The 142,350-nt window shown below is 41.1% G+C and overlaps 10 protein-coding genes across 14 annotated transcripts; 6 read left to right on the top strand and 4 right to left on the bottom strand.

Moving 5' to 3' along the window:
* Window positions 1-555: 555 nt before the first annotated feature.
* On the bottom strand, window positions 556-7,461 carry dis3 (DIS3 exosome endoribonuclease and 3'-5' exoribonuclease). Its single transcript, XM_069144510.1, has 21 exons — window positions 7,014-7,461; window positions 6,442-6,599; window positions 6,088-6,284; window positions 5,900-5,973; window positions 5,548-5,715; window positions 5,238-5,405; window positions 4,929-5,042; window positions 4,636-4,773; window positions 4,332-4,478; window positions 4,126-4,242; window positions 3,923-4,024; window positions 3,461-3,525; window positions 3,159-3,243; window positions 2,876-3,003; window positions 2,662-2,748; window positions 2,414-2,570; window positions 1,967-2,181; window positions 1,624-1,792; window positions 1,360-1,518; window positions 1,121-1,243; window positions 556-909 (listed from the first exon to the last, which is right to left on the bottom strand). The coding sequence occupies exons 1-21, from the start codon at window positions 7,230-7,232 to the stop codon at window positions 841-843; spliced, it is 2,859 nt and encodes a 952-aa protein (XP_069000611.1). The 5' UTR covers window positions 7,233-7,461; the 3' UTR covers window positions 556-840.
* A 266-nt stretch (window positions 7,462-7,727) lies between these two features.
* On the top strand, window positions 7,728-23,997 carry pibf1 (progesterone immunomodulatory binding factor 1). Its single transcript, XM_069144511.1, has 18 exons — window positions 7,728-8,352; window positions 8,516-8,616; window positions 9,081-9,279; window positions 9,391-9,510; window positions 10,519-10,652; window positions 10,901-11,009; window positions 11,157-11,276; window positions 11,381-11,442; window positions 11,584-11,709; window positions 12,204-12,302; window positions 16,117-16,282; window positions 17,301-17,451; window positions 17,740-17,830; window positions 18,514-18,616; window positions 20,697-20,827; window positions 22,128-22,212; window positions 23,331-23,510; window positions 23,801-23,997. Exons 1-18 carry the CDS (start codon window positions 8,074-8,076, stop codon window positions 23,852-23,854), a joined length of 2,310 nt encoding a protein of 769 aa, XP_069000612.1. The 5' UTR covers window positions 7,728-8,073; the 3' UTR covers window positions 23,855-23,997.
* Window positions 23,998-25,848: 1,851 nt separating this feature from the next.
* Window positions 25,849-35,946, top strand: klf5a (Kruppel like factor 5a). The gene is made up of 4 exons (XM_069144512.1): window positions 25,849-26,016; window positions 27,119-28,232; window positions 29,582-29,641; window positions 32,618-35,946. The coding sequence occupies exons 1-4, from the start codon at window positions 25,852-25,854 to the stop codon at window positions 32,794-32,796; spliced, it is 1,518 nt and encodes a 505-aa protein (XP_069000613.1). The 5' UTR covers window positions 25,849-25,851; the 3' UTR covers window positions 32,797-35,946.
* A 13,192-nt stretch (window positions 35,947-49,138) lies between these two features.
* pgbd5 (piggyBac transposable element derived 5) lies at window positions 49,139-74,155 on the bottom strand. The gene is made up of 7 exons (XM_069144513.1): window positions 73,427-74,155; window positions 67,504-67,934; window positions 62,979-63,113; window positions 59,441-59,621; window positions 57,661-57,858; window positions 56,225-56,330; window positions 49,139-55,006 (listed from the first exon to the last, which is right to left on the bottom strand). The coding sequence occupies exons 1-7, from the start codon at window positions 73,815-73,817 to the stop codon at window positions 54,811-54,813; spliced, it is 1,638 nt and encodes a 545-aa protein (XP_069000614.1). The 5' UTR covers window positions 73,818-74,155; the 3' UTR covers window positions 49,139-54,810.
* Window positions 74,156-75,101: 946 nt separating this feature from the next.
* Window positions 75,102-84,870, top strand: cog2 (component of oligomeric golgi complex 2). Its single transcript, XM_069144514.1, has 18 exons — window positions 75,102-75,264; window positions 76,299-76,460; window positions 76,786-76,851; window positions 76,939-77,019; window positions 77,209-77,312; window positions 77,536-77,644; window positions 77,838-78,017; window positions 78,271-78,395; window positions 79,196-79,322; window positions 79,464-79,603; window positions 80,479-80,540; window positions 80,636-80,787; window positions 80,897-81,082; window positions 81,294-81,366; window positions 81,657-81,799; window positions 83,551-83,690; window positions 83,899-84,082; window positions 84,252-84,870. The coding sequence occupies exons 1-18, from the start codon at window positions 75,208-75,210 to the stop codon at window positions 84,348-84,350; spliced, it is 2,190 nt and encodes a 729-aa protein (XP_069000615.1). The 5' UTR covers window positions 75,102-75,207; the 3' UTR covers window positions 84,351-84,870.
* A 680-nt stretch (window positions 84,871-85,550) lies between these two features.
* On the bottom strand, window positions 85,551-89,896 carry agt (angiotensinogen). 2 transcript variants are annotated; one of them, XM_069144515.1, is made up of 7 exons: window positions 89,808-89,896; window positions 88,011-88,461; window positions 87,509-87,875; window positions 87,108-87,232; window positions 86,788-86,936; window positions 86,298-86,454; window positions 85,551-86,206 (listed from the first exon to the last, which is right to left on the bottom strand). In XM_069144515.1, the coding sequence occupies exons 2-7, from the start codon at window positions 88,416-88,418 to the stop codon at window positions 86,030-86,032; spliced, it is 1,383 nt and encodes a 460-aa protein (XP_069000616.1). In that variant the 5' UTR covers window positions 88,419-88,461; window positions 89,808-89,896; the 3' UTR covers window positions 85,551-86,029. The 2 variants fall into 2 exon arrangements, with proteins under 2 accessions (XP_069000616.1, XP_069000617.1); XM_069144516.1 differs by having other exon boundaries at window positions 88,011-88,440; window positions 89,808-89,854.
* Window positions 89,897-92,394: 2,498 nt separating this feature from the next.
* cuzd1.2 (CUB and zona pellucida-like domains 1, tandem duplicate 2) lies at window positions 92,395-103,165 on the top strand. Of its 4 annotated transcripts, XM_069144518.1 has the most exons (25): window positions 92,395-92,459; window positions 92,700-92,753; window positions 93,746-93,890; window positions 94,005-94,201; window positions 94,343-94,435; window positions 95,117-95,155; window positions 95,263-95,361; window positions 96,046-96,090; window positions 96,170-96,268; window positions 96,922-96,966; window positions 97,046-97,144; window positions 97,827-97,871; window positions 97,951-98,049; window positions 98,703-98,738; window positions 98,818-98,916; window positions 99,601-99,645; window positions 99,725-99,823; window positions 99,907-99,942; window positions 100,016-100,160; window positions 100,356-100,561; window positions 100,961-101,133; window positions 101,253-101,483; window positions 101,562-101,722; window positions 102,601-102,845; window positions 102,985-103,165. In XM_069144518.1, the coding sequence occupies exons 1-25, from the start codon at window positions 92,408-92,410 to the stop codon at window positions 103,029-103,031; spliced, it is 2,634 nt and encodes an 877-aa protein (XP_069000619.1). In that variant the 5' UTR covers window positions 92,395-92,407; the 3' UTR covers window positions 103,032-103,165. The 4 variants fall into 4 exon arrangements, with proteins under 4 accessions (XP_069000619.1, XP_069000620.1, XP_069000621.1 ...); XM_069144519.1 differs by lacking the exons at window positions 97,951-98,049; window positions 98,703-98,738; XM_069144520.1 differs by lacking the exons at window positions 96,170-96,268; window positions 96,922-96,966.
* Window positions 103,166-103,283: 118 nt separating this feature from the next.
* On the bottom strand, window positions 103,284-107,667 carry ikzf5 (IKAROS family zinc finger 5). Its single transcript, XM_069144522.1, has 4 exons — window positions 107,187-107,667; window positions 106,878-107,045; window positions 106,288-106,461; window positions 103,284-106,207 (listed from the first exon to the last, which is right to left on the bottom strand). Exons 2-4 carry the CDS (start codon window positions 107,008-107,010, stop codon window positions 105,243-105,245), a joined length of 1,272 nt encoding a protein of 423 aa, XP_069000623.1. The 5' UTR covers window positions 107,011-107,045; window positions 107,187-107,667; the 3' UTR covers window positions 103,284-105,242.
* A 19,600-nt stretch (window positions 107,668-127,267) lies between these two features.
* On the top strand, window positions 127,268-130,422 carry hmx3a (H6 family homeobox 3a). The gene is made up of 2 exons (XM_069144030.1): window positions 127,268-127,931; window positions 128,862-130,422. Exons 1-2 carry the CDS (start codon window positions 127,643-127,645, stop codon window positions 129,485-129,487), a joined length of 915 nt encoding a protein of 304 aa, XP_069000131.1. The 5' UTR covers window positions 127,268-127,642; the 3' UTR covers window positions 129,488-130,422.
* Window positions 130,423-136,080: 5,658 nt separating this feature from the next.
* Window positions 136,081-138,443, top strand: hmx2 (H6 family homeobox 2). The gene is made up of 2 exons (XM_069144031.1): window positions 136,081-136,530; window positions 137,260-138,443. Exons 1-2 carry the CDS (start codon window positions 136,257-136,259, stop codon window positions 137,805-137,807), a joined length of 822 nt encoding a protein of 273 aa, XP_069000132.1. The 5' UTR covers window positions 136,081-136,256; the 3' UTR covers window positions 137,808-138,443.
* The last annotated feature ends 3,907 nt before the right edge of the window (window positions 138,444-142,350 follow it).

Genomic DNA, 142,350 nt, shown 5'->3' on the forward strand with positions numbered 1-142,350 from the left:
TTGTTGCTGACATGATAGATCCTGACTTTCCGATGACATCAGATCTGTACTGTATTTATAAAACAGTTTGTCGTGTTTTTAAATAACAAGAGCAGCTTTTTTTCTTTGTGAATGATTAAGAATTGGTCAAATTCAGGTTACTTGTGGATCTTATTTGTATTGTTAGAATATTTATTCTAGAATAAGACACGCTGAATAATGCCACTAGTTAATTAAAAGCTGATTGAGCCATTTCTTTACCATTTTTCTATACTTAAGCGTGAGCTGGATTGTTGTCACATTAAATTAACTTGAATTATTTGTTTGGCTTGAGAATACATTGTTTATCTTTAAATTAGATATTTCTTAATTGTTTTTTGCAGAGCTGAATATTTTTGGGAAAGGAGTATTTTGACCAGAAATAAGACAGAACATTGAGCCCCTAACATTTATATAACATTACCTTCTTGTAAGTGCATCACTTTGACATATCCTAATCCTGTGGTTTTTGATATTTTGTTGAAAAAAATAATTCAGTGGGAAATTTTCCAGAAAAGAAAAACACACAAAATCATGTAGGTAAAAAAAACAAAACATTTTAATGCCCGAGTTGCCTACCACACAGTTATTTGACAAGTTACACTGTATTTATCTTTGTCTTGTCTTGCTTTTATACAAGCAGAGTGGTGCATGCGAGGTCAGAGCAGTGTGTTTGCTGTGGTAGATTTGTTAAATGGGCATCATTGCATGAAATTTACCAGTCAACTGTCAAAAGTCCAGACTGGCTCTTTGGATTGTTAGTTTATTCGATTTTGAAGGGTCACCTTGTGGTTTAGGTGAATTACGGTGCTACTTCCTGTGTCAGCGGTCCAGCTTTGGTTTCTTGGCCTGTGGTTCAGTGTTTGGTGCTGGCACACTCACACCAGTGATCTAAAAAGAAAAAAAAACCCATTTAATTCTAGTAAATTCTGGTAATTTGGAATTAAATGAAGGAATGCTCTTATCAGAACTTGATGAAAACAATGTGTTACTCTTCCTCAATCAAATCTAAATACTGGCCACTGTTTGGCTAAAGTAACAAATGGAAGAACAAAAATCTCTTTGTCTGAAATTAAAGTTGTTAATTTCAGTGTGTCCTTACCACAGGGTCAATCAGAGACATGCGGATCTTCTGGTGCTGAATGTTGGAGTCATCTAGGCTGATGGTGACCTTCACCTTGTCAAATATGTGGAATGTGTGCTGCTCCACATTCAGAGTTGGACCCTGCACATATACAGGAGAGATATTTCAACCAATGTTGAGTTACTTGTATAAAACAATGACATATTAAAACACAAACTGATGATATCTTGTTGTTGATAAATAATAAAAGTTTATACCTCTTCATTAAAAACCATGCTTGGGGCAACTTTGTCTTTGTGGTCAAAGAAGACTGTTCCCTCGAGGCCGAACTTTGGGATGAGTACGATGATGGCGTTCTTCCTCACAAACAGAACGAACCCTTCTTCGTTCAGAATGCCTCGAGTCTTGAAGAACAGCTGGAAAGAGACGACTTGTGTTAAACAAAAAGCACGGCGTGTGGTGAAGATGGTTCAGGACAGTTGGTTGTTTATATATTTATATTCAAGTTACTATGCGTTTACCTGTGTGTGGAAGGCCACGGACGCCCTTTGTGCGTACTGAGACATTTTGTGTCTGTAGTTGAGATTGTTGCAGAGGGCCGACTGCTTATGTTTGTCCATCAAATCGGCGTATGTGCTGTCTGCTCCGATGGCCACTGCCAGCAGGCGGTGCACGATGATATCTGCGTACCTGTGCAGGAGAGCAGAGAGACCGTGGAGGCGGTACGGGTTTAGACAAGAGAGGGGAAGGAATATGGATGACATTAAGGAAGTTAAAAAGAACTACGGTGTATGCACCGTTCTTTGCTACAGAAGCCTGACCCCACATATTTAGTCAAGCTGTCTAGAGTTTCTGTTTTCTTACCTCCTAATAGGTGACGTGAAGTGCGTATAAATGGGCGAAGCGAGACCGTAGTGGTGGAAATCGCTGTCCATGCCGGAACAAAAGTAGACGGCTTGCATCATGCAGCGGGTGGCCAAGATGCGCAGCAGCGTGTTGAAGTACGGGAAGCCGTCTACTTTGGCTCCATCAAGGGAGTCGGCCAGCGCCTTCGCCGAATCAGTGTGGATGTCCACATCCTGATGAAAGATGGAGAGGAAAAATGTTGCTACCTAAAGATATTTTTATAACAGAAAACCTAAGGATGGAGGCCAGTGTTTGTACTCGATAAGTGTAGTGCAATGATTCACAAACACGGATACCTTCGCTGTTGCTTTAGGGGTGCAGATGAACTAAATAAACCATAACTAGCCTATAATTTAAACATAAACCGAAGCATTTTTTCCTGCATGGTTATTTGTCTCTTCTCACCTTGGACTTTCCAGCCTTGAGCAGGATATCATAGTTGGATGGAGGAGGTGCCGGATGTTTCCTCAGCACAGCACATTCTGGAAATTCATCGTAAATCTTCTGGGCGACTGAGATATTGGCGAGCAACATGAACTCCTCCACCATGGAGTTAGTCTCCCTGATAACCAAGAGATGGGTGAATTTACATACATCTAAAACACAGCATGACTTACACAGATGCACTTCATTTTCTTTTTCAAGTGACCTACATGAGCTCTTTAGTCTGGAGGTCAATGGGGTCGTGGGTTTCACTGTCTATGTGGAAACGGACTTCTATGGACGACAGCGTCAATGCCCTGAAAGATATTAAATGCAACACAAAACACAATTCACGTCAATTACAGCCAGTTTAAATATAGAGTTATAAGTCTCTGTTCTTGACTCTTTCCTCATGTCTCTGAACGGATTTTTCCAAGTGCATACCCTTTCTCTATCCTCTTCCTCTTGAGGATTTTGGCGAGTTTGTTGAGACCCCGCAGGCCTTTGGTGATGTCATCATCCATGTTGGTGTCATCAATCCTCATCTGGGCCTCCGCATAGGTCAGAGATGCCTGGACCATATCAAATTGAAAATCGAAGAAACATAACTAAATGGAAACTATGCTTGAAAATATCTTGAGCAGGTGGATGTATCATTTGCAAGGAATTTAATACAGGCACTTCTACAAAAAAAATAAAGATAGTGCAAATTTTGTTGGAACTTTACCTTGGAGTTAATGACACTCTTTGTGAAGCGTGTTTTCAGGATTTCAGCCTTGTGGTTCATTTCCCAGATACACGAGAAAGCCAGCCTAATAAGAGAGTAAAAGCGACCAGAATCAGAGACAAACATTTGAAATACAATCAGTTCCTATCAACTGGAATGGACAAAAACAGCCCTCTCGCTGTAGTGGTTATAGATTGTTTAGGTTTAGGTTGTTTAAGTACAATAAAAGCACACCGGATTATCTACTCCATGGAAGTGAAAATGTTGATAATTGTGTAAAAGTGTGTCTTTTCAGTCCTCACCTCTCCACGTTGGAGCGCAGAGAACAAAGATTTGAGCTGAGCAGCTCAGGAACCATGTCGATCCTCTGTTGGACACAATAACAAATACAACAGTCAAGTCAAAATTACTACTATATCTATAAATTGATAACCCAAATTTCAATAAAAATCCAGTTTCCTTTTTTAAAAATGAGTTTAAATTCAATAATAGACCTCATAAACATTCATTGCTGTCACCATATGTCTTGTGCACCTCCAGGGGGCATTTATTCATAGATAAAGAGATAACTGTCTAAAATAGAGTCAAATAGCTAAAAAATTAATTCATGTACATGCTAAACAGATTCTCACATACTTTTTTTTCAATCATAATGCTAATAACACAGACTCTCATCACATCTTCAGATTAAGAATTTAATATTGGCACTAAACTTCAAATTGTGATAACACAAGGATTCAAATGAGTGAGTCTGATTTTCTTACTTTGCCACACAGGTACACAGTGGTGCCACGATTGGCGGCCTCTTTGTCCAGAGCGTTGCCAGGTCTGATGAAGTGACTGACATCGGCGATGTGGACGCCCACCTACAGCAATGAAATAGCATGCAGAGAGACTCACATGTAATATAGTCACAAATAACTTACCGCTGTTGATACTTAATAGCGTACGTGTACAATATGTGTACCTCAAGGTTTCCGTTTTCCAGCTCTCTGCAGTGCAGCGTGTCATCTATATCTGTACATCCCGGAGGATCCACACTGCACACTGTCAAATGCCTCAGGTCCTCTCTCCCCACCATGTCCTGTGCACACATACACGTTCATTTCTACACAGAACCATTAAGAAATGAACAACAAAACTGTAATAGTGTATCTAGAGGGAAAACGTTACCTCTGGTGTGATGGCCCACGGCGTCTTGGGAAGAAAGCTGAGCACCACCTGAGAGAAGGCCTGATGTGGAACGTCGTGCTCCAGCAGCAGCACCGCCTGCTCTGTGTCCTTGTCCCCTGCACCTCCCAGGCTGCGCACAAAGTGACCCTAACAAACAACATGGCAACAAATGATTTCCCTCCATGGACAGACTAGTGAAGTGTGTCTTCATTTAAATGTAGAGAATATGGACAAATTTATTTCTTGTTGACAAAGCAAGTTTTCCAAGTTCCAAATATTTGACTGTGAAGAGGTTCCAACTCACATTAGGGTATCTGGAGTCTTTGGGCCAGCCATCGATGGCCACCATGATTCTCTGGCCCGCCAGAGTGGACGACTGACGTGTTTCGATGCGAATGCGCGGGATACGGCGGTCCGCTGGGGTGAAAAGATGCCGGGTGGACTGAATGAAAAAGGAAACAAGAGGGACGATAAGAGATAAGGAAGTGCTAAACAGTATAAGGTATACAGATGTATTCATTTACGTAAAACATGCAAATCAATTTTCGGGACAGCTTCATATTTGTAAACCGAGGATAAGGAGCAGTCCAGGCTCACCTCTTTGATTTGGGAGACATTCAACATGCCGCAGAATGGCCTCCAGTTTCTTTTGATGATTCCCACAACCTTTCCTGTGGGCTTTCTGGCTGCTTCAGCTGCTGATATCATCAACTGCACAGACGCACAGGAACAAAGCGGTCACTCAGACACTAGGCTCTCTTTCAGCAAAACACAGTTCCCAAATACTGTTCATTCTCCTGAATTTTACTCCAACTATAAGAAGGGAAATACCCTCCATCTCCTCCAACTGTAAGCAGAGACATAGGCTGGCAAATCATTCTCCCTTTCAGCTCAGCCCAAATTTACCACATTCTTCTCCTCTTCTTCTTCTTCAACATTGTCGTCCTTTGCTGCGCCTTCATCCTGCAGCACGACTGAGGAGGGCGACACCCACTGATTCCGTGGTAACAGCTGCAGTGCAACCACATCCTGGTGCACTGCTCTGTTGAGATTCTGAAGACCCTGGACGAGAACCTGGCGGCAAGCCGAGAGGACAGTAGAACTTTTAACACATGCGTGTACTTCACTATTTCTGTAAGTTGATTATGTTGTTAAAACAATGTATTCTATACCCTTACATCACTATACATTCACAGACATATACACACACACACACCTCTGTGCTGTCTTCCCCCTCTCCCTGGACAAAGACCGTGGCCTCCAGATAGTTGTCCCTGCTCGCCCTATAGGTGCCCTGGAGGAAGGCGCCACTCTTAATTCCCGCTTGGATCCTGGACAGAGGGATGTGCTCTGGAAACAACACTTTACTGCTAGTGATCTCGGCCTGTGGGAGGCGAGATAAAAAAAAAAACAACAACAAGGGAACACAAGTGAATGATGTCCTGTGGAGTTTGGGAACACAAAAAAGAAGGAGGTGCAAACAGGAAATAGATATTTTTACGTACACTGTCACTTTAAAACTGGAAATAGCATTTATTTCCGTGTGACAAAATTGTGCCAGTGTTTACCTTGTCATCATTGGACAAAGCCAGATGATCCACAAGCTCAGGATTCGCTGTGAGACTCTTGATGTACTCCTCAACTGGAATGCAAGTCAAGTGAATAAATAGTTGTGACAAAGAAATTTGAAACGGTGTTTGTATCCAGCAGAACTTAGTGGGGAGGCACACTCTCACTGAAAATGACTTTTAATTACATTTGTACACCAGCAGGCCGCTCTCCGCTGCTTTCTGTTTGTTCCCTTGATCGTTGGTGAGGAGGACCACCTTGAGCCCATCTGCGTCCGACTCGGATGTCTTCAGGTGCTTGCTGTACCATTTTGCTGCCACACGGATTGCACGGTCGTTCCGGTCATTGGCGGTCTCCCCCGGTTCACGTTCAATGAAAGTCTCTCTGGTCGAACAGAAATGATACGAATAAATATACAAGGGTATCAAAAACGAAAGCATATAGTCTTTCATGCCTTTCAAAACAAAAGTATCACGAGGGAGCAAGTGGGCATGTGTAATTAGGATGTTTTGACGCAATATAAAAAAAAACGTGTTTGTACCTGTGGTGTTCGTTGGTAAAGGTGTAAAAGTGTTTCTCTTTCTCATGTATGATGTCCTTCAGGCGTTTGTAGACTGGTGCGCTGCGGTGCCGTACTTCCTGCAGTACAGTCTGGAGGATGATCACGTTACAAATCCCAGGATCTTCCAACACGTCAATCTGCAGGGACAAATTGTAATATTTGATCTTTTCTTTGGCTCCGTGGGACCCCACTGTAAATCTCATGTCAGGAACATGGGTGTTATTTTTGATTCACTTCAAGGTTTATCTGAGCTTTCTCAGAGGCAGCTCTGAAATGTAGTCATAGGCTGTATATAAAAGGGATTAAGTATGCAGTAGCATCAAATGGAAATACTTAAGGTCCAAATACTTCAAAATTATACTATAAAAATGTAGTTACATTTCACCAGTGGCCTCTTGTATATCATTATAATGCATAAAAGTATAACGCTGCGTGAGCTCAACATGAGGCACAAACTGAGACTACACATTTGTACGGATTACATATCTAGAAATCATCACGCCGGACCTCTAGATTATTCAAACCCCCCTCTTGTTTGCGAATGAAATTACCTGATGCAGCACCACATTGGTGTCGGGGATCAGATAATGTGGATAAGAGCAGAGATCGCTTTCAATACGAGCGTCTTTCTGCAGCACCGTAGCCTCCTGCTTGCAATCCGTGCAACATTCACATCCACACCAAATATCGTCTCTCAGATAATGCTCGCGCACTATTTTCATCACCCCACCCGATCGGGTCTTCTTAACAAAGGTTTTAGATTTCAGCATGATGCCGATAAAAGCCTCAAAAAGTTAAATCCAGATTTTCTTCTTTTTTTTTTTTATCCGACCACCTGATGGCAAACAAGCAGCTGCCCATGTGTACACGAACTCACTGGCCAGTCAAAGCTTTCCAGGAGTTTAGAGATAATCCGTGAAGTCGTATTTGTTTCAACCACGTGTTTTTCCTGCGTAATAATTTCTATTTAGAAACTATGTTGGAAAATAAAACACAATCTATACCTATTTTCCGTGGGCTCTCGTGTAAACGAGATATTAACGTACGTGGTTAGTTTTGGTTGGCCATGTAAATGTTAGATAAAAACAAAGCGGAGGAAGGCAGAGGAGGGCCTGATATGCCAGGAAGTTAAATATTTAGCGCGACCCTATGTTGGGAGGTGGTACTGCATGGCTGGGCATTATATTGAATGGGCGTTGATTGTACTGCACGTTTATCACCAAGGGGGGGCGCTGTTAGTACACAACAACACGCCAGTCGAACGGTCGGCGGCTAGCAGGCGGCTCGACGCGGGACTCTTGAAAACACAAGCGGTCCACCGGTGTGGTCTTGTCAGCCTAACAACGTTATGATTAGGTTTTATATCCAGTGTACAGAAACAGAAGTACGTAGGTGTTGAGTTTTGAACGATGCAGTTAAGGTGGTAGCCAGTCGGCTTTGTTTTCGTTTCTTCGTGCTGCTAACTGACGTTGAAGTATCTCATATCGCGATGATTAACTTTCTAATCTCAAAAATCTCCTAATTTAGCTCACTCGCCTTGATACTTAACATTAAAAAAAAAAAAAAAAAAAAAAAAAGAGGACACGAAGTCGGGACCGAAAACAATACACAATGCCTCCGAAGAAGCAGCAGCAGCAGCAGCAGCTGAAGCCGACGGCGGCCAACGTCTCCAGCTCCCTGGACCTGGAGTCCGAGGACATCAGTCTGGAGACCACCGTGCCGACCACCGAGGACGTCTCCTCGTCCGACGAGCAGCGGGGCGGCTCGCAGAAGGTGACCCGCCAGCTGATCGAGAGGAAGGAGCTGCTGCACAACGTCCAGCTGCTGAAAATCGAGCTGTCTCAGAAGAATCTCATCATAGATAACATGAAGGCCGACCATATGTCTAAGGTAAGGTAGTCTGAGGTTACCCCCCCTCCTACCCTCCTTACCCCCCAGGTTGTCGCCCTCATAGTAACTCCTAGGAGAGCTTTTGGATACAGGGAAGTACAGTAATAGTCGTGTGATTGTTTCCATGCATGTGTGTACTGATCTGACACGACTTGTCTTCCAGATTGAGGAACTGGAGGAAAGGCTGAATGACACCCTACATCAGAAACAAGTTTTGTCCCTGAGACTGGACAGCCAGCTGAATCTCGCTCAGGAGGAGAACAGGTGAGAAAGATCGAGCCTCGGGGTGGACTGTGTCTGTAACGCAAGAAAATGTAGATGCCTTTTGTCGTAATGTTGCAAAGTCTTAATTCAATCTGATCTGGTTTTTGTATTTGTTTTGGCCTTTTATTATGACCGGTTAGAGGCACACCTGTGTAACAATCATGTTGTTTAATCAGCATCTGGATGAGCTACACCTGTCAGGTGGATGGATTATCCACACTGATGCGGATTTTAACAAATTCGTAAGCGAGATTTAAGAAAACTATATCTTTTGTGTTCATAAAAGAAGTGTTAGATCTTTAACTTCAACTCATGAAAACTGGAAGTGAAAAAAGTGTGCATTTTATTTTGTTCAATATATATATACATTTTCCAAAAATGAATGCTCCCTTCTTCAACTCTTTAAAATGACTTTAAAAGATCATTTATCTGTGAACTGTGTTGACAAAAACCGCCATCACCAGAAAGCAGCAGGTTCTGCGTAAGCAGGAGATGGAAGCCATCCTGCTGAGGCAGCAGCAGCTGGAGGAGACGAACCGACAGCTGTGTGAGAAGGGTGGAGAGCTGCGGAGGTCTCTGAGGGATCTGGACATCTCCCAGGACAGGTACCAGGAACTCTGCGGCCTCCCCGACGACAAAATCTCCATACAGGAATACGTAGCTGTAAGTATGGTGGAGCGCTGTCCGATACAGAGAGAGACACCAGATATTCTGCACACTGAAGCTGTGAGGGAACGTGGTGATTATTTACGTGTTGTGTGTGTGTGTGTCTAGATGCGTTTCTTTGAAGTGGTGACTCCTCTGCGGGCTCAGCTGTCGGATCTCAGAGTGAAGAAAGCTGATTTGACCGAAGAGATGGACATACACAGAACCCAGATGAAGACTTTGATAACGGTACAACACACACACACACACACACACAAATTTCTATTCCACCTTTCCTAGTTAACGTGTTTGGACATTATTGACTACACCTTTATCATTATATCTGACTCGTGCGTTATTTTTCGCTATATGTTTTATCATTATTTGTTGTCTTTTTCTCTTTCATTTCTGTTCATGTCATAAAGTGTGTACAGTTCAAATAAACAGAACTGTTCAACTTGTTTGTGTAGCTTATCAACAAGGCACTTCACTTTGTAACCGTTTCACGTGAGCACACACACAATATAATGTGTCAGCATACCACTCGGTTACTAAACACTCACGAACAAACACACTTTTAAACAAACGCTGACACATCCAGTCTTTTATTCACATATTTAGAAAGCATGACAAATACACAGGGACAAGGGGCTCAATTACTCTTCAGTCACATCTAAACTGTGAAATACACACGTGGTTTAAGACGTTTAAGATGGTTGTCTTCATGTTAGAAGTGTCAATTACAGTGTCCTTGGGATGGTCACTTTCAAACCCTTTGTGTGCTTAGAAAACAGCCGTTCAGTCAACATTGTCAGCAGTCGCCCTGGAGGCATAAATGAGACAGTGGCATAAGATATCAATGTAACATGCTGACAGCAGTGTTATAAATTTGGCAATAAATACAAAATTAAATAATGACATGGTACCAGGCACGGACTGCTGGTGGTGTTATGTCTTGTAAAGGAGACACTTTGAGACTAAATGAGCATCGTTTGAATGCCGCACAGCATCTAAACGTTGTTGCTGAGCGGGTGCTTATCCAGCTGGGAAATTGCCCTTTAAATCAAGATGGACGCGGGAACAGGACGTGATTCTGCTGTTTGAGAATCTGCAGGAGCTGTACGACACCGTTAAGACAGCACGGAGCAAGATGCTTATGGACATTTTCTTGCTGAATGCCTCCCCCGTTAAAAAAAAAAAAAATGTAAGCATCTAATGACATACTGTGTTGTCTCTTCTGTGTACGTGTATCCGCAGAGCTACGAGGAGGAGCGGCGGTTACGCACAGAGCTGGAGTTGAGGGGCCAGAGACTGACTTTAGAACTGGCCGATACCAAACAGCAGATCCAAGAAGGAGACTATCGCCGAGAAAACTACCCAAAGATAAAACGGTGCGTGTTTGTGTGGCAAAATGAGACAGGCGACCCCTCTGTGGACTGTGCTTCGAAGGTCGTTTAATTACTTTAGTATCATTTGAATACAATATTTCACAATGATAGTGGGGGTTTTTTGTGGTTTTTTTTTTTTTTTATCATGAAAGCAAACTTCAGAGCACCCAAGGTTGTTTGGTTTGTATAATTATAAATATGTATGTTGCAATTCAAAATATATGTTAACATTGTATTATGTTGGTTTATAGCGAGCGTGACAACTTTGAAGCAGAGCTGAAAGAGATAAACAGGAGATTTGAGACCTTACATGTGTCTCACACCGCACTGGCCAGAGAAAGGGACACACTCAGCAAAGAGGTGCATCACACACACACACACACACACACACACACACACACACACACACACACACATGCACTTATTTTGTCGTTATAATACTCATTAAAGCTTCTTTGGGTGTACTGTGCTCCGTTCTATTTTTTTTTAAATTTTATTTCCCTCCAGGTGGCGACATTGCAGCAGTCAGTGACTCTCCTACAGAAGGACAAGGAGTACCTCCACCGGCAGAACATGGAGCTCAATGTCCGCTGTGCACACCAAGAGGACCGCCTGGAGAGGCTGCAGGTCCATACAGCTCATCAGCTAGAAGGCTCATGTAATACACAAGGCATTCAGTAATAGGAGAAAAATCATTGAATGTGCTCTCACTTCTTGTTCTTGTTGTTCAGGTTCAAGTAGAAGACACTAAGAAAGCCAGGGAGGACGCTTACGAGAAATATGTAGCATCCAGGTTAGTTTTACACCAGCAGCCGATATCCTGGTGTTTTTAACATTGACCGAAGCTGTGCAAAAATTATCTCTGATCTGATCTGCATGAAGGAATGTTGTTCCCTCTGTTCATATTTGTTTATTCACCTTCTCTCCACTACAGAGACTACTACAAGTCAGAGTATGAGACCAAGTTGAGAGAGGAGTTGGAGAACATCAGGCTGAAAACCAGCCAGGAGATAGACAACCTGCAGAGAACCTCCAGGGAGATTTATGAGAGGGAGAACAGGTATCACTCTTTTTTTTTTTTTTTTTTTTTTTTTTTTTATTATCTATATGTATATATAAATAACTTTCAAGAAAAGATATGAAAAGGAAGTCGCATCTTTTCAGAGAGCATAAGACTAATCAGTAAAATTGTAATTTCATGACATCCATTCTTATACTGTACATCCTAAGAATCAGTGTTGTTTGTACTCTATTTTGTTGCAGCACTGCTGTTGTGTCACACTGTCTGAGAATTCAGAAGATATTTTTTGTTTTTGCATTCTAATGCGTAACACTACCACTTCATTCATATTTACAATTTGGAGCATTGAATTGGGCGCTCACCAGAATTAGTGAAGAGAATGTCTAAACTGTCTTTTTGTTTTCATCCACTCACCTAGTAACACAGCATTAGTCAGCAACTGAATTAATTCACACATATGCAATAAGAGGAGGAAGAGCTTCTTTCTTTCTTTCTTTTTTTTACTCTGTTTGTGTGTTTTTGTATTCGACCAGAAACTTGCGCGAGGCCAGAGACAACACGGTGCTGGAGAAGGACCGAGCAGTGGCTGCTGAGAGAGACACTCAGTCCAGATACGACCAACTGCTGGAACAGTGAGTTTTACCATCCGTCACACACACAATACCAATTTAATACAGGTGGACAGTTAACATCATACTTTGTCAATATACACTGACTGACAGGTAGCCATTTTGTTCTTCTGCTATTCATCTGTGACTGCAACTCGTACAGTACATTCAGAGGTGTCAGTCAAAGGGTTAGTTCATCCAGCTGACAACAAAACCGGTCTCACTTTTGTTTATATTTATGTTGTTTATACTCTGTATGCTGCTCTTTTTTGTGTTGGTATGGAGGAAGCACAAAGACACAGATACCTGGAACACCAAGGCAAACAAATGTGCGCATGTGCGTTCCTGAATACCTGTTGGGTGTAACTCAGAATGTACGAGTGAATGAGCCTTTTAATAGGGCGGTAAATGGGAGCCTGTAAACAACATCAAAGCAGCCGGTGTGGAAAAAGTGTTTAGATGTTTTACTTAAGTGAAATGAGCAATGTCAAGACTGTAGAAAGTGAATGGAAATACCAAAAGTAAAAGCAGATTGACCATGTATCTCATATCGTGCTGAAGTACAGTACTTCCATGTGCTTTGGTAGTGTTCGCCTGCTGATAGCTAATTAACGTGCGAGGATGACTGTTTCAGCACCGGTGTGCGACTGGTTGTAGCGTTTTTGTAAACTTGCCCATGTTCGACACCTCCGGTGGCATCATGGGAGTTTACGATCCCAACTGTTCCACTTAAATGTAGATTACTTCCTGGGTGTCATGGAAAGTTAACAAACTTCACCTGAGGGCAACTGGCGCCAATTGTACCAATTTATTTGTCAACGATAACCGCATCATATTTCAACTTCATTTCTCCTCTTGGCTGACTAATCAGCCAATGTGCAGCCAATGTGCAGATAGATAGATAGATAGATAGATAGATAGATAGATAGATAGATAGATAGATAGATAGTTAGATAGTTAGTTAGTTAGTTAGTTAATCCCACAAGGTGCATTTTTTTTCCCACTACAGCAGCATTATAGATACAGGTAAAGAAATCAAATAACAGTAAAAAATATTAAATATGAAAATGCACAATATATACAATGAAATAGAATAATATCAAATCAAACTAACTAAACAACAGTGCAAGGATTTAAGCAAGCAAACAACAGCCATGGGTATTATTGTTGGGTGATGGATTTGACCAGAGGTGAGTTACTGTATAGTCTGATAGCGGTGGGCAGGAATGATCTCCTGTATCTGTCCTTGTGACAGCGGAGCTGGAGGGGTCTTTTGGAAAAAGTGCTCCGCTGTCCCTGCAGCAGGTGCAGAATCATCGCCGTTCTAGTTTTGTGTAACATTTATAAGACACACTTTTACTCGGTTTGAATTCCTCTGCGTTTCCCTGAAAGCTGTGAGCTTGTTTTTGCGCTGACGCTGGATGTGTGACCCAGTGGCAATCTGTCATCAGCAAACGTTGCAGGCTGTGGTTTACTGTCTCTTACTAAAGATCACATGAGCGCTACGCTGCAACTGTGGGATCAGGAGGTCGCACAGGAGTCAGCGTAGTACCAATACGTATCACCGTCCTGGTCATCGGCCTCTCGGGAGTGAAATACTTTGAGCGCAGGTTGAATGCGGAGCGAGAAACGATACTGTGCAGTGCTGATGACCATTTATATATCCATATATATGTGTGCATTTCTCTGTTGACTAAGCGTTTTGGCACTTTGACCGTATTAGTAGCACCTCGAGCTGCTTTATGATCAGAATTTATACAATATAGGGACTTTAAGCCTGTGTTTTATTTCTCATTGGAGGAGGAATTTCAGTCTGCATCCTGTTTTTGCTCTATATTTCCTCTACCTACACACAGCACATATGTGGCATTGTGAAAAAAATTTGTGAATATTTGCAATTTTATGTAGAGAAATATGTTTCCAAAACATGTCTTTTTCTATTTTACTGTAACTTTTATTGTGTCGACAACAGACATACAGAGACACACACACACACACACACACATACACACACACATACACACACACACACACACACCAGCACCACCAGCAGCAGCAGCAACAGCAGCAGCAGTAGTAGTGTCGCTGTCCTGGGTTACTACTACATGCCAGGCATTTCTCTAGATCCAAACCACCAGCTGTTGGTCTTTCCATACACACACACACACACTCTTACAAACACACACACACACACACGCACACATGAACACAATTTACTCTCCCTTGCACTCTCTCTGCTGCGATCACATTCCCTCTCTGCGTCGCATCGCAAGCCAGCAACGACAGATGCTAGCTCCAAGCCTTTAACCCCTAACCCCACGCATGCCCCTATTTTTGGGGCAAAGAATGAGGGGGACAAGCTTGAAAGGGCGTCAGATGATTGACGCGTGGAGAGCCAGCTTGAATCCCCATTTCAGAATACTGGCTAACAGGCCATTTACGATGATCAAATTGTCCAAAACAAAACCAAAGTGTTAAGAACGGTTTTCCTGCGTAGAAATTGGCCTGGGGAGTCCCAAAATCAGACTCTCTTACCTGCTGTAGCTATAAATATTACCATTAAATTTGGCATTTGAAAAGACAGCGAAAGAACATGGCTGACTACACCCCTCTAGGAAAGTGAGCGTTCCTTTAGGAAGATCTTGTCTCTTTGCTTCAGGATTGCAGCCGCCATTGATAAAAGAAGGCATAAAATGTCGACCATGTGTACATGTCTGTCACTGTGAGCGCATAGCTTAGGCCTGCGCACTATGGATGATGAAATCTTATCAGGTCAGCTGTAATCGAGAGTTATTAATATTATCCAGCCAACCTCCATGGTGTGAAAGAGTCTGTGCACGCTTGAAAGCTGCCTGCGGAGGAGCTCTGAGCTTGTAAACCGTTGCTTGTCCCGGAGCTACAGCAAATGACTGTGTTTATTTTCCATTGATCAGTTGCTTGTTTTCAGTTAGTCAATTAATTGTTTAGTCTATAAAATATATGAAAATAACAAATCATGTGTCATTCATAATTCCCCAGAGCACAAAGTGATATCTTTGAATTTTGTTAAACTAATAGTCCAAAACCCTGCGGTGGTCAATTTAAGGTGATACGAAACAGAGCAAAGAAAAAAAAAATTCATCTTTGGGGGGGGTGAAATAAACAAATGAATAAATCAAGAAAACGTGTTTCTACCTGATAGATGAACTGAAACATTAAACTATTATCATACACCTTCGTCCGTCTTGTTGTCTGTAGGCAGCTTTTTCGATTTGTGTTGGTTTGACTAACAGGTTTTTTCTTTTTCTCAAATCACGGCGCTTCTGTCTTTACACTGTCTAACCAGTACATTAGTAGAGGCTTCGGCAGAACAGCCTTGCAGTTGCTATCAACTACTGTAGAAGCACTGAAAATCAAACGATCAAACACTGCTCCGAGCGCCCTTGAGAAATATAGTTCTGTAAATAAATGATTTAAGACTTGGCATTCCTTCTTAGTGACTTATCTCAGTTGCCAAACTGTTAGGGCGCCACTCAACATCTTTAACATAAAACCTCATAAATCGCTCATAGCACAGGGCACACCAAATAATTACTTCCTTGCCAGTTTCCAAAAAAACATGTCATCAAGCTAATTATCACTAATTGAATCTACTGCATAAGAAGGAAATTTGGAACATTTGCTCAAAACCACCCGGCATGCCCGAGCTCAAACAGGGGTCTACAGCCCAATTTTTACTCTTTGTGTTTTATCTAGACATGTTCACATAATCTGCACCAAAACACGTGATCTCACTCTTTTAACACACCTACTCGCGTATTCACATTCATCTGTGTGTCTCCATCCGTCCGTCCTGTAGGTTTCGTCAGCTGCAGCTGGGGACTGACGGCCGGGTAGCAGAACTGTCCAACCAGGCCAAGCTGCACTCCTTCGAAGCCGAGCGCGCTCACCTGGTGAAGGATGAGACGGCGAATGCCCTGGCCCAGTGTCAGGTGGAGTGTGAGAAACAGCAGAAGAAACTGGAGGTACTCTTGACAAAAAGGAGCGAGTGTTTCATAGTCCAGTTTTATTTTCTCCTTGCCTCTTCCTTGAGTTAACGTCCCTCCTCAGTTTGAAGTTTAGACTGCTTGACGATTCAACATGTAGAAGGTTTAACACATGCTAGGTAATGCACCCAATTTAGGTATACATTTCATTAACGGAGTGAGAAATCCCCAATATCAACACTTTGATCAGTTAGTAATGATAAGTTTGACTGGGGAAAAAAATGGAAAATCAGTTTTGCATCGAATGTAGTTTTTCCAAACATGTTGTAGAATGTTGTTGTTATGAATTTTGTGAAAAGCACACGGTACACAGTGCTGAAGGTTCCTCTCCTGTAAAGGTGCAGTCGATGGTCCTTTACTCTCGTTATGCTGCATTTTACCAAATACAAGATTCACTTGGTTTGTAAAGGCCATTTGTATCAATGATTACAGTCACTTATTCCTCCCAGCATGTTTTAATAAGGGTTAGGAGGCTTGTGGTACGTTCATTACAGAGAATAACCCACCCTGTTGGAACGTCCCTCTTCATTTGTGCTCTGATTTTAGTTTGTTGCTTACATCAGATTATGCTCCTTAAATGATTAACAGTGTGAAAGCTCGGAAAGACAGAAGTAAAGTGGCTTACTGGTTGCAAACATCGCATAAATGAATTCCACCAGATATGCATGACTTATGTTTAAATGAGTCCACCCACAGTTCCTAGAAATTATTACAGCTATCAGTCTTCATATGTCGCTCCAGTGACTCCATTCTTATCTCTCTCCACTGTATCACACCCATTTATATGAAGAAGTAAAATGAGTATGACTTGTCCTTGATGTCTGGACGCACCGAGCTCTCACCTCCACACATGATGAAGAAAGGAAGAAGACCCGTGCTCGCTTCAAAAACACAGCGAAGGGCTATTTCTAGCAGGTCAACAAAGAAAACAGTGCCTAACGTTCATTCATGTCCATTCTACCCCCTCTCCCCTCCCTCCTCTCCTCCGGTCCCTCAGCTCCTCACTCAGGAGTTTTACAGGCTACAAGCATCATCAGAGAAGCGGGTGACGGAGCTGCACGCTCAGAATGCCGAGCAGGCGTCTCGACTGGAGACGTACGAAAAGCTGGAGCAAGAGTTGGACGAGGTCACCATGCAGGCTGCTGAGAGTAAGAGCATGAAGCTGTGAAGTCAGATAGAGAAAAGCATAAACAAGCAGCCGTTGATAACTTTCAAATGCGTTGAACTGGAGCCCGGCACCAGAGATTGTGTGTAATAACGATGACGGATAACATCCCGGATTTAGATGAAGACAAACCAAGAAAGACGTTGAGTAAAGCAACAGAATTTTACTTCAGTTTTTGTCTGGTAGATTTGGAAACGCCAGCCACCCGTTTATCATAATAGTAGTGGAGATGTACTGTATATGAAGTATCTGTGTTTCTGTCCGTTGCCAGTTGAGGATGAAGAGGAGGCGGAGAGAGTTCTGTTCTCATACGGCTACGGAGCCAACGTTCCCACAACAGCCAAAAGAAGACTAAAACAGAGGTAGAGTAACAGTACATGACACACTTCACATTTCTGGGATAGGGCACATTGTAAGTGATGATGCCACTAACTAAAAATGTTCTATCCTAACTGCTTACAATATCTTAACCGCAGTAATGTTGGTGTTGTGTGTATTTTAATAGCAGTTCTCACCAAATGCATCCTGCCAGTATTCTTCTTCTACTCCTTTATTGGTGGAGTTCTACCCATTATGCTGTAAGATTATTATCGCATTCAGCTGTATTTGCATTACCGCCCTATGCGGTTGGAGAAAGTCGTGTCCACTAGCATGGCATGTATTGTGAATCGCGGTTTCCTAAACACTGCAGGCTTCCTTTACGGAGTACCTTGAACAGCAGTGTCCATCACATGTCACCCGCATTGTTTTGCATACTTCCTGTAGCAGCCAATATGTTCAGTCTAGATTTTCTTTCGTAAAAATCCTCATCAAACAATTATGTGACGGTAGTTTTTCTTTAAAAACAATAAGTTGCGACGACTGGTCATCATCCCACGTCTTTGATTTGAAACGTGAATGTGCAGCCGACAACCCAAATTGATCCCGCCGTCACGGCTACAGGAACTTTCGGCAAAATAATATGGTAACACACACTAGTGTGGTCATGTTGGCGTCGTCATGTTTTGCATTTTCCACAAGTGTGTTTTTTGTGGCTGCTGTGCAGCGTTCACCTCGCCCGCAGGGTGCTGCAGCTCGAGAGGCAGAACACGTCACTGAGGAGGGAGCTGGAGACACACAAGTCACAGGCAGGACAGATATCTGAAGAGGTACACACACACACACACACACACACACACAAAACATCCAGGTGTGTGTCTTCCTCGGGACATTTATTAATGGGTTCTAAGTTCATTTAATGTCCATAAAAAATGAAATGAATAGACAGCAAGTCAGCACCTGCAAACACATCTGTTTTCCCACCATCACAAATCTCCCACAGCAACTCGTATTGTAGTTACTCCCCAGCTTCTATTAAAATTATAATGATTTATCTTTGCTGGCTTTTACGTCCCTTTCATGACATAACAGAGTCGTTATTACAGAGCCAAGCTTGGTGGCTCCTCTCTCATCACCCACCGTTTACCTTCTCACGGCATCGGGACACTCGACTAATCGCCCTCTGACAGACGCAGCAATGACATTAAAGCACATGTGGTGCGACTTGGAGAAAGAAAAAAGAACTTGAGCAGCTCCCCCGCATACAGTTAATTACCACATATTCTGCAAAACTGTTAGGCACTACAAGTTGCAGCATGACGTTGACCGCGAACACCTTCAGCAGCTGGAAGAAGAGTGAATCCTGCAGCGGACGGCATGTCTGGTCTCAACCTTGTTGAGTCAATCTGGGATTACGAGATAGAAACACCCGAGACATCTTTAATCCAATGTACCTGTCAAATACTTTGAGAAACTGTGCACGTGTACCGAGAAAACCAGTGCTGATTTAAAGGGCGGTGACAAATCTCGATTTGATTTGGATTTGTTCCGTTTACTGCACACTAGTTAATAGATTAAAACTATTAATGGCATTGTATTTTAATGCATCCTCATGTGTTTAAAATGTAAACACAGTCATTGAATGTCATCAAACCTACTTCAGGACTTATTTGTAAACATCTCCACCGTTTTTTGTTTTAAACCCAGTCCCCCCCCCCCCCCCCCCCCAGTTTAACAGTTGTCCTCGGCAATCTCTAAGACCGCGTGAGGTCGTATGAGGAAAATGACAAATTGTTTAACAGCAGACTTCGTATTAGAAGAGCAAGAAGTTTGTCGCCATACCTGTCACACTTGTTGACACGCTGTGAAGTAGTGCCAAAAAGCGTGACGGCTACGCTCGTCACTCCCCAAACACTTCACGGCACCAATCACTGAGCTTTTGTTGTGTTTGGCACACCATGTGCATGCATGTGCAACGCAGAGATTTCACATTTTTGGCTGCGTGTATTTAGTTCGTGTTCGACCGGGTGTGGAGTCAACATGTCTCCCATTCGTGCGCCGGTGTCTCGAATCGCCCAGTACGGTTCGAAGTGATGAGAGTGACGGCTCCGGCAGCCAGTGGGCTCGCTATTCCCTCGCTCCTTATTTTAATCTGAACGAGAGGAGAGGGCGTGCGAGGCGGAGGAGAGAGGGAGGGCGGATTGGAGACTAAATAAACCAGCCATTCAACTGTCAGCCGTGATTGACTGGCACTCGTCATGATTCGTCGAGTATGAAAGAAAAGGGTGAAAAATGGTGTTTCCTTTTCACTATAAAGTGCAAGGGTGTTAACCACTTACCCACCCACACAAATGCTCTGACTAACTAACTATTGTCCGCACCCTCCCACCGAAGTCTACTCGGTACTGGCTTGGCTGTAAAGGTGGTTTAATGTGTAACACCCTAACTTTATTTATTGTTTCACAGATTTTAAGCATGATACCACTTCAGAAATATTGTGCACGCTTTTAATAGAGAGAATACAACTAAGATATGGCTTCATAAAAACTCACATTTATGGGCCCTCAAGCCACCCCTGATGACATCAGAGATAAGGATACACTGGCCGTGGCTGGTGCTTTAGGAGTCATTTACAAATATTGACAGATTTGCACTATTTCATAATATTAACCACATATCAAATGAATTTAAAATAGTATTTCTTAACTGCTAACATGCACCTAACGGTGAAAGACGTTGAGCACTCGGTGCATCGTACAGTAACTCCGTGAAGACGCGTGAAAGACGGGTCTCCGTTGTAGTACTTAGCAGGAAGCAATCCATGAACCCAAGTAGAGCTCAACATTGTGCATGTGAGGAAACTCTTCTGTAATTGCTTAAGTATACACATACTGTGTGTTTTTTCCTCAGTTATTGGCTGCCAACCAGTTGTTGGAGCAGACACAGCAGCCGTACAGCTACCTGATCGAGACGGTGAGACAAAAGGACGTCCAGCTCAGCATGCTGAAGGAGCGAGTCACCTCGCTTGAGGACGATGTCAGGTACCCTCACGGAAACACACAAAAACAAAAGAGAAAATTTGGCACGTGAATGAGCTACACTAAAAGATAATCGGCACTCGTGAAGTTTTTATTTGAAGATAATGAAGTCTTTTGTTTTGCGTGCCAAAGCTTCTTGGTCCATTTCATTTGTGACATTTTATATCTTGTAATCTCCTCGTCGCGTTTATGATGCTCTTGTCATCTTCTGTCCCTCTCCCGCCGAGACCGTTCTGTCTGTCTTTTGTGCAAAACTGCCCAACAAGTGAGCGTTTTCACGTCAGCAAATCTTCAGCTACCTGACCTAAATCCCTGTTGTCACCGTCTGTATTTTAGCCTGACAAATATGCAAACTGACAGACTGCAGGTTTTCTCTTGCTGCTCACTACCATTGAGGGCTCACCCGGGGCAAGCAGCAGGAGGAGGGAAGAAAAAAAAAAAAAAAAAAACTCCTTTTTAAAGGCCGTCAAGCTTCCCAGAGCTCCCCGTCTCACGGATATGTTGAAGTTGTCCCGTGGCGGTGCAGATCTACCTGTTTAACAACACAGACACAGCTCACAGCAGATTCTCACCTTTGTATACTAAAGTCTCTCTGTTTTTATCTTTACGCATGTTTGCAGGTTTAGTCGTATTATTAACAGCTTTTTGTTTAAATTCGCAGTGCAAATTGGCTACCATCAGTATATCGGGCTGTAAGGAGTGTAAATAGTTGTATTCAGTGATCATCGGTGAAGCTATGTTATTTTAAGATTTGCAAGATGATTTGCTTTAAAGCGCCTTCATTACAAGCTCCTGCTTGTACGTTTCGCAGCCCCGGGAAAGAATATTTGGACAGCAGTGTAGAAAGATATATAGTAAACCTCAGAGCTGTAAAAGGCTTCTGATTATGTTGTATATTTTAGAGAGTTGGGACTTCTGTGTTTTTTAAATTGTTGCTTGGCTGTTGATGATGATGGTGGTGATGATGATGATGATGATGATGATGATGATGATGATGATGAGTGATTTACACTTTCAGAAACCAAACCACTGCCTTTTTGAGTTATTGGCTTCTGGTCCAGAATTTTGTTTTGCATTTTTACACTTAGACAAACGAAATAACATTAAAATTACAACGTATATACCTTCACATCTGATCCTGTGTTCACATCTGCTTATTCTTTGTAAATTGTAACTTGAAGAACCACATAAGCCATTGATCAGTGATTCAGAAAACTAACGATGCCAGCGTACTGAATTAATAACGTGTAGTAATGTTTTTGTACGAACTCTGAGCGATGCCTGTATTTGGTTGTAACACCAGTTCTCTGAGGAAAGAGCGGAACGGTCTGCAACAGGTGAAAAACAACATGGCTGCCGATCTGGAGCGACTTCTCAACCATCGAGAGGTACGCACGAGGCTGATGTTCATTGTTTTATCTTAGCCGTTTGTTATGTTTGTGTAGTGATTGTTTTCCTTATCGATTATTCTGCTAAATCTTTTCACAATGAATCCCTTATTCTTCCCATCAATTTAATGTGAAGAAAAAAAAAACTAAACTAAACTAAAATGTTTGAATTATCATGTACGACAAGAAACTAATGCTGACATTTGAGAACCTGAAACAGTTCAGTATTTGGTCATTTTGCGTGGAAAAAATGGACAAATATTTGAAAATAGTTGCTAAATCATTTTCTGTTGATCAGCTAATTGATAAACTCGACTAACCGACTCTTCAATTTTCACACCAGACAAATTATTGCACTGCGTTGCGATGTTTCCTTCAGGATTGCGTGTGTGCTTGTCCGTGTGCGCGCGCTCGTGTGTGTGTGTGTGTGTGTGTGTGTGTGTGTGTGTGTGTGTGTGTGTGTGTGCGCGCGCGCGCGCGCGCTCATGTGTGTGTCCCTAAGCCAGTCGTTTGCTGTATTAAGTATGTGCCCTGTCATAGACAGCTGTTCCTCTGCTTGGCTGTTTGGGATGCCACCAGGGTGCGTGTGTGTACTTGTGTATGCATGTGCGTGTGTGCGTGTGTGCGTGTGTGTGTGTGTGTGTGTGTGTGTGTGTGACATGCTGAGGCTCATGTCCTCAGAGGTGATAAATAGAACCATGAAATGGCCCAGAGTCCTCCCCTCTGCCCTGCTGCTGCCGCCACCCCTGCAGAGCCTTCAGCTTGTTGAACGTATCGCAAGTCGTTTGGACAGTTGGACTTAAAGAGTTCAGCTGTGTTGGCCTGTGGTTCAGGACAAATATGTCACCAGAAAGCGGCAATATAAATACCGATGTTTTGTTTCAGTAAATGCCACAAAAAAAAAGATGAGCGAAAAGCTACATTTATGATATTTATGATGTTTAGTTCATTGCCGTTTAAATTTAAATGAGATGACGTACGGGAATTCTCATTTAATGTACTTTATTTACCTGGTTATTTAGTTGAAATTGGTGGCCTTTTGGACACTACCGGCAATTTCTCATACATTGCTATTTATTGTTATCGTCTCTATTTTTATGAACCGTGTGATTCTCCAGGAGCTAGCCGTGATGAAGCAGGTCCTGATCAGCATGCGGTCCAGACCGGGAGATGCTCTAAACCTGTTGGAAACGGATAGAACTGCGATCGGGACCTCTGGCTCAGGAAAGCAGCCGTTCAAACGGACCAACAGGACCGCAGAAGAAGAATCGCCAAACAAACCCAAACCCACTGTGTTTGTAAGTGTCTGACTTGGCAACACCCTTACATGAGTCACACCTCGTTAACCTGCTCGGGCAGAATTTCAGACAAAAGAGCACTCGAGCATATGATACATTTCTTTTTTGTCATTTAGTTTCATTTGAGCTTTTCAGTGCTTTCAGCTGAGCAAAGACATGCTGTAGTATATCTCTTTGAATCATGAGAAAGTCAAAGAAAGTGAGGATATGTTAAGACTCCAAAAAAAAAAAAAAAGCTCCTGCTGTCATGCACCTCATACTTTCCCCCCTCTTGTCTCTTTTGTTTGCAGACCAAGAAAGAAGCGCCTGATTGGTATCAAAAACTGAAGCAGAAACCCAAATGAAAGTTTGTGTTACTTCTTGTGCTCACTCAGCCACTCAGGACTTTACCTTGTTTTTTTATCAAGGCTTTTGTATTTTAACCTTGTAATTTTTTTTTTTATTTTCTGACCTCAACAGCCTTTCAAATACAAAAGCACAAACAGTTTCTCGCGTCTGAGTGTTTTGTTTTTCTCGTCCTCGGTTAAATATTGTTCGGAGGATAAATTCCCTGCGTGCTGGTCCAAAATCGGAGGTATTACCTTCCACAGGGTACACATTCCTCGCTAACTGACTGCCCAAAAATTCTTTCTTCTTGGCAGTGGTCTGTTTTATTAGGTCTGTCTATCATTATTTTCTCATCTTTTCCAGGTTTGCACATACTGGTTGCTACAGACAAACAACACTGCAGGAACTGTAGCCTTTGACTCGGTCGAGCTGAGGCTCCTTTGGCTTTAAATAGAGACATCGTAGGCATACCTTTATCATTTCAGACCATGGTCTTATTGGTGTCATATTAAACTCGGCCAGAGGACCACTGCGAAGCTCATTTGTGCCTTTTCAGCAGTTTTTTTCTTTTTCATAATGAGCTCACATTTTAAAGCTTTGAATATGTCTTTCATATCTGTGTTGCTATGGTGACAGCTATTTCCCTGAGTAAGCTGATGTTTGGCGTATAAATAATGTGGGGTGTGAGGTGACGGGACTTTTCAACAGTTTTAAGTACCATCCACTTTAGAGTACAATGTAATGGACGTCTTGTTGACTTCCTTTAAAAATCGTTATCTCATGTTAAAAGGGCCTTCCACCAAGTTCAGTTAACTTGTCGCTGCATAATAACGTCTTCTGAGGCTTTTGGGGGAGAAAATAAATCATGTTTCAGCTTGAGACTTAAAACTCTCAACAGAAGGTCTGCAATATGAACTGGAGGTGTGGGGTTTGAAGAAATGGAAGTCAATTCAAAGACTTACTTGCATTTTGAGAAATGTAGAATCTGGTTCCATGTTGGGAACTATAAAGTTAGGGCATCCCAACTTTTTGTTGCTGTAATTTTGGCCATTTTTATTTTAGTATGTCTCTACTGAAACAGTGAACTTTATGAAAGTGACAGACTAAAATTAATTACCCAATGAGTCAGTCAGAAACTAAATTAAATGTTCAGATTTTGAAGATTTTCTTTAAAATATTGTATCTATGTTCACACAGTCACTGTACTTTAATAGAGTAGATTTAGATTAGATTTAGACTTTATTAATCCCACAGTGGGGAAATTTAGTCATCACACCCGCATATAAAAAAAAAAGGTTCACACAATATGAGAAAAATTTACAAATACATATAAGAAATAAGATTTTTTTTTTAAATACGGGTGAGATACTTTTACTATTTATTACACTACATTTATCAGACTAATATTAAATATAATCTATTTACAAAATAGGATGTAATATAATAGATTAAACAACATAGCAACAACCCCACTTTTACCAACTGTAACTATAAAATAATATACATGAATTGTAACCATATAATAGACTATAGGCCAAAAAAAAAAAAAAAAAAAAAAAAAAAAATCATTTTCCTGGGAAGGCTGGTACGAGAGTTTGACCTTCACTACCTTTATGCGGTCTGGCCGGTTCTGTGCACTTTACGACAGTTGTTAGTGTATTTAGATGGAGCGTAGGGCGGTGGCCAGTGAATGAATGATCAAAGCGTTTGGAAAGGTTTGGTGGGCGGTCGGTGCGTGCTCTGTATTTACACTGGGCCGCTCCGCCCAATAAACGGGATAGAAAACTGTCTGCGGGCCGGAGGGATGAAACAAGTGGAAGGAGATGTGGCCGACAGGCACACTTTAATTACTCCGCCACACTACACGCAACTACACCTCGTCGGCTTCGCTCCTTCTCTCGGTGCGCCGTAGCATCCTCCGGGGTCGGTTTTTTTTTTTTTTTTTTTTTTTTTTTTTTTTCTTTCCTGCGTAAAAAAGGACGAGCGATCATTTGTGGTGCTGCGTCGGAGCTTCATGGCCGCGACACTCACGATGAGCGGCGGCGTGCAGGAGGATCCCTTCTACCCGCTGCAGAAGGCGACTCTCCCCGCTGGATTCGTTCTGGAGGACTCGGCGTTATTCGGCTTGGACTGCAAGATCCCCGACACGGACAAGGCTGGACAAAATGACTACGCGCAGGTAAAGAAATGAAAGCGACTTTACACATTAGTGATGTATTTCATTGAATGGGCGTGGCAGAACGGTTGTAAACCCAGGTTGTTGTTTTTGTTGTTGTTGTTGTTGTTGTTGTTGTTGTTGTTGTTGGCGGCCTCCGAATTTCACTCGGCCTCGCTGCGTGATGTTGATCATCACTTTGTTTTGCACTATTCTCGGTCATTAGCGAGCAGGCTGCGACCAGCTGGACGTGTAGCCGAGCTCCGCCTGCATTCACCGCATGTTTTCTATGCCAGCCAGTTGGTCACCAGTTGTTTGGTCTCTTCGTGGCGCCCCCTCTACCCCCACCACCCCAACCCCCAACCCCTCTCTCACCATCATACCACGCTGACAACAACTGACTTCGGACAGAAAGGTCCCGGCAACTCTGTCCCCAGTTAGCAGGAAACTTGTGCAGCAGGAGAGAGAGAGAGAGAGCGAGAGAGAGAGCGAGAGAGAGAGAGAGCTCTATAGAACAGCTGGTAGGATCGGGAGCCTCAAATAGCAGCCCATCCCCAGACTGCTGCTGCCGCTGCCGCTGCTGCAGCAGCAGTGGACAGGGAGGCATGGGTGTTTCCCCCATTCCCTTTCATGTAGCTGTTTCATCCTCCGCTGCAGGGCTTCTCTAACTTTTATACCGGTTTCTCCAGATAAACAGGAGTTAGACCAGGATGAAGCATTGGCTGAACATTAGGTTGTTCACCTGTGGTGACAGTTGAGCGCTTGGCTGCTTCCTTAGTTTTAACAGAAGTGCATAACGTGCACATTTTCACACAAAAAAAAAAATTCACGGGAGCGGTATTAGATCCGATTCTTAAGTTTCCACCAGAACACGGCCTCAACTGTTGGCCTCACAGCTGCTAGGTTTTTGAGTTCAGCCTTGCAGGCGGAGAGGGAATGTGGCAGCCGCCTATTGATGACTACTTGATAAATGTTTTAGCAGTGACTCCACTATCAGACCTTTTGTCTTTTTCAAAATAGTGCTTCAGAATAGTTGAGCTGAAGCTGAAGTCAGAGCTGGGAACATTGCATTTGCTTTTTATGTGTCTAAACCGGTCTTTTAATGTGTTTGCCTTTTTATTCACAGGCAAAGTGTGAGATGGACCGGTATCTGTCCCCTCAGCCTCTTCCCCTTCCACCTCCCGCAAACAGCCAGCAGAAGCCGCACAGAGAGTCTGCGGTGGATCAGTTTTTCACTGACGATCACAACGGGGCTCCCTACACCCTCAACATGAATCTTTACCTCCCCGACTTCGCCTACCTGAGGATGGGCTTGTGCCAGCAAGCGCGGCCCCCTCAGCACCAGAACCACGCAGGTCTCACTCATATTAAGACAGAATCTGCCTCCTCGTGTTTCTCCCCGAACATACAGCCTCACTGTCCCAACACAACACCCACAAGTAGCTGCAGCACATCTGGGCACGCCCCTGGCAGTATTGCCATGGAAACCTCAGCCATAAACATGACGTTAACAGGGTTACCAGACTTCACCAGTGTTTTCAACCAGTCGGGAGGCAGCCGCGGTGATTCAGTGCCAGAAGTGTTTATCAAACAGGAAATGTCTTCCCAGTTTGAGCAGCATACTCTCCACCACCCTGACAACTGTGGCTCGCTGTTTCAGCTCTTAAACTCCGGCTTGGATCATCACCATGGCAATGGCATGGAGGCTCAGCATCAGCATCATCAGCAGCAGCAGATACAACACACTTCCACTTCCGCAATTCACGCGCCTTTCCATGATTTGCCAGTAGCTTCCTCTGCATCTCAACAAGAGCAAACTGCCAAGCCTGCCTACCGCAGCCTGGGTGGCGGGGTGTACACACATCCCCACTCCCAGGCACACCCCCATTTCCTCCAGCAGCAGGTGCCCTACCTGCCGCCCTCTCCGCCGAGCTCGGAGCCCGGCAGCCCCGGGAGGCAGAAGGAGCTGCTCCACACCATGTCCCCTCCTCCCTCATACGCAGCCACGATTGCCTCCAAGCTGGCAGGTAGCACCCCTGGACTCGGACCTGGCCCGGGACCGGGCAGCTTAGCTCTTTCCCTCACTACGGGTCCCACGCCGGTCTCAGGCCCAGCTGCAGTCCTTCCCCAAGCCCCCGCAACAACCCCAACCCCAGCGCAGAACGCCATGCCTGTCCGCTTCAACCGCAGGAACAACCCGGACTTGGAGAAACGACGGATCCACCACTGTGATTACCCAGGTTAGAAGAATAACACATGTCCGCCACTGTGTGCATGCTGATTGTTGTCGCTGTCGTGTGCCTTTGTTTATTTTTCCACTGCACTGTGGTCAGGTGAATGTCTGGTCACTCACAAAGGTCAGCTTTGTGAAAACCAGCTTTATTTTAAGACACCCGGCACATTTTTTTAAAATTACATGTTGTGTTTTGAATTACTTTAACAGACCTTCAGATACAAACTACAGCCACAGCGGAGACACGCTGTACTGAAATTAGAACATTTTTTTTTTTTTGCAATGCAGACAGACAGCCTGTCATAACCTTTCAATTAACTATGCTTTAAAAAGTACTTCGCATTTATTATGGCACCTCAAACGGCAGTGGCACCTTCAGCCGTGAGCACTCGCACAATGTTAAAGTCATTGCTGGTATGATTGTGGAATGAACCTGTGTGCGTAGGGGTGTGTTAATTACTTCTCCTTCAGTCATTTGATCTTTTTTTCCCCCCACACACACACTTGCATACGGTTACACTTGAGATTGCTTGCTCAGTATAAAGCTTCTTTTTTTTTTTCTTACACACACACACACACACACACACACACACACACACACACTCACTTAGACCCCCAACACGCACACTGTAGCTGTGCGATGTGCAGCTACTTGTAGGACATGTAATGTCAACTAGCCTGTGGCAGCATGTAAAATAGGCTTAAGCAGAGCCTCCTGCAGCATGTTCACGCACGTCTAACTTCTTTAAAGTCAGATGAAGCAGATCCATCATATCCACAGATCCACTCTTCACCCAAGTGTATATTAGTCACACTGCTGCAGCTGCTCACAGTTTAATCATAGCAAAACGTGAAATTCTATCATTACCTTATTTAAAGTGATAATAAATCTGAAGAATGTCATCCTAAATGATAAGAAATCCTGACGATCTGTTTGATATTATAATCTACATACTATGTACCACATCGTGTGCAAAAGGGTTAGTACTGCTGAACGTAAAATATCTCGAACTAACGTCTGCGGGGAACGGAAGTTCTTTTACAAAGCACTATTCTGCGTGAGTTGTGGTTTGTGTTTGAATAATTTTTAATAAATCAGACTACGTGGGTTCCTGTTTTAACACCGTCACATAGGTTTTGAAGTGCAGGATATGTGACGGACCCGTTTTTGAGTTTCTACAAAACATGTTTTTTTTTTGTTTTTTTAATATATTTCATTCCAAGCAGCTTCTGCTCCTCATTAGTTCAAATTTCTTGCATACCACAGCTCAGTTTATTGGGCAAATACATATCAGGCACATGTGAATTATTTGGATTAAGCCGTCTGTTTGTGTTTATCTCCCTGTTTGTCATCAGGCTGCAAGAAGGTCTACACCAAGTCGTCCCATCTGAAAGCTCACCTCAGGACTCACACGGGTAAGACGCTGCTCAAATTAATGCAGTTTTCTTTTTAACAAAAACAAAAGAGACCCATCAAAAAATGAATCTCCCCACCGGACTCGTATTTCAGTATCTGCACTGGCACCATGTTGCTAGGCAGAGTGTTGTGTTCTTGGCATGTGTGTGTAAATGTATCCTACCCCATTCCCATCCTCTGCCCAATATACTATTCCATCAAAACAGGTGGAAGTGACACACTTCTGCCAGGGCATGACTTTCAGACTATGTGTTCAGCGCTAGACGTGTGGTGCCATCTTTCTCAGAATCCAATCGCCTGTTTATAAATTGTTCAAATGCCCTTAATACACTTTTCGGAGGCTCCTTTGGCTTGTTTTAACTTGATAAATATACATATAAAATGTGTCTGTGCAGAAACAGAAATGTATTAAGTCAACTTGTTCCAAATTTCTCCGCTTTAATTGTCACGGTGTGCACTTCATGGTCCCCTTTCCTCTCTCTTTTATTCCCTTTCTTTCCGTCATTATTAGAATCAGTTTATTTTTTTTCTTCTTTTTTTTTTTTACATTTACATTCGAACTATTGGTTTTTGGATGAGCAAAGTCAACAAACAAGTACTTAAGTGTTGGGCCCCACCTCAGCTCCAGCTATCAAAACAAAGCTTCTGTTGATATCTACGCATTCCTCACTCATCTGGATACACACACACGCACAAAACTCACCCGAACCCAGAATGTGTTCCACTTATGAGTCTGAACTGCCTGTTCTGAACATTATTGTGGGCGTGCATTTCGGTACTGGGAACATGACACGACAATTCGATCTGGCGTCATTCATGCTGCAGGCTGATTGTGGTGATTGCAGTTATTACAGACCACAAGATGAGAACACGACACGTAAAAGGTTATGTAGCAGCAACTACACATCCTCCCTGCTTTTGTCAGCTTTGCTTGGTTATTTTCTCCCTCTTCCATTCATCTGATCGTTCTCTCTGTTTTTAATGCCATCCTCCCACCTTCAACCCTCCCTGGATCCCCCTCCCCTTCTTTATTTCTATCTTTGTCCATTACTCATTCTACCGCTCTTATTCAGCTGCTTGAATGCACACTTACGCACTCGCACACATGCGCGCGCACACACAGACACTTCCACATACACCTGTCAGTAATTTGTATGAGATGATTCCTAATGCATTTGGGTCCCAGTGGGAGTTCCCACTCTAATCTCCATCAACATCCATTACCCTGATTGTTAGTGTGTCTGTCTATCTGTGCGTGTGTGTGTGTGTGTGTGTGTGGGGGGGGGGGGGGGGTATGGGTGGATGCGTTTGCGTGTGTATTGTGAGAACTGAACACTCTTTTTTACTTCTTTTTTTTTTTTTTTTTTTTTTCCTCAACGTGTTTTCATTGTGTCCAGTTTCAGGTGTGTATGCTTGTTTGTGTTTCTAAGTTTAGTGGCGCTGCGGTTAATTTAGCAACAGGTTTCCTGCTCTTGTTTAAATTGCGCTGCAGAGCTTGCTGGGCTAGTTTTAAAGGGTTGGTTCACTCGAATGATTAAAAGCGTATTTTCTTAGGCAGCTCTCGTGGTAACCAGCGTGCAGACAGTTTAGTTTTTGTTTGTCTAGATTTTAATACAACCATCTCTGAGATTCCTGCTTTCACTCCCAATTTACGAGAAGGGAATGGAGTTATATTTATTGAGCTTTGAAAACTGTTTTTTAAGCATTATTATTAGCTTCAGCCTTGTTGGCTTGAATAAGCCACAGAAAACAGGCAACAATTTATAAAAAAAAAAAAAAATTAATCCAGTGGAAACTGTTCATTGACAGGGCCTGCAGACTGTCCAGAGTAATGGGTGCATTGTGTCTGGAAAGATAAACTGTTGTTGAAATATTATCTGGGTAATTGCAAATACCACACATATTTGTTCTGTTTTTGATCATTTTAAAAATAAAAATAAAAATAAAAACACCCAACCAGACGGTACAGCTTCTGGTAGGTTCCATTATATTTTATATATACTTAAATTCAAATAAAAAGGAGACTAAACAAAAGAGGAAGAAGAAGGAAAAAGGGGGAAACTAGTTAAGCAAGAATCAGCTTCCTTCCAATTGGCCACATTTTTGCATCCATTGCAACTAGATGTAAATACGAACCAATAGAAATGTCAATATGCACAAATTATGTACACATTTCCTGTAAGGTTTTATCTTTGGAGTGTAATGTACTCAAGTTGTTTGAGTTTTTTAAATGGCATTTTTTTTTTAATTTAAATGCCACAAATTAGCTCACTAGATAGATAGATAGATAGATAGATAGATAGATAGATAGATAGATAGATAGATAGATAGATAGATAGATAGATAGATAGATAGATAGATAGATAGATAGATAGATAGATAGATAGATAGATAGATAGATACCACAACAGGTACGTGCTAAAGGAAGGTTGTTGTTTTTTTTTCTTGTAATTTGGGTGAACAAAGTCTTCAAGCCCACCTTTAGCTGAGTGGATTGAAATCGTTGGAGTTGCAGGTCTGACACAGAGCTGGCCCTATAGGAATAAGGTCTCGGTAGTTTTCGCTATGTGCCTGAGGCAGCAGACGAATACTCGAATGACAGACAGACATACTACAGCCATCAAAAAGAAGCAAAGGCAGGCAATACAGAGCGCAGGGGCTGTGAGAAACTTGTGCAGCACTCGATGAGTGACAGCGTTATGACTGTATATGTTGTTAGACAACTGGGGTTTTCAATGAAGCCTGTTTTCCCAGTTCCTCCACCCAACTGTGTGTGAATCATGCAAGCCAGGGAATTATCTTGTGTTTTCACGATAATCGGTGTCGTCAGTACTTGTGTGTTGACACTGTCACAGACCGCAGGAAATCACGTGATTAAGCAAGAAATTCAAGCTCAGCGCTCCCCTTTGCTCGGTTCATCAAAGGGCAGCTGCATTCATCCAGACTGTTTTGTCTTCTCTCTCCCCGTGCTGCAGGTGAGAAGCCGTACAGGTGCACGTGGGACGGCTGCGACTGGCGTTTCGCTCGTTCGGATGAGCTGACGCGTCACTACCGGAAACACACGGGCGCCAAACCCTTCCAGTGTGCCGTCTGCTCGCGCTCCTTTTCCCGATCCGACCACCTGGCCCTGCACATGAAGAGACACCAGAACTAGCAACATTGGCACACACACACACACACGCACACGCACACACACACACACACGCACACACACACACACACACACACACACACACACACACACTGCAGATATACAAGCACTATCTACACACACATAAAGCACTCACTCCATCTCCCACAATGTTACAAGCTGCCTGATGCAGAGCAGCTTTCACTGGCATCACAGCTCCTCCTGGTGCTGCTATCGTGTGCTAAAACAGGACGATAGCTGAACAAATGTGTCGCTCTTCACCCAGAGTGGGACGATTTGGAGGTTGTAAAGTAGGAAGATGGTGACCAGAGGAAGTTTCTGGTCCCTTAACCTCCATTCATACTTTTTAGATAGATTTCTTTGGACAAACACAAAGAAGAACAAAAAGAAAATGGTAGCTCCAAAACACGTTTCCAGTCCATTTGGACTCTTTTGTGTGACTGGAATGAAAGCACTTAAAAAAAAACACAAAAAAAAACATCCTTTGTCTTTATTCTAACATAGAACTGGCTTCATTTTTTTTTTTTTTTTTTTTTTTTATCAAGGAGAAGCTTTTGTTTGCAAAACTAGCCAAGCCAAATCTTTGTTTACTTATTGGTTTGTTAGTTTGTTTATATAACTGGAATACCCAGATTTTATTTTTTACCAAATCCTTAGGTTTGCACTAGAATTGTTAATCTAAGTCTCAGCCTTTTAGGACCTGTGTATCTCATTCACCACTGGAACGATCATTATCACTACTGGACTGGATCTCCACACAAATCATTGCTGTTCAGATATTAAAAATTGAAGGCATTTATACTCTGGAGAGAGGGAAGAGAAGAGCGGGAGGGGGGAAAAAAATTAAGAGGGGAGGGTGGAGATGGAGAGATAGAAAGATTTTTTTTTATTTTAAAGAGAGGATATCTGAGGACGACTGAGAAACAGAGGGCGGTGGATGGATGCTAAAGAGCAGCAATTAGGTGATGAATTATTCAGTTTGTCTTTCGATGTATTTCCAACCAGAGAAATGCAAGAAGAACTGGTAGACGTATCCCAGAATGTATTCAGTACAAGCAGAATCGACTGTATTTGATGCACAAGCTTGAACGAAGCGTCTTCAAAATACTGTTACCGTACATCTCTCGCTCTCTCCCGGTGTTTTACTTTTAAACGTTTTAACCAAAGCAGCATCTTCATCATCAAAACCTTATTAAGTGCCTCCTCCTCTGGTTCATGTATTTCTGTTCTGTGGTAGCAGAGCTGTGATCAGTGTAGACCAGGGGTGTCGAACATACGGCCCGCGGGCCGGGTCCGGCCCGCCAGGGGGTCCAGCTCGGCCCGCCGGATGACTTTGCGAAGTGTGAAAATTACAGAAAGACATAAATTGCATTTCTATGAGAATATGGAGGTTTATGAGTACAAATGTTTTGTAATTTTTTTTTTTAATCGATCCGATAATTGCTTCAAAAACAGCGTAAAGGCGACGTCTGCTCCGGAGGCAGCAGCGCTCGCTGCTCGCTTTGTGACGCGTTTGACGTCAAACGCGTCACAAAGCGAGGGAATCTGCAGAGAGCAGCCCAGGCGGATAAACAGTGGGTTGATGTCTGAGTTTTTGCTCTTTATGTTTCTAGTTTATTGTAGAAAGACCTTAAAATAGGGTTTATCATCCAAAAACCTTCACCAATGATTTAAACATAGAGAAATATTGTCGTTACTTATGCGTTATTATGCTATGATTTTACTGGTCTGGCCCACTTGAGATCAAAGCGGGCCGTATGTGGCCCCTTAACTAAAATGAGTTCGACACCCCTGGTGTAGACAGTCCTTTTAAACACACCTGGTGCTGTTTTTATTTATCAATCTATTGAATCTTAGGACTCCGCTTGAAAAATGTCTTTTGAATTACAAGGTTTAGCCATCGCAGCCCGTTCTCATTCCCAGGGCGACGAATACCGCCGTGTTGTCGAAGCTGTTGACATCAGAGGGATACGCACTGGGTGCCCCTGGGTGTCTGTGCCGTGATGGCCAGGGTCTAAGCAGGAGATCATGTGACTGATTAGAAGGAGTGCGAAAGTTCACGTCGGGAGGAGGTTGGGGTGGGTGGACGGAACGAGCACAGGAGTTTTATCTGGGAGACCTGTGTTGGTGTCTGCGAACAAGCATAAGTGAACGTGCATTTCCTTAAAGTAACGTAAACGGCAGTAAATTATGCCCTGGGAGGAGAACAGGTTTGCCATCTTCATTGTAATGTAACTGCTCGGCTCTGGTCACTTCACGGACAGCTGTGGTTTTTTTTTGTTTTTTGTTTTTTTTACTCAGTCAGTCTTTCTCTGAGGGTTCTTACTGTCTGACTCTGTACACAGCCAACTTGGCTTGATCAGTCAATGGAACATGGACACATTTTGTTAAAGGACAGGTTCACTTCAGTTTTAACTTTGGAAGACATCCAATTAATGTTATTATGAAATCATTGTAAATTTGATTGAACTTTAGAAGTTATTTTTCAACAGAAGGCTGATTCCTTCTTACCCCCCCACTCCCCCCACCCCACCCGATAACTTGCATTGAAATCACTCCAGGAAAGGATCTCATCAACCATAAACTCTTATATGGACATGAGAGTTTGGTTTGAAAAAAAAAAAGCGTGAACCTATCCTTTAATATACTGTACACTTGAATGTCCATTTGTTGGTGTGATTCAGCCTGCACCTATAACTGTGTTTGTTTATTCACTGCAGGTAGCATAAAGCTAATATAGCACTGTAATGTATCCTGGTAAATCTGACTATTTATTTGATTGTGTAGAAGTGGGGGTTGTTTCAGATCAACCGTCTTTCTCCCCAGCAAAAATGCCTTAATGTAAATATATGCACTGTAAATATGTTTTTTTTTCTCCCTCTTTTGTTATTATTTTGTAAACAATAGGGCAAAAAGAGGAAAATGCCCCGCATCCAAAAACATTTGAGCCTTTTTTTTTTCTTTTTTTTTTTCTTTTGGTTTTATTTTCTTGTCAAAGCTGTTTTGATGCCATTGTTTTATATATTGTCCTTCCAACAATTTATTTTGTAGATCCTTTTTTTTTTTCTTCCATGGTAAACGTTCCAAAGACAAAAGTTGTTTTCCTTCAACCGAATGAAGCCGATGCTAATAAAGTCAACTGACACTTTTACAGATGTGCTCTTGTGCTGAAATTAATGGGGAAATTTCTTCTTTTACCTGTTAACAGTGTGTGGTACAGTTAGTAGGTTTATATCAAAGCGAAGTCACGCTGTGAAGAAAGAAGGTTTTTTTTTGCCTGTGGGATGTAAAACAAACCTCGTCAAGGCCTGACTAAAACCAACCAGACATAACCACAGAGCTGACACACTTAAAAATTCAGTTTAAGCAGGAGATAAGACGGGAGGATTTGGAGGAGAGGCGAAGCGCTCTCGTCCGGGACCTGCAAGTAACCTGCAGCACCCTTGCTGATCAACAAACAATAGTCCTTTGATATCACAGCAAGAGACAATGGACAAGAAAATAAATCTGACCACCACTCGGGGACCGGAGGGGAATCCCACAGCATTGAAATGGATGTACAAACACGCGTGCGCGCACACACACACACACACACACACACACACACACACACAGCATATGTTCTTGGTTTAAGTCATAAATGTGACCCAGGGTCTCTGTTGTAATCTACCTCAGATGTCAGAAAAGAGGGAGGTGGAGGGGAGAGAGTGAAAGAAGTGAAATGCAGAACAATCTAAACAAAAGAATCTCTGGGGGGACCCAATCAACCACTTCCGTCCTCCTACATCTTCTCCTCCTCCGCGCTTCTTATTTAATTTCATTTTTTTTCTCTCTTTGTCTTTCCATGCACCGTATCCCCCCCCCCCCCCCTTCCCCCAGTGGAGAGTATTGTATGATAGTCCACGGGCGCTGCTCTGCGGGTCAGAGTGGAGATTGTTCTCATAACCTGCTCCACTCCTCATCTTTTCCCTTTTTTTTTAAATCACGCACCTCATCTCTCTTAAGTCCTCTCTTGTCCACCTTTCGCTCCACCTAAAAATTCATGAGAAGAATTTTTTATTTCAAACAGGTTTTTTTTTTTTTTTTTTTTTTTAAAGAAGTCTTGATTCCTTCTCTTGCCAAACCCTTAAAATACACAGAACACATGAAAATGTGGACTTGCAGGTGTTTTCTGAGACTACTTATTAAAGAATTAGTATTAATGTCCCCCCACACACACACACACACACACACACTCACACTCACACAGTGTGGTGATGAGTGAGTGGGAGCTACCGGTTCATGTTTTGGATCAACTAAATTAATGTCACACATCTGGAAGAAGGCTCCTGCCTGCTCCACCCTCTGCTGTGCTGCGTTGGTGTGATTCCCAGTTTCCCTTTGTGTGAGTGTGTGTGTGTTTTTTTGTGTGTGTGTATGTGTGCATATTGGTATAATGTTTCCAGTGCTCCTCTCTTGGAAAAGACCACCCACTCAGAAGACCAATAGAGTGACCATGGGGAGCCCAGTTAGACGCAGACACACACGCACACACACACACACACACACACACACACACACACACACACACATACGCAACTCCCTCCAAAATCAACCTTTCCCAATATTCTCAGAATAGAACATGTTGTTAACGGAGATCGAAGAGATACCACAACAGCTGACACAAGGTTAAAGATAATATCAGAAATTGAGGAGGGTTTCATTTCAAGACGTTACGTTCATTTTTAAAAATGTTGCCTCAGGTGAACTGTTCAGTAGTTGGAAAGTATTAGAAGTTTAAAATCAAATATCAGAGCCTCATCAGGGCTGCTGATATGGACTACAGTGGTTCTTTACGAGGATCGTACCATCAAGTAACTTACAATGAACCACTGTAGTGGGGGGGGGGGGGGGCATTTCTGTCTCCCAGTCAGGGTTTAGTGTTTCCTGTTTTATTTTGTAGTCTCTCACCCAGCGAATGGGTCTACTGCACTTCCTGCCCTTGTGGGACTGTCTGCCCCACCTTCATTAGTTTCATCTGTCCCTCGTTGTCTTCCTCTCCCTAGTTTATTCAGTCTATGTGCTCTCCTCTCCCTCTTTGTCAGTTTGTCCTCTTCTGTTCCCATGTTTTTGGATCCTCACATCAAGCTTGACGGTCACGTCAAGCTGCGTCTTTGTGCCTGTTTTCACGACATTTTACACCTCTCTTATCTCAAACTTTCACCCAAAGTGCCAGCTTGTTCAATTTGGATTCATTCCAGTTTATGGCTGGTTTTACTTTTGAAAATAAAACCTTTTTATTTACTTTGAACCTCGTGCGTGTGAACATTATCATAACAGAGTTGCTGTGACGACAAACACAACCACCGGAGGGGGAAGAAAGTTCAAATGTTGCATTATGTGCTGCGTTCAAATAGAACTTGTGAGCTTGTGGTTACAATAGGGGAAGCCGTACTCGCCATGTGCTTGGTGTTCAAGTGTTCAACATGAACGGCGTGTAATAGCCACAGAGGCTAATTTAGCGAGCTAACAGGGGGATAACAGGAAATGAAAAGGCACAGAGGGAAAAGATGAGGCCGTGGGGAAGATCAACATTTTGCTCAAACGTAGGCTATTATCTAAGTTATGAGTAGAAACTATATAGGACTAAAATTACAATGTTTTAACTTAACATCCAATGAAAAATGAAAGCTTCGAGTTCCGTCGTTGTTCCTTTGGACTCTTCTCGTGTACACGGTAAATACGACACCATTTGAAAGCAGCAATGCCGTTCATTCAGCAGGTGAATCCTGAGACCTTAATTGCTCGTTATGGTTTAGCCAGGACCTTGCATGGCCCCTCACTGCCATCACTGTTTGTGTGGTGTGAGTCAGTGAATTACATTTAACTGTACTAAAGTGGAATTACTAAGTGGAGAAATTAAACAACTGGCACCAAGGCCTCCAATCACATGGATGCCTCAGTGGAACTTTTTGCTCGGCTGTATCCACGACCAAAGTGCCTTAAGGTCAATCCTGAATTTTCATCTCATAATTTTGAGTCCCTTGTGTCAAACCTAGTTTTACTGTAAACCCTTTAACAAGTGGAGGCCAGTAGCTGAACCACTCATTACATACTGATGCTGGTTTTTTTTGGTGGTTTTTTTTTTAATCCAAAAGTGTTATTAATAAAACATAAGTACCCCAAGTACCCTGTATGAGGGTTGGAACAATCACTGTGATTACACAGTGATTGTTCCAACCCAACCCAACAGTTTACATTGTTGTCACTTTGTCACTGTTCAAAACATAAAAATGTTGTCATGGAGTTTCAACATCACTCCACAGTGACTAATAAGAACAAGATGACAAACCAAACAAACCATCATAATAGTCACAGTTCCTGATAAAAGCCTATTCACTTATACATTCTGGTAATAATTGATCTGTTTGATCAGAAATCTATTGCGACAGCCTTGACTCACCCGAGGCTACATTATTTCCCGGGTGGGTTCTGTTGCACGTGAGAAGAGTTCAAAGGACAAACCCATTAGGCTTCCCTCCATATCAGGCAAATATCTTTGCACCTGTAAAACACTCAGGGCGACACCCTGAGTGGGAGTTCAGAGGATACAACAAAATCCTTTTGCTTTCACACTTGATGTGTGGAAGTGGAGGCCTTTTTGTGAGTTCTTATCATGACTTATAGGAAAAGAAAAGCATCTGCAGGTTATATATCATCCGTATTAATCAAAGCTGTTTGCTCGCTGGAAGCTCAGAGATGGCTGGACTGAATTGAACGCCTCCTTGACCAAACAGCTAACAGTTTCCACTTATTTTCTCACATGTTTTGTGGTTTCATAGATTAGAGGGGATGAAGCACAGATGGTCATCATTTGGTTAGTCATACCGTCTTCTAACTAGAAGCTCACTGGTTCAGCCCAACATGTCATTAAGCTACAGTGACAAAAAGTACATTTAGTGTACCTAAATACAGTTTTGAGGCACTTGTATTTTACTTGATGGTTGATGAGGGAGGTTTTACTCAACTGCTTTTATTTGATAGCTTGAGTTACTTTTCAGAATCAGATTAATAATACACAAATTATTATGATAATGATGTGTTAGATTTAGATCACTGGGTGGAAATTTCAAAAATACCCTGAAGTGCATGAAATAATTCAACTCAGACATCCCCACTTTTACCAGCTGCAGCATCAACATAAATAATTAGCATTCAATAACATATCATTTATTTTTATGGAAAAACATATATTCTGCATTGTGAATCCTTTTACATTTTGTACTTTAATGTATTTTGATGCTAATATTTTTGTACTTTTTTGTACTTAAGCAATATTTAGCTTTTTCTATTTATTTTTGGGAGCTGATTGGTTCCTGCCTTATTTTGTATTAGTAGGTACATTTAAATTGCTCAGCATTGGCTCCCTTTTTTTTTTATATATTGTTTTGCTGTCAACCCTCACTGAAGCTACAAGATTTTAAAAAATCTTTCAAAGAGCCGCCACTCTGTCGATGCTGGCGGTTCTTGTGAGGAGGGGAGTCTCATTTGCATGTCGCACTCTGTTTCTCCTAGGCGTGGTCGTATCATCCAATAAATGTTAAAAGGTAAAAAAAAAAAATACAGAATAATACAGCTCCATCTCTCTGTGCATATGTTATATTTTTTCGAACAAGTTATTGTGATTTAAAAGTGTAAAACTAATCTCGGCCTTTCAGTCACGTGGCTGTGTGCTTCCGCCTCAAACTGCAACACTGTTTTTTAGTTCTGCATTTGATTTATCAGAAACATGTGTTTACATATTGAAATGTGTAAAGCTTCACAGTCATAAATGGAAGGCTGTGAGGAAAATTAGATGCAGTAGTGGGTCAGTGATTTGTCAGTGTGAACATACAGCAGATGATGACTTGAACCTGCGGCTTAAGCCCATCATTGTGCTGTCTGATGTTATTGTTTCAGTGTGAGGAATTGACTTGTGCTGTTTCAGAGTAAATCTCAGTGGGGGAACCTTAAATTCTTGTCATAACAAAAACCCACAGACACTTAAAAAAACACAATAGTGTCATTGTTAAGTCTTTTTTTTCTTTTGGAATACCAATCACTCATCTTTGGATAAAAAACTTCCAGACAAGGCAGTACTGCCGAGACCACCTGACATTTATGATTTGATGTGCTTCAGTTGAATTGTATGCTCAGGCAGAACATAAATCAGGCGGTATTCTAAACTGCGCACCAAAGAGATATTAGTGGGAAAACCAAGGTAATTTTGTGGGAGAGGTGAAAAATGTGATATTTTTATTGCTGAGAATTTATAAATGATCAATTGTTTTCCAAGGAGCAGAAAATAATGAGAGTTTAACACAAAAAATACAAACATATGGGAGGGTTTATCAATAAAGACACAAGTGTTTCTTTTATGATTTCACCAGGATTTTAATGTTTACTGAATACATGTGCTTTTTAATGGGAAATCTGTATGTATGAGTTTTTTCCCAGATTGTTTTAGCAATGTCCTCACACTGAAACCAGTTACTCGGGTTTGTGCTGTGATTCAAGACTTTAATCATAGAACAAGTACTTGGTCGGTTGCCCAACACGACTATAAATGCATAGATTACAGAAATTCTCCCCTTTCCTCCCACAGTAAAAACACATGCATGTTACATGGATTAGAAACCTAATTGCCTGTAAGAGTTAATGCAAGTTATCTGTGTGGATTAGTCCTATGACAAACTCCATGATAAGCCACGTGAAACAGTTTGCACTGTTGAACCAAAGCTTCAGGTGACTGTAGCCAAAAAAATTTATCATCAAAAAACAACATTACTTATAATTTCACTGTTGTATACAGTCATGTCATAGTTTACATCCATATCTGTCCTTGAGTCCAAGTGAATGTTTGTGCCAAATTTGAGGACATTTCTTGATGGTGTTCCTGACATTTTGTGTTCAAGAGAATTTGATAGATGTAAGGTCACTGTGATCTTGACCTTTGACCTTCAAAATCGTATAATTTAATCTAAAAAAAAAAAAAAAAAAAAAGAAGTCTAAATGATTGACTTCATTCTTTGGACCGAGGGAGCATTTGTGGCAAATTAGAAGAAATTTCTTTGAGGCGTTCTTGAGATGTCGTGTTCAAAAGAACAATGTGGCATGAAGTCACAGTGACCTTTGACCTTTGACCACCAAAATCCAACCAATTCATCCTTGAGTCCAAGCGAACATTTGTGCCAAATTTAAAGTGATTTCTTCACCTTTAGTAGAAACGTTCACTTGGATTCCATTATGAACTGATTTGATTTTGGTGGTCAAAGGTCAACGGTCAAAGGTCACTGTGACCACGATGTATTTGCTACATGTCTACAGAGTTAACTGTTGCTTCTTGCTGTGATGAAGTCATTGTCATTATCATCATCTCATTTATTTATGAGTTTATTTGTGAATCTCATATACAGTAAGTCAATACAGCTACCTGCCTTTATACATAAGCTAATATATAAAAACTGTTTGGTGTGCTGACAGCTCACATTATATTCAGTAATTGTGATGAGAGGAAACATGACAAATGCGATAATAATGGTGACGTTATGATTTCATAGCTTTTTTTTTTTTGCTTTTTATGAGTGTGTATTTATTTTAATAGAAAGTTTCAACAGGGAGGAAAATGTAACATTAATATAAATATTTGGATAGCACATAATCTGGTAATAGCTACACTTTGGTCAGCCAGTTTAAGAGTCACAATAAGACAAAGCTTGAATTGGTTATAATTGATTACAAATACAAAAAATATTTGGAAAATGTTTGTTCAGCAGTTTGAGGAACGTTACCAAACAGTTTTTAAGTTCATGTCATTCCCATCACATAAACCTCATACTTTTAAAAATCCTTTATTAGTCAGACCAGTTGACTAAGAATCACATTCTTGTTTTCAGCTCTGGCCTGGAGGAGTATTGGCAGTGGGAGGGAGTGTGCAGTATACTACCAGGTCCATGCAACTTTGTCTGGTATTGGTAAAAATTGATGATCAATATTTGACTGTGCTTTATGAGGGTAAGTAAATAAGATAATTACACGGTGATTTACTTGGGATGAATGATGGGAAGAACTATCAAACTGAAAACTAAAACACATACACACTGAGACATGCAGTCTCTTGTAGCTTAAGAATAAGCACATAATTCTCCATGTGAATAGATGTTACATAATGGAAAGAGGTTCCTATAGCCTGTCCTAACCTGTCTGACCAGATACTACCCTGTGAACATCATCTTTACTCGTGTCTGCATGAGTACAACCGGTTGTAAAGTTTTGTGGGTGGACAGCCATGGCAGATCTGCCCTATGAAAATACTCATCCCCTGTCACCCCCTTCTCATTACACCTCCGCCCCCTTTTCCTCCTCCTTTCTTCCGTTGAGATAAAACATTATCCTATTATATGATGAAGGCCTCTGTCATGCCTGAATCCCACTGCTGCAGCCAAAATTTCCCCTAACACCTACACACAGTCACTGAACACATGGCTCAAGCACACACACACACACACACACACACACACACACACACACACACACACACACACACACACATATGTAAGGAGGCTAAGAATTACACATCCCCTACCTCTCAGCCCCCTCCTGCCTCGTTTTTTTTTCTCTCTCTCTCTCTCTCTCTCTCTCCTTTCTTCTTTGGCAGCTGTGCGTCATTGTAAGTATTTTCTATGAAACCTGGTATTCATAACTGCTGGTCCTGATTCCACCCTCGAGTCCCACTAACATTATAATGGTAACGGTTTAATTTGTATGGTCTTGACCCTGTTCTGTTGTTTAGATGTGACCTGAGTGGGAGAGAAAGAGGCTCCAGCACACACACACACACACACACACACACACACACACACACACACACACACACACACACACACACACACACACACACTACAGCTGGGAGCCATTGTTTCCAAGACAAAGCATCTATCTATCTATCTATCTATCCATCTATCCATCTATCTATCTATCTATCCATCTATCCATCTATCTATCTATCTATCTATCTATCTATCTATCTATCTATCTATCTATCTATCTATCTATCTATCTATCTATCTATCTATCTATCTATCTATCTATCTATCTATCTATCTATCTATCTATTTATCTATCAAAACCTGACTCAGGAAGAGAAAAGATGATGAGTCATGAGGCAGCAACCACCAGGAAACATGACAGATAAGTGTTAGATCCCCTCACACACACACTCATGCCACCTTACTGGAAAGAGAGTTTCTCATCACCTTTGTGTAAAGAACTCATTATTATAGAGGACTAATTAGCATCATCTCTGCATGTGTTAAAGGTCCACCAGCATATTTATCTAGACAGGCTTCTCAAGGCACAAAGGCCATGTTTGGGGAAATTGTATTTCATGTCAAAATGAATGTCTGACATTTTCCAAACAATTCTGCTGCAGGCACATTTGACAGTGTCGCAACAGGGCAGCAGCCAGGGTGTAAAAAAAAGATGTGGTTAATCATTGTACATCATCTAGGACCACCTCCTTTCTTTGATAAAAGAAATATATAACCAACCAACCAAAAAAAAAGAGTCATGTTGATGAAAGAGTCTTCATGTAATTTCCCTCTTTCTAAAAGGGGATAGTTCAGTACGTCTGAGCACAGGTGACGCCGCATGACACAGCACTCACCTTGCTAGCAAGTTGTCAAAAGAAAACCATACATATAATCATTAGACCACTGATTACAACATAATGACATACAGTAGAGGTGTGTGTGAGTGTGCATGTGTGCAGGGTAAAAGGCTTGATTAAAAGAGTGTGGGCTGAGAATGTCATAACCTTGCACACATAGGATGGGTGGAGACTCCAGACATTGTGGAGACAGAGGTTATAAACTTGGGAAAGCGTTTTCTCACAAAACACCATTGTGAGTCCACTTTTGTATTTCAGATGCGTCCTGTTTGGTAATGGCGCTCTGAAAAATCACAAGTCTGTTTACACTGTTGTATAACAGGTGGTGTACTTATGGGTGATATCTTTATCAGTGCAACAGTGACTCTGATTTTCTAATTGTCAATAGTCTATTTGAGTGTTTCACTCAATTTACTTACAGTTTTCTTCTGTCTTCATATTGGGATAAGTGATAAGCTTTATACAGGCTACAAGCTGAAACATGCTGGTCCCACAATACAGAAAAGTTTTTGTTCATACTACAAATATTGGTGGAGTTTTGACCCTTTACAGTTTGTCTTTTTCCATTCCTACAAGCCAAACGCCAAGGTCCTTGTAAACTCAAATCCTGCCATTCTCATGAATGCCACATATCAGAAACAATTTTAGGGAAATTAGTGATATTTAACACAAGTGTTCACTTGGGCTCAAGAATAAACTGATAAAGATTTTTGGAGTGAAAAGTCAAGTCCTTTGCCATCTTGCAGTAATTGTAGTTTATAATGAAACAATAAAAATAAAAATAGCTTGTTGGTTGATATCATTTTGTTCATCCTCCTACTTCTCCAGAAAGGTTTAAAAATCATGCTTCCTATGTTTCTAGATACAGTAAAGTCATTCTTTGAATCAGTTTATTTGTAGTGGTGGCACAAATTACGTTAACTCAAGCACTATATTGAAGTAAAAGAGACACTAAAGTGATTGAGTAACTCTAATACATTTGGGAGGCAAGTATTGCACATGTTTACTCCACCATATTTATATATAATGATGTAATATTACAGATTGAGCTACACTGCAGTATTTAAAGTAGTTACAAGTAGCCTCACCCTTACCCACATTACAGTCATTTTTACAGATGAATGTGTCCATAGTTAATTCAATATTTTAATTAACTATGGAGGCATTCAATGCATTCAATAATAGGCTAAACAAGTTTATTTTTATACTGTTGGATATTTCATAGATAAGGCAATTTAAATTGCTTTGCACAGTTTAAAACAATATAAAAACTGGGACGTGAACAATACAAATTACAACCAGGCTAAATGATGCAAATAAATGTTGAACTAAAAAGATATCAAATGAGATTTTTTTTAAAAAAAGTAAAAGGGTGATAAAAGCAGCAAAAAAAATTTGATTAAAAACCCATTGCAGACAGATACATCTTCAAATTATATTTCAGCATCATCTCTGTAGTCTATAGTTTGTTCCAGGTATGAACAGCATGTTTAGGGCTAACTTACATAATGTGACAGCAACAGACAGCACTTTCAACAGAAAGTGAATATTTCTACTGTGATATTACTTTTACCAAAGCAAAAGATCTGAGCACTTCTCCCGCAACTGTTTATTTCTATTGCGAGCAGGTGACATAATCTGTGTTGAAAAAAAACATGACTTCAAACAACTCTAAATTCTGCAAAGGTGATGTACAGGCGACGTAATCATTTCTACTCGCTAAAGATCATGAGAACTCCTGTAATAAGTTTGTTATTTGAAGTTTAGTCAGCACTGATGCCATTTTTCCTGACACGTGACCCTCCGTCTGTCTGCGTCTGAACCGACAAGGCCTGTGTTTATCCTCGCCTGGGAGCTGGAGGTGGTTGTGTGAGCCCCAGAGGCAAGCTGCAGCTCAGGCCTCAGCTCTATTGATCTTTCTATTGTGTAACTTCTCCCCACGACTCTCAGTTCTGTATAAAACATTTTGATTTTCCCTTCAAGCATCAGGCCTGCTTCTTCCATCACTTGCTCATCCTGTCTCTCTCTCTCTCTCTCTCTCTCTCTCTCTCTCACTCACACACACACACACACACACACACACACACACACACACACACACACACACACACACACACACACACACAGTCAGAGGCAGAAATAATATTTTCCCTGAAAGCTTCTTGAACTCTGCAGATGGGAAAACATGCCGCTATTTTTTGCTTCTTCCGGGAGGTTAAGTTACCTACAGTTTTAGGAGGTCAGCCAGACAGTCTGTTATGGAGCATGTCATCAATAAGGCGCAAAAATAATTCAATCATATCGTCTGACTTTGGTGCTCAGACCAGTTATAATCCATTTACCTTCAACTGTGATCAATGTGCCGATGGTGACTGAGGAAATTGTAATTTGCTGCCCTCTACTGCTTTTATCTCACATTACATTAACATTGAATTCTTGATAACAGTTCATACTCACTGTGGCTACACAATAGAGCCATCAGTTACAACAATATAACCATCCTTTATCTTTGACTACAGTGCTGATCATATTGTATTTACATGAATAGTTACTAACTGGCCTTTAATGCAATCTAATGATGGTTAAAGCTGTTTAGAAGGTTTGTGCAAGTTTCCAAATTGCATTCGTACTCAGTTTATTTAATAATTAAATGTGGAACTACAGTGTGGAGGCACAAACCTGTTCATAGAGTTGCTGATAAAAATAATGAAAGTCCTATGTTACTTATTGTCCCTTTTAAACGTAACTGTGATAACAAGAACTCATCTGGCTGCAGTTGACAAAGCTATATATCACAGTAAGTGCTTTTCTATGCCCTTATGTATGGAATTTCTTTTACAAGTCGTTAAAGATACAATTAGAAGGAAGTTGTTTTTCTTATCATTACCAGCACTGTCTTTACTGGTTTCTTCTTCTCTGCGGTCTTATCAGACTCTACAAATGGCTTCAGGCTCCTGTGGAGATGCCAGCGTTGCGTTTGAATCCACTGCAGGACCGGTTTCCCACACTCTCCTCCCATTCCTGCCTCTTCACTTTGTCTTGTCAGTCCAATCAGTGCTAAACATTTGAAATGCTTTATGACCATTTAACTGTCTGCAATCTCCTCCAAGCATTTTAGGAAGGGTTTCATGTCAGGTTTTGTCACTTTCTTTGCAGAGGAAAGCAGAAAGGGAAAATGCCTGAGCCTGCTCGAATGTTTTTGAAAGCCTGAGGGCTGAAAGTGAATTTATAGGGGTTTTTAATGACCCTACAGAAGTCACTCTTTTTTTTTTAAATTGTAAAACATCAATCTGTCTTTTCTTACATGATTGGGTACCATGACTGGATTAGAGGCTTGAAGAACTGCTCTCCAGGTTAAACTACAGACTTTACAGTGAAGAGAGCCTCAAGCATAGCAATGCAAACATTTGAAACATTTACACGTATTGTTTTTTTTTTTATGTGAGCAACTTTTAAACAACAGCCAGACATAGAAAACTAATTTCAAAAAGTAGTTTCACATCCCATGTGTGTACAAGTGGACGGAATGAATATAATCAGGGGAGATGTGGTGTCAGAAAAGGGCAGCGTCATTTACTGACGCACAAGGCAGGATAGTCCAACTGTTTTTGAGATTTATCCTATGTAGAATATTTGGATCGATTGATCATGCAGACATGTGCTGCCACATGCAGAGTACAACAGTCGACCCTGCTATATTATTTTGAGATTTTGTTCAAATGCTTTCTTGGATTCGAGGGTGATGTGATTAGAGTGTGGGGGTCAAAGGTCACCGTGGCCTCACAAAACATATTTGTGGCCATAACTCAATAATTATTAAGCTAATTATGAGAACGTTCCACGCAAATGTGCAACACAATAAAATGGTGAAGTGATAACATTTTATATCCAAATGGTCAAAGGACAACTTCATTGTGACATTTTAATAGTTAGCAAAAATGTTTTTCTGGCTGTTATTCAACACCATGACTCAGGGCCAGAAGGAGAGATTGTGACCATATTTCATATTTGGTCAGATACTGAATTGGTGACACTAAGCCTGGGTGTCCACCTTGAAACTGTGCTGATTGTATAGATCTGGCTGTGTTGTCGGTTTGAGGGTGTGTGTGAAGCATCCATTATTTTAGAATAAAACCGTAACAACAACCATATTTAAAGCATTGTCTACTGTCATGGCTACAACTTTGGGTTCTTCATGAATCAGCTTCATTGGATGAATTGTTTCGAAGTCTTCAGTGCGTATAAAATTGGACAGACGTGGATGTAAACTGCAACTTCCCTGGTTCGGTGGAGGGATATAACCACGAGGTGCTAATTGTAGTTTCTAAGTCGAGTGGAGTTTTTGAAGAAATCATGCTTTATTTGAAGTGCACTATAAATTCAACACTCCGCTCTGATAAGTTTAACAACAACTCGTTAAATGTTTCATAAAATAAGTATTTTAGCTGCACACTGAAGTTTGATGAACGGAAATCTATTGTGCAGAGATTCCATACGGTAAAAAAAAACGTATCATCACAGAGGCTTAGTGAAAACACCAAAGAGTTTACGCTCAAATCCTTTAAAAAAAAAAATACCGTGACGCTAATTTGACGCCAAATCGGTTTTCCTTTTGACTTGTAGTCAGTTGTTACAGAAAGTAATAAGCTTCTCCAACTCTTCGATGGGGCAGCCACGTGTGGCGAGTTTTAATGAAGACACATTTACACGACAACCTTGTACAACTCATCACCTCACACATTTTAGAAAGTTATTTGGTCCAGCGTACACCAGTTATTTTACACAGATTATTCCACCCAACTTTAACATTACATGCACATACACACATCCCTCTGGCCCGTCTGTGAAGCTAGATAGCACTTTAACCCACAGTGCTCAGGCATTTCCACATCCTGCAGCCAACATTACAAACCGGAATCATAAGAAGTGAAAAAGTTTCAACCACTTTTTGGCGCCTGGTCATATTATTACTTCTGACATTTTATCTGTAAACACCGATGGTGTTTTTAGCGGTACAACTCTTGCAATATATGACCCTGGTGTTCACTGTTGTTGAGCTCCTAATAAGAACAACACATCTAATTCTACTATCCCTTTTACAGTGGTTTTATAGCACCTGGTAGGGTTATAGAAGTTCATTTACTGTATGCATACAATTTCAATAAATGTATATATTGTACAGCAATTAGTTATGAAGCCCTGAGGTCAGCCATTTTTAATTCATAATCACATCCAAAGCTAATCATTGAGATTCTTAAATATCTTTACAATTGACAACTGTCTCACCCGTAATGACGGACAGAGATGGCACACTGGCACATACAGCACACCACACACATTGACATCATCTTATACACAACTGCATTTTGTTACAATACAACTGACAGTGAGTCGGATTCATTTTATAGCATAATTTTGTAATGATTTAAATTTTTTAACACAGTTAAGGTTTTGGGATCATCATATTATTGTCAGAAGATATCAGACACCTCCGAAAGAAGATACAAAAATTGAATTTGTTGCAGTTGGATGAAGTGACATTTCTCCTCTGGGACTTAGTTTAAATTTGTGGGCATAATTTGTTTTAAGGCTATATTTGGCATCAGGATCTTAAGATTTTTTTTACTTTTGTGGGGCCCAAACATCCCTCTTTCCTCCAACATCCAAACAAGGTTCCTACACAATAGTCTGCCCATAAACACAAATGAAACTAACATCCATCAATATGATCTTTTGAATTTGTATTTTTTTTGGAGCATGTGAAGTCACCCATCATACACATAGGCCTATCCAGACCTATGCTTTTGAAACGTGATAAAAACTCATGTTAATGGATGTAGTGTTGAATCCAGTTGTGTAAAAATGTGAAATATTACTTGAGTTATTACAGCAGTGGGATGAGACACTAGGGCTGCATTAAACATTTTCAGCATCTAAATCTCTACTGTGAACGTGATCATTTATTTCTCTAGTCTCTATTTTCCACAACATGCAGGACAGGGTTTGTTTAAAAAAATTAAAAAAAAAAAATCTATTCTGTTCTAGTCAGTCACGTCGACATCAACAACATTGAACCACTGCAATGACAGGAACAAAGGAGCAGAAAAGGCACTGTATAAATATCTGGTTCACGGCTGATCAATAGCGAGGGCTAAACAGAGTACCTGGGATATTTCGTCTTCTTTTTTTTTAAAATCACATCAGAGATCAACCTGAGAATTTCAAATGACACCATGTTTTTGATCTACAACAAAGGGGCTGCAATGCAACCCTTCTCTGAACTGAAATAACAAAAGCATCACAGGAGGGTCCTCGGCTCTTCTCCTCTGATCCATGATGAAAAGGAAACCGCATGAAGCCACTCAGCTCTCTTTCTGCAACTAGGGTGATAACAATATTTCAATATAGTGGCAAAAAAAAGTTAAAAAACCGATCCTTTCTCTGCCTCTCACACTCATACATATAATTTGTTGCCAAGTAACCTTGGTCCCCAGTGCATAATTTCTCCTCATTTGTGGTCCGAGCATAGTAATATAAGCGCTACAGAAAACCTCTGCGGATGTCACACACGTCTTTGGCGAGTGCCGTCTTAAGGTGTGTGTCACACATGCTTCAGCATGAGCTGCACATTCGATGCCCGTTTACAAATGCAGTCGTCCCAACGGTTCATTTTTATGCCTGCGTGACACACTGTAAGGGATACATTTATGCCAGGATACCCTCGTCAGTTATGTGTTCTTCACCAATTTGTGATGCAGTCAAGGATTTTATTTTTCTGGTGCACTACTCACTCTCCCTCAACCTGCCTCCTCTATTTCTGCTTCACTTAGTGATGATTGCATCAATGCCCCTTCCTCAGACTGTAACAAGCCTAGCAGGCATACACGCTTGCATTAAAGCCCAGTGAGGTTTGTCTTCTCTGACTTTCATATGGTGGATTTCTCCCTGTGTGATTGTTAAATGTCAGGTGTAAAGTTGTGGAACTGAAAGGAAGATCTTTTTCTTGAATTCAGGGACTCATCGTTAATATTTTAGAAGCTGAAACCAGTCTTGTGTATCAAATGTCACTGAAGCTGCACTGATAGTATGATGATGAAACATCATTATGTCTAAATTTAGCCAGTTATTTATTGAAAAAAAATAAAATAATTAAGGACAAAGAATTGCATTGTGTACTTTTAAGCACTGTTTTAAAAAGCATCCCAAAAGCTTACAGTGTTGTGTTTTCTGACCTGCGCTGGTTGAACTTCTCATCCAGCTGCAGAGATATAAGGCGAACTCCATTAATCAAGTTTCCATCCAAATTTTAACCGAACTTGAATTAATGTCGGTTTCCATCCTCTACTTTGATGTGATTAATATGAGTTTGGCTGCATCAAGGTTAACAGCTGGCTAGAGAAATTATCCAGTCAGGTACCATTTAACATTTTCAGAAAAAGAGGACACAGCAATATGACATCATTAGAAGAGCGTCAGTCAAACCTCAGATGAATGAAAATAATGAAAATACAAATTTCTTTGGGCTTGCCTTTCAAATTTTCTGCTTTTCCACTTTTCCACGCAAATTTAAAATGTCGTTAAAAACAGGTTTGGAAACCCATGTATTGTTTCAGTCGTGGGGATTTTTACTTTACTATAGTGTGCAGACTCAGGGGGGCTAACTGTCCCTCCATTGTGGCCACAGCTGGATTTCATTTTTAACAATTTGACCGAATACCAAATGTTATCTGCCGATATCAAGTATTGTATTAAAATCATGAGTTGACAAACATGTGACCTGACAGAAGTGCCTCCTATAGTTAACGGTGTTACTTGAAGGTGAACAGTGAGTAGACACATGACAACAACGTTCAGTGGTGCACACGCACGAGAGGAACAATAACAGCAATGCCTTGGATTAGTGAAAAAGTTAAAAAAATCACAATCTTGAGTGTCAGTAACAAGTGATTATGGACATACACTCACAGTAAGTTGTAAACAAAACACACACAGACATACTGTACCTTGTACTCTAAATCTACAGTGGAAATCTTTTCTATTTTGGTTATAGTCATTAATTTTCCATCTTATTTCATTGGTGTATTTTTATATAATCCATTTCATTTATCTACTTATATTTACAGAATTTATCTGAGAGCAGTGTATAGGATCTTCCTTTTCAAAATTAAAACTAAAAGGATTATCTAATACACGTGTCGCTAACTTTACAGCTCTCCTCAAAGTGCAAGACTGTGATGGGTGTAGGGGGCGGGGGGGGGGGAGTGCATGAGTCCTGCCAGCGAATCACTCAACATCTCTGCTCTACCAGCGTAAAGACTGCCGTCACATTACTGTAATATGTATTCACACATTGAACCATAACGACGGAGCAAGCATACACCAAAACCTTTCACTTCAAATCTTCATAACATGATTCCAGCGTGACAATAACATGTCGACTGCATGTTAGGCAAAGCAAAGAGTCCTTCTTAAAGCTGCAGACAGCAGTGTGGGGTAGTTCTAGTGTCAGATAAATGCTCGCCTCTCTATTCGCACTTCCATTGGCTGCACCAGAGATGGCAGGTCTAAATCTGTTGCCTGGCAAGAAATGTGCTGATGGAGGAAAGCAACACTCACATCAACTGCCCAAAATGAAGCCAGGCTTCCATTTCAAAAGTAAAAGGTGATTTTCCGAAGGTCTGACAGTATGCCCGCAGGTATTACTACTGAAAAATGTTCTCCTAAATGTCCAGTTGTAAAATCATGTGTCACTTTTGTAAAAGAAAGTGCCGTGTTTGACAACATAATTTCAGTCATTTTTTTAAGCGCCTCACATCCGCAAAGCCTTTTACCGACGTTAAGATTTGTTGCAATATTTGTTTTTCCGAGACATCTTACATGCCAGCAGCGATTCACTTTTTAAACTTCCTGCACCTTAATCTTGCCAAGCAAAGTCATCCAAACCCCGTGCCCACTGGCCAAGATTATACTCGTTGCCTGGCAACGCTGGCTTAATCAAGGAGATTTTGACCGTGTTCTTACCCTGAAAAGCTCAAGTACATTTAACTGTAATGAAGCAGATGATTGCTTTTTTCTGCCAATGAAAGTGGTGTCAGTACAAAAGCAGGCTGCAGAGTTGATTTCATTTCTTATTAGATTTTGTTGTTTAAGACCCTCAATTTTCTCGTGTTGCAATCCTACAAGAGCACAAAATCTTCTGCCAAATCTGGAACAGGAAAAAATGTCCTTATTTGTATTTGAAGTGTTTTTTGGGGAAAAAAATATGTCACCTATTTCTGTACCACAATTAGCATTTATTATATGTAAATTAAAATCTAGTAACAGTTGTCGGATTGTTACTTTATGTTGTCAAATCTGATCACAACCACAGTGTTCTGAAGAAATAAGATGAGTTTATAAGAAGTAAAGAATAAGAATGTTTTCCTATTTTTAATTCAAATTATTGCCTTTTTTAGTCACATTCACTTTTATAGAAAAATAGGGAACAAAGTTTTCAGGGTCTTTCTTTTGGTCTTTTGATGTTGGAGGCTGTGAACCGGTGACACACTGCTGGCTGCGGCATTACATCAAGAGACAATCTTCCTCTAGCAAGTACAGTTATGCAGCAACACAACACATCTGGGTCACAATATAGCCGTAACATTTACACCCTCGGGCTCAATGTCGCGCACACAAATGGCAGTTCCACTTACTAAATACATACACACACAAACAATTTTTCAAAACTCACCTGAAATCATTTTCACATTGAACAAGAGAACATCACAATCCAGATTCTTGATGCATGCAGCGTGTGAACACACCACAGTCCTGGTTTACTAAGTTTTTGTTACAGGGGTCACAGTTGTTTTCGCAGAGTGTAAATTTTGAGCTACATGTAGCCTCTCAGCCTGATGAATATGATGTTTGAACACTCGCGTGGGACATTCATTCAGGCTCGTACGATTTCACTCTTTGAAGCGAGTTAAAACTTGAAGCCGACATAATTTAGGAGTGAAACCTTCCTCATTTCGTTGTTCCTTCCTTCATCTCTGCTTGTGAAGTCGCTCCTGCGAACAAATCCTTAGTAAATCTGTGTGGTTAGTAGTCGCAGTTGAGGCATGTGAACTGTCCCATGGCTCATGATTGTGTTGTGTGTAGCTAATGCATATTTACAGAGCCACAAAAAAAACAACTAGAGGAGGAGACACACAGGCTTGGCACTGCTTCAGTATTATCACGTAGACACAGAGTCTGTACGACCGAGTGTAAATGCATTTGTGAAGATTGTGTTTGTGTGTTTTTGCTGTTGCACGCTCCTTCTGTCTTCGTCAGCCTCCTCCTTCTACTCCTCACTGCGTGGGGGAGCAGTCGTCCAGATCCAGCAGCTCTCTGACCAGTCTCTCTCCGAACTGCGCTCGGCTGTATCGTTTGACCGTGTAGGTGTCGGACATCTTGTAGAGGATGTACGCGTTGTTGATGGCGATGCTGATGCTCAACCAGAACACCTGTTGCCAGGTCTTGTTGGGCTTGTGGAAGATAAAGTACCTGTGTGAGGAAAAATAGTTGCTTACTCCACAGTTTCTATTCAAAGATTTTTCAATTAAATAAATTAACATTAACACTATGAAGAATATGATTTAAAGTGAGAATTTTTTGCTGAACAGCAGCCACGGCTACACTTGTGTCACAAACGGGATAACAGCACACAACTTCACTTCAGACAACGCTGACAAAATTCAATTGGACCACAAACAGGAAAAAATAAAACCATTATTCGGTCTTCTACTGACTCATTCGTGTCAGTTAGACACCAATATAGTGTTACACTGTTACACAATTAATAGTTTAGGCCAGGGGTGTCAAACTCATTTTAGTTAAGGGGCCACATACTGCCCACTTTGATCTCAAGTGGGCCAGACCAGTAAAATCATAGCATAATAATGCATACATAACGACAATATTTCTCTATGTTTAAATCATTGGTGAAGGTTTTTGGATGATAAACCCTATTTTAAGGTCTTTCTACAATAAACTAGAAACATGAAGACCAAAAACTCAGACATCAGCCCACTGTTTATCTGCCTGGGCTCTCCTCTACAGATTCCCTCGCTTTGTGACGCGTTTGACGTCAAACGCGTCACAAAGCGAGCAGCGAGCGCTGCTGCCTCCGGAGCAGACGTCGCATTTACGCTGTTTTTGAAGCAATTACTGGATTGATTAAAAAAAAAATTACAAAACGTTTGTACTCATAAACCTCCATATTCTCATAGAAATGCAAATTATGTCTTTCTGTAATTTTCACACTCAGCAAAGTCATCCGGCCTGGCCGAGCTGGACCCCCTGGTGGGCCGGATGCGGCCCGCGGGCCGTATGTTTGACACCCCTGGTTTAGGCGATAAAACGCCAGGGAAAGTGAAAAACCACAATTTCCTAGAGCTCAAGTTGATGTCTAAGAATGTTTTGCTTTGTCTGACCAACTGTCCAAATAAGGAAACGCTATAAAAGGAGAATCTGGCACAAAAAAAAAAAAAGATGATTATTTCAGCTATAGAGCAGGGCTTTTGTTTGGACTTATTTGTTAAAGAAGGAGAAAGTATTTCTTATCTCAAAAATTACAATCTTATGGCAGAATATGTCATGTAATGTCTAAAATAGGGCTGATTCAAGCTTCTAGTCAACAACAACAAAAAAAAAACTCAAAGATTACATGGAAATTGTATCATCTTGACTCAAAACTGCTGTTTTGTAAAATGTTGCACATACTTGCTGTACTTGTCGTCGTATTTGCAGATGTAGCTGAGGTGCGCCGCGAAGGCCTCGACAGCCAGGGGACACGGGATCTCCCCACTTTTCCTCTTAATGATCACACCTGCCACAAATGCGTGACAAAAACGGAGATTGAGAGACATAACGAGGTCAACCGTTTTCTCACCTGGCTTAAAACCAGACGAGAGAGAGCATGACAGAGGCTGCCCAGGTGTGTGTCTCCTTACTTCTTATTAGTTTTTTTTTTTTTTTCTGGCCTCGTAGTTGCTTTTTGGTCTCTGGAGGTCTGCTTTGTTTAACGGTTCTTTTTCACTGCAGCGAATTGAACTTTTCACAGCAGGAAACTAAGAGCTGTAACTAATATCATGAACAATGCTTCTGTGTTTTTTTTAAAGCCACGGTTAGCCATGACAGTGAGCTAGCACGCACAATGGCGCTCTTCTGGACTGTCATTGCCCTAGAAAAACATCTCAGTTGCTCTGGGAACACTGAACTATCTGCCAAAATCGGGCATCCAATTCACGTATTTGGGGAAAGAAGGTGCCCCAGGCAGTTAAAACATTATGCTTCATATTGTATTTACAGTTAAATCAGCTGTGAAGAAGGTCCAGATTCGCATTTGGTCTGTATCTGTCTGATCAGGCTAAATCTTCAGTGGAAAATTTTAGATGTGCGTCCTAACAATATTAGTGTAAGTTTGGACAAAATTAAAACACATCTACCAAGAAACAGGAGTGGCTGTTTATGCACATACAGTAACTCTTCAGATTCACTCTGTATCCTCATGCGAGTTAATTACATAACATTACCCACATAACAATTTCTCATTCCTTCTTTAAAAGCTCCATTGTAAAAAAAACCAAAAGAAAAAAACGTTGGTATTATTGATGGGATTGAAACCATTTTGTTCTTTAAGCACAGTGAAAAAAACATTTGCACACACACCCCCACGCAGAGGTGAGAGAAAAATCAATACCGGATAAAAACGGTTTAACTGATCCGGAGCTTCACTTACACTCTCCTCATTCAAAGAGCACCAACACACTGCAGCCTTCGACGAGGTTTAAAACCCAACAAAATTGTTTAATCAAGAGTGGATTATGCTGTGAGAGGAGGTGAATATCACCATCCTGTCGCCTCCTGGAAATGGATTACCTCGGATTAGAAGCTCTCATTGATTCCCACAGACACAAATGTTTAACAATGTGCCAACTTCTTCTGAAGGTAACTTGCATCCAAAAATGACAGAACAGTTAATCCTTGTTTCACAAAAAAACCCAACTCTTTATCAGTGGCAGAATAAAGTCTTTGCATTTGTGTTTTTCTGCAAAAGACCTTTTAAGAATCCAACAAATTTTAATCTTACTTTGTTGTGGCAAAAATCAGTTTCCTATCGTGTTAAGATGCTTTTGAAAAGTGATCTTCTTATTCACCTTGCTTTGTTGGGGAGTAAGCATTGGTGAGGAACCTGAAGTGGCCCTTGTTGTACCAGCTGATCAGTGACATGCTGCCTTTCATCATCACGCGTGATTGGCCCCGCTGCGCTGGCGTGGAGCCGCAGACCAGCATGTTTTGTGGAAGGCCTGTACAGTCGCTTTTTCTGGTGCTCAGCAACCCACAGCAATAAATATCTGGAGACAGACGCAGGGACAAACAGGAAGACATGTTAGTATTTGTACAAATATCTCTGCATCGCAGACATTCTCCGAGTATGAACACAGATGTGAGAATGATGCTGCATACCTCAGATTCCTTGGTTGCAGCTTAACAAATATAAATAATAACAGTTTTTATAAGTCTTCTATTAAATAAAGTATATTTTGGTGTTGCAGCTTGGGTTTTATGAAATTTCAATGTTTTTTTTTTTTTTTTTACCAATTTCAAATAATACTCAAATACTACAGCGCAAACTGTTCACACCGTTTATGTCTCTCACAGCTGAAACAAATCTACTTTACTACTGTTTTTCTGCCACTTTCTTTCTTTATTTCTTACATGGATGAGCAGAGGCGAAACAATCATGTGGCTGACGGCTGCTGATTTGTTCATGTTCTCAATTTGGAGAAGGATTTTCATGTGTGCGTGTGTGTCCACGGTAAGTGCTGCACAGCAATTAACTCGGCTAATTAATCCAGCAAGATAAATTTGAAAGAAAAATGTCGGACAATGCCTTCACAAGCTGAATGTCTCGTGGTGGCTTCACCCAATCAGAGTTAAAAAAAATACTGATTATATCGCAGGTCTTCTTTTTTATTTGCATGGCAGCTCTGCCCGATTGAATTTAAAATTGCTTTCCGTTATTGTTTCGTGAAAAAACATTGTAAAAACAGGGATGTAAAGACTTTGATTTTCAAATTGATAAGATCATCAAAGGAGCCCGATGAGGTGAATGTTAATTTTCTACCTTCACTTTTTCACTAACTTGTAGCCTTTTATGACACAATGACATCGTCCCACATCTGCTATTATTATGAAAGAAAATGGAGCATTCAAATGTGATTCATCCAACTAAAATAGGATTATCCTTTCATGATAAAAGGCTCCTTTGGTATAATAGGCATAAAAACCAGACCTTCAAAAATGGATTATCAGCATAAAAAAAAAAATTAAAAAAAAAAAAAATCACAATTTCATCCAAAACAATTTCCTGCATATCTTATGTGATCCCTCTGATAAAATAGCACACAATGACAAGATGAGCTATTTGAAAGCTAATAATAGAAAGGCAAGAGTCCAGAGTCTCTTAATATCTGGTTATAGCAACTTGTGTTTTACTGAAGTGTCCACTTCAACTATTGATTTTTTGAGCTGTGACCAGGATAAACACTCCCTACTGAAGTCCTTCAGAGGAAAATTATTGTATAACCACCAAGGCATGCTTATGCTTCTAACTGCATTCTGTGGTGCTGTGTAGGCTCATCTGAAATTGAAATGCAACAGACTGCCATCCTCTCTGTGCTGTTTAGCCTGGGGATACCATCATCACACAACATCATTAAAAATAAATACACAAAAAAAGAAAAATGCAAAAAGGGAGCGAGATGAGATGAGGAGAGAGATTAAAATATTTGCACCAGAGGAGAGGATGAGGGAGGGGAGTGAAGACGAGAGATGAAAGAGGAGGAAGCCAGGAGAAGAAAAGGTATTTTTCAGGCAGCATGGCAGACACAGACCAACAAATAGACAATCTACTGCTACAACTTGTTTGTGTACCTTGTTTGCTGAATTCTGAGAAGAGGCTGAGGCTCGTGATGGACGGCCCGGTGAAGATGATGGTGTTCTTGCCAGAGATGTTCTGGCAGAGCTGCTTGGCCACGAGGCTGTGGAGCTGAGGTTTGTTCTTCAAGGTGGCCAGGCCGTCGGTGCCCTGGCCGTCCTTCAGATGGACCGAGATCTGCACAGAGATTTAATATTTTTTTTTACATAGCATCATCCTATTGTTCTCTCGGTTAGAAAATACTACAATCCAAGTGATCATTTTACAATACCGTGTTATAGAACAAACACCATGTTGAGGATTTTACTTCTCTTAAAGTCTTACCGGTAGTGAAGGCCATTCCAGACTCGGCTTTTTGTTTTTACTTAAAGCTGAGCTCAGAGAAATATTTTTTTTAAAAAGACTCTTGTAAAGATCCTTTGTTTTTTGGAAAGCTCTATAGAACTTGCACAGCCTGCCTCGATATACGTTGTTCTGCGAGACTCCTTGCGATTTTCTACAACAAATGCGAGTGCCTAATTAGCTCTTGGATCCGAGGAGTCATAATGGCTACATTTATGGGCATCACGGTGGTTGAAGAATTTAGCTTCAGCTTTAAGGCATGCAACATCCCAAGTTTGAGTTCAGTTCGGGACCTTTGCTGCATTTCATTCCCATCTGTCCTCTGTTGATGCTCTGATAAATGGATAAAAATGTCTCCCAAAAATAATACAGTGGACATTAGAGCAAAAAAGGAGCTAATAATATGTCCAAACTTAAAAGGGTTAATCTTTAGGAGAATTCTGACAATCTGTTGCTCTGGATCAAGACGGGCTCAGCTGTACTTTTTAGCTCAACACACTGGTACATGATGCGCTTGAAAATAAAAGTCTCAAAAGAAACACAATATCCTCCAAAGAAAGCCATTATCAAGCATGAACAAATAGAAAAATAAACCCACAAACCATCCTCTGTCCCTTTTGAGCTTTCTGCTGTTGTTAACGAGGTCAATGGCATTAGCCTGATTAGCGAGCATCTACACATCTAGACTTGTAGCTATTAGACTAAGTAATCAGTAGTGTGTGTGTGTGTGTGTTGTTGTTTGTGTATCCGTGTGTGGTGCCCTGGCTAATGGAATCTCATTGATTCACTCCATTAACTCATTTTATTTCTTTGATCCCCCCCCACCCCCCTCCCTCGACACAATTCATTTAGACACAGAGGATCTAAATGGAGACACACGTCAGCGTACAGCGCACTGGTAAAAACTGAGTGACTGCCAAATGGCTGCAGTCACTATGAATGCTAATGCGTATTTGTTAAATGGATGGGATAATGCAATATTGCTTTAAGTGACAGACTCTGGGATGCTTCTTGCACACAACTTATGTTTTTACACAAGAAATGTGGGATTACAAAAAACAACATGAATGGTTAGATTAATCATTTCATTTTATCTGAATCAATTTAGCAAAAAGAAAAAGAATATTAACATTCTGAACAGGGACACTCTTCTGTCTGCTAATGGTATTCTGGCCTACATCCAGACTGAAGGAGGAAACTCTTCCAATGCAGTGTACGTACTTTTATGACCGACATCAATCTATTTATGGGATCTGTGCAGTGAAATGCTCTTCATTTACAATCTTGTATTATTGGGTTCCTGTACTTCTGACCCAGTTGCTCTAAAAGTCTCGTTGCGTTTGTACTTGGGAAGGTCATTCTCAAATAAAAACAAGACAACTCAACTTGAATATTGTTTAGTGTTACATTTTTTTGGTATGAGATGCTAAGGCAGGTGATATCTTGTTTCTCCTTCGTAGACACTACAATATATAAACTGAATGTGTGTGTGTGTGTGTGTGTGTGTGTGTGTGTGTGTGTGTGTGTGTGTGTGTGTGTGTGTGTGTGTGTGTGTGTGTGTGTGTGTGTGTGTGTGTGGTCTTTCGTTTTTATAAGTACCATTTTCAGCTGAAGACTGAGAAAAAAAAAGAGATTTTTGGAAACCTTTTTGAAGTTTCCTCATTGGTGGTTGTTAGAATTAGATTTCGGCTTAGTGTTGTGGGTCCTACGTGCTTCATGATGAAGCTATGATTAATGTGTTGCTTTACCTAAAATGGGGGGGGGGGGAGCAACAACAAAACAACACAATTCCCCCTGTGACAACAGTGATATGCCAGCTATAAATGTTTTGTTCTAGAAACATTTGTAGAATATTTGACTATGTTCTCGTAATGTTTTCAACAGGACATTTTTTTATTTTTTTTTTTAATTTTCAGAACATTCTTTAAACATTCTCTAACATTCCTAGAATATTATTATTCTACAGCAGTATAATGTGCTTTCAAAACATTATAGAAATGTTTTGTGGTAAGATTCTTAAACTGTTTTTCAAGAGCATTTTCCTACTTTTAAGAAGAACAAAATAAAATAAAAAATAAAACTTCCTGCTCGAATACATTACCGAGCTGGGCTGTCTCAGTAACTCGGCAACAGTTTCTGGAAACACATGTTTATGTTGAAATTTTAATGCAAGCTTTCGTTGCTTCAGTAAAACTCCATCCACTCTCACAAAGGGAGGAGAGACAGGTTCATCCAAACATAAACAAATAAAACCAAAGCTAGCTACCACACGGGGTAAATGCAATATGTCCTGTCAAGTACACTTATGCAAATGTTTGTATGTGTGCTGGTGTGAGCCTGCATGTGTGTGAGTGGCTGAATGGAAGATCTGTACAACATTTAGTCACCTGCAGTCTTGAGGAAGAATAATGTTGGATGTCATGTGGCATAAATAGTGATAAGTTCTGCAATAAAACTATATGAAATAGTTTGGGAGATGTGGTTCCTGGTTTTCTTTCCGCATCCAGTGTAATGACCTCTATAATGGTCAGAGTCAAACAGGTCTGTCAGTCCTCCTGCGGTGCTGGGCCTCAATTAAATGGTAGTGTTACATAACAACCAGTGTAGGAGTGGAAGGTTGCAGTCAGGGCGAGGCTGTTAGTCAGCAGAGCAGCTCGGCCTGCCTGAGATGTGATGGCACAGATCTAATGGTGAGCCATTAACTATTCCTCTCTAAAACAACATCAAAAGAAAAATCTGACAGCCAAAATTTTTAGCCAGAAACCATTTCTTATGTCAAGATACATTTTTTAAGTTCAATTTTGCAAAAACCCAACGAGAAGCAGGATTCCTCTTTTTAGTGAGCAAAAGTAATTGGTTGAATTCAAAATGATGCCACATCGACAACCTGAGAATGAGATTTGAAGTTTGGGGAAGATCAAAGTCTCTAATGAGTTCATAAAAGCCTTTCTGATTGACTTCAGGCTATCTGCAGACTTCTGTCCTGCATATTTGATGCAAAATATTAGATTTCTGCCTCGAAGTTTGAAAGCAGCAAAGTAAAATAGAATCAAAGCAGACAAAAACTCGTACTCTTTTTTTCTCTCGTCTCTTCACTCTCTCTTCCTTCTTTAAGTCAGACCTGAAACTGCTGATGATAAATGATTCACTCTTCCTCCAACTACAACAGTATACAGTAGTCTGTGCAGCTACCTGACAGATGAATCCGGTGGAGGTGCATTGTCGGACCCAGAGGCTGAACTTCCTCTTCTTCCTCTTCCTCAGCTCTCTTTCTGTACAGGTGGTGATGAACACCGGGTCCTCATCTATCAAGGGCTCATGAAGAACCTGGAAACACAAAGGCAGTTTGTCTTTAGTACGTCTTTTAATAACCAAGTCACAAGTACAAAAGGTGTTACTGGAAAAATAGCTGGCCTTAACAAGCCTCTGTGTGTGAGGGTTGAAAGTGAGATTGTGTATGATGTAACTTTACAGCGGAGGGTTAGAGAAAGAAGGCAGCCAATCGAAGATCCTCACAAGTCTTGTATGTGTTTTTGAGAGCGATACTGTGAGAGACAAAAAAACAGTTTTCTCAGCAGAAACATGCTCTCAGCTGTGCAGCTCTGTCGGCAAAACTCTTCTGAAAAATGCCTCCTCGCTTGTTAGTTTTATTTTTCTCCACTGTCAGAGTTGCTGCTTTGTCCTTAGCTTCTGCACTCCCGTGTTATCCCAGCGGTATTATTCTCTGTATGTGGTGTATAACCTCCTTTCCACGTCCGCGAAAACACAAAATAAAGTAAAGACGGTGCTTTCATGTTCAAATGAAAAAGAGACAAAAATAAATGAAGACAAAATAGACAGAGCATGACTGTTCCTTTGTCCAAAAAAATAAAAATAAAAAAAAGGTGTTTACTCCTTAAGTAAACTCAGTTTGCCCTGAAGTAAATAAGTCTTGTGCGGGAGAAACTATCACACAAAAACAGTCGTTCAACTGTCTGCTAAACATGGTGAAAAAAAGGATAAAAATGTAAAATACATCAAAATATAACACAGACAGAGTTCACAGTTTTATGACTCTCTACCTTTAAAAGTAAGCACTCCAACTCAGTAAAGCTGAAACTATCAGTCATTTAATCACTAAGTCCGAAAATAAATGTCCCAATTTTGACAGTGTAAAAGGTATTTACAAAAATTCACTTGATCCGACTTCTCACGTAAAAAAAACAAACTGTTTTCCTCCACTTCCTGTGAAAATAAATTAAATATATCTTTGAATTTTTGATAGTTGTTCCTAAAGAAGTCATGCCGCCTCTTGCTGTTGTGGTCAGTGAAGACTTTGTTTTCATCAAAATGATGAACAAGATGCAAGAAATGTATTATATTGTATAGTTTAGTTGGATATTTCAAAAGCGGGGTAAACTGTGCCATCTTCCTCTTGTATATTTATTATTTCTCAGGTCTGTTCACTGTCTCTAAATAGTTTGGATGGGTCAGATCAGATAGCCAGGATCAATTTCTCAGGAAGGATTAAAGAACATACTTAAAAACTGCCACACATTCACAAATCCAAACACACACAAATGGAGGTATTAGCACACAACAAATATTTGCATTTTCAAATTTCTCTCTCCCCCTTCCGCCTGCGTCTTCCCGTCCTCCTCTTCCCAGATACCACCATGATTTGACTGAAGCTGAAGTGAGAGGCGACCCACAGCTCTGTCCTGCTCTGGCACCAATAGCAACAAATCATTTCCCAGTCAAATGTGGAGTTATGGATTATTCCAGTTGAAAATTAATGGGGCTATTTAGCCTTTGGATGGATGACATCACCCAAACCACAAGGGCCTTTTCTGAAATATGTCATCCTGTCGCTGCCACACATTAGCACAGTGATAGCTACTGCCGCCAACCTCTTCTAACTGCTGAAAACAAGGTGGTTACATTTGTACATGAACGTTAGAAGTAAATCATTTACAAGGGTTCATTGATCCTGCATTGGATAAAGAAAGGGAGAAAATCCATTTATCCGCGCGCTGTCTTGCAGTGCGTGTGCAGTGGGGGCTGCGACAAATGCTCTTAAAGATTTTACATTTGCAAATCAATCTGAAGCAGCTTCGACAGAACATCTGAGCGACTACGAAACTGCCAGACTGACGAAGAAAATGTAAAGCATCCTTGCCAGAAGGAGCTGACACAACATGCTAATATTCAGCACTGATATCGTTTGCAAGTTTGCGCTCATATTCACATAATCACAAACATGTTGGCAAATGCAAATTGGCAGATATTTCCAGGTTGTAGAGACTCAAATGTAGAACAAATATCCTGAATTCAAACAAATAGTTTTATAACATAAGCAGCCTCTACTTTGATAACTAAGCTGGTCCTTGTCTAGGCAACAGCCTTTAAAATGGGAGTATTTGGTGCTTTTCTTCTATAATATAAGCTAAATATTGTCAGGTTTTGGACTGCTTTTTACACGTGTGAACGTGGGCTTTTGGAAACCGTAATGGGCATTTGTGTACTCTTTTCAGATTTTTTTTTATGGATCAAACAATTAATTGATCAATCTAGAAAATAAACAACAGATCAATTGATGATTAAAATCCCCATTAGGTGCAGCCTAGACTCAAATATGTACATCAATTTCTTTCCTTCTCCATCCTTCTCAGAAAGTCCGTCATTAAACGGGTAAATTACTTTTCCATCATCTGTGGAGCAACAGTTTCAGTCTGTGCCACTCTGAATATCTGGGCCTACTCTCTCCCCTTGGCACTGAAAACCAGCAGATAAAACAAACTGGCCTAGATACACATGTGCCACATCACTGCTGACAACACACACACACACACACACACACGCAGACACACGCTGTCTGACAGTCAGCCTGCCCTCATTGTTTCAGTTTTCTCATTTTCAGATTTAAGCGAATAGAGAGCTTTAGCATAAAACCGTTCCACTCCACCACTAATTACATGCTAAAGAAATAAACAACAACATTTATATTTAAACTATTTTAAATGGTAAAATGACAAAGCTGAATTATGTGGATGTGATATGAGAACAGGATTGAGTCTGGATTCCCAAATGCATCGCAGCGCTGACATCATCTTTCACAGTGAAGATGAGGTTACTGCACTCAAAGTGTACACAGACTCAAAAGCAAATGAATCAACTGCTTTCCAGTACTTCATAATTTTTTAAGAGCTTGACAGTGGCTGCAGGGGTGACAACACATGCTACCAGAATATGATTAACCACCTCTGGTGCTCTCCTCCGCCAACCGATTCTGAAGATGAAGCACATTTTGTTTGTCATCATTATGGAAGAACATGTAGCAAAATGAGAAAAGCCTTTAAATTGAGTGGAAGCTATGCTACGTGACTTTTATGGCAGCTATCTTCATGAGTAAGTAAAGGTTGAACATGGGACAATGTAGAAAACCAAGAGCAAACTGCATGTTATGATGTCTTTGACTTTTGTTTTTGATTGTGACACCAAGTTCAGGTAACTATTTCCTGCTTTATTTTGTAGTTGTCAATCTCTGGTGTCATCAACACTTTACTTACTGCTAGTTTCTGTGCCTTGTTTACCAATCAGTCAATCAGGGATACACAGCAACCTACCCACTTCCACTTTCCAGCAGTTTCTCATGTTTTCCTGTCCTTGTGCCTGACCTGTTATTACCTGATTTTGCTTTTGCCTCCTTCATGCTTGCTTTGTGTAAAAAGCTTGGACAGAAAGTAAAGACTGGGATTTTAAACGCTCACCTGCTCTTGAGCCCAATTCCTGGGTGCCATTGTTATAGTGACACTAATATTAATTAGACACACTGATTTCCAGTACGTTAAAGAAAGCAAGTTGTGTACTTTTGCTGCTTCCTCTTTTTTGTTTCTTTAATGAGAGGCATTGGTTTCTCTTTTTGCGATCACATGTGGATAAAAACAAAAAAGAAGTTGGACAAATATGGAACAATGATATGGAAGGACCGGGTGGATTTAAAACAGGTTGAGTTTTCATGTGTCCTTTCAAACCTGCAGCACTGCTATTCATCCATAGCAGAAAGTAAAGTAGGAGTTAAAAAAAGACCAGCCCACCCAAAGTAGAGAAGCCAGGCTGCCGCTCTACTGCCCCAGTTGCATAAATATGGGTCTAATGCCGACAGTACAGAACCAAGCTTAAGTCGAATGGAAGGGAACCTGCTAAAAAATAATGATTTCTCAGATACTTGCTGTGAAGACAGTTTTCAAACTAAGAATTATTTCTGGAGCTATTTAGTTAATTCAGCCTCATCCAAGCCAAATAATTTACATTTTGATTTTACAGAATAATTCAGGAACTCCCTGGCTTCTGTATTAAAAGAGAACGTATTTAAATATACCCTGAAGTAAAACAGAATTGGCTCTGCCAACTGCATAGCTGATAAAACCGTGATTCAAAAAAGTTTTCATCTCTCGTTGAATATTAAAACCTGAAATGTCTGCTGTGTAAATGATCTCTACAAGTTGTTAAAAAGTTGTATGAGCATGAGATCGTATAAAACGTCAACTGTTGTGTTAAAATGTGTTGACCTCTGACAGCAGAAGGGTTCTGGTCTCAGCTAATAGAGAGTTTAAGATGCCGAGGCTGCAGCTACTATGCCAGTAAGAGAATATAGAATCAGTGTGAGAATCAGGCATGTATATGCATGCAAAATGTTGTCTCTAAATACCCCAAAATACCTATCTACTGTACACACCTGTGTCTGTGAGGGTCTGAAGGTGTAGCTGAACGACTGCTGCAGCGAGTCCAGGAAGGGCTGGATCTTGTAAAGGCCCTGGTTGCTCCCCTGTGACGGCCGGAAAGCCACGATATGGAAGTACTTGAGGATCTTCTCGAAACGCGCCTGGCTCATCTTCAAGGCGATGCTGCGGTTGCTGAAAAAGCCTGAGCTCCAGATGCTGAGCACCGACTCACAGCGGTGCACACTGGTGGAGGTGACGAAGCCCAGGAACGCCTTCATCTCCTGGGCCGTGACGGGACGCCAGCCTTCGTCCGAGCCGAAGCGCTCCTGAAACTTCTTGGCGTACATGTTGGTCTGGGTGACCATGTTTTGGATGCAGTTGTCCGGGACGAAGAGCTGGAAGAAGTCCAAGGCTGTGGCGGAGGCTGGCATCTTCTGAGCGGGGCCTGCGTCATGAAAATGGAGGAAAAAAAGAAGGAAATATTATGACAAACGAAATTTGACGGAATGACAGAATCCAAGTCCCATTTGGACTAACTCAGACAAAACTGTCACTTAATCCCAGGTTTCAAACTTTGGTACGAGGCCTTCAATTTGATTGACTTTGCTAAAAAAAAAAAAATTATCTTTAGACACTGTGAGACAATAAAATTACATCTTGTTGAGCTGTCACTGTCAAGGTTGTGTGGGATGCTTTCAAACTGTTTCTTGCTTACATAAACTAAATTGTCAGCTTAAAAGAAAAGTAGAAACATGGACAGAGAAAACATCCATAAATTAAGGTCTTATATTGAATTAAATCCTCAGAGTTTACATACCGCCGCTTGGCTTTTTTGTGAATCAGCCACGGCAGCTTTTGGCTTGAATGTCAGGAGCCCAGAGCAGCAGTTAGAAAGTTTACACGACATGACAGCCACCACACTGTAAAGCTTGTCACACCGTGGCATTTTTACGCTTGTCAATGGTTTAAGTGCCTCACTGATTTAATGCCATTGGAGGCAATGAGTCAAAAATCGCGTTCCAGCGTAGTCGACTCGCGAGGGAGCCACAAATGAAAGACATCTGAAGCCTGTCAATAAAGCATCAGCTGATCAGAGATGGTGCTGTTTAAACAGCACTATCTACCCATTAAACCAAAGAATGGATGCATTTAAATCTGTGGATTTGCAAACACACACACACACACACACACACACACACTTCCGAGCACTTGCACACCGGGGGAAACATGTGCAGGTGCATGAAAAGATTGTGGAGTAGCTCAAATAATTTGAAAGAACTGAAATTAAAATTTGACTTAAAAACATACATATCCTCATAGAGAGCCATTTGGAACACCTGAACACGAGAGGTGAAGTGCCTCGAGATGAACGATTGGCTGATTCTCCACTCATATATTAAACCATAGCAGAACAAAGGGACACAATGAAATTATGTCACTGAAATAGTGCCACTCAAACCGCAAACAGTGGAAATATTGATGGAAATATGACATTTCTGTTTCATTCTGCTGTTTTCATATAAATGAATGGAAACGATGCTAACCATTATGCAGTAAAAGTGACAGGTATAATATAGAGCTGAAATAGTTTGCCAAAATGTATCAATGGCAGCATCAGTGAAGGGATACTTGAGCTCATCTGACAGGAGTGTGTGGGTGAAACTGACAAGAAAGACTTAGAAGCACTGGTCTACTCAAACAGCCGGGCTGGACATCAAACTTTTCTGCCTTTAGCTATTTTCCATCACTACTGGATGGTAAAGTGACATTTACGTCCCATTTAAAGGCTCCCTGTCTGTAAGCCTTTTAGCTGTTGCACTGAAGCCACACAGTCGATACACTCTGCAGCGACTGTCTTGTGTTTGGTAAATTCTAGATTTTTTTTTCTGAGGTTGTTGGATGCGCGAGAGGGAATTTGGATGTTGAGCAGAACAACTTTGGGCTCAATTGAACAGCACAATCTCATTATCTCTGTACACGGTTTTCACTCTCTCTCTGCTTTCTCTAGTCCTGAGTAGCGAGCTGCAATTAAAGGAATGAAGGACTTTTGATTCAGTCTTTTAATGATGTGTTAAAGATAACACGCACAAGACTTTGTCCTTAAATGATAAACTGGTAATGTGTGGAGGAGGACAAAACAAGAAGTAAGCAAAAAAGACAGTGGAGTACGAGCACACCCACACAGTTGAAGCTTGTGGATGAGACAGCAGGAGTAGCCGCTCAAAGTCCGCTCATTTGCATGCTATTAGACTTGAAACCTGAATGTAAAATGCGGCATGACTTTGAGGCCACTCCTCAATAAAACAGCAGACATTCAGACGAAGGTCAACTGAGGCAAAATTATTCACCTTAGCTCATCTCCGAATGAAGCTAGAAATGCCGCCTGAGGAAGGACTCATCATTCTTATGGATAATGGAATTGTTTCATCTGCCGCTGAGCAAATACACTCTTCCTCCATAGATATTTCTTCATACGGTCCTGCCAACTCATCTCCAGTCCAGCCTGCATCACGATGATGAAAGTGGATTAAACATTTACATAATTCTTTCAGTCTACTAATGGTAGCTGATGGAAGACTACATGGGAATCTTAAAAATACACATTCCCCACATTGCTCATTCCAAAAGTCCACCTACACTGCGCATACACACGGAGATGAGGTATAATTCCCCGTGATTACCAGCTGTTGTAGTATTTCGATTGTCGAGGGACAAACATCTGCCTGTCGAGAGCTTTCATAACCACGGATTTAAGAATGAGAGATTACTGTGTATTTGCAATGGATAAATCCTTCATGTAGACTGAACATGCTTTAAACTCTTTTTTTGGGGGGGTGGGGGGGAATTAAAGAGAGTGCACATGAGTTTGAGTGACTAAAATCTTGACTCAAAGGGTTTTGTGAGACAAATTTTTGACTCCACTCGTGTGAAAGAAACACTCATCCTGTTGCATACAGCACTAAGAGCATTCATTTCCCATTAAATAGTTCAAAATCTTGACCTATTCTGGTGCATGAAAAAATAAACCAGTGGAAAAAAATTATTAGTCTGGGCTAACTTAGTTTCAAAAGCCTGGAAAAGAAGGCATAATAGTGCACTTAATTATTTATTTATGCATTCCGATTCCTTCAATAGTTACAGTTCATGTTTTGTCAGTGACAGTGACTACAGCAGTCTGGACCTGACAGTCTCACTGAATGTCATTAGACCAAGATCAAAATATGTTCAATTTTCCTGTGTCATGCATAATCTCGGGGCTCTTGTTTGTTGTCATTCTGTATTTTTGTCTCTGCATGTCCATACTGGATTGAATATTTGTCTTTTCTTTTTTTCCTTTTTTTTGTTTAATGCATTTTTTGATAAGTGTGTTTAAAAAAAAAAAAAAAATCAGACATGCATCACTGCTTTAGATAAATTATACTATCATTCAATATGTGTAAATGCTTAAACAGTACATTACATAAAAATGTAATATAAACTTAACTTTGTACATCTTTTTTTAAGTGATTATTTTTTCCCCTAACGGTTCTGCGATGATAAGAGGCAACATTAATATGAGATACACTATTAGAAATACATGGTCAGTGAGATAAACTGACATATGGAGATGGCCAGTAATCTATCAGACAGCTCAGCCAAGTGAATGAATAAATAGCTCCTTAATTCCCTTCAACATCACAATAAGGGGGTTACATAATCTAAGATGTGGACGTATGCTTCATAATCCTTGGGCTGGTCCTTTTCAACCCGCCTCACACTGCAGGGGAATCCATCTCATGTTGAAATAAAGACAACACATCACCTATAAACTCGACCTCGTGCAAACCATATTTTTATGCAAGCCATGAACACCTGGTTTTCAAAACTCTGCAGCTGCAAGTGACGATGATCTGCTGCTGTAAACAGCAAAATAATGCAAAACAAAAACCAGCTGGAATCTTTGAGAGTTTGTATGAGGTTAACTCAATGCATTATGACAGTGGCTGATCATTTATGTACAGGGTGCACAGTGTCCAAAGAGTGGAGCCGTCACATCCACACTGCATCTGTGTCAGCACGCTGACAGACAGAGAAATGGGCAAGGGAGACAGACAGGCAAGTGACAAAAAGACAGCCAGACAGGTGGTCAGACAGACAGAGAAATCCAGACACATGATCAAAATATCACAGCGTATCACGGCCGACTTAGCTGAAAACATCATCAGGCGTAAGCAGCTTCCCGTGCCATTAAAATCTGCAGAAACACATATTTATGGAGATATGCTAATGCCCATAATGGAGTCAGCCTTAACTGTTCAAACCGATTAAATCTGACAGCGGTCTTGTCTACTTGTGGTCCGAAGTGTTATTATGCTTTCTATCCAGGCAGCTCTTAATCATCTCACCCCTGATAGAGGACGGCAGGCCCACACACACCAACTGCATTTTAAATCATCAGACCAAGACTATACAAAGCGGGCCGACACACCTGCTGCCACCCTTGCTTAAGTCAACAGAACCACAAAAGCCAAATGGAGGAGGTCAGTCCAGGATGTGGCAGTACAGCACATCCTGTGACCCTTTATCTCATTAAAGAACCTCACTAGGAACCTCTTATTTGGAGTGAGTAGAACAGACACTTGTCCATATCTAAGGCCTGATGTTCACAAAGCAGGAAAGCTGAAGTTAGCTGAATAAATGGGACTGAAAAAAAGAAAAAGAAAATTCAAAGGCAAAAAGGGCGAGTTGGTCTATTTTTGTGTGTCCTTCAATTTTGTTTTCTGAGACAAGCCAGGGCCACTACCTTCAATTCATACCCTAAAGTTCCAGCGGCAGACCTTTTAAAACTTTTATCTCATGATCAGACACTTATGTCGTCTTTTATATTTCAGCTATAGATTTTTTTTTTCTTGTCTTTAGAACAGCTTGCAAAACAGATTTTTCTTTCAAACACAACCAGCACTGGTTTCCTGGCAGTTTATCTGCAGTCAAAAATTATTTTGATCAAAATTGTGTCCCTCGGTTATGTGTGAGCAGATTGGGGCTTGGTCCATATCTGCTACAGCCATATCCTGGATCATCTCCAAGTCTGCAAGCGTGCAACATGTCACGGCGGGCGCAGGATGGCAATCCCAACAATAGCCTTTGCCTGAGCGGCGGCAGAAACGACGGGAGAGGAGAACAAATTCAAACGAAGCCAGAAGGTGCTGTGCTAAAAACTCCAATCCCCACTCCCTGATTCCTACTGCATACATTTAGTGACATATAAAAACTGTTCTCACACACACACACACACACACACACACACACACACACACACACACACACACACACACACACACACACACATCTATTTGCAGAAACACACAAACATTTGAAGAGAAAGCATGCCACCAAAATCAGAATACATCTCATATAGCTACATACGGTTATGAACTCTGTTAATAAACACACAGAAGGACATAGACCAGCATTTGTTCATTAATTTTGCATACATACACAAATGTATGTATAGCCAGCCTCCTGTATGCACTTGCATGTGTGTAGAGCCATGAGAGACCTCATGCTGTTCTCTAAATTAAACAGCATGGCCTGCAATGACACACGAGAAGACAGCATGTGCACCACAACAGCAAGGGGTGAAGTATCAAAGGCTCAGCCATTTAACTTAATACTGTAATTAATGATGCAGTGTCATGCCTCTCTGTCACTCACTATCTACACACAAAGAAGAAGCACACACACATGAATATAAAACAAGCTTACAGTTGTACAAATAGCCTTTTGTGTGCTGTTTTGGCTCCAGATTGAGAGCCACAGAAATGGCCTGGCTGACCTGGAAAACGTGAACTGCACTCTTACTGTCTGTATCTATCCAATCACTCCACAGCCACGGGCAACGCTTTCTCCACTGCAAAAAAAATGACCTTATTCATCTTGTCGTGCATCACGTCTCACCATATGTCTCTTTGTACGACGGCATCGTGATTTCCTGCAGAGTCTCCATCCAGCCCTCCACCTCGGCCTGACTACGGGACAGAGAGCCCGGAGGACCGGCTCCGCTGCTCCCGCTGTTGCCACCTGCTCCCCCGCTGTGCCCGCTCTCCTTATCGCCCCGTTTCTGGTGGTGGTGGTGGTGGTGCTGCTGCTGCTGCTGCTGCAGCTTCTCGTCCTCGCCTACCTCGGCTATGTAGTTGTCGGAGTCGGAGTCCCCGGAGGTGCTGTAGAAGGGATTGTCGCTGCTGTCATCCCCGGACTCGCCGAACACGTCGTCGGATATCTGCAGGCTCTCGTACCGGGAGCGGGCCGCTTCCAGGAGAGACAGCGCCTTCCGCCCGCACTCCGCCATCTCTCTCTGTGGTGCTGCTCGTCTTCTCTTCCTTCCCCCCCCCAACCCGCACCCTCTTCCTCACCTTTTCACTACGGTTTCAGAGGCGTGCGAGTGGTCACGATTTTCCAAGAAAAGGGACGTGCTTGGCCGCTACACCCTCCCCAGTCTCAGGTTGTGCTCCACCTGCCCTACGGGCTCTGCTGCAGAGCCCCGGCGGTCAGAGAGCGTGTGGATCCGGGGAGAGCTGTCCGCTTCAAGGGTACTGAAATATTTCCGTCCCCTTCTCTGCCTACAGCGCTGCGCACTGGGCAAGATTATCAGTGGTTATGGCACCGCATCCGGGTTGAGAGAGCAGCGATTTCTCCCACACAGAGAGAAATACAGGGAGTAGTGGCAGCCGCTGCATCACCTGACACCAAAGCCCTGCACCGTTATCCAATAAGAAAGCATTTTCCAACCCAAACTCAGAGGAGCGGCTGAGGCTGAAATGAAGAAATATTATGATGATTGAATATTAGAATCAAATGTTGCACAGAGAAAATGATAATATGACAAACAAACACATGAAAATTATGACAAACCAAAGCAAAACAGACCTATTTTTTCCACATTTAGTGGGAAAACTTTATTCAGTTGTATTGAATTGTGGGCTGCAATTTATACGAATACACGGGCACCATACATTTCCATTGTGTTGCAATTTTGGAGCTTGACATAGGAAATGGCTTCTTTAAGATTTAATCTTGATGAAAAGTACTGCGCATCACAAAGAAAAGAGGACCTCAATACACTGAGTGTCCAAGAATGGATTTTTCTCTGAATTATGCAAATGAGAGGCAAGCCTGCTTTCATGGGTAGATGATACTATAAGCTACCTCAGGCTACACATAGCACAGAAGCAACGGAGACAGCTGACCGATGAAAAAAAACACAAAAAAAACCCGTTTATAATTTTTTTTAAGGCCTCTTTTATTTTAAATGTTTTTTTTTTTTTTTTAAACTTCTGTTAGTATTGTATATACAATAATCTGTTGACCTTTAGGCTACCTGAAAATTGAAAAAAAACAACAAAAAAAAACAACCAATGCTGTAAATAAAATCTATCAGGAGTGAACAGAAGCCAAACGGAGTTCAGCATTAGGAAGTTAAAAAAAAATAAAAAAAAATCCATCATTTAATCTTGTCAGGAACTTCTTACCGGTCTCAATGCACTGTCACGAACTGTGGCGTAACACCAGCCTCTAGAGGGCGCACGAGTGCCACTGTAAACTGTCCAGACTCTTCTTCGTTGGTGCGCTTGCCATGTTTGCGGAAGCTTGGCAACATCGGCTAACTCAAGGCTTGTCCCTTTTTCTGTGAATGTTGTTGTTGTTGTTGTTTTTTTTTTAGCTCTGATTTATAGTTCACAATGAACCTGCCAAAGGGACCAGATTCTTTGTGCTTCGACAAGGATGTTTTTATGAAGGTAAGAATCTGTTGACGTCACGTTTATGAAAGAGCTGACGTTACCCAGCGCTGTCAAACTGGTTAGCACCAAGCTGGCTAGACATCGATAGTTGACGTTGATAGTCTATATATATTTTTTTTTAAACACTTGTTCGTCAGTAAATTTAGATTTTTAGCCCTTTTGTAGCAGAAGGCGTTTAATAGTCAGTCTCGGATAGACGTCACTGTGCACGAAGAACCACCATTAGATGCATACGTGCACATACAGTACAGGTGTACCGAAATACGGTAAAAGTGCGTTTCAGAAACCTGTTGTTGAACATAATGGGACGTGAACTGATTCTCTTATTTTGATTTTACAAATTGAAACCCTCGGGAGATATCATATACGTTTCATCAGGGGAAAAAAAAAAAAATCATAGACAGACTTGCAACCCTTGAAACTGAGACTGCACAGTTTAATGTCCCTGAAATGTAGTAATGGTGACATTTAGTGGATGCAGACACGAACCATCTTAATACTAACTTGAATCAAGCAAACCACTTGTACACATTTCCTGCTTCCTCACCGCAATTGATAAATCTTTCTGCAACCGAATACCTTAATTATGTGACCCAAGATTACCTGACTTACTTCACTCAACTTTGCCATATTCACTTCACTCAAGAGACTCACTTGGCTCCAGTGCAACCTTGCTTACTTATTTCAAGTTTCCTTCTGACGTTAAATTGTTCTGTGGAAGCAAGAAATTTGCATTCTGATTTAAATCTGAATTTCAGAAAGACTGTAGCTCCTGTGTGGCATTTCCGAAGGCTTTCATTTAAATTGGAATCAAAATCGGGAATTTTCTTTTATTGTACCAATTAAATCACTTTTTCTGGAACTTTGCTTTTATTTTGAAACGGGTCCTGCGGAAAAACCACGGGGGGGCCGGTTTGACTGTAATTGTGTGTCCTGTGATGTAGCTTGCCCGTACGTGTGTCAGTGATGTTATTTTCTGCGTACGCGGCCGATAACCCGTCGCTCTCCGCCTGCTGCCTCTCTGTCTGCAGGACGACTTTGACGTTGACCAGTTTGTGGCCGAGTGTCGCAAGCAGGTCCAGTTGGAGGAGATGAGGGAAGACCTGGAGCTCTACTACAAGCTGCTGAAAACGGCCATGGTGGAGCTCATCAACAAGGACTACGCGGACTTTGTTAACCTCTCCACCAACCTGGTTAGTCATTATTAATGTTACCTTCTATCAGACATTTTTCGCAAAGTGGCTTGATGAATCCCGGTTCAAATATGTCGTTATATTTTGTGGAGCCTTTATTTGGCCCTTACTATCTGGAGATATCGGTTTATCACAGGAAAAATCTGTGACGGCATTATTGCTGACCGATGAATCATATTATCCTCGTCATCGCAGCGTGAACGCGGTACACTGCCAAATATGCAATTAAGAAGAAAAATAATGTTATTTGCGTGTGTCAAGCGGTCACTTTCAGCATGTGTGAAGGTAGACTGTTTCTAATCTGACCGGTGCTCCTTTGTGTCAGGTGGGGATGGACAAAGCCCTCAATCAGCTTTCTGTGCCATTGGGACAGTTACGAGAGGAGGTTATGGTAGGTGCTCTGATTGAATATACCATAAACTTTGAAAATACCTGCCACAGATTATTTATGGATGTTTCTGGCTGTTGTTGATTGCAGAGTCTGCGGTCCTGTGTAAGTGAGGTGATACAGGCTATAGACAACCAGTTGTCCAAACAGGAAGACCTGCAGAAAAAAAAGGTTCCTCCTCTTCCTGTCCGACTTCATACTTTAATCATTCAGTGTTTTTTTTTTTTAATGTATAATACAAACATTTTTAATTTATAGAGAATAGCATGCTGCTACACTTGTGCAATAGCAAATTGTTTTCTACTCTATGGGGCCATGTCAATTAATTGTCCTCTTCCTATTATTGTCGCCATCCCTCAGGTGTGTGTATTGAGGCTGATTCATGTGGTACGCTCTGTGGAGAAGATTGAGAAAATCCTCCACTCACAGAACTCCAAGGAATCCAGCTCTCTGGAAATCAGCAGGTGAGGAGCTGACATGAAAATCCAACCACTGGTGTCACTTCGTACATTATGGTTGCAGTTAAACGTGAAGAAATGATGCGTTATTGAATTTCGGTGTATTTCTGTTTTGGGATTTTTGTTCACTTCAAACCATTGTTTTACATTTATTAAATGTGTTGAGCTTGGTCATTGCACGGCCGTACATCCGCGCGTATGATTGACTTTTCTCTCGGTCTGTGTACAGTCCCTTGTTAGCAGGTCAAATCCTGGAGAGGATTGCCACAGAATTCAACCAGCTGCAGTTCCACGCTGTACAGAGCAAAGGCATGCCCCTGCTGGACAAAGTCAGACCTGTAAGTGTTAATGGGTCAAACAGTCGGACAGCTGATAAATTAAGAACCACGCCATAAGTCGATCAGTTTGTCTGACTGGCTGCTCTTCTGTCAATTCTTCCTAATTATCTAACAAAGATAATCAGCCTCTCTCCAGTCCTCCTAGTAGGTGGTATGTTCAAAATATTTGACCCTATTTCATGATTTCTGGCAGCGTATCGCAGGGATCACCTCGATGCTGCAGCAGTCTCTGGAGGGCCTGCTGATTGAGGGCCTGCAGACGTCCAACGTGGACATGGTGCGTCACTGCCTGAGGACATATGCCACCATAGACAAGACTCGAGATGCAGAAGCACTGGTGGGACAAGTGCTGGTCAAACCGTACATGGACCAGGTGAACATGCTCCACAATATACAATACATTAAATTGGGTAATCAATTATAATTAACTGTATTGTGCTCAGAAAAGCTAAATGCCCATGAAGTGTAATACTCCTGTTAATGGAAGGATTTTTAGTTCATAATTAATATGGCAAGAAATTTTACTCTGTAAATGATCAATATCAAAAATTGAATTTTAGCAGAATACCGAATATCCTGCTTTGATAAGCAATAAAAGTCTCACCTCTTGTCTGCTTCTCCTTTAGGTGATAGTTGAAGAAGTGGTGAAGTCCAGTCCAAGTGGTCTTCAGTTGATGTACTCTAGGCTGCTGGAGTTTGTTCCTCACCACTGTAGACTGCTCAAAGAGGTGACAGGAGGAGCCATATCCAGGTATTAAACCTGCAGCGAGGAACTTTTGTCTCCCCCTTCTGGCAGTGCGAATAATTACAAAAACACTTGCGTCATAGGCTCCACCGTAGCCGACTCCGTTGCTACTGTTGCAGTGGTTATATGAAATAAAAGGCATCAAAGCCCTGCGTAATGACTTGTTTTACCAATCAGAATTTGATCCATTTGGTCCAATAACATGTGGAAAGTCCAGAAGAGATGATTTCATTATTTGATACTGATTCATTTTAACATAGTCCTAAACCAGAAGTTAGCTGGTTTCTGGTGCGCATCATCCACCCACAGAGCATTACAAGTTTACATTCATCCGGCCGGAGCAGGAGATTTCTTGGACGTCAATAGCATCAGCATTATGTGAAGTAGTTCAGCAAGGGCTTGAACTTAACGGGCATTCGTTGTACAGCTTTTATGTTCTCACAAAGGCGTATTCATTCAAAGTATTCACAGACAAATCCGTTTTTTTGTTGTGATTTGAATCCTCTTGCCTCTATTGGAAAAGCAAATGATTCGCTTTCATCTCTCGCGCTGTTTCGTTTAAGCACATTGACCAGGCTGTTAGATCCTCTTTACACGGTTTTGATCTTCATTTATTTTGTTTAAAGAATACATTGATAGTGCGTCATTACAGTTTCTGTCTCGTGGTTTTTTTCAAAGTGTTTTTCCAGAAGCAACTCCTACTACTCCCAGACCGACTGCACGAAATGAATCAGTGGCTAATGTAAAAAAAAAAAAAAAAAAAAAAAAAAATCATAGCATATTTGCAATATTCCCTCTCCTCTCAGTGACAAAGCTGACGTAGTGCCGGGCTACGATTTCCTGGTGAACTCTGTGTGGCCGGAGATAATCAAAGGAATAGAGGAAAGGCTGGCCTACCTCTTCAACCCTGGAAACCCTGACATATTCTATGAGGTACAGTCACAGTGACACAGCCGGTGTTTGTATGCAGTCACTTTGCAAAAGTTTTGCATATTACAGGGTTTGATTGTGTTGTTCACCCGTGTGTGTGTGTGTGTGTGTGTGTTTGTGTCTTCTCCTTATTGTCTTTTCCAGCGTTACAGCGTGAGCATGGAGTTTGTGCGCAGGTTTGAGCGACAGTGCAGCTCGCAGGCCTGTGTGAAGAGACTAAGAGTGCATCCTTCCTATATCAGTTTCCACAACAAATGGAACCTGCCCGTCTACTTTCAGCTACGGTGCATATTTCCTTAATACACTCTGCACTTTGCATTTAGCAGCCAATCGATTGCAGAATACTCGCACACCGAATACGACATTCTGTAAAATGCAGCTTCAACCTTATTCGTGTTCTTGTGTCACCGCAACATGCTCTCTATCTGCTCGTTACAAACGCTTCTCTAAGGGAGTTGCTTGATATTTCTGTTCATATTCACAGTGCATAATAGGTGCGTTATGTTTAACATTTAATGAATGTAGTCGGACGCTGTTGACGGTGGCATTTCTGCGCAGCGTATATTTCGAAGAATTGACAGGTCTTGCTTTAAGTACTCCAAAAAAAACAAACTCGGATTTAAAATAGCGGCCTGTCAGCATTTCTTTGGAAATGGAGACAGGTTGGCAGATGCTCACGACGCGAACAAAGACCATTTTTTTTTTATAGGAGTCTGAAAAAACTGTTTATGGCTGAGAGTTTTCAAGAAGCAAAAATGTTAATGGAGAATGTGTGTCAGCGTATTAGAGAACATAACCCAGAAACATGGCGCTGGACCTTGACTGGATGGCCATTGATCTGTGTGTAAAAGTGTCAAAGTTGTTTGTCAACCTCCCCCCGCCCCCCCACAAACACACAACGCCCACACACACATTCTTCAAAGCACACAACACACAGATTCATCACTGCACGTCAAGACAAAGATTAGAGCTTGTGTTCTCATTTCACAATACTTTACACAGTACACAATACACAGTTGAGGGTTTTTTTTCTAGGAAGTCCAAAACACACATTGCTGTTTCACACCATGAGCTCGTGTAGATCAGAGCTGATGCAAGAAAGAAGCTGATAGCTCATTGATTGTCTTCCCCTCTCTGTATGTCTCACCTTGTTCTTCAGGTACAAGGAAACAGCAGGACGCCTGGAGAATGCCATAAATGATGGATTAGAGGCAGCACCAGGTAGGAATTGCTTCTCTTTCAAAAACACCATTGTGTACCTGATACTGTACCTCCAGTAACCCCGTGTCTGTCCGTGTCTGTCCGTGTCTGTCCAGCCGGCAGCCCGTACCACCTGCAGGTATCTGTGGTGTTGTGGTCCTGTCTTGTGAGGTGCTGGTCAGACAACGTCTATCTATCTCCTCTGGCCCATCGCTTCTGGAAGCTTACGCTGCAGCTGTACTCACGATATGCCAAGTTTCTTGATGAGGTATGCTTACAGAAAGAGGAGGGCAAGAAGTCAAGGAAGCAATCTCCAAATGAATAGCCGGTAGCTTTTTCCGTCTTCTTGTTCTTCATCCCGATCGCTGTCCGCGCAGGTGTTGACTAAGACTCCGTCCTCTGAAGCGACTAAAGAGCCAACCAGGCCTCTACCGAGCTCAGCCTCCTCCACATCCAGCCGAACGTCTCTGGACGAGGGCGGTAGTGAGAGCGGGAGCCCCGCCTCCCTGTCCACCAAACAGCTGGTTTACATCGCAGCGGACATCCAGAAGCTGCAGGAGCAGGTGTGCGCGCACACACACACGAACTAAATACATATACTGACATATGTAATTCCAGCTAACTTATATACAGTATATCACCATGTAGACTGACAGTACGGGGGCAACCGCTTGAATTTTACATCAGTGAATTCTTTATGGTTTCTTTTATGTCTTAGTTTTCTAGTTTCCTCTCTTATTGTTTTCAAACGGACTTTCTCTGTCTTTCTCTCAGATCCCAAAGTTGTCAGAGATGGTCAGACAGCGGTTAGAAGCCATCGGATTCAAAAACTTTGCCGTCATGGAAGGTCGGCTGCCCACTATTCGGTTTAAAGTTTCACTTTGTTTTCTTGATCTTATCCAGGATTTTTTTCTTTGGCAGTAAATAAGGTAGAAAAAGTAAAAAAAAAAAATGACGAGTCTTTTTGAACTACATTTCAACGCAATATTTGCTGGGTTTATATGTGTGTAGGGGACGCGTGGTCATGTAATCATAAAGGCCACTGTTCACTGACATTTAAGTCATTCTTTGACTTTAACACGAAGGTACTCAGACTGTGTGTACTTTTTCATTTACTTATGCTCTTTTCAATGTCAGATGCTCTCGCAGTCTCCAAGACTTGCCTGTCAAGCAGCGTTCCCACTCTGAACACCAGGATGACGCAGCATCTGACTGAACGATGCTGTCGCTTCCTGAAAAGTGCCTCTGAGGTTCCGCGACTCTACCGCAGGACAAATAAAGTAAGTGAAGCTGCAAACATGGCATACGCAGGGGTTTCTCCTATATTGCATCATGCGACATTCTCTCCTGTCATGTCTTGAAGCAAGCATTGGGAGCACTGATTAAGACAAAACCTTGAGGGCAGATGTACTTGAAGTTTTTTCTTTTCTGATGGAAATGTCATAATTAAAGGTCATAATTTCTCCCTTTTAAAATGCGCTGACTGGTCAGATTGTAATGCAGCATGGAGCGATATTGCATGTTAATAAATGAATGGCATTCAGGCTAATACATTATTATCGCTGGCTCTAACATTCAGACTTATACTGAACTCAATGATGTTTCAGCGAACACAAATCAAAAGATTTATTTTATGTTAAGCACATTTGAGCTCTATAAATGAATTGAGCATAACGTTTTATACTTAACCTTGGAAATGGCAGTTTGACCAAAAAAAAAAAAATCCAAGTTCCACTTATTGGACTTGATTTTAAGTAAGTCGACTTTGTGCCAAGAGTTTTCTGTCAAACATCTTCGTTCATACGTTCTGTCTCTGACTGGCTTGCTCTCTGTAAGTCTGTCTGCCTCCTAATGGCCACCAGTCTCACCTCCCCACTGCAGAGTTGTGTTCAGCTGCATCTATGACATTGTGTTTTCTCGCTAATCAACATTTTCTGTTGCCACGCTGGCGAACCCTTTGCTGTTGTGATTCACTATTGCCGTGATAGCACACTGAATCGATGATAACTGATGAACAAGGGCGTCTTAATCAGGTAATTTCCCCTCATTGTGATCCAAGTTCCTTACAGGAAACTCTGAGGATCTGCTGATACGGAGTCTTCATTTTATAGTCATTGTTGTATTTCCCGAATACACAGTGCGTACACAGTGCGCTCTCGGCTGGTTGAAAATGCTGAGAAAGTTACTGATTTTATGAAATATACCAACATGTCCAACTAACTGAGGCCCTCTCTGAAAGTTTTCAAATGTGTTGCACCTCCGATGTAGAATCTTTGTAGAAATGATTATTTGAGACGACATTCGCGCTCCGTGCGTTACCGTTTTCAAAATCTCCGTCACAACGGAAAACGACAAGGCTGAAAAAGGTTTTACAAAGATTCGGGTCAAACAATAAGGCTGGCCTGCTGTTTTTTTGGGGTTGTTTTTTTTTTCGGCCTTTCGCAAGGATTTAGCCATTTTAATGATGCGGCTCGCCTCCACACATGCAAATGTTCCACCAAAACAAGTTACTTCTGACGCTATTTGGCGAAGGCACCGTCGCTGCGTCCTGGACTTAGCGGCGCCCAAGACGACTGTGATCGGTTTAAAGGAACGGAAAACGAGCCACAGCATTTTATACCAGAATGAGATATGGGGGCAGCCGGATCATTCGCCAGCGCTGGCAACTTGGTGGAGTTGAGACAGGTGAGGCTACTGCAGCAGAGTGAGCTGTTAACCACAGGAACTCACCGACAACATTTTAGCTGATGTTAGAATGCTTTTCATCATTTGGAAAAAAAACAAACAAAGTTTTGGATGTCTACTGACCACGTAGCTCTATAAGAAAATGTAGTCCGCAACGTGTTTGTCCTTCGATAGTTCAAGAGAGAGGAATCTTAAGACGGCAGCTGTTTGGAAAGGATTTCAACGCGTCTCATCCCCAACGTGAACAAAATAATGTACCATGAACACATGCAAATAGAAAGGGTCTATCTGACTTGCAAATATAAAGAAGGCTGTGCCTTTAACGTTCTCCTTCCTCCCCGTGTAGGATCTGCCGGTGCGTGCGTCAGCGTACATGGACAACGCCTTACGTCCGTTACATCAGTTGTTGACTGACTCGACAGGGCTGGTCACTCCCAATACAGCACAAGGCTGGCTGCGAGTTGCACTGTCCGACTGCACACAGAAGTAAGCTCCAACATAAGTAGACCCACGCACAGGGCAAGTGTTGGAAGAACTTGATGTTTACGTAGCGAGCTATCCCATTTAATATGACTGCGAGAAAGAAAGCATTTCTTCTACATTTCCACCTAGAAGTTGGACTTCTTTCATTTTGTAAAGCTGTGTAGCCCGCAAGGTTTGTGCTTTTCAGCTTCATTTTCCACCTCGCATTCAGGTACTATGAGACCATCTCGGAGGTGCTGAGCTCGGTAAGAAAGATGGAAGAGAGCCTGAAGCGCTTGAAGCAAGCTAGAAAGGGAGCGACCACGACCACCACAGCGGGAGCAAACGGTGGACCCACCGACGACAGCAAGATTCGCCTTCAGCTGGCTCTGGATGTGGAATATTTGGGGGAACAGGTACGGGCCGTTTGACGAGTGCACGACCGCATGCAGTCTTGTGTCAGGCTATATACTCAAACGTGTGACAACCGATGCCACTTTCGTCAGGCAAAAAAAAAAAAAAAAACTACGAGTAAGTTGTGTTGCAAACTTCTGTGTCATCGCTCTGTGCTGATGTGTGTCTCAGATGCAGAAGATGGGTCTTCAGCCAAATGATATCGCCATGTTCTCCACTCTGATGGAGCTGGTGAGAGAGGCCCGAGAGCTCGCAGAACAGAACCAGTGAAAAGTCGACTCCACAGCGACCGAAACCCTCCAACACTCGTCTCCACGTTTCCTGGAGACCCGTGGAAGGAAACGCCGACTTCGTGGTCTGGTCGCAGCTTATGGCGATCAGATCAATGCAGACTTCGGAGCCACTGAGCACAAACATTTAAACGGGAAGCTGCCCGAGTTGTCTGGAAACGGTTGTTGGAAACAGGCACGGGATCATCACGGGTTCTGCTGGAGTCGGTGTGGATAGAAGGAGCTGCATGGGTACTATGTCCATGAAATGTTTTCAACAATGACCGATGCTGGAGATTCACACCGCTCTATGCAAACTATTGCTGAGCCAGAATGTTGCGTAACGAGAGTCTCAAGTCTAAGTTATAAAGGGAGAATGTCAACTATAACATATTTGTCTAATTTCTGCTACTTGGTGATGGATTCATTTCAGACGAATAAGTCTGTTAATGTACACGTTCAAATCGAAGTTGTATCATATAATATGTTTATCGTAATCAAAATAAAGAACTTTGGGTATATTTTGGATTCGGTGTGGTCATTAGCTATCTGCAAGTGGTTGTATAATAGTCAGATGTTTGCACTGACTACAATTTTTTTCCTTCAGGATTACACAGAAAACTGCAGGACTCTGAACACTGTGTACTCATGACGTCACCCAAACAAACAACAAATACACAATATCTAAATTGAAGTTTAAAACGTGTCCTTGAATCACTGGTTTCAGACTTTCAGGGAGCAGGAAGATGCTGACACCTGTTGACATTCAGTAGTGCCGATATGGATATTTCCATATTTCATAGATTTATTTTTGAAAAATGTTAACGTTTTCTAATATCATGAGTAAGATGTAATTTGCAGTATATTGGTCGTACAATGACAATAGCTTGTCATTGGCTACAAAGTTATCAGGATTGTGAGAGAAGGACTGAGTTATTTCTAATGTACAGTATTTACTATTCTTTTTATGCATAGAATACACTGTAAGGTACTGAAAGGTAAGATGAGAAATATGTGATTATCTAGGAAAGTGAAACGTTATGTTTTGGCTAGCTTTGATGATTCCCAGGAATATTTGTCTTATGTCTTGACTTGACTGGATGACTATTGATACAAGTCTCATTTTAATCACTGAAATAATCACATGAAAGACAATCGTAACTTTATCAGAAATCAAAAACGGTTAAATTTTTTTGCCATATTTGGAAACAAAATGTTTTATTTCAGCAGTCACAAATCATAACAAAACAAAAATAAACTCTTAGTTACAATATGCAACGTGTTCTTGTGGTTACTGTACCTACTCTACCGAAAAAAATAATGTACAGAACTCTGCTATAATAAATTTCACAGAAAAAAAAAAAAAAATTAAAATTTGAACAGGCTGCTTTGAAAACAATTCAGCTTGAAGTAACATGTTTTTTGTTTTTTATAAATACTGAAACAGGAGCTTTTGTAGAGCCATCATCTAGGTGGTGAAAGATAACTTTAACACAGAGCGAGGTTGTGCTTCATTTCTCATGTGCTGTGTGTGGCCATTACTTCAGAAGAAAAACAACGTATGATCTAAATAAGAAGTCTGCGGAATGACTTGATTTCATCCCCTGCAGAAACGTGGGCCGAATATGTTGGACATTTTTCATGTCAGAGGTTTCTGTTTGTTGTACGTGCTATATATCTCTAGAGTGCAGGATTGATGATCTTTCCCAGCATGAAGATGGAGTTAGAATCTCCCTCTATAACAGAGAAGAAGAAAGGTCTGTTGATGGACAGTTTTAGAGGGACGCCTGCTTCCTGTTTCTTGTCCTGAGGTTCTGCTCCTTCCTCTGACATCTCAAACAGCACCTCGTTGATGACCTGAGAGGAGACATAGAGATCCGTTAATGACTCACACATGCACATTGAGTGGTTTTAACATTATGACAAGCTAACACCTCATCTCATTAACCTTATCTATAGTGAAGGGTTTGGCGTTGCTGAGCTGGCTGAACTCGGCCTGTGAGCCCAGCAGCTGGGCCTCGAGTATCGGATCCATTTTGGCCAGCAGGTCCCGCAGATCATTCATAGAGGACATGGAGAACTTCGGGAGTGAGAGCTCCAACAGACTGGAAGGAAAGAACACATTTTTAATTTTAAAATCAAAAGTTTGTGAACTCAAATGGGATTGTACCTGACTCTGTTTCTCCCTAATTATCAATAGCCTCATTTGCCTTTGATTGATTTAATGACTGGGGAGCTGATAGACAGTAACTATGGTCTTTTAACTGGCCTGCTTTTTAAGCCAATAAAATGACACTTCAGCTCAAAGTCTATGAGTTTGGGCTAAAAGCAGACAAAAGATTCTTCAGGCTTCATGTCTGTTATAATATAATAACGGCAGCAGCAGTCAAAGGTGATACGAGATGGGGATTTAGTGTTTTAAAAAGGACAATGCTCACCCTTCTTGGAGGTTCTGGTGCCAGCCGGTCAAGACGTCAGTGCGCAGCTTGGACTCTATGTCATTGAGGTTGGCCCCTTCATGAGGCAGCACCAGCAACATGTAGGACCGTTTGCTCAGGGACAGCTTCACAACGGTGCACCGCCGCACCTTAAACATAACGAAACAAAAATATTACAGATGAGTGACGACATAACTATTTTAACAAGCTCAATCCACCTGCCTGTTGTTCACATTTGTTTCATACATTACTGCTCTGAATATGAGGTTAACACAGATACACAAAGGAGCCAACAAATCAGCATAAAACGTCAAATTTACCTTATCATTCAGGTAGTGGTAGTGACCCGTGTGGGTCATCAGTGGAACCATTACTGTGGTTGTTTCATCCACATGAAACTCTTGCAGGGAGGTCTTTTCTGGCTGGAAGGCTGTCCTCCAGTTGCCTAAACAGACACAACCAAAGACCACAGTCAGGTACCGCAGAGTGGAGCAGTAGTTAATGGGACTCTAAGGATTGGTATTTATAAGATTTCAGTTTGCAAGAATCTGTGTCAATGCAAGTCAACTGAAAGGGTTTGACTGGTACTTTCAGACTGTATCTTGGCAATGTGAAGTCTAAATATTGTCTCTGTTGTTTACACTGCACTCCTAAAATAGCCTGCAATGCTGGACTCTACGTTATCAACTCGAGAGAGAGAGAGAGAGAGAGAGAGACCGACCTTGAAAGTTGAAGGAGGAGAGGAAGAGAAGGTCACTGCTGGAGTTCAGATCTTTGAAGATGTTCTTCACCTTCCCGTCGGATGTCTTCTCCACGAAGCTGTTCACCAGCTGCTCTGTCTCCTGAAGTTCAGACAAGTCCACGCCTCGGATGAACGACGTGTCTGAGAAGTCCTGTGTGCCTTGAATAAAGTCCTCGGACAGCTGAGCATCCTGGCGAGTGAAGGTCCAGACCTGGGTAGTGATCTCATCTTTGGGTCCGTCGTCCACCAGAGAGTTAATGCCCTGCAGGGTCTTGAGAACCTTGTGTCCGTCCACCAAGGACACGCAGTCCTCTCTGTCGCTACCACGCTTCAGGCCAAGCAGGCACTGGAAGGAAAGCAGTGATTTAAGAAAGTTTACTTCTCTGTGGACTGAAAGCGCAAGACATTGTTGGGATAGTGAGGGGTCAGCAGGTTCTGCTCACCTCAAACCCATTCGTGAGAGTAAATTCAAAGCACAGACCTGGAATGAGTTTGCTGTCTTCTTGGAGGCTCCCAGGTAGAAGGTGACAAGGGATCCGTAGGTGTTGACTGGAGAGAGCAAGGTGTTGGTGCTTTGCTGCTTGCTGCTGAGAGACTGGTACATCCTCAGACCCAGAGTGTTCAGCAGCTCTGCCAGGACCACCGTCCTCTCTGTGATGTTCTGCTTCTGTGCGTCCAGTTTTGACGGGTCCCTGCCGTCCGGTGTCAAGACTTGAATATCAAGTGGGGCCACGGCAAGTGTCTCCAGAGGCTTGGCCGTCTGCGTCTGCAGGGTCTCACAGCTGACATTCTCGGCAGCAAAAAGATGGAAGGGGTGAACGTAGACGCGGTTGGCTTGGCTTCCTGAGAGGCAGCAGCATAGTAGGAGGACTAGAAGAGGTCTCTGCATTTTACCTTTAGTTGGTAGTTACCTTAAAAACAAAACAAATTCCCTGTGACGGGGGGGAATGGGGGAGGGGGTGACAGATACTCTTAGTTTAAGTTTGAGCACCGAGTCGGCTATGAATCTTACACGACTATTAAAACGGCTTTGGTCACAAATCTGGCTGAATCTGGTTCTGTGTCTCTGACAGGATTGGCTGGCAGGAACATTGGACAGAGAGCCGCATGTCAGTGATTGATAGATTACTCTTTGTGTGTTTTCTCTCCTGCTGGTCAGTGAATGCGAACAGGCATTACCCTCTGCGAAAGAGGTCGCATAGATAATGAAGACACATCTACGTGTCTCTCTCTCTCTCTCTCTCTCTCTCTCTGTGTGTGTGTGTGTGTGTGTGTGTGTGTGTGTGTGTGTGTGTGTGTGTGTGTGTGTGTGTGTGTGTGTGTGTGTGTGTGTGTGTGTGTGTGTGTGTTTGTCTGTGTTCACCGACTAAGATAAGATGGAGTTCTCATTTAAATATAGATTACTTGGATCCAGCTGCCTTCAGACTTATGACACAAACTGAGTGTGCTCAAACAAATTTACATGCTCAACTTGTCACCATATTTCAAGTCAAAATGGTTCACTCTGAAAAATGATTGGAAAATACGATACTTGTATTTTTATGTAATAGCGAACCACGGAATGAGTGAATGAAAATAAGTCTCACAACAAACTTTCGCATGCACGTACAGCAGTTTGTTGTCTAAACTAAACTGAAACTTTCACTGATATTTTGAAGGATCAATATAGATGTCTGTGGGGGGAACAGCTTTAGTTGGTGCCCTTAGGCAAAAATAGGACTTTATCCTTTGACGTGAACATGCAGAAATGTGGACTGATGGACTCTTGGATGAGGTGTGTAAACACAAAATTTTCCTCTATGTGGACATGTACCACAGGACATGGCCTTGGTCCCTAATCAATAAAAAAAAAAAAAAAAAAATCAGTACACTACAATGTTCTTGCACGCTACTTGTGTATCTGAGAACTCAAGAGGTAAATAACATGGCTGTTTCATGATTGCCGATGTTTTTTTTTATCAAGTTCCAGAACATGGAGTAGATTTTGTGTACAATCTGGTCCATAATAATTCTATTGGTAGAAATTAGCAGCGCTATTTAAGTAGATAACCTTTGAATTAAACCTAACTACAAATTAAAAGCTGGTCAAAGCTTTTTTGCATACCTTTTTTGCAGACATTTAGAACATTATTTTTTAGTATCGAAGAATAAAATAATAAATATGAGTCCTCATTATAGGACTCGAAACCAGAATTACATTTCCCCTCATCTCTGATAATTAACTGCACTGCATCATCAAAAGGCAATCACGGCGATAAAAGTCAGAATTAGTTCTTACCGGTTGTGTCTGCTGCAGCTGAGTGAGGTCTTGGCTCCTCTGCTCCCTTACTTTAACCCAGCCGGGCCGGCAGTGGCTCTCCCACTCTGGTTACTGATTAACTCAAAGCAGCATTGAGTCGGGGGCTCTGCTGCCGTCACTCACAGCCAAGCTTTGTACTGACGAGCTGCTGCTATAGAAAAAATAGGTCTGACAGAGAGGAGAAAAGGACCACCCAATGTCCCTCTGCATGTTGACTTCATAGGAGGATGATGCAAAAGCACATGATGAAATGGGTGAAAGGGAAAGCTCCACAGAGTAGGAGTGGGGAAGCAGGGGCACAACCAGGCTCGTTTGTGTTTTCCTTCTTTGCAGTGTGACTCACTGAAATGTCACCATATTGTGGGGATGTTTATTTGTGAAGGGGGTGGGGGGAGTGCTCTGGATTAATTGCGCATGTTCTTTCTAATTTTGCTCAACCTAGAGGTCAATTAAGTAAACATGTCTCAAATCAGCATCAAACCAAATTCACGTCACAGAATATATGTAAGGAAAAAAAATAGAGAAAATAAAAAAAGTGTCACAAATTGGCCAGATAATGAGATTGTTATTGTTTTATTGTTATCCTGTTTTCATCTCTACGAACTGCTTCACTTTCTCCAGGTTTGCATTTTCTGATATAATCCATAGGGGATGGATGAGTCTGTTATATTATTTTCATTATTCACTTCATGCCATTACTGTAACTTTATCATTTATCATACATTTACAGTAATGTTCATTGAAGCCCTTTAACTGAGATACTAATCCTACAGAATTAAGAATAAATACAATTCTCTATCTGAATGAGTCTTTAAGATCTTTTCAATTTGATTTAAAATGATAAAAACATGTCCTGGGAAAAGAGCAGACACTGTTCAAATGTTCAAATAGTTCTTTATAAAGCTATGTGGAGCATATTTACTAAAGGTGACATCCGGGCTGTGGATTGCGGAAAATCCTTCACACCCACACCTGATTCAACAGGGCAGGGTCAACTAGATTTTCTCACCAGAAAGAGAAACATCATCATGTCCAGTGTTTTACAGTCCTGGTTTTATCTTTTACAAATATTGTTGCAGGAAAAAATATCTAATGATGGGAAGTGATGAGTCAATAAAGTAAAAGTAAAACTTTATTTCATTTTTCACTCTATTTAATGCTGACAGCAATTAATGTATGACAGCAACCTTTGTGAATCTTCTTTGGTGTCTTATCACTTTATTTTGATAGAGATTTTAGTTTGTTAATGGCTGCGTGGAGAGTTACAAACAACTATTTTAGAAACATACATTTTAAAGAGCAGCCTTATTCCTTTCAGTCCATTTGTGAAATGTGAGCATTTTTTACTTTTGAGATCTAACACACTATTGACACCAGTAAATAACATTGCTGTATTGGATGTACTGATATAAATATGTAAAGTAAACGTGATTTATATAATAATATATTGTCCAATATCCCTATTTTATGGGGAGGAGGGATCTTTTTTTTTTACAGTGATTAGGTTTGATTTTCAAAGTTGTGACGATAAAACCGACTATCCTAGATGTACTATTACTCAGTATTGCTAATAATAATCCATTAATCAATAATAACTGAAGAATATATAGAGCTGCAAATACACAAAATACAAACAGTATACATTGCATGTTAACAAGCTAATGTTAGCAGGTATAATGGTTTTCATGTCATTGTTTCCGTAGTATGCTAACTTTTGCTTTGTCTTGGATACAATAAACTTTGACCCGACCTGAACGTCTGCACAAAATTTCATTGACCACCCAATAGTTTAATACTTTACTATATTAAATATATTTCAGTCTGAACTGTGGTGCACTGGCCAAAAAAACACATTCACAGCCATCGCTAACCACTGGCATAGCTACAATTGTACAAAATACAATGTATAAAATTATGTTATTAGACTGTGAATATTTATAATATTATTTGTTAAGAAATGTGATTATCGGAAACACACATTTTTTTTCTTGTATATCCAATATCTAATATGTGACTTTTCAGCTTTTTATCATTAAAATAATTAGATTTATAAGGTTGCCTATGTGTGCAGGCTAACAGGACAATTACATACTTTTCTATGGTGAATTTTTTTTTTTTCTAGGTTTTCACATCAGCTGAAAAAGCAGCACCATTATAATTTCTCCATTAATTTGAAAGTTGTAATGTTCACAAATTTAGTCCAAAAGTGTACCGCTGGTTCAGTGGTTCAATGGTTCAATGAATGCTCAGCCAACATTAATTTATCAGACATACAATCATCAGTGTATATTTTATTGCCGGCTCATTTGCAAATTTCCCAACACTCTCATGAAGTTCTCCTGTCTAGCTTAAGCAAATATCTTAAAGCACATCCTGAAGCGGAGGGGAACAATGTTTGTGTTTTATTTTTTATGGTTAACCATGAGTGTGTTTCTCATGAACAGTGATAACAGAGTAATCTATCACCTTGACATTTGGTGAAATAAGTAACTTTATAGGTGCTATAACAAACTCCAGGCTGCGTATATAAGCTGAGATGTTCAGCACCTGAAGCAGGTTGGAAGGTGAACGAATACATCATGTGGACTCTGTTGTTTCTTTGCGGTGTGCTCGCCACACATGGAGTCCAAGGTATTGTCCTCAATTTGTATGTGTATGTTAGTGTGTGTGTGTCTCTTTCACATTCAAACATCAGTCTTGCATTTGTATTTTTCATGCGGTGATCAGCAGTAAGCTGAGATGGAGTACTGAGCAGTTAGAAAGATTCAGTAAATGAGTTTTTGTCGTCATGACAGTTTTGTTTTGGGCTTGTTCTGACACCGTCACTTAGGTACTTTGTGTTTTTCTCATGTTTGTCTCCCTATCCATCAGGTGCTGATCGCTACATGACAACTGAGGCAATGAATTCAACATCAGACTCTCCAGGTACAAACACAACCACCAAAATAGATAATGTAATTTTAGTTTAGTTCTTATTGTCTGTGTTGTTTGCTTTATGCTGTCTCTATCTGAATGGCTTGATGCTTTTAAAATTATTTTTAGCCAACAGTTAAATCAGAGCCATTAAGTAAACATAAATGTGAAAGGATTATCTGGATAACCAATGTGTCTTTGATTTTGGTCTCAGAATGTCTTGATGCCCGTCTATGAGTGAAATATCAGTCTGTGTGTCCACCTTTAATAATAACAATAATAATACTTTTTATTTTCATTGCGCTTTTCAGGAAACTCAAAGAAACTTTACAGGTTAAAATAATGAAATAGATCACAATATAAATATAAATCACACAACAGTCACATTAAAATCCGCTGATGACAGTAAAAACAACACGAATCAAACATTAAAAGCAGCTTTAAAAAGGTAGGTTTTCAGTTGGGATTTGAATGTGGCCAGATAAGTGCAGTCTTGGATGTGTTTGGGGAGGGAGTTCCAGAGCGAGGGGGCAGCTATTTTGTTTTCAATCTATCAATTTCTAATGTGTCTCACACAGATTGCGTAACAGGTCCTGCAGGTAAACAACAAATAAGTGTTGTGAAAATAAGAAGCATAATATTAGCTCATATGTCTGGGTTTAAATATATGTTACTATACAGTGCTGAAGGTTAGCAATTACAATCAGATAGCTGTGCTCCACCCGAAAATAATTTTCCTATTTATAATCAGCAGTCCATGTGTGAGCCTTTACATTTTTTGCAATCTTAGCAAACATAGTTTGTCCCTGATATTCGTTTAAATTCTTTGTATCACACGTTATTTAAATACATTTATTACTCAGGCCAACGTTGTTGTTTTTTACTTGTATGATTACTTTCATCAGTACTTCGTCTTATCAGTATTGATTTTGTCATTCATTTGTTGTTTTTCCATTCTTTCTGTTTTGTATTTTTCAAATTTTCACGACCATATGTTTCTTCAGCTGTACGCTGTGGAGGCTACCTGTTTGGCTTCAGTGGCACTTTTTACAGTCCCAACTATCCAAATATGTACCCAGAGTATACAGACTGTACATGGTACATCAGAGCAGACAGTCCCATTGTTGAGCTGGAGTTCTCTAATGTAAGGTAAGCAAATAATCTGCATATGTAATGTGTGTGTTTGCATGTATGATCATTAACTACGTTTTCTGTATTATCTGTAGCTTTAATTGTGTTCTTGTTTTGTGCTTGCATGTGTAGCATTGAGAATCACCCAACATGTGGCTTTGATAGAATTGACATTTATGATGGCAGCACTATTGACAGCAGGCTTCTGGGGAAGGTGTGTGGCACAAACGCCGCCACTTTCCACTCCACCAGTAGCTATTTAACTGTGCGCTTCAGGAGTGATAGTTCTGTTAGCCTGTCAGGATTTCGTGCTGACTTCAGAGTTGTGGGTAAGTCCCTCTAGTTCAGATCATTTTACAAAGTGTCCAGTGTTCCCAATTCAATGACATCTAGGAGTTTACTGTCAACATCAGACTAGATCCTGAGATGTCAGAGATGAAAAATGTTTTGTGTTTTCATCTGAAATGGAGGTTCCTGCAAGTACAACTGCGGCTACCAGGTTGGAAACTGCTCCTGTTCTTCAAGATGTGGATACTTCGGGAACTGTTGTCCAGACTATAATGGTAAACAAATGCTTTTCTTAAGTACAATTTTAAGGGACTTGTACTTTATTTGAGAATTTCTATTTTATGATAGAGTGTATGTCTACTCCACATTTCAGAGGGAAATAATATTCTAACTATTATTACTTTATAGATTAAGATTTTAGATTAAAAAAAAAAAAAAACACATCTACCTGTTTTATGAAATACAATCCTTGTTGAGGATTAAATGAGTGGTTCCCAACCTTTTTGGCTTAAAAAACAAAAATGGAAAACATAAAGAAAAAAAAAATAATCTGAAAACCAATTTGTGCACCTGAGTTTGTTGTTTGCTTCTTTCCTTACCCATTCATTATCTCATGACTACTCAGATTTATAAGGTGACCCCTTGGAGGGTGCCTGATCTCTAAAGCAGGTCTGGAAACCTCTTGACTAAATTACATAAATGTAGATAAATGAGTTGAAACTAGCTCTACCATCACCAAGTACAACAGCAAAGTTCTTTTTATGTGTCGATGTATCTATGCTTACAATAATGTAATATATGAGAACATATTGTCCAATTTCCAGTGTAAAGCTGCGCTGAGAATGACACATAACATTGTCTCTTTTTGTTTAAGACTGCAAAATAAATAGCAGGTGTGCCATCATTTATTTTGCAGTATGAAATTACCTTTTTATTCCTCTCTTTCTGTCCAACAGTTTACTGCCCATCAACTACTGCAAGCCCTGACACCACAGGTATATAAAAAAAAAAAAAAATCAAGTTGTAACTTATTTACCTTGAAGTATTTGATATCTAATGGTGGCCTGCAAGTCTAATGTCAACATCAACCTGTGTCTCCCAGCTCAGCCATCATGTCGTTACAACTGCGGCGGACACATGGGAAGCTGCTCCTGCACAAGCTCTTGTCAATACTACGGCAACTGTTGTCATGACTACTACTGTGAGTATTCTGTCACTCAAAGCTCGGTGGAGAAGCCCTGCACACTCTGATCACAGATTGTGATGCCAGTGAATTGAGTAAGGTGCTGTCAGTATATAACTTGGTTCACTCATAAACAGCGTAATAATCTAAATCTTGTGGTTATCAGAGGATTTAAAACTCACAGGAAATGTATTTCCTGTTGAAACAGGAAATTGGGGCAGAACTAAACCAAAGGGTTATAAATCAAGGAGAAAATGTTTAATAATTTGAAAGGAAGTGTATTTTCATCAATTTAATGCCAAACTTTGTCTAAACAGAGATTTTTCTGTCTAGAAGTGTCGAGGTTGGGTTATGCCGGAAAAAACTAACTCACGACGTGTTGTCGGCAGAGTGAGAAGATGGCATTTAAAGAGGAGGGAGATGCAATATTGTTTTAAATTTGGGGATAACGCTTCACATTTTGAGACGTTGTTCACATGACAAGAGACGGAAATAGAAAGAGCAGTCAATCACTGCTCAAAGTGGGTGTGAATGATGGACTGTCAGTTTTGGAAAGTTCATCAAAATTATTGAACGCAGCCTCTCAACATTTTCTCATGTCGAAAAGTTGTGGCAGAGGAATAAACAGCAGGTGTGTCAGAAGATGTGTTTTACACATAAAGAAAATGTGAAATATTTGTCCTGATTTTTCTCTTGTTTTAGCTGAGTGCCAGTCAACCACTGAGACAACTGTCGACCCCACCACAGGTATGAAAACATCAACAGCCTGGAGTATATGTGAATAAACTGCAGTGCAGCTTACTGAAATGATTCCTGTGTTTTTCAGCTGGACCCTCATGTCGTTACAACTGCGACAGACACATGGGAAGCTGCTCCTGCAGAAGCTCTTGTCAATACTATGGCGAATGTTGTCATGACTACTACTGTGAGTATTCTGTCACTCAAAGCTCGGTGGAGAAGCCCTGCACACTCTGATCACAGATTGTGATGCCAGTGAATTGAGTAAGGTGCTGTCAGTATATAACTTGGTTCACTCATAAACAGCGTAATAATCTAGATCTTGTGGTTATCAGAGGATTTAAAACTCACAGGAAATGTGAGTTGGGGCAGAACTAAACCAAAGGGTTATAAATCAAGGAGAAAATGTTTAATAATTTGAAAGGAAGTGTATTTTCATCAATTTAATGCCAAACTTTGTCTAAACAGAGATTTTTCTGTCTAGAAGTGTTGAGGTTGGGTTGTGCCAGAAAAAACTAACTCACGACGTGTTGTCGGCAGAGTGAGAAGATGGCATTTAAAGAGGAGGGAGATGCAATATTGTTTTAAATTTGGGGATAACGCTTCACATTTTCAGACGTTGTTCACATGACAAGAGACGGAAATAGAAAGAGCAGTCAATCACTGCTCAAAGTAGGTGTGAATGATGGACTGTCTGTTTCGGAAAGTTCATCAAAATTATTGAACATTTTCTAATGTCGAAAAGTTGTGGCAGAGGAATAAACAGCAGGCGTGTCAGAAGATGTGTTTTACACATAAAGAAAATGTGAAATATTTGTCCTGATTTTTCTCTTGTTTTAGCTGAGTGCCAGTCAACCACTGAGACAACTGTCGACCCCACCGCAGGTATGAACACATCAACAGCCTGGAGTATATGTGAATAAACTGCAGTGCAGCTTACTGAAATGATTCCTGTGTTTTTCAGCTGGACCCTCATGTCGTTACAACTGCGGCGGACACATGGGAAGCTGCTCCTGCACAAGCTCTTGTCAATACTACGGCAACTGTTGTCATGACTACTACTGTGAGTATTCTGTCACTCAAAGCTCGGTGGAGAAGCCCTGCACACTCTGATCACAGATTGCGATGCCAGTGAATTGAGTAAGGTGCTGTCAGTATATAACTTGGTTCACTCATAAACAGCGTAATAATCTAAATCTTGTGGTTATCAGAGGATTTAAAACTCACAGGAAAAGTATTTCCTGTTGAAACAGGAAATTGGGGCAGAACTAAACCAAAGGGTTATAAATCAAGGAGAAAATGTTTAATAATTTGAAAGGAAGTGTATTTTCATCAATTTAATGCCAAACTTTGTCTAAACAGAGATTTTTCTGTCTAGAAGTGTCGAGGTTGGGTTGTGCCGGAAAAAACTAACTCACGACGTGTTGTCGGCAGAGTGAGAAGATGGCATTTAAAGAGGAGGGAGATGCAATATTGTTTTAAATTTGGGGATAACGCTTCACATTTTCAGACGTTGTTCACATGACAAGAGACGGAAATAGAAAGAGCAGTCAATCACTGCTCAAAGTAGGTGTGAATGATGGACTGTCAGTTTCGGAAAGTTCATCAAAATTATTGAACGCAGCCTCTCAACATTTTCTCATGTCGAAAAGTTGTGGCAGAGGAATAAACAGCATGCATGTCAGAAGATGTGTTTTACACAAAGAAAATGTGAAATATTTGTCATGATTTTTCTCTTGTTTTAGCTGAGTGCCAGTCAACCACTGAGACAACTGTCGACCCCACCACAGGTATGAAAACATCAACAGCCTGGAGTATATGTAAATAAATTGCAGTGCAGCTTACTGAAATGATTCCTGTGTTTTTCAGCTGGACCCTCATGTCGTTACAACTGCGGCGGACACATGGGAAGCTGCTCCTGCAGAAGCTCTTGTCAATACTACGGCAACTGTTGTCATGACTACTACTGTGAGTATTCTGTCACTCAAAGCTCGGTGGAGAAGCCCTGCACACTCTGATCACAGATTGTGATGCCAGTGAATTGAGTAAGGTGCTGTCAGTATATAACTTGGTTCACTCATAAACAGCGTAATAATCTAAATCTTGTGGTTATCAGAGGATTTAAAACTCACAGGAAATGTGAGTTGGGGCAGAACTAAACCAAAGGGTTATAAATCAAGGAGAAAATGTTTAATAATTTGAAAGGAAGTGTATTTTCATCAATTTAATGCCAAACTTTGTCTAAACAGAGATTTTTCTGTCTAGAAGTGTTGAGGTTGGGTTGTGCCAGAAAAAACTAACTCACGACGTGTTGTCGGCAGAGTGAGAAGATGGCATTTAAAGAGGAGGGAGATGCAATATTGTTTTAAATTTGGGGATAACGCTTCACATTTTCAGACGTTGTTCACATGACAAGAGACGGAAATAGAAAGAGCAGTCAATCACTGCTCAAAGTGGGTGTGAATGATGGACTGTCTGTTTCGGAAAGTTCATCCAAATTATTGAACATTTTCTAATGTCGAAAAGTTGTGGCAGAGGAATAAACAGCAGGCGTGTCAGAAGATGTGTTTTACACGTAAAGAAAATGTGAAATATTTGTAATGATTTTTCTCTTGTTTTAGCTCAGTGCCAGTCAACCACTGTCGACCCCACCACAGGTATGAAAACATCAACAGCCTGGAGTATATGTGAATAAACTGCAGTGCAGCTTACTGAAATGATTCCTGTGTTTTTCAGCTGGACCATCATGTCGTTACAACTGCGACAGATACATGGGAAGCTGCTCCTGCACAAGCTCTTGTCAATACTACGGCAACTGTTGTCATGACTACTACTGTGAGTATTCTGTCACTCAAAGCTCGGTGGAGAAGCCCTGCACACTCTGATCACAGATTGCGATGCCAGTGAATTGAGTAAGGTGCTGTCAGTATATAACTTGGTTCACTCATAAACAGCGTAATAATCTAAATCTTGTGGTTATCAGAGGATTTAAAACTCACAGGAAAAGTATTTCCTGTTGAAACAGGAAATTGGGGCAGAACTAAACCAAAGGGTTATAAATCAAGGAGAAAATGTTTAATAATTTGAAAGGAAGTGTATTTTCATCAATTTAATGCCAAACTTTGTCTAAACAGAGATTTTTCTGTCTAGAAGTGTCGAGGTTGGGTTGTGCCGGAAAAAACTAACTCACGACGTGTTGTCGGCAGAGTGAGAAGATGGCATTTAAAGAGGAGGGAGATGCAATATTGTTTTAAATTTGGGGATAACGCTTCACATTTTCAGACGTTGTTCACATGACAAGAGACGGAAATAGAAAGAGCAGTCAATCACTGCTCAAAGTAGGTGTGAATGATGGACTGTCTGTTTCGGAAAGTTCATCAAAATTATTGAACGCAGCCTCTCAACATTTTCTAATGTCGAAAAGTTGTGGCAGAGGAATAAACAGCAGGCGTGTCAGAAGATGTGTTTTACACATAAAGAAAATGTGAAATATTTGTCCTGATTTTTCTCTTGTTTTAGCTGAGTGCCAGTCAACCACTGAGACAACTGTCGACCCCACCACAGGTATGAACACATCAACAGCCTGGAGTATATGTGAATAAACTGCAGTGCAGCTTACTGAAATGATTCCTGTGTTTTTCAGCTGAACCCTCATGTCGTTACAACTGCGGCGGACACATGGGAAGCTGCTCCTGCAGAAGCTCTTGTCAATACTACGGCAACTGTTGTCATGACTACTACTGTGAGTGTCACGTCATGCAAATCTCAACGCCCCTTGATCGCAGATGTCATAAAAGTAATTCTGAAACTTTTTTTTTCAAACAGCCTACTGCTACTCCACAACAGACGTGACACCGACAGGTAAGATTCTCACTGTGCAAAATTAGCTCCCTGCAATTATAGTTCATTGCAATGACATGTTATTCACCTGCAGAAAGGCCATGTGGAGGCTCTCTGTTTGGCTCGGGGACCTTCTCCAGCCCCAACCACCCCGGCTACTACCACAACAACGCCTACTGTGTCTGGCAGATCCGATCTGCGTACGACCAAAGAATCTACCTAGCATTGACATTCCTGCAGTGAGTGAAGAACCTTAAAAATGAGCATCATTATGTGATTTACAAGTGGGTTATTAAGTGATGAAGGAAATTACATAGACTGGGGCAAAATAAAATAGAATTAAGCTCTCTAAATCGGTTGTGATTTTTCAACTTTTGTTTCAATAAGTCGGCCGTTATAATAATTTATGGCTTTTATGATCTTTTTAAAAACAGGCTGGAGAACTGCTGCTCCTGTGACTACATTGCAGTCTATGATGGGCCGTCTGTTGGTTCGAGATATTTGGGCAAAGCTTGCAACAACAGTCTGAGCTCTTTCAAATCCTCTTCCAACTACATGACCGTGCTTTTCCGGACTGATGGTTCTGTGGTCGGCCGAGGGTTCAACGCAGAGTTCAAGAGCACTCTGCAACCGAGTGACGGTACAATTAGAATGATTGTGGACTGATTTAGTTCATATGAAAGTAAAACAGGCAGGATATTTTTTAGTCTCTTCTTTGATTTTAACCATTACTTTTTTAATAAGCCTCTTTCGATTCCATGATTGATTAAAAGCTAGAAGACCACTATAGTTTCTACAGTTCATCTAGAGGGGGACATGAATATCTGTACCAATTTTCATGGCTATCCATATAATAGTGAATGTCATAGTGGCAGTACATGGGAAGTCAGAGGATCTCAAATCTGTTGGTTTCTTCCTCTGAGAACCACGAACCTCTGGGTGGAATTATTTGGGAATAAAGTGGTGGACCAACTAAACAGCTGGAGTGACAAAAAATTTGAACATTTGTGATTACCTTGTAAACACCTTCCTACGTTAGGTCGAGTGGACTGCTCTTCAGACATGAACATTGTGATTGCGAGGAGTTACCTGAACTCTCTGGGCTACGACGGCCACAATCTGTACCTGAACGACCCGCACTGCCGACCCCGGGTTTCCAGTTACCAGGTGGTCTTCAGTTTCCCCATTAACACTTGCGGCAACGTCAGACAGGTAGACAACTCATCACCTTATGGAAAATATTAACAATATACAGCATTTCTCCCACAAATCGCTGTGATAAATACATACATGCAGATTTTTAATTTTTCAATATCTTCTACTTTGAACAGTTTGACAATGGCCGAGTGGTGTACACCAACAGTCTCCGTGCCTACGCCTCCATCTCCGATGAGATCACACGCCAGCCTCACTTAAAGCTGAACGTCAGCTGTCGAATGGAGCAGGACTCTGTGTCCCAGATTTTGTATCATGTCAATCACTCTGATAGCAGCAGCATCATGGGCACCGGCAGATTCAACACCAGCATGGCTTTCTACACGTCCAGCAGCTTCTACTATAAGGTGCGTTTGGGTACTTGAGGGGTGACTGTGGAGGAAATTCCTACACACGATGCTGATGCCTTGCTTTCACACTTTCAGGTGACTGAAGTTCCTTATGAAGTAGACCTCAACCAGAACCTGTACATCCAAGTGGACCTGAGGAAGGGTAACAGCTCCCTGGTCATCTTTCTTGACACCTGCGTGGCCTCACCTTCGGCCTTTGATTTCACGACCAGACCATACTACTTGGTCCGCAACGGGTGAGACGAGAGTGTACCTTGATTTATTACTCCACCTGGCAGTGTAATGAAGTAACTAACAAGTACTGGCTTTTTACCGTTTTGTAAATAAGAACAAGGGGATTGGTATCGCTGAAACTTCTAGTGAATATCACCAAACATCAGTGGGGCAAAGTGGCCAAGTACATTTACTAAAAAAATACTAATTTAAAGTACTTGTACTTCACATATACTATTTCCATTTTTCCGACACTATACTTCCAGTCCACTACATTTCAGAAGCAAATATAGCTATAAACAATACAGATAAAGACTTTTCATAAAACACATGATGCAACCTGGTATCACGCCAAAGCGTGTAATACACCTCTCAGTCCACTAGGACGCTGCGTCAGCATCATAACTTGCCTCGCCTCGGCATGCAAAGAGAAGTGCCTTAGGTTTAGTTTGGGTTGAAATAGGTCATTTTATCTAAATTATTGAAAGTATGCTATGTAAGTTAAATAAGTTAAATTATGTCAATAATTGTCACACATTACTTGAATGAAATTTACATTTACCTTTGCTTTCTTAAGGACTCAAAGAGAAGGCTCCCAGGTAAATGTCCTGTGTTTGGTTATGAACAGTTATACAGTTGTGCACGCGTGCACTTTTCACATGTAAGCGAGGCAAAACGTGACACTGACATGGTGTGCCCTAGTCAACCGGGGGGGGGGGGGGGGTGTTACACACTTTGGCGTGATACCGGGCTGCATAAATGAGTTCATAAATATCAGCGTTTAAGATTAACCAATGGTTCCCAAATTGCTTGTGATACGACCGCTTAAAAAAAAAAAAAAAACTTTTAAAATACCTGTTTTTTTTCCCCCCCAGTAACATTCGCTCTACTTCACTTTTAGATGTTCCGTAGATAACACCTACTGGGCCTATGTTAGCGGCACCCGCGCCTATGCCCGTTTCAGATTCAAGGCCTTCAAGTTCCTGCGGGCCACAGAGTCGGTGTACATCCAGTGCAAGGTCCTGATATGCCCAGCCTCTGAATACAATTCACGCTGCCGTCGTGGCTGCACCAAACGAATCGCCAGAGACCTGGGGTCGCGACGTGACAGCGAAACTCTACTTGTGGGTCCCATTCGACTCAAAGGTCTGTATGCATTTGTACCCGTTTTTTTTTTTTTTTTTTTTTTTTTTTTTTCCCAATAGTGTTGTAAAATATTTAGGATAGAAGAAAGAAAAATGATCATGAACTCAAGACAACTTATTTTCATATTTCTTTTTGCCAGACCCTGAAAAAAAGGAAGAGGAGACTGACCAGCAGAACAAGGCTTAACTTGATACTGCAGTGACCTGCTCCAATCAACTTTGAGAGCTCTTTCAATTCTTTGCACTTTAACACTGAATTATACTCACCATTTATTTCCTCTTTATCACATTACCCAATTAAAAAGCATCATCAAAAGACAATCTGTGTTTGTGTACTTCATGATGTCAAACTCTTAAATGAGCATGAAATATTAACATCCCATAAAAAAAAAAAAAAAAAAAAAGGCTGCTGAAGAATTAAAACAGAAGACAAAATGCATTTCAGTTAGAAAACACTTTACTTATAAATTAGTTAGATTAATCCATCTCACAATAAAATGATTTGTCTCCCCAGAGGGAGAGAGTGATCGCCGAAAGGCTTTAACATTCACCGAAACCTATGAACCTACGACACACTAAGAGAACATAAGGCAGTCATTACTGGATGTCCCCATTACTGGTACGTATGGTAACAAGGAAGTGGTCCTAACAACAGTAACTATGTTCTCCACACATGTTGCTAAGCAACAGACAACAGCACTCTAGACACAGGACAATCTTGCTAAAGTAGCAGTCGTATTGCAACACGATTTAGCTTTTTTTTTTTGACACTGAACATCTATTCAACCATTCAGAATACAATACTCAGTAAATATTCAGAAAAGCACTGGGATCCATATGACGAAGTTCGTATTATATTAAAGGCTAAAACTTGGCAACCCCGGTGCTACGTGGCAATTCTGAAAGTGTTCACATGAGACACAAGACAAGGTGATTCTGTCCTAAACACGGAGATACTGGATATCAAAGTGGCTTCATATAATATTCAAAGATCAGAATGTAACATGGTGGAATTAAAAGGACACGCTAAACTCTTTAAACAAAGTGAGTACCATGATAGTGGTCAAGGAAGGGCACTGAAGGAACTTCAGAACAAGTCGAGTTCAACAACTTAGCTGGCTGACCAAAAACCACTGATACAAAGTTTGGCCAGGTTTCACTGTGGATGCCATCTACATAGTACAGCTGGCATTGATTCCAAAGTTAGCAGCATTCATGGAACAGAATTTTAGCACAAAAAAAAGAAAAAAAAAGAAAATCATGGCTACTATAGAAAACTACAAGGGGCAAACTTTTCCCAAAGGTCCTGGGTCTATCTGTTATAGTAAGAAGAATGTATTGTAGTAATATCTATTAGTCTTCAAAGTAACAGTCCTCTCTATCTTGGACACACAAGAAATTGACTATGTCAGGCACTGCAAAGAAATCATGTTACGTTGTATCGAGTTATAATGCACCAAGCACTGAAATGATTTCAACAAGGCTTAAGAAAGATCACTCAAGGCCAACAGTTTCACTCCTGAGTTAGCATCATCAGAGCAGTCGTTCGATAAGAGCTCCAGGAGTGCTGAGAATTCATTTGTGTGGACCACTCACATTTTCCCCGCAGAAAAACAGGTTATTTGTATTTTTTTTTTATTTTTCGAAGGGGACGTGCTGTTGAGAGTAAGTAGGCCCTCCGCCCTTTAACTAACATTGGCAGGCACAGGTGAGCTACAGTAAAAAATATTCTTCCTCCATGAGGCGACGCTGTTTTTAGGGGGATTTCAGTCAATAAAAACACTGCACGTGTGCGGTTTTTCCTCTAAATATGCAATCTGCCCCATAGCGCGAGGTTATCGCCTCACTGGAAAGGAACACAACTACGTTTTGTCCGTGTCGAATAAAATCGCCAAAGGAGTGCATTTCAGCAGCTTTACATAGTATAGAATAGTATTCCATCTGAAAGACATTGGAAAGTTTTGCCAATAAGTTAAATTTGTGTGCTTAAGGGAAGATCCAACAGACCCGCAGTCCCTTTTACAGCAATGTTTTTCTTTTTAAACCAAACCGGTGTTGGAAATTTGCTAACCCACTGTCTTTAAAATATTTATCAGTTAGTCCAAGTACGGGAATTGTGTTCCTGATTTTTGACAGTGTACGTATGCGACTCCACCACCACAAATAAATTCTCAACCTGTCGAAAACACCGATCGCCCCTTTATAATACACTTGAATGGGCACCTGTAATTATACAAAATGAAACCATCTGAGAGTTGACACTTTCCTGTGTTAAGTGCAACTTTCAAAAACTAGGCTACATAAAGGCCAAGGGAAAGACCAATAAATAAAATTACTATGGAATTAAAAGAACAAAGCTGTCCGTTAAGAGTTCTTTCAAAGTTTCCTCATTCGTCCATTACTTGTGCTGCCCGCGTGCAAAGTGGCAGGCAAAGTCGTACTTGCTCTTGCACTTGTGGCCACAGATGTTGCACTGGAATGGGTTCTCGTAGCCGTGGCAGCCCATGTGGATGGTGTAGAGGATGTTGTCAGGGAAGTAGATGTCACAGTGCTGGCAGTGATGCAGCATGTGGGGGTCCTGGTGTGGGGCAGACAGGCCCGGGGCCGGTGTGCTCGGTTGGCTGTTGGAGATACTCGGGGTGCTGGTGCGCCCGCTGTGCTCGCTGCAGGGTCCCCCTCCGGGACTGCAATTGATGTGAGGGGGAGCCCGGGGCTCCGGGGTGATTGGAGAAGAGGAAGAAGCATGAACCATGCTGGCTGTGACAGCCACGGGAGCTGTGGCAGGGTGCGGCTGCTGGATGAGGAAGGGCTTCTCATCGACGATAGACTCTGCTCCCGGGGACATGGGAGGTCGAGTCTGGGCCTGAGACTCTGAAGGGAGGCTGGCCAGCTGGCCAGCCAGGGTGGACAACTGGTTCAGAGGGTTATCCATTACCATATCATGGTGATGGTGATTTTGATTTGCGGCGAGCCCGTCCTCGACTGCTCGACTCTGAGCGTCGTAGGTTTCCTGACGCAAGTGGGGCAGCTCGTGGGAGAAGTCGTTCACGTTGTCAGCCTTGTGCACCACCATCGAGGGGGGGCTGAAGTTGATGAGGAGCCGGCGACCATACCCCAGCGAGCTGGCTTTTTTCTGTAAAACACTCAGCATCTTCTTGTGGGAAAGTGAGCGAGCACCTTTCATCGGCAGGAGTTTGTGGCGTCTGCGGCGATGGTGTGACAAGTTGCTGCGATCGCTGCAGCGGAACGAGCACAGCTCACACTTGTACGGCTTCTCGCCCGTGTGCGATCGCATGTGGGCCTCCAGGTGGCGTTCGTAGGCGGACGCAAACGGGCAGAGGTGGCAGCGATGAGGTTTCTCTCCTGTTTGAATGAGCAAAGCAGCCTTAACAAAACAATCTGGTCAGTGGTATGCCCTGAAGATGAAATATATCAACACTTACCCGTGTGAATTCGGATGTGCTCAATAAGTCGTGCTGTGCCTCGGGTGGCGTAGTTGCAGTAGCGGCACTTGAGCTTGCCGTCGTAGGTCCTCTCAAAACCATCCACCAAGATCCCCGAGCTGTCCTCCAGCGACATGTCCACCGAGGGGTGATCCAGTCCGTTCTGACTGCAGTCTGCGTTACGGGGAACATTTGACGGGATTTGTTAAAAAAAAAAACACAAAACGACACAAAACACAAACTCTGGTTCCACTTTGCTATTTAGGGAAACGGTGGCGGATTCTGCAGCGATGTCTTATTTCGAGATTCGTACTGTGACAGGACAGCAGTTTTTAAATTGTTATTTCCAAAAAAAAAAAAAAAAAAAAAAAAAGCCAACGATTTGAAAAATAAAAAAATAAAATAAAATGAATCCCAGAAGGATATTGACGAGGATGACGACGGCTCATTACTCTGCAACACTCAAACGATAAAGTGGATAACAGAAACTATCAAAACTGCAACGTCAACCGGAAGCCAAAAATCTACTCGTAGTGGGTTTTTAAAAAAAACAAAAAAACAAAACATTAAATGACAAAATAAGCGCTGACCTGCCGGCAGCTCGTCCGCCTCCTTGACGCCGCTGACGGAGCCTGATATCATGTTGACATGTTGAGTCTGCTGGCTCAGATACTCCTGGAAATCCTTCACAAAGTCCAGCGTGTCCGGCTTCTCCTCCCCCATTGAAAGAAACTGGTAGTGCTGCAAATGTCCCAACACTATAAAAGAGACGTATTTAAAAAAAGAAAATGTTAAGGCACACATGCAACCAAGCAGTTTTTAGGAAAAAAAAAAAGAAAAAAAAGTCAGTATCACTCAGAGTAAACTGGGTTTTTTTTTCTTCAAAGATTCACACCAACCTTCTCGAAGGAAAAAAAAAAAATTTGCCGATTAAACGCAACCCCTGGTTTTTGGTCTGAAATGCCGTTTGTTGGATAATCCAGACACAAAGACGGGATAACCCGGCGACTTGAGCAGGAAATCGGCGCGACCCCGACGGTCTGATCGGTCGCCGCTACACGCCGCTCCTCTTCACCGTCATGTTGTTGTCAAAGCTACGTTGCGCCGCGTTAGCCCGCACAGCTAAACGTTTTTTTTTTTTTAATTTTTTTAGCTCATCTTAAGAGAAAGCATCTTTTTTTTTTTTGTCGACGGCAACGCCGGGTTTATGTCGACGCCGTCATGATTTACGTTTGATTAAACCTTTTAGACCGCTACGACCTTACGGGATTTTCTTTTCTTCGATAAACACTTCACGCGAAAAGCGAACCTGCTAAATCAAAACAATAAAAAAAAAAAAACCTGTTATAAGGGGGTTAAAGTTCACTGCGTGTGCGCTGATAAAAACCCGTCCGACGACTCTGATGTGCCCGCGAAGGAAGGTTCCCACCAGCCAGCTGTCGCGCTGGTAGTAGTAACTTGAGTCCAAAATAATAATTAAAAAAAAAAGTAGTGCAACTTCGCACGTTGTATAAAACCAATAAGTCTTCAATGACAAATGTTTGCAAAGCAGAATATGGATGGACAGCGCCCCGCTTGCTGTTTATTGTGTCTAAAAAGAGAAATTATCAGTTTTTGGCGGTCGACAACGCCCAACGGACTACAGAGGATGAGGTAAGAAAGTTTATCATAAATAATGTTTTTTTTTTTACAAACACACGCTACTGCGGTTTATGACTTACTGTCAGACGACAAAGGTGGTCGGTTAATCATTTTAAACTCGTGTTTTCATAATAAGTGTGTGAAGCAGCGCTTTCCAAACATTTCGGCCTACAAACAAACTTTTCCACAAGTCACCTTGGACGAAGACGACAATTATATCAGCTTTCAAAATCATGTTGTAGTAGGCCTATGCTTTTTTTTTTTTTTTTTTTTTTTTTTCCCAGCGTGGTCTAAGCATTAAAATTTAAAACAAACTTTTAAAGTCCAACCAGTGAGGTGCTACTAATGGGTTCATATTTCACCATTTAACTGTTCAAACTTACACCTGAAAGAACATACAAATGTGTTTTTTTTTTTTACCCTCTCAAGCCCAAATTAGTCATTTAGAAATAATATTGTCATTGTTTCCTAATTTGTCTCAAATTGTACGAGTATTGAAACCGCCCGTATTTATTTTAAACAAAGCACTTTGTACTCTAAGCAAAGTAATTAAAAAAAAAAAAAACAACCAAAATAAATAAATAAATAAAAAATTCAGACGCAGGTTTGAAGCACCCATCTCATGCCAACAGCTAATGAAGTTAACTGATAGCCTGTCCATTCACATCCGTGCGGTGACACACTTTCAGATGTTCAGGCTGCCATTATGCTCAAGTGGCAAATGAGGCACAACAATTGCAATACTATCAAAAGCTATTGACTCATTCATGTTTTATCACGATCAATAATTTACCGATAAGCGCTCGGTGAAGATCGCATTGCCCCATTTGTGTCAAAGTTGTAGGAAAACCCACTGAGGAGAGGATGATAAATGGCCAAGTGGAGTGAGGCCACTGGATCCTTTTACCGCAGTACAACCGGCGCAATAGTGCTTCAGCAGTAATCTAAACCTCTTTACTTCGTAACACGAGTCGCTCTTTAGAGGTGACCATTTATCTACCCGTCTTGATATTGGCTTGCTTTTAGTTTGATGTGTTTTCTGTGTCACTTTAAAGACGGAGCAAAATTCTAACATGCTGTTCTGAACTTCTTTTGACAGGCACAGCGGGGTCCCGCATGTGCACCTGCTGCAGCCTGCTTTCACACGTTGGTACAGTTTCACAATTTGTACACAAGATGGCGCACGTGCCACAGTGGAGAAATGTGTAGGGCTAATTCCTAATCTACCACAGGACAGAAGATACAAATGACAAGAGATTCAAAGCCAAAAAAAAAGGTGTATTTAGTCTTCTACATGTGCTCATAGTTGATAAGTTTTACTCAATATTACCCTGATCGGGGCTATCGCTGTGTACACGCTTGGACAGCTCAGTGTGCCCTACGGTCAGTTACAGTGACTCCTGTCTGTGTCAGCTTCCTGTCCCTGGAAATAGCACATACAGGCCCAGCAGAAGACGTGACAGTCGACCTTATCAGTTGAACCATGACCACCGGAGCAGCCAATTACATCACCTCCTAACAGCCTGTCCACACTAATGTTATTTTATTGCAATTTAATTATGCTCAGGTTTCCACCGGGGCCTGATCCTGTTGAATAATTCACACGCAGCCGCAATGATTTGTCAGCGCAAAAAGACAAAGTGTGCACTTCTCTGTGCTCTCATTTGTTTCAGTAGTTTTTGCTTTTTTAATTCCTACTAGTTAAATTATTGAAACAATAATCTTATGTTGTATTTCCTGCTAAGCATTTCCTGAAGTTAGAACCAATGTGGCCTTTCGATTTTTTTTTTTTAGGAATGATTTATTAAGCCTAAATATACTTGAGGGGAATAATGGGTCAAAGTTAATTTTGCATTAATGACATGTTCACTTCACGATACATTGAGCTGTTCAGTTAAAGATCGGTGAGCATGTATTAATGACATTGGCAGCAGATATTACTCTAATAGGGCTTAGGGGTTATTTCTACCGACATTTACATCCGGTATGTGACGTTTTATTGTAAATGTTGTTGTTTTTTATGTAGAAAACTGTGTTGGAAGTTGTTGTCAGGCGCAATAAACATACATATTATCTAATGGATATCAAACAAGATAAAAATAAAATATCTGTCTATTTTGCTACAATAACTCAGATACTTAACATTTTCTGGTTAACTTGAACTCAAAACCTTTACAAGACTTGTCTAAATTATATGAGTGATTCAGAATATACACAGTGCCACATGTAGAATGGGCTCGGGGACAACACCTGCCTTTGAGAAGGCTGCAGTGTTATCCACTTGCTCTGATTCACATTTAAATGGGCTGAATGAAAAGGTTCCCTTCTCCCCTTAACCGCTTGATTTACAGGCCGTTTGTGGTTTAATGCCACACAAGACAATTAATTTGCTCTTCCTCTCCTGAAAGAAATTGGAATTTAATTTAGAGAAGGTCTTTAAGACTTGGTGTCATTTGTTGGGCGTGTGTAAAAGCGGCATTAGAGATCACCCTTGTGGAAAAGCTTTTTAATCCGAGACAAGTGCAGCCATAGTAACGGTAGACGTGAGCCTCTTGGAGGCAGAAAGCTGAAGGGGGACTTTGACGAGATTTATTCTTCTTCTACCGAGACTGTTTCTTTCTTGAGGTCTGCCGCTCCACGTGGAGCATTTGAAAAAGAACTGAGAGGTGGGGGGATAGGATAAAGGAGGTATATATTAAGCTTTTCTTTCCTCTCACCACTTAATTTCCTTGCAGGCGCGCCTTGCGCCGTTGTAATGAATGTAATTGCCGCCTTTGATGAGAATGCTATTATCTGGATCACACTTTACATGGGCAAACAAGACTGCCCCTCCCTCCACCTCCACCTCTCATTTAACTCGGCAGTGAGACCCCCCCAATTATGCAGGGAACAAGTGGCTTTTCATAAAACCAGCGTGTCGCTCTTGATTGGTGAGGCTTGGAGCCGGCTACACGTGGACAAAGGATAGATTAGATGTGATATAGGCACACCAAAAACCCCATTTCCTTGATTAATTTCCTGCATGCCTCACAGAAAGGTCCCAGTCTCTCCTCACTGAATTCTATCTCTCCTTTAAAGACAAACTTTCATCTTTTGATAGATGTGGCAACTCAATGGACAGACAGACATTTTATTGACCCAAGTTTGACCACAGCTGCCTGGCCTTCAGGAGGAAATGGGAACGAAAAGAGAAATGTTTCACTTCAGCGTGGGAGGATAGGCTTATTTGTCTTATAAAAAGCTCAAAATCTTTGTGGTCCTACAGGATTTCTGCCCTCAGCCAGGATCAACTCACTTTTCATGCTGATCTTCTTCATCAGCCTCAAAACACACACACACACACACACACACACACACACGTGAGATTCTCTCTTCTTGTTCTCTTTCACACACATACACGAACACACAGAAGCACGCTAAACACCCATTTGATAATAGTGGTGAACAGATATGATGGGACTTTATGAGGTGATGCACGATAAAGCTGCTGTCACCGGAGGAAGTCTGCAAGTGTGTTCTTCTGACTGCCTTATTACCGTATTAAAGCACCACTCAACAAATATACACACACACACACACACACACACACACACACACACACACACACACACACACCCCTACACACCTACCTCAGCCTGGCTCTGACAACCCGGTGTGATTCTGTCCTATATTCCAGCAGGCTGAAATATCGAGAACAATCAAATAGACTGTCACAAGTGACAAATTATACTATTACTCCTCAAAGATTGTCATCCTTGAAATGTATTCATAGCCATTTCTTCTTTATCGGTGAGTAATTATTCCTCTAAGCAACCAATTCCCCAGTGATATATTGGTAATCAATTCATTTGACCATTATGCTTTGAGAATGGCTGCAAGGGATCAACAGCATTGGTCACTCTCATTCGCTTGCATATGTATCCAACACTAACTCATGGTGTTGTTGGGCTGGCTGCCCGACCACCTGACTCTGAAAGGTTTATACCATCAGAAACAGGTTGCCATCCGGGCCCGGTCACGGCAGAGAAAGAATTGGCCAATATTTTTGACTGAAGTGGCATTTTAGCAGTATTTATTTGATGGTCCCACTACCAAAACCATGGGTCACAAATAAAGAAGATGGTATAATAGCTTTTGACTGGCCAGCTAGCTCCCAACTTGAAATGAAGTGTCCAGTTGTGAGTTATCGTGGCCAAACGTCATTTGTACAGCCTGAAAAGTGGGGACATTTTTCTAGCTTGTCACTCTCTGGCTATAGCTCATCGTCCTGAATGATGCTTCTGAACGCACAGTTGCCCTAATACGAGCATTTCACTCATGCCGCAAGAAGGCTGGTAATGGATTAGCCTGTCCGTTGGAAGATAATATAGTGCATCCACTGGCACATCCGTGCACACCAATGGGTAACATGTAGAGTTCCATGTCTGCCACACTGCTTACATTTAGTACAAATCGTTTTCATAGTAAAACAGAGATCTTTTTTTTTTTTTTTTTTTTTTTTTTTTTAAGCACTGCAAAAATAATCTTTAGTTTTAATTTGCCAATATATATATATTTTTTATTAATTGGGGTTTCAGATAATTGTTTCATCAATGAACATTTTTAAAAATGGACATTTACGTAACTCTTTAAAATGACTGAAATGATTGATTTATCAAAATATTTTCTGTTTGATTTTCTTCACTTGTCTGATCAATTAATTGACCAATTATTTCAGCTCTGCTCTTTTTTGCTTTCAAATTTGCCGGTACCAGCTACAATTTACGACATTAATGCAAAATGTATGATTTCATTAAATGAGTAACACTTAATTCCAGTACTTATGTTCTTCTAATTTAAAATACTTTTCATGTACATTTTTTCCTTCGATTTATTGCGTCTTAATGCCGTACGTCTGGTAGCAGTTTGAGTTGCTTTGTTTTTGAAAGGTGCTACAGTGTATGAATAAACTTCACTTACCTTGTCTTAATTAGGACACAAAGAGTTCCAGTTTAATGAATGAAAAAAGCAAAAAATCTTGGGAAAATGTTGTGTTTGTCATGATTTTGGACTGCAGAACAAATGACCTTCAAAGGTAATAAAATGTTATTCGCCCGATCGCATTCATGGAAAACCTTTCAAAAAGTACTAAATAAACTCAATGGTGTTTTTACTGGACAGAAGTAAAACATGTTGACAGGGATATTTTATAAAAAATAAAACAAATTCGGGTCCTTATAAAAAAAAAAACCCACAATGCATCAATATCATTAAGAAAACTGGCTCCAGTATTCCTTGATCTGATCTGTTTGAGTGGCTATTGAGTCTGAGTAAAGAGTGGTCTGAATTGGACAGTCGTGCTAATGTGAGGGAAGTTTTAGATTAATGAGGCTTCTGCCCTTTGAGGATATTGATCAAACGCAATCTGGCCAGGAACGATTTCCCATGCTCCCCTGCTGTAATATTAATAATGTAGCAACATCATGAACAAAACTGGTCACGGTACACATAGGATAGAAGAAACTCAAAGCTCTAACAAATGTGAGGGTCGCTTAAATTATCTGTTGAGTTTTGATCTTCGTATGGGTCTGCTGAAGGGGCGATTGAGTCTGTGTAGTGGAGTGGTCTGAAATGCACAGTCCATAATGTGAGGGAAGGTTTACATTAATGAGGCTTCAGCCCTGGAAGACTTCTACAATTCTTAAATTTTATTTTACTGCAAAAACTTTTTACAGACAAGAATAACTTGCGCATTACTTATAGAGGTGAAAAACTGTAATTATTTTGTAAAACTTTGAGTTGCTTGATGCCTTTCAGAATCTGACTTTAACTCCATTCAGAAATGAAACGGGTTTTGAACATTAATTATTACATTTAGAAAAGTGACATTACCAAAACTGAAAAAGATCAAATAATATTAGCTTGTTTCAGAAAACTCAGTTCAGCTCATTTCTAGGCCAAAATATAAATCCAAACATTTAATGAAAAATAAATTCTGAAGAAATCTCAGCAGCAAACCAGATTAAAACCTCTCAACGAACTCAACAATCCCTTTTGGTGTTTATCTGCAATGCTTATAGGATTTGGTATAAAACACATTTACTTACCGAGGTATCGATTTAAAAGAAGACGTTTCATGTTACACTTCCATGTTACGCAATAGACTGACCTCCATTACAAAATCTAATTCTTTTGGGTCACTACATCTACAAAAACCATAATAGTTCACAAGAGCACTTTACAATATAGGTAGAGTTACCATCTGTTAGAGAAGGTTAGCCAGTTTTAAGTTTTTATTTATTTATTTTTTTTATTTGTAGTTTACACTTGGACAAATGGTAAATAATTCTGGGTAAGAGGGTGGAACAGTTTTTATGCACTTCATGTTAATTCAAGGAAGTGAAATCTACCTCAAGGCAAGTAGATTTGACAGTGATTATCATTACGTAAAGTGTAACATAATGAGTTCTATCAATAGGTTTACACATTGATTTAAACCAGTCTAACCAGGAACAGTTTCCCATGCTCCCCCTGCTGTTCTCTTTGTCCTTTTTTGTTGTTGTCAGTAACTGTACTGACATTAGCCACAAGCCATCACTGCAGATACAGTTGGGTTGTTATGATGGGTTAATTTATTTTACATTACCGGGTGTGATTATTTTGCCAATTTTTAGATCCAAATCAATTCAAGTCAAAAACATTCTCAATTCTAGTGTCTTTTTTTTATGGCACTTGTGAAGAAATTTGTTATGTTAAGACAATGTGTTGTTTTTTTCCCGAACATAAAGGAAACTGCACTTGGAGCAAGAAGCATTATTCCTTTGAATGAGTACCTTTTCAATGAGTACCTGGGCTTCTGCATTTCGATGTGAAAAAAATACAAACTTCCAGTTAAAAGTGTGGAACTGCTGACATCCTTATCATTATCACCCGCAGTGATCTGACAAGCTGATTCACATTTCCCGGTATCAGATTACAAAGAGTCTCCAGCCACATCAAAGTCAATCTGGATACCACATCATATGCAGATGTACAATCAGACAGGCGTTTTATGCTTCAACCAGTCTCAGTTTGAAGCTCCAGAAGCTGCGTCCTCTCCCCGCAGGGGCCTCCGTCGCTCGCCCTCCTGCAGGCGTCGTTAGCCAGATGATGATGGGAGCCACCTCGGCCATAATGGGAGGGTTGACTGACCCCTGACCCCGTATCGATCTGCCGGCTGTGTCCAGCTGGGCCTCCCCAAACCCAGTCAGCTGGAGAGGTGTTTAAAAGCTAACACCCCAGCTCCCATCCACTCCACTACACCCTCATTAATTACGTCATTTACCTGTGACAGTGACAAACCTGCCCGGCCACGCCGCAATTTATTAAGGTCACTGTATAAAGCCCAGGCCAAACCCAGATCAAAAGTGTGTTTGTGTGCGTGTGCTCAATGGGGAGTGAAAGGCCCCATCTCATACAGTATAGCATTATGAGTATGGATGCATGCTCCGAGGGGAGTGTGACTGCTTTGTCTTGGCCTGTCGAGCTCCTTAGTGGGAGGTTTATTTTGATTTATTTGATATGTTGAACGACAAAGATTACCAATTTTCTTGTACAGACAGTAATAGGAGTATAGATTCTAGAAACACAGGGGGAAAAAAAGCAAAACACCCCAGCAAAGTTTATCATTGTATTCCTTGTAAAACACTGTGCAAGGAATAGTATTTGACATGTTTTTGGATGAAATATAAAGTCTTGCGGATTTAAGACCACTTTCTTTTTATGTCTTTTCTGTTTTTGCTTTCTATGCCAATTTGCTGACTCAGTTCTTCTCCGGTCTTTGTTGTCTTTTGCGGCTCAGGAGCAGCTGGATGTTTGTGCGCCATTCATTTTTCAACTTTTGTTGCTGCATTTGCATCGCCTCTTATTTCTGCAGGTGTCTCCAGTTCTATATCCACCTAAAATCACCCTTTTCCCCCTCGCCCGTGCCCCTCTATCGCTTTTAGTATCCCCCTTCCTTTTCGCTTTACTATAGCCCCCCTACACAATAAAAGACTATTGGTTTCCTCTTGCCATACCTTTCCCACTACACACTGGTATTTCAATCTTGACTCAATTGAGAAGGCTGACCTGCAGACATAAAGAATTGGCTTTAAGGGTTTCAAAATGGAACTAAATCTGCTGCAGGTCACACTAGGGGAAAATAAGCACCAAATGTAAGTAAGCATGAAATAGTTTTTCATAAATAATCCAAATGACAGCAGGCTTTCTAATGGTGCCAGGGGGCTGTAAAAGAATATGTTGCCAATTTCTCCTCTATTAAAGTGAAATAGAAAGCCAAATACATAACGGTGCTGACGGAAAAGTTCCATACTTGGGTCCGTTGGAGTGGAGATTGAGGACACAGTTAGGCATTAGAGGGAGTTGTAGTTGGAAGTAAGGAGGTGGAGTGATTGCTAGCCTTACGGTCAAGGTCTTTCCACTGTAGGGAAAAAGAATACCCCTCCTTCACATCAAATCAATTGGTCAATGACTGCCCCCTTTTCCTGCGTGTGCACAGGTAGGCAGCTCTCATCTGTCCCTACGGAATGTTGATTTGATTTGCACTCATGCGTTTTACAAATAATCAACGTCCCATTTTGAGTAAAACATGGCCAAATAACCGTATACATTGTCAAACAGAAAAAAAAAAATTGAAAACAAGGGAAGAAGTAAGAGGCATTCATGGAAATGTCAAAAAATCATGAGCAAAATAAGCAATTAATGTCATGCCTGAACATTTCCGCTTTTGAACTGCTGACTCTCAAAAACACTGATTCCAATAGCCTGGACTTCATATGTCACATATCTGGGGAACCAATCCCATCAAGTTGAGGGGTGGAGCTTTCCATAGCTTTGATCAGCCAGCTCGAGCTGTAGCCGAGTAGCCAAAGGTGTCGAGTTACATCTAACTAAAATAAGTGTTTACTTACTACCCAAGTACCTGAGTAAATGTGCTTAGTTATATTACACCCCTGTAGGTAACCTTGTTATATTAACGTCTAAACTTTTAGATTTGTTCTTGTCGTGACTTTGTTTGGTGTAAATGCTCGTTATTCCCTCTAAGAAACAGTGTGCATAACTTTAAAAGCACCAACCGTATAGGCTGTAGTATGAGTTTCTGTCATTTCTTATAAGGCTGGTCTGTACGTGAATGAAGAAACCATGCGTGTGTTACACATGGTGTGCTATCTCGGTCATAAAACATTTGATTGGAGTGTTTGATGTTAAGCAGCCATATGAGCCCCCCCCCCCCCCTCTGTGTGTGTCTGTGAGAGAGAGTGGGAGTTGAAGTCCCCTTCAGTCAGACTCTGTTATTTATTGCTATTAAATGGTTAATTTTGCTGGTGCCCTGAGGACTTTGGGGTGCGTTAAGATGTGAGGAAGATAGAGTTGTCAAGGTTTGGTGTGAATGCTTGATGTATTAAAAGAGCAATTTTGAGAGAACCATTAGGGTTTGGTACTGGTCCCTCATGTATCACATTTTTACTTAATGAGCAAAATAAATTATAACTTATAACTGATAAAACTGATATAACGCGATTTTGTAATTTTTTTTTATGTTTGGTGAATTTTTTTATATAATTTTCTAAGTTACATTTAAATAATCTATGTACATGTATTTTTTTCTTCTTTTTTCGTCTCTATGTATATTTTAATTTACATGGCAAAAACTAGACACTATAGCCCTAATTTATCAACCTGCAAAAAGTTTTGGACTTGAGTGAAGGGATAAAAGTAAAAATACTTTACTATGCCTGTCTTAATTTAAGACTAAACATTTTATCAAAATTGTAACAACTTAAAATTTTCTCACATTTAAGAGAGGTCTGGAGGAGTCTTAGGTTGGCTAAGTATAGATTAGAGATGGCTGCAGTACAGAAACAGAGGTAAACACATACCATCTGAGTATACAAAATATTATTAGTTCTGAGTAACACATTCAGTTAAATTATATATTATTACTTTGTTTCATCTGGTGTAACTCAGAAAAACCTTTCCTGCTCCAATTTAGTTTTCTTTTTGTTTGTATTTCAGGCAAATTTCCAGAATTTATTCCCTGTTTACTCATTATGAAATTTCCTATTAGATTGATATTAAATGCTATAGAATTTAGACAACAAATGAAAAAAAAAAATCCTTTCTGTATATTTTGCAGAATAACGGAGTTAAAAGGACAAAGACGAAGAATGGACAATGGGACGCGAGTGGGGTAAGTCTATTTCTGCTCTGTGCATATTAGTTATTGTAAATGTTCCTCTTATTCTTCACGATAAGAAGCATGATTAATTCTTCACACCCAGGGAAGAACAGCTTTACAACTAAGGTGGCTCTTTAAAGCAAGTGTAATTTGTATGACTTTGATAAATGCCCTAAACATTACATGCATGCAATACTGTATGTGACGCTTAAAATGTCATGCCAAACCATAGTCTTGTATGTATAGATGGACGTAATCTCCAGGTCTGAAAAGTAAAGCTAATGCAAAGCGCCTTAAAGTGCAATACCACAGAGTATCAGAGAGTAATACCACAGGCCCCCAAAATAGCTGGAACCAAAAGCATCAATTTCTCTCACAAAATAAAAAGTCAATACATTTTTTCCAGAAGTCATTATGGTGTCATTTGCTAAATTCCCTCCTTCTGATCAGTGTTCTGGTGATCCTTCTGAAAATAACTCTATAATTAATTAGATATTAGACCTTAAATACTTTTTGGGTACTGGTCTGGTGTGATTGACAGGCCATTGTTACAGTCAGGTTTTTGGCACCTGGAAGGCCGGAATTTGTCCCTGTTCACTTAAAAGAGCATCAGTGAAAGTGGCCACTCATATTGGTAGATAAAGACAGGCTCACAGTCGGCTTTATAGCTCATCTCAAAGTTGTTGGATGAGGTTGCGATCAGGGGGCTTTGTCTTATTGTAACGAGGAAGGTCTTTCTTCAAACTGCTGCAACAACGTTTGTGTCGTATCTAAACACACGGGTGGCTGTAAACTTTTATTTTTGTTTGGACTGAATTCATAATTCTGTAAGAAATACATACATTGGAAGCACATAAGTATGAATCCTTCTGTCACACACTTTGTGTGTGTGTGTGTGTGTGTGTGTGTGTGTGTGTGTGTGTGTGCGCGCGTGTGTGCGCATGTGTGTGTGCGCGGGCAGGCAGGCAGGCAGGCCTTTCTCGTCTCTGCTCAAATTTCCTCTGATTAGACAGTCCTGACAGCTGCTGGAAGAGGCAGAGGAGCCGCACTAATCAGCTGACAGTAATAACACTCTTTACCATCCCACGACACAAGAGAGGGAGGAAAGAGAGCAAACAAACACCAATTACTGTCTGTCAGGAGGAGAGTGTGTCCGTGTGTGTGTGTGGGGGGGGGGGGGGGCGGCTGCAGTCGTGTTTGGGTGCTCGTTGTGATCATGTGGTGCTTGGTGTACTCGCAGACCAAACAAGAGGGTCAGCAAAGTTGTCTCTACAGGCAGGATATGAGTTTTTAGTGTCAAGTAGGAAAACAAATTATTTGATCTTTGACCTGTAGAGTGAGATTCGTGTTTAGGTTAATAGTCTTGTTCCTGTTTTGTGTTTTGTGCTCATCCCCTTCCGTGTCTAGTGGCAGATTTTCCACTAAGCTGATGGAAAAGCAGAAACAAAGAGGCAGTTAAAGTGCTATTAGGTTTGATTGGTTGGTAATGGGCTCTTATTCATTCCCCAATTTATTGATCTATCAGGAATCAATTTTGGCTCATTTCCAACCCATGAACTGAATCTTAATCCATTCTCTGAAGTGTCTGAGACATGACGAAATTGACTACAGCCCTGCAGATCTGACGAGAAGATCCGGTGACTCTTTAATGTGGACTTCCGTCACATTGCACTGGAGCGCACACATCAGTTATGTGTATATGTTATGGACCACTGGCTCCAAAGGCTGTCTGAGGGACTGAGACTATGGGGAGATTGTCAGCCATCTCTGGCCTGTGGATGCACCCTGTCTGTGTTTCTGGTCTCACTCCAGTCAGTTCCTCTGGTCTGCTTGTGGGGGACTAGGGTAACACTTTCTCATCTCTGTCAGGAGCCCAACCTTGATACCAGCAGCTCCTCAATTATGCAGTGACACAGTGAGATCAGCTGTCTCTTTGGATGTGGACAAGATAATATGGTGACACTGAGTGTACATTACACATAAGTTCCCTGGGTCAAGGCTCTGGGTTTGTAGCCAAGCTCTTTAGAGGACAGTACAGCCAGTTAACCCTATTTGAATGGGTCTTTGAAGTGTATCTGGTACGACTGGGAAATATGGACAAAATCAAACATCATGATATTTTTGGCCAAATACCTTGATATCCATACTGAGACAATATGAATTTTGGTAAAGGATGAGGGAAGAATATTGGCTCTTTCATAAAATGAGATTTTTTGATGAATAATCATCAGTGATAATATATTTACTGAAGAATAAGTGAAAAAAAAAAAAAAAAAAACAGCTAGTACCTGCTGGTAAGTTCACAAAACTACATCTGTTTACTGTAATGCAGCCTTTAAAACTGGGAAATTTAGCACCTGTGCAATTTCATGATATTGTGATACCCAAATTCTAAAACAATATCTAGTCTCATACCATGATATCAGCATAAAATCTAGGGCTTTGCTGATTCTTGTGCTTCCGTGCCAGCGACAGACTTTGGAGGCATCATGTTTTTTAGGATGTGTGTTCATCTGTTTGTTATCTCAGGAACACCTTGAGAGAATTTCCTCGAAGTTGACACAGTTTACTTGGACTCAAGGAGAAATTTGAGATTATGGTGGTCAAAGGACTTCATAAAACATTTGTGGCAATAACTCAAGAATTCACAAGTTAATTATGACAAAATTGTACACAAATGTCTAATATGATAAAATGATCAAGTGATGATATTTTATACCCCAAAGGTCAACTTCACTGTAACATCACGACGTTCTGCAAAACCACATTTCTTGCAATTATTTAACGCCACAACCCAGAAACCAAAGGGGAGATTGTGACCATATTCCAAATTTGTTTGGATATATTTGCACATATTCTATGAGTCTGAACTGACGGATGTAAACTGCAACTTGACTAGTTGTCGTAGACAAAAGACTGCCCGGCGGGAATACTAGTTTTGAGTTCAGTTGTATGTTTAATCTGTTGCCTGTTCAAGGTTTTCTGAAATCATGGGAAAACTGCTACTATGGCTCTGTTGAAAGGCATCAAGATAAAGCGGCATACCTCGTTAACACGTTATCTGTGTTTAATTTGTACAAAACAGGTTTGTTGTCGGGAACCAATAAATTCCTGGAATCTCCGCTGGTAGCAGACAAATGGATTGTACTGAATTATAAACCCCAATAAAATGGCAAATTGGCATTTTTACAATTTAAATAACTTTTTAGGGATTAAACATATTTTATTCTGTGAGCTTTAAAGGTGCTGTCTTTTTATCTTTGGGCAGATGTAGGTCAGCTGCTTCCTCCTGTTTCCAGTCTTCATGTTGAGCTACTCACATTAACTGTACTTGCAGACATATACACGAGTAGTATAAATCTTCTCAATTAACCCTCAGCAAGATGGTGAATAAGCATATTTCCCTAAATACCAAACTAATCCTTTAGTATTTATACAGATGAGTTTGAGTTTGCATCAGTCAATTATGTGATTAGTAAGATATGAAACAAACAAGTTCCTTTTTTTTAAACTACATTCTTGGTTGAATGGTGCACCCGGGTCACATTTAGATATTGTTAAGTGGCTTTGAATAGCTCCCTTGATTTCACAGTTCCAAATGACCTGCGATAATCAGGTCATTAAAATGAGCCCATTCTCCACATCTGACACACTTCCACTCCCGCCTCATCTGAATAACAAATCAGCTCCAGTGTGCTTTCTCAAACAGAAAGGGGGAAAAAAAGAGAGGGAAAACCGACTTTCTCTTTATTTCCAGGTTAACCTTATCTCTATATTCAGAAGTAAAGATGGTAAGTAAAGCTAGAGGGGGGGAAAAGGTCCTGTCAAAAGTGCCAGTGCCTGTGTGAAAGTACCCGGTTTTCTTAATTCATCCCTTAGGACCGGATAAGTCTATCAATCTGTTAAATTGGAAAGCCATTAGGTGCCCTGGTTTATGTGTTTCAAGCTGTTAACTAGAGGCTGATTGATTGTTGTTCCTTTGATGGGATATGCTGATCTAATCTCACTGTGTGCACGTTTGCAATAAATTACACAATTCATTTCCCCCCATTTAGAGGGGGAGGCGGGGGATCACACCTCCAGGCATGCCTACGCTCTGCAGGCAAAAGAGCAGGGAACCTATTTTATGGTGCCATTTAGCCGGCAAGCTTTCAGCAATCCCAGCTTTCTTTCTAACCCCCTCCCTCGCCCTCTACCCTTCCAAAAAATCGAAGCATAATCAAGGTGTATGTTTAGAAAATTTATTGTTATAATTTTCCCCCATAATCTCTTCCATTTTCCTGCTGCTGCGCTGACATAGATCATCATCTAAAAAGAGAAAATGGATAGCAGTTTAAAATTTATCGGTCTTTGATTCTCAATTATACGTGTTTATGACTTCATCTGTCTTCAGTGACTTCAACCTTTTCCATTATGGTGGAATATTATTTGTACGGAATCCATTAAATTCACAAGGCAGGACTCTAATGGGGGGGCTGCAGCGATTTGCAGAGGGAAAAGTTTTGAAAGGTTGGCTTTAGGAAAAGCGTGGCTGTTATGACACAAGAAATTGCTTTATTGATGGTCTGCTCTGCTGCCTGTGCATTTGGCCATTTGTTATCCGGCCCATATCTATATCTCAGGCTGACACTGATGAGAACTTTTCTGCTACCTTCTCCAGATTACCGAGTTGTAATGACACATACAGGCTGGCTAGGTAAAAGCTGACAATCCAGGGCAGAGTTTTTTGGACGTACCGAGGATGGACATTGAGGCCGGGTGCCTGCGGGGCTCGGATGAGGCTGCTCATAATAGAGAAAAAGGGCTACATCACTCCTATGACTGTTTCCATCCAAACCTTACAGAGGTCATCATCTCTGCTGAGAAACAATAAAGAAAAAGAAAGGGTGATAAAATGTAGATAAAATGAGAGCAGGGCAGATAAAACGGAGAATATATCTTATGTGCCCACATCTCCTCATAAGGTACATGCTGAGAAACATGTTTTTTGATCATTTCTAGAAGACAGTCAACACAGTTATCGAGTGTTACAGCAGTGCTGTCATCCCCATCTTGAATATGTTTCCTGTTTACACAGAAAGTAACAAGATTCAAGTGTTAGCTGAAGGACATTGAGCTCCTTCGACTGGCTGGTGCAAGGGGCCCAGTAAAAGCTAATCAGGTTGTAATTCAAGATTTGCCTGGCCACTTACAATCAATACCTGCACAATCCCAATTAAAGCTTGCCGGGTCAGTGGACGGCCACCAATTCCTTTACAAGTTAAATGCAATACTTAAATCTAAGCAATCTCAGCGTGGCCTTCATTGGTTTAATGGCTCGTTCCAACTGGAGTATACAGTTAAGAGTGCAAGAAGGACGCGGGGTGGACAGGTTTCAGTGATTAAATGCTGCTTTCTGCGTGGACACAGTTTGACACCAGGATCTGGTTGTCCAACAGGATTCTGTGCAAACTCCATTGTATTTACTCACACCAAATGAAAACAATATCTTCATGAAGGTTACATGCATGGATAATGTTTCATCAGCTGACATCAGCGTCTACATGAACGAGTCATTTCGTACTATTTGACCGTGTTTAGTTTGTCGTGATAGAGGCTGAAATGAAATGTGGTTATTATTGGCTTCAACTCGCCACACTGCAATGGTAAACATGAAAGCATTGGCAACAATAATCCAATCATATATTGTAATATATATTCCAACACTCACAGTGGCATTTTTCTCACCCTATCAGTATACTTTTGATAATTTAAGGACATTGTGCATTTTGGAAACTTGCATATTTGTACTGTTACTCAAGTCCTATTTATAGTGTATTTTTGTATTTCAGTATTGCTATTTTTACTCAAGTAAAGGATCAGAATACTTCAAGCAAGACTGCTCTGAACCCAAAATAACAAACTCACAGTTCCACTGTCAACCTCTCTTACCCACCTATTTTTCCCATTCTCTTTCCAGTTTTCTCCCTCTGAGCTTTTGCCATCGCATCCATGTCTTTTATCACAATTTTGACCCACAGAAAGGAATTCTCACAAGATATCAAAACAAAAATCTATATTTAATATGGGAGCAATTACAAAGCAAAGTTGGCTGCACAGGGCTGTTGTCACCAGAGCGCGTGTTTTTCATCAAATAGGTCATTAGACGATGATGGATGTAAACCTATAAAGTATCTAAACTGGACCTTTTAACAAACCACGAGCAACACTATCATTTCTCTAATAGAACCTGCTGACCGTGTCATTCCCTCCTGCCATTTGTCATTTTTCCTTGTGAAATAATCAATATCTGGGCGCTTTGAAATAAATAATATAAAAGTCATAGTAACCTACCCGAGGAGCAACAAAAATAGACTTATGGAGCATTCAGAAGGCCTGTATCGCCTCTGGGCAAAGTGTACTGCGCGTTTCTAATCAATGCATAATATGAACTGTATTTTTTTGAAGCACAGACTACAGGATCTTTGTTTTTACACTTTCTTTTCAAAGTTAGCATCTGTTCTGTTTTTTTTATATCCCCTGCTAAGCATGTTGGGCTGCCGTTATAGTGAAGCAGTATTTGTGCTGGAAATATTACCGGGCCGTGCAGCGATTTCTGTGGACAAAAATTATGATACAAGAGTGAATGTTATCCAGGGATTAAGATATTAATATAGACTACAGTGTAATCATATGTGCACGCTGATCGAACTCAGTTACATTGTTTGTCACATACTGTATAATATGCTTTGCTCCTTCATGAGCTTCCTCTACATCTTCCACCTGATCACCTGCCTTTTGTTCGGTACATTAAGATGATGGGATGTCAGTTTGGTAGAAGTCTGTGTTCTGCTTTACTGACAAATATTCAGCCCTATTTACATGGGATTAGGTTAGGTAGGTAGGTTGAATAAACTGTGAAATAATAGTAAATTGTCAACTGTGAAAAATGCTAAACTTCAGAATGTGAACGACTTGACTTTCGGAAAATTAGTTCAGGAAGTCAAACTATTGTAAGTGAATACTTTTTAAAATCTTTTATCTATTGCTGACTTACAAAAATCATTATTTATTGTGTCTTCTCCGTGTTCAGTAGTGTTGTGAACCTTGTAAATGATTGCAACTAGTTTCCAAAAGCTGTATTTATTCATGCCATAAAGCTTTTGTTCCTTTAATTCTAATCCATTGTAAACAGTCCATACAGCATTTTTGAATAATTGTAAAAGAAGTATACACAATTTGCACCTCAGCCTGAGAGTGCTATCAAATACCTGCAATTATGGCCAGGTAAGGAAATGCTGTAATTACATCACAGTAACTGGATATCTCCACTTGAGCAGCTCACTAAATGATGAACACGTGTTAATTACACAGACATGGCAGCACATGTAGCGACTCTTCTGCTGATGGGGGGGGGGGGAGAGACCGTGGTACTCAGTCCAACCTTTACCTTGTCACTCACATGCCTCCTTATGACTGCATATTGCCTGGCTAATGAATGTCTTCAGGGAACAGATGATGATGATGATTCATAACTGGAATTAGTACATCTCAGTTAGGTCACACATAATGAAACTGTTATAAGGTGAATGCTGTTCATAGGAGACAGGCTTGTTACTGTCTGTTTTATTGTCACTTTGGAAGATAATGTATGGACTTGCATTCATTCCCTGTAGATTTATAAATGTAACCAGAAGCTTCAATGGCTAACTTTAACTAAAGACATAATTTTCATCCAAAATGTTAAGGGTTAGCCTTGAAAGGACCAGTTTTTGGTCACCAAATTCCGCATTACATTCCAGTTTAATGACAGTGTTGTCCCCACGACGTGATTAATTCATGCACAAACACGCCGTCTCATAGGCCACACACGTGCATTTCCCCCTCGTGACCCACAGAGGTCGCTGTCTCCCCGTTCTTCTCCTATACACCGGCCTCCAACCAATGGACTGCTTTTTAACAAGTCAATTAATATCAATGAGTGAATATACATAGCACATTTACAAAGAGTGCAATCTGAGGGATGAATTAACGAAATCGATTAGAGTGGATAAAAATTACTTTACAGCGCGCAGACATTGTGGAAGTGGCCCTCGCTGAAAATCAATGAATTAGAAATATGAATCTAATCGCCCATTGGTGACACGTCGAGTAGCTGCAGCCCGATCCCAGGCCTTTTTCATACTGTCTGAGTCTGAGAAGCAAAAATTAGGGACTATTTAATGATCCGAGTGCTGGCATGGGGACCAAAGACCACACCGTTGGTGATATTTGATTTGTCAAATCAGGATGCAAATATCAACGATTCTGCAGAAGAAGGCCGACATTGCATTGGTTAAAAACGAATAGATTACTAAAAGCATCACGTGATTAAGAGACTTGCTCAGTTTAAGTTTGTATTATTGTTATTTTAGAAGTTTGCATGGCAGTGGAAGTATAATGTGCTGTCGGCTACGGTTGTCGAACTCACACTCATCCGTCACAGGATTTGTCATGAGATAATCTGTCAACTAAATCCGTTTATAAATAAGAAATATAAATAAAAGCGTCACATTTAAGCCTCGAATAACCTCCTGCATAGGTCTACAAGCTATTTTTATCAGCATATTATTTCTTTAAAATACGTTGATTTATTTTTTTTTACTCACCATTTTAGAAGTTGAATATAGCCTAACAACTCCTAAAATGTACTAAGCCTATAATGCCCCGAGAATTTAAAAATAAATCCACCTGACGTTAATTAATTCAAAATGTATTCTTAAAAAAAACAAAAAAAACAAAACAAACAACTGTGGATTATGTGACCTCATGTAGTCGATTTTTGTCCGTCTGTAATGTTAGTTGTGTGATGAGGCGCTTGTTCTGACTGCCCATACCTACCTTTTTGGCGGTAACAGCCCTGTGTTCATTTGCTGCTAATTGGACTATATGAGACCAATAACAGGCGAGCGCACACAGCCTGCAGCCAGAGTGCACGGAGAGGGGAGGATGCTCTCTCTCTCTCTCTCTCTCTCTCTCGCTCGCTCCCGCTCGCTCCCTCTCCCTCCCTCTCTCTCTCTCTCTCTCTCTCTCTCTCTGTCCCTCTCTCCCTCTCCCCTCACCGTCTCTCCCTTAATCCCATTTGCCATTGTACATGCCCAATCGCCTATACTTTCCGCATTTAACTTGGATGACATTTTTATTTCATCATTAGCATCAGACGCCAGACTGACTGACACGGTGGACACAGTTTGCGTTTTGACGAAAGAGTCCGGGATGAGACATCTCCATGTTTGCACCAGTTTTGTTCCTCTTGAACGCTTTATTTCATTATTTTTCTAACCTAGACGGTCGTGTGTTTTGACGCGCACTCCGGGTGTGAAATCGAGTTTCCGAGAAGAGTAAAACAGGAACTCCTCGTAGCCAGGATATCGACAGTCTGTAAGTCAGCCTAGCTTTTTTTTTTTTTTTTTTTTGGTCCTTTTAAAAAAAGGAAAAAAAAAAAAAAAAAAAAAAAAAAAATTCCTACTTCCGTGGTCCACAACCACAACCACAGCGATGCCAGAGACAACGCAAGAGACGTGCGCTTCGGCCAAGGACTCTCCTTTCTTCATTAAGAACCTGCTGAACTGTGATAACAAACCGTCCAAGCCCAAGCCCGTACTGGCCGCTGCCAAGGCGGCCTTAGAGGGAGGATTTTCCCTTTCCCAGGTCGGGGACTTCAACTTTCCACGCTTTGACCTGCCCGCACAGAGGTTCAGTCTACCGGCTCACTACTTGGAGCGCACCTCGGCGTGGTGGTACCCCTACGCCCTCAGCTCAGCCGCCCATCTCCACAGAACCGAAGGTAAGACTTTAACGAGCAACTGTGACACCTTTCGCCTTTTAATTCCAGTCTCCCTATTCATTAAAATAGATAGGGCGAACTCAGTTAAAGCAAAAACCAAAAAAACACAACGATCACAGGACCTTTCAGGAACAAGCCATGTGTTTTGTGATACAGCTTGTCAGCAACCAATCATTGAACTTCCTCCTCAGAGATGTACCAGATAAAAGGGACTTTTGTGCGTATTCGTGACAGGAGGATTACATGCATTATCTCTCTGCAGATCGTATAATGATTTAACACCTTGTCCTCTATGAAGGCCTATTTTGTTATGCCACGACGTGGGATAATAGATCAATAAAGTAACACACTGTGCCTAAAATGAAGTAGACATCATCAAATCATTGGATGAGGGTGGCGATGCGCAGCGTGCTTTTGATTTGTCTATTGGCGCTCAGCGGGCACATTTACCCCTGAGGCTTGGTCACTGACAGCCCCTTTTACCTGCCTGGGTGATTTATTCACGTGGGATTTCCAACTCGCTGATATGAATGACACCATCATACCTTAATGTAAAGTGAAATGGAATTTTTGCTGGCGTTTATTTAGTTAGGGGAGCGATTCTAAAATCCTGGTTTGTTTCAGGGAAAGTAATGTATAAAACAGGCCTATACATTTGTATTTATTTTATGTGTTCCTCTTTTAAAAAAAAAAAAAAGGTGTTGTGTTTAGTCGGGTAAAAATAACAGTTATGATATGGTTTAAGACCGTGTTATCAGTCCTCTAAAATGGTTCATGTTTATGACGCAGGGTAGTTTTCCCAGCACTATATATGACCATTTTCGTTTTTCCAAAGCCCCCTGACTTCCCAGTATCAACAGGCTGTAATAAATGCCCACAGCATGTCCCAGTGTTTGTGACCACGTCTCCTGCATGTGTCCACATTTTCAGTACCCGAGAAACCAGGAGCCAGGGACTCTCCTCCAACCTCGGGCACGGACAGAGACTCCCCGGATCTGGTACTCAAATCCGAGCCATCAGACGCAAAAGACGACGACGAGGAGGATGAGCACAACAACAACAAAAGCAGTGACGAAATCATCCTGGAGGAAAGCGACACGGAAGAAGCCAAAAAAGACGAGCTGGAGGAGTGGAAGAAGAGGGACGAGGACAAGAAGACGTGCCGCAAGAAGAAGACGCGCACAGTTTTCTCCCGGAGCCAAGTGTTCCAGCTGGAGTCCACTTTCGACATGAAGCGGTACCTGAGCAGCTCGGAGCGGGCCGGCCTGGCCGCGTCCCTCCACCTGACGGAGACTCAAGTGAAGATCTGGTTTCAGAACCGGAGGAACAAGTGGAAAAGGCAGCTGGCAGCGGAGCTGGAAGCTGCCAACCTGAGCCATGCCGCGGCGCAGAGGATAGTCCGTGTGCCCATCCTCTACCACGAGAACTCGGCCTCCGAGAGCGGAGGCGCTGGTGCCAACGTGCCCGTGAGCCAGCCGCTGCTCACTTTCCCGCATCCCGGCGTTTACTACTCCCATCCCATCGTCACATCTGTGCCGCTGCTCAGACCGGTTTGAGTAGTAGCTTGTGGCAGGTGTCTAGTTCCTATCAACTCATTAAACAAGTAAAAAGAAAAAAAAAGAAAAAAAATACATACTATTTTTATACAACTGAGAAAATGAAGAAACAAAGACAAAAAAAAACAAAAAAACAAGAGGAGACTGTCACTGTCAGGCCTACACGGACCTATTTTGGCAAACATATTGCGTCATTTTTCATAAGGGTGTCGTTTACACGTGAACCGACAATTTTGATTTCATTATTATTATTATTATTATCATTATTATTATTATACGTGATCATCATCTCAGGAGTCCACCTGCTTACACTGCCTCATGAGTGACTTTTATTTTCTTTAATAGTTTTTACACCATGACTGTTGCTGGACAGGCCAACTCTTTGTGATGTACAAAAAATTACATTGTTTACAAAAATTGCCGGACTCAAGGCACGGCCTGCTTATCATCGAGCACACTCATTTGATTTTTTTATTTACATTTCCAGAATTAATAACACGATGATGTGCAATACACTGACGGTGTGCTGTGAATGAATGAATCCACTAAACAGGAAACATGTTTTCTTCTCTTCATGTTGGAATACTGACGAGGGTTTGTTGTAATTATTATTATTTCTTTGCTTTTTGAAGCGCTTGACGAGGGACAATCAAGACACTGAGCTGTAAAATACCCATGTAGCTTTATGTTTAGTTTTTAGAAATTCTTACTCTTGTTCCCTCTACATGGACACGTCTTTCAAGCACAAGTGTGAGGTCCAGTGTCTCCTGAGCTACTTTGTGTTTTTGAACAGGAGCGGCAAAAATATCGAATACACTGGGGTACAAAATCTGTAAATGTATATATTTAATGAGGCGCGGGGATTCCTCATGCGGCTTCTCCTTTGTACAGTAAAAAACGTTTTGATATTGTATTGCTGAACATGTTGTGAAATAAATGGAGAATATTCCTTACATTTTAGGACATTTTGTATGACTTATTTTCTGGAATGGATTAGTAAATCTCGGATATAATAGGAGGTTATATTAAGCCATTTTAATTTAAATATTTTTTATGATTATATATAATTAATTACATTTTTTTTATTTAAAAAAAAATAGGTTACGCTAAAATTAATTTAATCCTCTAAACCAGTCTTCCTTGCGCGCGCACATGCACAAACACACATACACGCGCACTTTGAGCTTGGGCAGGTGGGTTTCTATAATCATCTTGGTGTTATGTACTTTAAAACGTTATTTTACATAAAAAGTGGCTCGGTCAATTAGATGCGTAATTGCCACCATCTTGCCAAAATTATGGGTAATGTATTCATAAGAGGAAATTACTCTCTAAGTATGAGATGGTGTCTTTTAACATTTTTTTCTCTCTCTCTCTCTCTCATGGCCGTGTGTTGGTGTTGGTGTTTTTTGTAACGTAGTAACGCCACTTGATTTTTTTTTTTTTAGGTGTTGCAGCAGGTCGTTGCCTTGACTGTTAAGCCATCACTTCTTTTTGCAGTTCTATTTGTAGCCTACTTTACGCACGTTTTCAATATATATATATATATATATATATATTTATTTTTTTTTTAATTATTTTTATTTACTTCTATGAAAAGGCGTATCTCTTTACAATGAGTACTTGTTATACCACTTATATTTATGTGGCGTGTTTGGACAGTTGTGCAAATTATTTTAGGATAGAGGACATAAAAAGACGACATGTGTATTTTTTTTTTTAATCTGTAAATGACTTCTCGTAGTGTCTCCACAGGTAAACATTGCTGTGTAGTTGCCTAAATTACTGGTTCATCTTTAAAAAACAGATGTGAAAATTTAAAATGACACGTGAATTATTAACTGGTACCTTGTAAAACATACGATCCTACATGTGTCACTGGACACTATGCGATTATCTCAACGAAGACATGCAACTTTCTACGGAGTGAATTAAGTAATTTGCAGATATCAACTTTTTATTTTATTTTTTTAAAGATGTTTGAGATAATGCTGCTCGTTTTCATCCAAAATAGTAGACTTAAAATTAATAGAAATTGATACAACTAAAGAAATAATCAGAATCTCATCTCCCGATTTTTTGACCGGACATCATACCGAGACTGTCAGTAACTTCATCTCCTACTGCAGTACTATTTTTTTTTTTTTTTTAACTTCATTCATTTTTTAAATTTTTTTATTAATCTGACTGTATCTTTCTAAACTTTCAATGCAGACACAAGAGGAGCAGGCTATTAAAGGAGAGGGAACACTCCAGTCAGTCTCTTTGGCCACAACTCAGTTCATGCCGATGATAAGTAATTGGTCATTATTTATCACTAAGTTAAATAATGTTTTAATACCAGGGATACATAATAATAATTTGGATTCAATATTTTATTTCTACAAAAGTAAAACACAATTTCTGCTTTTCAATCTGAGAGCGATGCTTCTATGCAGACTGTGGTAAGATGACCGTGTTCAGGTTGGAGAATCTGCAACTATGCATCTGCATGCTCAGTTTAATTAAAACACTCGCTCTCAACAATAGTTGATTCACTCCTTGTAGTGTTTAAGGCAGGCTGCCAAACTACTGATACCTTTATAGTTTGAGGACAGTTGTAGGAGACAGCATTGTGCTCCATAAAATTTTTTTTTTAAAAAAATCCAATAAAAGATCACTCTCTTGCATGTGCATTGACCAAATATTGGAAAGAAATTTGTTGAAATTCAAAAGTGAATTATGACATTATGACTAAAACCCAACTTTGAGGCACGTTCATTTCTAAGTCAGAACAACTTTTGCCTCTCAGGCCATTTTCTGTTTTCATCTGCAGGCTAATACATTTATTGGAAATGAATCAGTCAGCTATAAACTCTAAATGATGACCTCATCAAGAGACAAAGGGTTCATTCAAATATCGTCAGATCACCCAAGTATTGACGTGTACCTACCATGCACACTCAACACGGCCCCATTACTGCAAATTAATAGATTGGTATGGCATTATTCCTCTGGCACATATCGATTTGTAAACGTCTGCAGCATATTGCGTCAAGTAAGAGCAACGTTCACGCGCCGCTTCGGCACTGCTTATGACCTTGGTATGCGCACATAATTTGAAATAATTTGCCTACCACTCGATAATTTCCATTTGTGCGACATCTTTATGTAAAGGAGAAAAGGCAGCAGGGCCAAAATCAGATAAAGTACATTTGCAGGAACGGGGACAAACGGACGTGACCGAGGACTGCGCTCAGTGTATTACATTAAAATGGAGAGCCGAATGGGTAATTTTAAGCCCTATCACAGGTTTTACAGCCAGTTTGGAAACACACAAGTGGCCCGTCCACCTTGCATAATGCTAGCCTCTTCTCTGCAGCCGCTGGCATCTGCATGATCTGCTCACCTGTGTGTTGGACTAAAGTTTGTTATGGTGTGACTTACAGGCTGCATAGTTATGGCAGAAAACTAAAGAAAATGGCATAAATAAAGTTCTCTGAGGTCTTTTGGGAAGTTGGCGGGTTCCAAGTCAGAAATTACGTCATGTTTTAAAGTCTTAAAACTATGCTATATATTAGATGTTAAATGTACACCCCTTTGACAATTCGTATCGAATAACAAACATCCTCGTATGTCTCCCTCTGGCAAAATAGACCAAATGCGATTGTATAGAGAAGTTCAAGCAAATCACCTCAACGGCACATTTTGATCTCGTGCCTCAACTATGCCGTCCCGTTATAGACACAAACTACTAGTACATTTCAATAATCACAGGCCAGACAAAAGTGATGCCAGCTCCTCATGTCCTCAGTGACGCGTCAAAACTCTCGTGTTTGAACAACTCTTTTGACACTTCTTGAAGAGGAAATCTTGTTTTAAACCCATCCCATTTGCTTTCCTGATTGAATGCGAGCATCAGATTTTCATCAAAGTTCTATTAAGTGAAACATAGGTTGCGGGGCACCGTCTGATTGGAACAGTTTAAATTTTAATTGTGTTTTTAATTTGACATATAGTTGCTGTGAAGAATGACACTGAAACGCCGAGGGGCGGTCGATTTTCTTAATTTCTCCCCGAGGAATTGATGAGTCTATCAGGGCAGTAGATTGGAAAGCCATTAAAACTCAATGGTTAGGTTGTTAATTGGAACTTGATGGATAGGAGCCCTTGGATAGGCTGTACTGATCCAATCTTCCTGACTTTGTGTTTTCCAATAAATTACCCAGTTCATTTCCACACTCAGATTACATAAATTGTACACCTCCAGGGCTCGGTGCTCTGCTTGCGTTTACAACTCTCTCTCTCTCTCTCTCTCTCTTCCTTCCTCCCTCCCTCCCTCCCTCCCACACACACACACACACACACACGTACGTGTGCGCGCACGGACGCACACAAACGCCTCCTGAAAAAAGAGCAGGCCCTGCTTTCTTGAATGAAAATCGAAACATAATCAACGTTTATACTTAGAAAATTTATTGATATCATTTTCTCTGGTAATTTCCTTATTCTAGACTTGGACACGCCATATATCATAATACACACGTGTAAAGGGTCTTTGTTTAATATTTATCGAAGCTTGATTCCCAGATCAAAGCGCCTCATAACTTCATCTGTCTTTCTCAGACCTTTCTCTCCTGCTAAAGATCTTGTTCTGTTATTGCGGTAGGGCGGCCATACACCACCTATCATCGTGATAGAGCACGAACTTTGCTGCTGTTTGGGCCTCGCCAGGCCTTGAAACGTGGAAACATGGGCGAGGGGGTGAACATTTCCATACTAATAGAAGGAACCGCACTGCACGGCCTGTACGACTGGCCTATAAACGCCAACTCCGACATAAAAACGGCACGTGTAATTTATTCTCTGCAGCACAATAGCAGCCTGTTATGTCCACTATCTCCGTGATGAACTAATCTCACTTTGCAAAAGTCGTCTGAAAGTGATGAAGGCGGCCCCACTGACAAAGGTCTTTGTTTGAAAAGAACGGCATATAAAATAAACCCATTTAACTGTCATTGCAGATTTCACGCCTTATGTGTAACCACTATAAATCCAGCATCCGCTCTGACTGCCCTCATATATTTGCCCCCCCCCCTCCCTTCCGTAAAGCCTCCCCTGCGTAAGCGTTTTAGTAAGATCGTTTAGCAGCTGCTGGCCCCGCTGCCAGTTGAGGATATTTACGTGTGGATCCAGATGCATCTTTCTGACTGTTATGATGATGAAGATGACGACGACAGGATCTGCTGTCCGCATCATCATCATCATCACCTTCATCAGCATGACGTCTGGTGTCGCCTTCTCCTCCTTTTTCCAACCTGTTTTTAATACCGAACGCCGGTTGTGTTGCTACCGGGAAGGGCGCTGACATGATGATTAAAGCTGACCATTTGTAATGTGTCTGGGGCTTCCTTACAAAGCAGTAAAAGCGGGATAATGTGCCCGAACCTCCAGCTCAAGCCCCGCAGCTGTCCCACAGCCAGACACAACCAGAGAGAGGCACACACACACAGATAGAACATGGGTGGTGAAGGTGGGAGGAGGGCAGTGGTGGGAAGCGCCCCAGTCCTCTCTCTCTCTCTCCCTCTCTCTCTCTCACACACACACACACACACACACACACACACACACACACACACACACACACACACACACACACACACACACACACACACACACACACACACACACACACTCAGCCCCCACCACTCCAATCAATTAGTCAATCAATTAGCCGGCCTCCACTCCACGCGCGGTCATCACGAGGCAGATTAGCTCAGTAATGATCAAATTAATTCTTAATCGTAGATAATGGACGCGGAATGAGTTTATTATTTTCAGGAAAAATTAGTTAGGCCTTTGTTTTAGTTCCAAAACTGCTCGTGTTGCCGTCACATCGTCCAATTTAGCATGCATGGGATAATTTTGGAAAAAGCCGACATGACAGTTCTTGTAAGGTCATCCACCGCTGACTGAGCCTTTTCTTGGTAGTACAGGTTGGACCAGAGAATATATTTATATTATGTATTTCCATATCCAACAACGCTTTTTGAAATTTCACAATAATTGAGCCACATACAATATTCTAAAGAGTATTTATAGCAGCATACAGATACAAAAAAATAATATCTATCTTTAAATATTTTCTGAAGATACGACGTACATTCATAAAATTAAAAAAACAAGTTTTTATTTAGTCAACTTTAAACGATTAGCCCGTAATGGTGCAGGGTACTCTTTTACACTCTTTTTTTTACGTATGATCTAAAATACTTTAAACAACCTAGAGCATTTGTTGTAAGAATTGTGTTCCACAAAAATGCAATTTAAAAGAAGTCAAGTTTGCAGCTGACTTCCGAGTCATTGCCAACAGGCTATAGTCACATTAGTGTGAATGCAGAAATGTAGCCTCCTGCTCTTCTTCGGCTCTCTCGCTCTCCTCATCTCGTCTCAGAAGCTTGACAGGAGTTTGAAATTTCCGGGCTTCTGTTGGAGGCTGCGATTGGCCCAGGAGGAGCTTACCTACATGCAAATGAAGCAACGCAACCTTGCTGCCTCTGATCCAGAGCGTGAGGAGGAGGACCAGGAATACACTCATGTTCCCCGAGCTCTAGAAAAAACACCTCCAACTCCTTCAATGTGAAAACTCCTCAATTAAACCGGCTTGGGGGAAAAAAAAAAAGCGGACAAAAGGCGCTTTCGTAATTTTTACGCACGTGTAGAAAGCAATAACGGAATACAAGGGGACAGACCGATTCAGTCAATACTTCAATACTGTTATGAAGCGAGAATGAGTAGCGCAGAAGACAGCGGGAGCAAGTGCTCGTCGGGCCCGATTTCCAGCTTTACCATCCAGTCCATTTTAGGCACGCCGTCCGATGAGCCGCGCTCCGGGACCAAGGAGCTCTCCAAGGGGCCGCCGCCACCGGCGCGGCGGCGCTCACTGTCGGTGTCCTCCGAGGAGGAGTGCAGCGGCGGGGAGGACTCAGCTGACTGCTTCTGCTCCGACACGGGTCACAGCGAGCCGTGCAGCCAGCACCAAGCCCATAACTTTTCCTGTTTAGGTGAGGAATTATTATTATTATTATTATTATTATTATTATTATTATTATTATTATTATTATTAGTAGTAGTAGTAGTAGTAGTAGTATTATTAGTAGTATTATAACAACATCAATTGCTAATATTTAATTATTTTTGCTGAGTGACATTTTTTTTATATTAGATATCGTACCACATAGATGGTTCCCTTTTTAAAAAAGAAGAATAACCAGGCCTTGTTTATTGTTTTTGTTTGCCCTTCAGTTCACGCTTCATTAGCTGGTGTTTGTGACTGTAGCACTGTCATGCAGCCTATCCACTTCCATTTATTTGTTATATGCAGACTATCATCGCAGCAGCAGCAGCAGAAGAGTGGAGGGTCGAATAATTAGCCCTCTGTCTTTCCTCTCATTTCAAATTTAATTGAGCCTGCTAATTGATGAAACATGTTTCCAAAATGGCTGCACTACACGTCGTCAATTGAGCGTTAAATAGAGCAGGATTTAATTAATAGCTTACTGTACACCGAGCAAAGGCTACTCATACTGAATTGTTTATTTAAAAAGTCACTGCAGTCGATTAAGTAAGTCAGAGTTCACACTTGACGAACTCTCAAACTGAGTATGTCTAAAATAAATTAAATCTTTTTTTTTTTTTCTTTTTTTTTTTTTTTAATCTGCCGCCTGTTTCGAAATCCTGCTGAAATCCTCGATACGCACCACCTCACCTCCTTCTCCTCCCGCTGCGTTTAGGTCCAGCTAAAGGACTTCTCTCTGGAAATGCCGCGCTGGCACGGCGGCCGCACCTGTCCCAGCCTCTGCTGCAGGATTATAAAGAGGAGCAGGAGAGACCGTGCCATCAAATGTCACCTCTGTCGGAGGAGAGACAGTCAGATGGGGCGGACAAGCAGGGCAACTCGGCCAAGAAGAAGACGCGTACGGTTTTCTCCCGGAGTCAGGTGTACCAGCTGGAGTCCACCTTCGACATGAAGCGGTACCTGAGCAGCTCGGAGCGGGCCTGCTTAGCCTCCAGCTTGCAGCTGACGGAGACTCAGGTCAAGACGTGGTTTCAGAACAGGAGGAACAAATGGAAACGACAGCTCTCTGCTGAACTGGAGGCGGCCAACATGGCCCACGCTTCCGCACAGACACTAGTGGGGATGCCGCTGGTTTTCAGAGATAACTCCTTACTGCGTGTTCCAGTTCCCCGGTCTATCGCCTTTCCGACGCCCCTGTATTACCCGGGGAGCAACCTGCCAGCTTTACCTTTATACAACCTGTATAACAAAATTGAGTATTGATTGACTCTACTGTATGTTCACCACTGCAGTCCACGTAAAAAAACGCATTACAGAACAATACGACATTCTTATGTGTCTCTTCATAACCCCTGTATATTAATTGTATCACTTTATTTGTTCAGAAAATCCTTATTATGCAGCAACTGTATGTCTCACGAGAAAGCAATTAAGCTTCCCTATATGTATAAAATACACCATGTGTATAATTAATTATAACAATTTTTTACTTTTATTTTATTTTCCTTCTCCTCCTTTAACTGGCAAAATATTGGAGTTAAGCCTTCATATCACACCTGAGACAAAATGATTCCAAAAAACCCTGCTTTTACACAGTTTTTATTCATTTGTCAAACATATCATAAAGCATCAGTCATTTTATTTCACCTGACATGGATCTAATACTGACAGGAATTACACAATTCTTCCATTTCAGGAAAAATATCATTGTTTCTATTGTAATTTAGACCTTCAATAATAACCTTCTCATTCAATAAATTTTCTATTTCAGTGAAAATTGGACTTGCTTGGTTTTATTGTATGTACTTTTTTGCATTTGTAAACTAAACTATTGACAGTTTCATTTTCAAAGACTTAAAGCAGCTGCAAACTTTGTGATAAATTCTTTTTGGTTTTCTTGTCAACTCTCCTCCCCTGAAGAGCACAAAAACAGTACTCAGTGATTTTATTATAATGCAATCTATTGTAACAATCCTGTGTGAGAATATGTTAAAAGGTAATGATATAGTCACATCATTTTTGTTGCAGGGCTGCAGTAGAGGTGTTTTAAAGAACGTCAATGCTTTAACCGTGACTAAAATGAGTAAAAAACCTGAAAGACGTTAAGTATATTAACATAAAACCATACTGTTAACAGTACATTTCTGTTGGCTCTCACATCTTATTATTAAATCAGTTATTCGTTTGTGAGTTTTTTGAAATGTGCATTTTAATTCCAGGTTGAATCTCTGGAAGGCAAATGCATTTATGGGGATGTAGTGTCAAATGTACTTCAGTTTTTCCTCTTAAAAGGCTCATACTATATTATAGCTTTACGTTTGCTTGATTCTTAAGAACACGAGCTTAAAAGCAGAATAAAATATCACGTCTAAAACTGCAGATGTGTTCATTAAGGAAACATGTCTTTTTTTTTTCCCAGATTAATTTTGTACTTGTAAAACATTGCGAGTGACCACATCACTGCTGTAAATGAAGAGTTGGATGATCTGAACAAGCTGCTTTATAAGAAGTACATAAAGCACATTTCAGGCTGGAAAAGAGATGCACACCAGCCAATCACGCCTCTGGGCAGCATTCTCTCATTTGAAGTCTGCCTCCTGTGGCTCCCGAGCATCAGGCCTTTTAAGGAGAAACCTATAATATAGAAGCATATTGTCAAAGTTCAAGACTCTGGCTGGCATTAAACTGCACTCTTCTCTCCGTCCGTGTAATGGATTACTGATTCAGCCACACTTTGAATTCTGGACACCATAAACAGACACCATAACCTGTTAATTCAGAAGCGAGTTTAGATTTGCAATAAATCAACTCCCATTGTCAGAGTTTACTATTTCATAACAATTCAATACACACACACACACACACACACACACACACACACACACACACACACACACACACACACACACACACACACACACAGATGTCCCGTGGTTGATGGTGAGCGATAAAATTGTGTCATTTGCCGGCTTTTCTTGGGTGTCACATCATGTACAAGGGACCCCCACCTACCTCCACCCACCCAGCCCCCATCTACCCATCCCACCACCAATCTCTCACTGTGTGCTAATGGTTACATTACCTAGCAGAATCATGACTAGCCAGGCTCTGCTGCCCTGCAGATTATGCCTGACCCAATTTCTGCAACAGCCGCCCTGTGTTTCTGGGAAAATGGATAGCGTTAGACAACAGCAGTGATTTATGGGTAACTCCGGCACCAGCGAAGAGGTGAGGTGCTGGAGGATGAATTTGTGACAGATAGAAGGGAGAGAGAGAAGAGAGAGATAGAGAGAGGGATGCGCTTATGAAAAGGAGCAATAGCTTTGGTTGAATGAAGCTGTTTATTAGTTTCCAAGTGGTCATTATGTCATCAGGTGTGACGGCAATGTGCTGCTCTTTTGGATGGATGTTTGTTCCGCACTGACTTGTGGGAAATCTGCATGACCTGTCACCTGAGGTTGTTTGATTTACAAGACAGGAAGAGAGAGAGAGAGAGAGAGAGAGAGAGAGAGCGAGAGAGAGCGAGAGAGAGTGAGCGAGCGAGCGAACCAGCAAGAGTTGTGTGGTGATGCTTGCAAGGCGCAAAAGAGGGAATAAGAGCCGGAGAGAGAGAGTGAAGGAGAGGGATAGGTGGGAGGAAGAGGAGGGGGTTCGATGTAACTATGTATCACTGCAATGGCAGGCGTGAATTACAAATTTTAATAGCGAGGCAATGAAAATGATTTGAAGTGGTTTAAACTGCAAAGAGACAGCGACTGGCATGGTGATGAAGATTTGTTGAGATGATATGTTGTGCCTTAGGATTCATCAAACCTGCCTGGTAAGGTGAAAAGCAAGTGTAATTCACTCTGTGGTATAATTTATGATGGGAGTAATGGAAACTGTGGGCTATACACAGTGAGGAGAGGGAGAGGCAAAGACGGAGTGCACCGGGCAAATGGATTCTCGGATAGTTTTTCGAGCATATTTACAAGATCATAATGAATTATACTAAAATCTCTTCATATCACCTCTTTTACATCGTGAGAAATAAAGATGTAGATCAAAACTAACTTAATAGAGACCCCATTACATTTAAACGGGCGGCAACAACATTATTATAATATTCTCTTCTAATATCTGAGGATCACATTTTTTATATATTCCATCCTTTCAGCATTTATTTGGATGAGGGCTTTTCAACTACCTCCCCAACGTATTTACAGCCATTTGATTTAAAGAGGGTGTGTGTGGCGTCATATTAGAGTGGAAGGTTATGAAGTATAACACCACGAGCAGATGCAGAGCCCCGGGTCTGCCTCAAGACGAGAGTTTTAAAAGCAATTGCGATGCATTAAGCCAGACAACTCTCAAGACCTGTTTGCTCCCTAAATGAATTTGAGGAGAGCGTAACAAGGTTTTTGAGGCAGGCCCTGTCATCCGCTGGCTTTAACCAGCTTCTGTATTTATGGGTTAATGGTTAAAAAGGAGAGCTCGGAGCAGAAGTGATTTTTCATGATTCTGTTTTATATCAACTGGAAATGAAGGAGCTGAAGGGAAATTGTGTTTGCCCCCTCCCCCCCCACAGACCCTTCTCCTTAAGAGGGGAGGAATATGCTACCAGGCGAAGGGTGCATGGTAAATGCAACATATGGACTAAGTACATAAAATAATGGTAAAATCACAGTTTTAGAAATTAGTTGGGGGTACTTTATGAATGTAGTTAATGAAAAAGGCTATACCAACCTTTTGAGTAAAGTTTTAAATCTGTTATCTGGACAAATCAAAACCAAAAAAAATGGATTTCAGTCTGAGAATCAGTCTGCTTAAACTTGCCATACTGTGACTGACAATATGAGATATTTTGAGATGTTTATAACTCAAGGTTAAACAGAAACAGCTCTGTTATTTGAACCACAATGAAAATCTCTCCATCACCATGTTAAACTAGCCAAGAACAATATTTTACCCAAAAAATACTGTGGATTAGGGATTTAATGGCAAAAGGCATTATGCTTCATTGTTAAATTACCAACCATTTCTTGAACTGCCTGTTTTGAAGTGCCATTCACTGTCCAATATGCATCAAACTATTATAGACTACAGTACGTGTGGAGAATTCAGCTATTACTCCAGAGACAAGTCCATTAGTATTACCTTTGACACAATAATGGATGTGAGATACAATTTTCTGCTCTCCATTTTGTATTTGTAAGGATAATAGGGGGATTATCTTGGAGGCCTTATGCTACACACTCAAGCGTGAGACCACAGAGACAGAGAGTGCTGCAACAGTTGTTTTCACATCCTCCCCTCTCTCCCTCAGCCCTTCCCTCTGCTCGGAGACCCTCTCAGAGAGAGGCAGGGAAGATAAAGCATGTCATTATTCTATTAAAGACCTACAATTTTTGTAATGGGACTTGCAGTGGTCGGCAGAAGTGCAGGCAGCTTCTTCAATATCCTGGACATTATTTGCTCGTTTAGTTAAATGATGTTTCTAATTCCCTCATAATTACTTGTAATGAGGCTGTCTCCCTCGTTTTGATGCGGCTACATCTTAATCCACCATGGCATTCTTTTTTAGGGATAATTACCTCTCATGAGGCCGGGGAGCAAGGCTGGGGTTTGTTGTGCGCTGCACACGTGGCAAATTGGCTTGTTTCCTGCCATCTTGTCTTCCTGCAAATTGGTAAATTAAGTTTCTCGGCCGGAGCATTAGAACTGTTAAGTTTGCTTTCTCGGCTCCTTCAAATGATTGGCTTCACTGACAGAGAGACGGCTCTATATTCAGTGTTTTGTCTCGTTACTTTTTATTTACAGTGTGACT

The sequence above is a fragment of the Embiotoca jacksoni genome, unplaced genomic scaffold, assembly GCF_022577435.1.
Source record: "Embiotoca jacksoni isolate LCO1_2020_lvr unplaced genomic scaffold, fEmbJac1.0.p SCAF_12, whole genome shotgun sequence".
NCBI classification, from domain to species: Eukaryota; Metazoa; Chordata; class Actinopteri; family Embiotocidae; genus Embiotoca; species Embiotoca jacksoni.

Coding starts and splice junctions, on each gene's coding strand:
- ikzf5 (XM_069144522.1), bottom strand. CDS start 107,010: ATGGGGGAGGAGAAGCCGGACACGCTGGACTTTGTGAAGGATTTCCAG. Junction 106,462..106,877: donor GGCGGACGAGCTGCCGGCAG/GTCAGCGCTTAT, acceptor CCCGTAACGCAG/ACTGCAGTCAGAACGGACTG. Junction 106,208..106,287: donor GCACATCCGAATTCACACGG/GTAAGTGTTGAT, acceptor TCATTCAAACAG/GAGAGAAACCTCATCGCTGC.
- klf5a (XM_069144512.1), top strand. CDS start 25,852: ATGGCCGCGACACTCACGATGAGCGGCGGCGTGCAGGAGGATCCCTTC. Junction 26,017..27,118: donor GACAAAATGACTACGCGCAG/GTAAAGAAATGA, acceptor TTTTATTCACAG/GCAAAGTGTGAGATGGACCG. Junction 28,233..29,581: donor CCACCACTGTGATTACCCAG/GTTAGAAGAATA, acceptor GTTTGTCATCAG/GCTGCAAGAAGGTCTACACC.
- hmx2 (XM_069144031.1), top strand. CDS start 136,257: ATGAGTAGCGCAGAAGACAGCGGGAGCAAGTGCTCGTCGGGCCCGATT. Junction 136,531..137,259: donor CCATAACTTTTCCTGTTTAG/GTGAGGAATTAT, acceptor CGCTGCGTTTAG/GTCCAGCTAAAGGACTTCTC.
- cog2 (XM_069144514.1), top strand. CDS start 75,208: ATGAACCTGCCAAAGGGACCAGATTCTTTGTGCTTCGACAAGGATGTT. Junction 77,645..77,837: donor TGCTGGACAAAGTCAGACCT/GTAAGTGTTAAT, acceptor GATTTCTGGCAG/CGTATCGCAGGGATCACCTC. Junction 81,083..81,293: donor TCCAGAAGCTGCAGGAGCAG/GTGTGCGCGCAC, acceptor TCTTTCTCTCAG/ATCCCAAAGTTGTCAGAGAT.
- dis3 (XM_069144510.1), bottom strand. CDS start 7,232: ATGCTGAAATCTAAAACCTTTGTTAAGAAGACCCGATCGGGTGGGGTG. Junction 4,774..4,928: donor ATGTCTCCCAAATCAAAGAG/GTGAGCCTGGAC, acceptor TTTTTCATTCAG/TCCACCCGGCATCTTTTCAC. Junction 3,004..3,158: donor AGAGTGTCATTAACTCCAAG/GTAAAGTTCCAA, acceptor GATATGGTCCAG/GCATCTCTGACCTATGCGGA.
- hmx3a (XM_069144030.1), top strand. CDS start 127,643: ATGCCAGAGACAACGCAAGAGACGTGCGCTTCGGCCAAGGACTCTCCT. Junction 127,932..128,861: donor CCATCTCCACAGAACCGAAG/GTAAGACTTTAA, acceptor CCACATTTTCAG/TACCCGAGAAACCAGGAGCC.
- pibf1 (XM_069144511.1), top strand. CDS start 8,074: ATGCCTCCGAAGAAGCAGCAGCAGCAGCAGCAGCTGAAGCCGACGGCG. Junction 11,010..11,156: donor GGGACACACTCAGCAAAGAG/GTGCATCACACA, acceptor ATTTCCCTCCAG/GTGGCGACATTGCAGCAGTC. Junction 11,443..11,583: donor GAGAAATATGTAGCATCCAG/GTTAGTTTTACA, acceptor TCTCCACTACAG/AGACTACTACAAGTCAGAGT.
- cuzd1.2 (XM_069144518.1), top strand. CDS start 92,408: ATGTGGACTCTGTTGTTTCTTTGCGGTGTGCTCGCCACACATGGAGTC. Junction 95,156..95,262: donor TGCAAGCCCTGACACCACAG/GTATATAAAAAA, acceptor TGTGTCTCCCAG/CTCAGCCATCATGTCGTTAC. Junction 96,269..96,921: donor ATGTTGTCATGACTACTACT/GTGAGTATTCTG, acceptor CTCTTGTTTTAG/CTGAGTGCCAGTCAACCACT.
- pgbd5 (XM_069144513.1), bottom strand. CDS start 73,817: ATGGCGGAGTGCGGGCGGAAGGCGCTGTCTCTCCTGGAAGCGGCCCGC. Junction 63,114..67,503: donor TCAGACCCTCACAGACACAG/GTGTGTACAGTA, acceptor TTGTGTTTCCAG/GTTCTTCATGAGCCCTTGAT. Junction 56,331..57,660: donor TTACTCCCCAACAAAGCAAG/GTGAATAAGAAG, acceptor CATTTGTGGCAG/GTGTGATCATTAAGAGGAAA.
- agt (XM_069144515.1), bottom strand. CDS start 88,418: ATGCAGAGACCTCTTCTAGTCCTCCTACTATGCTGCTGCCTCTCAGGA. Junction 87,876..88,010: donor AGACAGCAAACTCATTCCAG/GTCTGTGCTTTG, acceptor CTTTCCTTCCAG/TGCCTGCTTGGCCTGAAGCG. Junction 86,455..86,787: donor CACCAGAACCTCCAAGAAGG/GTGAGCATTGTC, acceptor CTTTCCTTCCAG/TCTGTTGGAGCTCTCACTCC.